The sequence below is a fragment of the Crinia signifera genome, chromosome 3 (assembly GCF_055691185.1).
Source record: "Crinia signifera chromosome 3, ASM5569118v1, whole genome shotgun sequence".
In the NCBI taxonomy this organism is placed as follows: Eukaryota; Metazoa; Chordata; class Amphibia; order Anura; family Myobatrachidae; genus Crinia; species Crinia signifera.
The window spans coordinates 286,782,674-286,899,766 of NC_139219.1; the positions used below are offsets into that span (position 1 = coordinate 286,782,674).

At 45.4% G+C, this 117,093-nt stretch overlaps 1 protein-coding gene across 1 annotated transcript; it reads right to left on the minus strand.

Moving 5' to 3' along the window:
• Positions 1–5,717: 5,717 nt before the first annotated feature.
• LOC146063017 (saxiphilin-like) lies at positions 5,718–108,686 on the minus strand. Its single transcript, XM_083175025.1, is given in 19 exon segments — positions 5,718–5,937; positions 14,944–15,136; positions 20,331–20,515; positions 21,036–21,100; positions 24,430–24,580; positions 27,141–27,305; positions 34,137–34,178; positions 38,362–38,458; positions 39,670–39,742; positions 39,744–39,810; positions 41,233–41,383; positions 48,010–48,173; positions 50,932–50,987; positions 53,749–53,887; positions 61,901–62,092; positions 89,425–89,625; positions 91,582–91,690; positions 98,421–98,584; positions 108,636–108,686. Coding segments are annotated over 19 exon segments (2,292 nt in total). The 5' UTR covers positions 108,679–108,686; the 3' UTR covers positions 5,718–5,902.
• Between the last annotated feature and the right edge of the window lie 8,407 nt (positions 108,687–117,093).

Genomic DNA, 117,093 nt, shown 5'->3' on the forward strand with positions numbered 1-117,093 from the left:
TGCATAATATGCACACACACTCATGCATAATACACATACCTCCCAACTTTTGTTTCAACCAAATCGGGACCTGCTGCGCAAATGGCATGGCCAGCCCAAAAAGGGTGTGGAGCTATGAGCAGGTGGGCGTGGCCTCACACTATCACACTCTCTCTTGCATAATACACACCCAGTGTGTCACACTTTCATGTATAATACACATACTGTACCCACACCCACACCCACCCACACCCACACCCACACACACACACACCCACACACACACACACACACACACACACACACACACAAAAGCACACTGTCATGTATAGGGTGAGGAGACACAGAGGACACATCACCATTGATGATGGTTGTGGCAGTGGACATAAGAATAGTGGATGGGAAAAGGTGTCCACATGTCATTGAACGTTCTACAGTACATGGGCAGACTCTATCAGCACCATAATGTAGTAGGTATCTTATGGAATCGCCCCTTTGTTGCAAAGCCAATGGGCCAGATGCACTAATATTCAAAAGTGATCAAATGGAGAGTGATAAACAATGAACCAATCAGCTCCTACCTGACATTTTTCAAACACAGTCTGTGACATGGCAGGTAGGAGCTGATTGGCTGGCTGTTTATCACTCTCCATTTTATCACTTTTGAATTTTAGTGTATGTGGTCCAATGTGTTTAGTGGTGCACATCAAGGGACTAATTCTGAGTCAGGCACCAAGTGCTGTGCCGTTTCCAAAGGGATAAGGGGCAGTAATGTGGTAAAAACCTAGTATTCAGCTTCTAGCTAGCATTTATCAAGTCCATTCTATAAAATGACAGGTGAGAGCTGTTTGGTTGCTCCTAAATGACAGATTACATCATTTAGAAGTTCACCGCTGGAACAATGTTTTTTTTTTTTGCTTGATTTTGAGGAGAATTTGCAGAATTTCACATTTGTGACTTGCTCTGCATGTACTGTACCTAGCAGTCAGATCGATCTCCCCGACACAATTCCTCCTATCATACTATATTTTTGTCACCTACCTGAGATGCTAAGGCACAGGATCACCGGTAAGTAAGGAGTCATCGTCCGCTGTCCCTGTAGGTTACACTGAGAGTGTTCTTCTCTCACTGTCCAGCCCACGTCTGGGTAGAGGTGTTATGTATACAGTGTGCAGATGAAGTTTCTCAGCAGGGTCAGGATTATGATATTTCCCAATATTACACTCCACCTTTCCTTCCGCTCAAAATCTTCTGAATGCTCTCATTCATTTTTGCGGGAAATCTCGTTATTGGCACAGGATCGCTGTGTGGTCTGGTTGACCCTCTGGAAAGTAACCCTTTCACCCATGAAGATTTTGCATATGGGGAGAACTAAATAATTTATATTCTAACCATTTCATTCTAATCTTTCATTTCAATCAGACACATTTCCAGCATGGAAGTCCGATACCTGTATCCATGATGTTTCTTTCTGATTGAAACCCAAAATTTCAAAATATACAATTTTATAGAAATAAAAATATTAATGCTACATGATTATAAATATGTGGAATTTCCATGGAGCAATTACAACTTACTTGCCTACCTGACCCTCTCCATGAGGGAGAAAATGCTCTGTTCCTGGACTTCCCTGGTAATGTATGATTGCCAGCACCTGTGGTGAGCTAGGTAACTGATAAGAAAGGTGTTTCACCACAGGTGCTGGCAATCATACATTACCAGGGAAGCCCAGGAATAGAGCATTTTCTCCCTGAAGGAGAGGGTCAGGTAGGCACGTACTGTATGCATTGCAAACTCTTTTCTGCTCCCCTTTAAACACAGATCAAAGACACTCACACCTGCTGCTATTACATGTGGCATTAAAGGGCAGGGCTGTTGTAACTGTTGGGCAACAGAATGGCTTCTGAATGCAATAGCAGTGGCTGCCCCTTCGGATGTTGGAAATCAGCAGCATGAAGGTGAATATTGGGGGGCATTGTCTGCAATACTAAGGGGCACTGGAGCATATTATAATATTGGGAGACACTGGCATTCTGGTTGGCATGATGTTGATGCACTGTGGCATAATGGGGACACCATATGGTATAATGCAACTTTCTTGGACAGGCCCCCACAAACTAATTGTCCTGGGGTCCCCACAAACTGTACACAGACCACCAATTAGTGTGAGAAATCTCCCATCCAGGGGCGTTAGATGGATGGGCAAGTGGGTGGTTCACCCTCACTAGAAAATTGAGAGTGGCATCAGCTAATGTATTAATATGTCCAAAATCCATCCAATATCTTTTTTTGTTATGCACTATTGCAGGTAGGCTAATGGATAAAGCACATTGCTGCCTTGTGTAGTGTAGGGAGAGTGCAGCCTATTTCTACAGTGCCTGGGGCCAGCCTCCACTCTAGTGGTCCTTCCTATTCACATACCACAGTATCACCGCTTTCCTACTACTGTAAAGGCCCATACACCATGGACGATTTTGAGCTGAATGCAGCTAAGTTTTGTCATTTGAGCTGAGCTCAGAAGCCGCCCAGTGTGTAAGGGGCACTGATGAGCGGTGATCTGACACTCTTCTGCTGGTTTTACAATCTGCTGGTATTATCACTATGGAAAGCTGTCACTCATTGGCTGGTATTACCAGTAGATGAGCGATGGGGTGGATGGCTTTCCATAGTGTCCTGCTATGATAAGTCATCTACCCATTGGGAAAAAGCCCCTAGACTGGCGCAAATCATCCAGTGTGTATGCATTGAGCGATTTTCAGCCCAGCGATCTTCCCCATCATCGCTGTGCATACATGCTGGGCAAAATCACCCATTGAGTATCCACCTTAACCCCTTCAGTGGCAATCCCGAGAATTTTCCGGGCTGTGCCTCAGTGCCCAGTCTGGCAAGCCCGGAAAATTCTTGGGATTGCCACTGTTTGGAGCCCTCTCCCTCCTCCCTCCCCTCCGGGTTTTTTATTGAAGTCCCCGGCGCCGGCTTATGACAAGCCGGCTGCCGGGGACAGGGACGCGGCGCGGGGGGGGGCGCAGGTCCGGGCAGCCGCTGATTGACAGTGCAGTGGTGCTGCCCGGACCTGGGGAGGTAGTGGTGTTTTTTTTTTAAGGGAGCTCTCCCCATAAAAAACTCGCCCAGTGGGGAGCGCTCCCCCCCCCAAAAAAAAAAACCCACTGAAGGGGTTAAGAGCCCACAGCCCCATAGGGTAATAGAGCTAACATATAATCATAAGAAATGCCTAAAAAATGTTGTGTTCTGTATGATGGTCAAAAAACTATTCCGGATTTTATGTAATTCTAATAATGCTCACTGTATTGTGATCATTTGCATGCCCTCTCTCAAAAATGGTGTTTGAATTGCATAGCGTTCACAGCATACAAAAATGTATAATTTCTTAGCTAATCAGGAAAGTAATATCACAACCAGAACTGGAAGTATAGAAAATTGTATATTAAAATACAAAGGAAGACCAAGTGAGGTAGGTAATAATTGATAAGAAAGGTGTTTCCCCACAGGTGATGGCAATCCTACATTACCAGGGAAGTCTGAGAACAGAGCATTTTCTCCCTGAAGGGTCAGGTAGGCAACCCTGACATATGTGTCGGCTGCAGCTTTTACTGCTAGTGGATGCAGTATTCGGCATTACACTCCTTCAAAGCCTTCCCCCAGACTCCTTTGAAACCTACCCAATAGGACTGTGACCCAGGTTAGTCCAGGAACAGAACATTTTCTCCCTGAAGGAGAGAGTCAGATAGGCAACCATGATTACATCAACCCAGCCTGCAGCATACCGCCCAACATGACCCTCTCCATGAGCGGCCACTAGAGGGCGGCATGAAGTGAGGTCATCCTCACCAGCATGCTGCCCTGACTGGGTCTGCCAGCACCGCCCCCCCCCCCCCCCCCTGCAGCTCCATGCTACCCCGCCCCCCCCCCCCCCGCCGGAGCATGGAGTTGCGGGTCTGCCGCCTGCACCCCCTTTTCCCCCGGACGGAGCAGCGCCACCACCACCACCACCAATCCCCCCCTCTGCCTGGGGCGGTGAAAGTCCTTGCACCGCCACTGTCCATGATGGACACAATGCTCTGTTTCTGGACTTCCGTCATGTATAATTGCTATCATCTGGTTAACTGATAAGAAAGGTGTTTCGCCACAGGTGATGGTAATCATGAATTAAGAGGGAAGTTCAGATGGAGAGCATTCTGTCCCACCTGGAATGGGTCATGTTGGGAGAAACTTTGAATTCATCAGCTTCCTGACTGAGGGGCCGTGGCGAGACCAGGAAAAAAGATACCTTTCAAGGCACATAGGGCCCAGATTTCTGGTGAGTGTAAATCCAAAAGCTACCCAGTGTGGGACCTTGAAGGTTATCCGATTCGGTGTATATATTGAAGATTGAAAAGAAACTGCTACGTGCACATAGGGCATTTGCCTAAGGTCAGTTAGCAGTAGCTAATATCAGGGTTGACTACCTGACCCTCTCCATGGGGGAGAAAATGCTCTGTTCCTGGACTTCCCTGGTAATGTATGATTACCATCACCTGTGGGGAGCTAGGTAATTAATAAGAAAGGTGTTTCACCACAGGTGATGGCAATCATACATTCAGAGTGAAGTCCAGGAACAGAGCATTGTGTCCCTCCTGGAGAGGGTCATGTTGGGAGGTATGCTGCAGTGTATGGTTGCCTACATAACCCTCTCCTTTAGGGAGAAAATGCTCTGTTTCTGGACTTACCGGGTAATGTAGGATTGCCATAACCTGTGGGGAGCTAGGTAATTGCTGAAAAAGATGTTTCACCACAGGTGATGGCAATCATACATTACCAGGGAAGTCCGGGAACAGAGCATTTTCTCCCTTATGGATAGGTCAGGTAGGCAACCATGCTGCAGCGCATTTGCAAAAACTGCAGACTTGCTAACAGGTCTGAATTAGGCCCTTAGCTTACACAGGTTCTGTGGCTGGCTGATTTCTGGTTGTTTTAATCAGGCACAGTACCTCTGTAATCCATGAGGGACCCGGGTTAAAGGGATAGTTTGGCAAGTCTAATCATGCCAGTTTTAGTTGATAAATAATGCACAGTACAATTGTCATTTTATTATTTTATATTTATTGAAGATAAGTGTAAAGGAATTTTCCAAAATTGTATTACTTATTATTTATATAGCTGCTGAACATTCAATTGAAATAATTGGTTGTACATGGTTGTAGTGAATACTTGCTTGTTTCTGTGATGTGTACAAACATACTTGCCTACCCAACTCTCTCTATGAGGGAGAAAATGCTCTGTTCCTGGACTTCCCTGGTAATGTATGATTGCCATCACCTGTGGGGAGCTAGGTACTTGATAAGAAAGGTGTTTCACCACAGGTGATGGCAATCATACATTACCAGGGAAGTGCAGGCACAGAGCAGTTTCTCCCTGAAGGAGAGGGTCAGGAAGGCAACCCTGAATTAAACACTGTACCTATCTAGAACCATTATTTATATATGCTCCCTACTTTAGCATGATGTAATTTAATTTGGAAAATTATGATAGCTACTTGCTTGGGGGTGGGGATGGGGAGGAGGAAAGGGACATAACATATGAGGGGACATGGTCCTTCCATTAGGTACAGTTAGGGTGACCAACTCATCCCTTTAATCCGGGACACATATTAATTACACAGGTTCTGTGGCAGTTTAAAACCAGGTGAAAACCAGCCACAGAACCTGTGTAATTAATATGTGTCCCTGATTAAAGGGATGAGTTGGTCACCCTAAGTACAGTACAAATGGAATAGCACAGATATCACATTGGAACAAAAGTAATCCATTTTGAACAAGAACACAGATACCAAGGTTTGCAAGACTGAAACTATGAGGTACAAATAGACTAATGGGACAAGATGAAATTATGATGATGCACTAATCCTCAGGGCTAAGTCTTCTGATCAATGTCTGTCGAATGTGCAAGCATAGGCCAGTCCTGTAGAGGGAAGCAGAGTAAGATGATGAGCGAATCACATAAGGACTCAGACTATTGTTAATATCTTTCATCCCAATGGCGTATCTACAGTATAATGAATACAGTATGTGTGGGCCCCATTTTGTGTTAAAGGCTTGCAGATTATTATCAAGTAGTGCTTGTATAATATACTACTGTGCCTTATGGTACTAAATAATGTCATGGGTTATGTGCTACATGACAGGGTATTGTCTAATCGCTGTGCCCAATTAATCCCCCCAAAAATGACATAACTCTCTTGTTGGATAAAATTGGCCACAGCAGCCATCTTTATTAAAACAATACAAGTTTAACAATAATCAAAAACATTTCCCACGGAAGGTGGTCCCGAGGCCCTCAATAAATCTATCCACACCTCTAAGCACTTCCAGGAGTTGTTACCCCCAGCCGATAGCGATTGGCTCGAGGGCACCAATTGTCAACACCCAGTGCTCATTAATTAAACCTCACCCAGGGGAGTCCAGCCCCCTCATGGGGCCCTCCCCGCCGCATAATTAAGCCTCAATGCCACTAACTTCGAGGACCCCCCTCCGCACAGGCCACTGTGACAAAAGACAACCTAACAAATAAGTCTACCTAAAAACTATAAAATTAGGGAGGGTGGGTGGGAGCTGTTAAGAAAAATCTCCCAGTGACCCCTATTTCCTGTCTGCACCCTGCTTATATACCCTTACAACACCCTGTTAAGCCCCTCCCCCTTATGACCCTCTCCTTAGACACCCCTTCTATGACTGTCCAGCTAGTCAGCTCCCTACAAACCCTGTCAGGGGAGCCTACCCCCAGGCTTTGCCTCCAGTCCAGCTCCTACATGACAGGGTATTGTCTAATCGCTGTGCCCAATTAATCCCCCCAAAAATGACATAACTCTCTTGTTGGATAAAATTGGCCACAGCAGCCATCTTTATTAAAACAATACAAGTTTAACAATAATCAAAAACATTTCCCACGGAAGGTGGTCCCGAGGCCCTCAATAAATCTATCCACACCTCTAAGCACTTCCAGGAGTTGTTACCCCCAGCCGATAGCGATTGGCTCGAGGGCACCAATTGTCAACACCCAGTGCTCATTAATTAAACCTCACCCAGGGGAGTCCAGCCCCCTCATGGGGCCCTCCCCGCCGCATAATTAAGCCTCAATGCCACTAACTTCGAGGACCCCCCTCCGCACAGGCCACTGTGACAAAAGACAACCTAACAAATAAGTCTACCTAAAAACTATAAAATTAGGGAGGGTGGGTGGGAGCTGTTAAGAAAAATCTCCCAGTGACCCCTATTTCCTGTCTGCACCCTGCTTATATACCCTTACAACACCCTGTTAAGCCCCTCCCCCTTATGACCCTCTCCTTAGACACCCCTTCTATGACTGTCCAGCTAGTCAGCTCCCTACAAACCCTGTCAGGGGAGCCTACCCCCAGGCTTTGCCTCCAGTCCAGCTCCTACATGACAGGGTATTGTCTAATCGCTGTGCCCAATTAATCCCCCCAAAAATGACATAACTCTCTTGTTGGATAAAATTGGCCACAGCAGCCATCTTTATTAAAACAATACAAGTTTAACAATAATCAAAAACATTTCCCACGGAAGGTGGTCCCCGAGGCCCTCAATAAATCTATCCACACCTCTAAGCACTTCCAGGAGTTGTTACCCCCAGCCGATAGCGATTGGCTCGAGGGCACCAATTGTCAACACCCAGTGCTCATTAATTAAACCTCACCCAGGGGAGTCCAGCCCCCTCATGGGGCCCTCCCCGCCGCATAATTAAGCCTCAATGCCACTAACCTCGAGGACCCCCCTCCGCCACCAAGCACGGGGTTAAACCCTTGACCCCGAGCGACCCCCCCACATCCGGAACGCTGTTTCTATCCCCTCTTGTAGTCCCAAAGACCACACATCTATCCCTACAGCGTTCAAGTGCACACCGTCACCTCTCCAAAAAGCACCGGCACCAGACTCGAGTTCCCTGTGCCTCACCACTACCGCGCCGTTTCTAGCCATAAAACGCCCAATTGCCCTGTTAACTTTTATCCGAGCCTTATTGATCTTGTCAGCCGACCTTGCATCCCTCCAATAACGGCGCGGCACAATATCCGACCAAACCGTGATTACCTCCGGAAACATTGCCCATAAACGTAGGAGATCAAACTTGATATCCCGTATCAACTCCCTAAATGGTCTGCTCCCGAGGTCATTCCCTCCCACATGCAACACTAATATGTCAGGAGCCCTATCGAGCCGAACAAAACGGTGAAATTCCTGTAACACTCCACTCCATACCATACCGCGCTTCCCCAGCCAGCGAACCAATGCCTCTTCTCTACCCAAACCTAGCTGGCGGCCGTTCGGTCTGACATCAGCCCGCAAAGCTCCCCAAAAGACATATGAATGTCCTAAAATCCAAATCAGGCACGGGGACTGCCCTAAAATGGAAAGAACACAGTCAGCCTCAAAATTCCCCTAAACGAACATAGGAGCGAAAATGAGACGATTCCCACCGCCCAATACGCTTAATTAACTCATCCCCAAATCCCATTCTAGCAGCCTCAGTTGCGGCCCCAATGCGGAAAGAGTGACCCGCGTATTCCTCCCCCTTGAGGCCCAACGTCCGCAGGACTGCTCTAAACACACTTGTGAACTGGAACCGTGATAAAAAGGATCCATTCGCATGCATCAGCAACGGATCCCTTTCCCTGCCCACTCTGACCTCCTTAAATATCCTTAGCCGTGCTACCGGGCACATATCCGAGCCAGGTACGGAGAAGAGAACTACCTTCTTCCCCCTCCCTAATTGATCCGTCTTCGACCTCCTCACCACTAGCTCCACCCTATCTGAGTATAAATCCACATCCTCTCCTAACAAACCTCCCGGCCTGGAGACGCTTGGACTTACAAGCTCGCCAATCCGCAGTGCCCCGAAGAAGGCAAGCGAAAAAGCTACCCCGAACAACTTCTCCTCGAAATTGGAACTACAGACCTCCCCTAACTTTCTACCCATATTCTGCAACAGCTGGAAGGACACTGGCCTTCTCTGATCCTGTACTACATGTCCTCTCTTCCAACCTTTCAAAGCTTGCGCAATCAGGAAATTCTTGGTGACGTCAGGCCTCCCACCTGCACGAAACCCAAAAGCCAAGCCCGCCATGCAGCGCGTGATTTTTGCCACTGACCAACCAATCTCCTTACAATGGCCTATATATAGCAAGACAGCCAACTCGTCATCATCCTCCTTCAAACCTACTACCTCACGCCATTCTAGCCAGCTCCGCCATTCCTGATTGTATGCCGACCATGTATTCGGGGCCAAGGATTCCCTGATGAGCTGATCGACTACCCGTCCAGCAGAGCCCAGAGCCGACTCGGGAACCCGGTCCCCTCCCTGTCCGCCTCTGGTGCCAACTCCCGGAAACGTTCCCACTGTGAACGAGATAAAGAATCCGCAATGCCGTTAGAGACACCGGGGACGTGCCTAGCCACAACCCACAAATTCAAAGCCAGACATTCCAATACCAACTGCTGCAAAATGATGACCACTGGCAGTGAAGATGCCGACAATTGGTTAATAGCCATGACAACCCCCAGATTATCGCAGTGAAAACAAATCTTCCTGTCGCGGAATAGCTCACCCCAAACAACCACTGCAACCAAAATAGGAAATAATTCCAACAATGCTAAGTTTTTTACCAAGCCTCTCTGCACCCAAGACTCCGGCCACCTGCCCACACACCAATGTCCCTGGCAATAAGCCCCAAAACCGCCACTCCCAGCCGCGTCTGTGAAAAGGTCTAGCTCTGTAGCCACGCACGTGTCTGACATCCACAACGCCCTGCCGTTGAAAGTTTCCAGAAAAGTTGCCCACACCCGCAAGTCCCCTTTCAACTCACTACCTAATCTGACAAAATGATGAGGAAGAACCACCCCTGCTGTCGCTGCTGCCAGTCTCCTGCTGAAAATGCGGCCCATTGGCATAATGCGACACGCAAAATTCAACTTACCCAGCAAAGACTGTAATTCCCGCAATCTAATTTTTTTTAACTGCAACGCCCTCCCCACCTCGGCCTTCAAACCCAGCAATTTTTCCTCGGGCAAACGGCACTCCATATTCACAGTATCAATGACAATACCCAAAAACTGATCACAGTCGCAGGGCCCTCCGTCTTACCTGGAGCAAGCGGGACTCCAAAATCTGCCGACACCCTTTCAACAGTCCTCAACAATAAGTCACATACACCGGTCCCCCCAGGACCAATACATAAGAAGTCATCTAGGTAATGAATAACTGAATTGCACCCAGAGACATCCTTAACCACCCACTCCAAAAAAGAACTAAAGGCCTCAAAATAAGCACACGACAAGGAGCAACCCATCGGTAAACATCGATCAACAAAAAACTCCCCATCCCAATAACAACCCAACAAACGCAAACTGGTTGGGTGAACTGGCAGCAATCAAAATGCCGATTCAATATCAGTCTTTGCCAACATGGCCCCATTCCCAAACCGCTTTACCCACTGAACAGCCGCGTCGAACGATGTATAAACCACCGAGCAGATGTCGGGGTCAATGCCATCATTGACCGACGCCCCTTTTGGAAAGGACAAATGGTGTATAAGCCGAAACTTGTTCGCCTCCTTTTTTGGCACCACCCCCAAAGGAGAGACTATCAAATCTGGCCATGGTGCCGCCCTAAAAGGTCCAGCCATATGACCCAGTTGCACCTCCTTAACCAGTTTTTCCTGCACCACTTCTGGATGCTCTCTAGCAGACTTCAAATTCCTCCTAAAACTCCCTGACACCTGCACGTCAGAAGGTATCTTAAAACCTTCCTTAAACCCCTCCTCCAACAAGGCGGCTGTCTGCTGATCAGGATACCTACGCAGATAGCCCAGCATCCTTTCCAGCCGAACTGGTGTCACCCCCTTTTGAACTACCGTCTCGTGACTTCCCTCTGAAGCATTTATTTGCACCGTGGTTCCCTCCACATGAGGAACATTCATGCTTGAATTTGCATTTTGCCCCAAACCGGCATGACCCGTCATTAAAGGCAAAGCAGAGTCCCTTCTGCATGGCCGTCCCGCTTGTGGCCTCCCTCGGCCCCCCCCCGTCCCCACGAAAGGGCTGCCCACTTTTTATGGGGGCCGTCACCTTTAACCATAAAGCAATATCTTTATGGTCCCAACGAATGTTGGGGCGCACCGCCTTCCTCTGTCTAAATTGCTCGTCGTACCGGAGCCAAGCCAAACCCCCATACACCCGGTACGCCTCTCCTATCGCATCCATGTAACAAAATAAGCCTGAACAATTGTCAGGTGCCTTCTCCCCAATCACACTAGCTAAGATAGCAAATGCTTGCAACCAGTTCGTGAATGACCGCGGTATCAGCCGATACCGCCGCCGTTCCTCCTCCTCCTTCTTCTCCTCCTTACGGGGCCTATCCAGATTAAAACGCTCTAAAGGGAGCAATGAAAATATATCCACGTATTCCCCTTTCCAAATATTCTCCCTCACCTCCTGCTTCAGGTGGGCCCCCAATGGCCCCTCAAAACATACGTACACCTCCCCTTTTGCGGTGTCACTAAGCCTCCCACTCTCCTCCTGCGTCCCCACACCGCCCCCATCAGCCCCCGCACTACTGTTACTTTGCTCACCGCCGGATACCGGCACCCCGCTGCTCCCCGGCACCCCCATGCTAACCGGCACCCCACTGCTAACCGGCACCCCACTGCTAACCGGCACACTATTACTGACTGGCACACTAATGGTAGCTGGTGTGCCCGAATTCTGCGGCGCCCATGCTGCCACCGGGGACGGCCCCGCCCCCTGCCGCAAACCCACCAACCAATCTGCAAAACCACTCAATAATTCAGTAAAGCCCCTACTCATTTCCCCTTGGAGGGCTAACCCTCCCCCCCCCTGACTCTGTGCTAAAGCATTAACAGACATAGAGACAGACTCACCAGGCTGCCTGGGGGCTGTGAACCCAGCAGCCGCAGGTCCAGTGTCCTGACGAGACCCAGCCAATGAAGAGGGACCAGGTATTTCTCCATCATCTGCAGACGCTGCCATCTCTCTTCTCCTGTCATCCCGACCCTCAGGTATAGCACCAGCCGGCGTGACCTCGTTGGAGGCGGAGCCAGCTGTGCGTCTCTCGCTCCGTGTACCAGGCCTGCGGTCCTCAGCCTGTACTTCTGCCACCCTGGCACGACTCACCCCGCGCTGGGCAGCAGCATGCCCCGCATGCCCCGCCGCTCCAGGTCCAGTACCACGCACCGCCGGATCTTCTTGCACGTGGGGGGGGGTCCCCCCCGCGCGGAGGGTTCCGCCTGCTGGTTGGATTCCTCCCAGACCTGGTCCTGCGGGCGGAAGGTGCCCGGCCCGCAGCCTGGCCTGGAGGGTCCCTGACGGGGCTCCTTGAACGGCGCTGAACCCTGGGGGACACAGATGGGCTGAAGCGCTCCGGAGGCCTGGACCTCCGAGGCCGTGCGCCCGCTGGAGCAGCCTCCTGCGTTGCTGCTCCCAGTCCCCCCAGCAGACCTGACATCTGCTGCTGCAGCCACTCAGCCCCTCTGGTGCCTGCTGCCTCCCTGAGGGCAGCCAGCGCTGCAGATACCTCAGCATAAGCGTTTGGGGAAGCCATGGGAGATGCAGTGCTGCTTAGCTGTTAAGAAAAATCTCCCAGTGACCCCTATTTCCTGTCTGCACCCTGCTTATATACCCTTACAACACCCTGTTAAGCCCCTCCCCCTTATGACCCTCTCCTTAGACACCCCTTCTATGACTGTCCAGCTAGTCAGCTCCCTACAAACCCTGTCAGGGGAGCCTACCCCCAGGCTTTGCCTCCAGTCCAGCTCCTACAGTACCTTTACACAGTGACACTAGAATAGAACAAGACGTTAACCAAATGTTTGTATTGAGGTTTATAGAATGTAAGTTCTCACCAGCAGGGCCCTCTTCTCTCATATGCTTTTCCTTCTGCTATCCTGAGGTTTTCTGCAGGCTGATACTGATACTTATACCAGTGTTCTCTACTGATGCAAATATGATTGCATGCCTTGTACTTGTCCTCTATTGTATTCAACTGTACCTCACTGTTTTGCTTATTCGTTATGCAGTCAAAATCCCGACAAGGACAAAATCCCGACATGGAATGTACAAGTGAAACAGTCAACATGACTTTCGGTCGACAGGTCGCAAGGTCGACATGGGTTTTTTCATTTGTTTTTTGACCCAACATGTGCCGACAGGCGGTATTTCATGCCCTACCATCCACTAGGGCGTGGTGGGAGAATAAAATAGTGGGGCAGATTTATTAAGCTTGGAGAAGAGATAAACTGGAGATAAAGTGGAGAAAAGGTAAAAGGAGATAAAGCACCAGCCAATCAACTCCCAACTGTCTTTTTCAAACACATCTGATTGGCTGGTGCTTTATCTCCTTTTACCTTTTCTCCGCTTTATCTCCAGTTTATCTCTTCTCCAAGCTTAATAAATCTGCCCCACTGAGTGTGCCAACTGCAGCGAGGCACCATGCCCGAAGCCAGTGGCGTAACTAGATATTCATAGGCCCCATAGCAAAAGTTTGTAAAGGGCCCCCTATTTAGCAACTGATGGTAAAACATATATGTAAAACATATTATTTAAACAGCAAAGAAGGGCCCCCTGCAGCTCTGGGCCCCATAGCAGCTGCACCTCTTGCACCTATGGTAGTTACGCCCTTGCCCGAAGCATTGCGAGCGAAGCGAGGGGCTACGGTTCACTTCCAACTGTGTCCATGTCGACATTCGGGTCAAAAAACAGTTAAAAAACCCTGTGGACCGAAATTCATGTTGACTTTTTCAACTGTAATTCTATATGTCGGTATTTTGACCTTGTCGGGATTTTGTCCTTGTTTGGATTTTGACCCATTTGGGATTTTGACCGTCGGGATTTCATACCGAATCCATTTAGAGGAAGTGTGTGAATACTTAGTGGGTGGGCACTTGCACACTTCTCTTTTTATATTGCTTCAGTCAATGCAATCAGCTGCAGTAAGCTCAACATTATTTCTTTAATTTGAACAACTGCAGCTTCTACACTTTAATGTAACCCTTGTATCATTTATATCTTGCATTGTGCACCGTCCAGGCAGACCATACTTGCCTACTTTTGAAAACTAGTTTCAGGGAGATTATAGTTGGTAATATAATTCTGCAAAGCGCCCCATTGAGGGGGCGTGTCATGCTCCACCCAAGGGGTGTGTCTAGTTCCATATATGGAGAGATTGTGAAAAGAGATTGTGAATGTGGCACTCAGAAGCGTGGGTGTGTACTGCTACCTCTGAAAGGAATCTTTTAAAATAACCAAATGTAGATGAGCCCCAAAGCAATTAGTAAGAGCTACTATACTTGTTATAGTGCTGGGAAATGGTGCTGATGATTCAATGTAAATGCATCTATCTCTCATTCATTCCTTTTTCCCCCCAAAATGTAACAGTGTAATGTGGACTAGGTGACATGAGGGAGATTGCTAGACTAATAAGGGAGAGAGGGAGATTGCTGTTATTTCAGGGAGTCTCCTGCAGAATACAGGAGGGTAGGTAATTATGAGGCAGACATGTTGCAAGCATAATCAGCTTTCAGGGATCTATTAGCTAAAAGAAGCGTGGCCTCACAGTCAGTGGGCGTAGCCTATGATTTCACCACTGGACAGTCCTGGTCCCGGGCGAGATGCGGGAACATCCCAAAATAAACAGGATGTTCCAGGGACAGTTGGGGGGGTATGCTGCTGTGATCACTTAAATGCCTAATACTACTCATACTGGTCAGACAACTGCTAAAGGCGTGTTACACATCATCCTGTCTGGCCTGGAATCATATAAAGTGAAATACAATTAGCTTAATAAATAATACTGCATTTTATTCCGTATCTAAATGGAATTATGACAGTAATAAACTGGAAACAATATTTACCATGATGAGACAAAGTTTGGAAAACGTACCTGTCTTCGCTGGGCATCGTTTTAGGAGGTCATAAAAGCGTTTACTATAATAATCATCAAAAATGTTTCTTTCAGGGATCCTATCAAATTCAATCAGGCATTGTGTGTGCGCACTGAACAGGAGATTCTGGCCTTTCGGTGAGGAAAACAGCTGAAATATGTCTTTCTGAAACCCATTCCGTCCATACAGGGACTGCAAAGGAACATATGCTGGTGTCAGGCGTGTGATAGAAAAGTGACAATCCTTTCATTCCATCATTACCTTCCCAGTGTTAAAGAATATCTATCATGCACTATTGAAAATATCTAGTGCAAATTCTGTAAAAATCAATTAGTACAATTGACTAATAAAATCTAATTATAATGTGCACTTTAGCATAACCACCTATATAATTACATTACAGTTTAAATTGTAGAGGGTCAAAATAGTTTTGTCCTACTTAAAAAGTAATAAATTATCCCATATTTCCAATACAACAATTTGAAGTATGGATTATTGATCACATAACCTATAACACTGTGACTATAGCAGTCATTTCTTTGAGCAAATTTAAGCCCCAGAAAGCTATGTACAGGGTATATGCAGGGGCCCCGACAGCTCTGCTGGCCCCGGTAAATGAGGGTGCGTGACCAATGGGAAGCTTAGCAGGGGACAGCAGGCAGCATTGCACACCCGCTCAGGAAGAGAAAGGACAGGTTGCCGCATGTACTGGGCTGGGAAGAGAGGCTGTGAAGCACAATAGTATTTGGGTTTTTAGTGCTGCGCTCCGCCCCAGTGTTGTGTTGTGTGCAAGCTGGTAATAATAATCTATTGATTAATTGCAAAACACACTTTACTTGTGAATTTGAAAAACAGAGATATACATAGAAAATTTAAAAATTTAATTACATAATCATACTGGTAACATGAGTCTGCAGGAGTATTGCAGCACGGTGGAAAACTACTGTTAGCCTGTATGGCTCCCAATGACTGTAGTCCAACAGTTTCCAATATGCACACAAATTCCCAATGAATCAGATTTGTGGTCTGTCCTGGTTGGGCAGTGTGTATGCTCCTATCAGATCTGTTACTTTTGTATCCAATTGCCACGTCAGAGAAGAGGAGAGGAAAGGTGGAAAATTTTCCAATAATGTCTAAATGGGGATGATGGGTTTGCGAGTAGTATAATATGCAGTCTCAGACTTGATGTATGAGCACGGCGTCCCGCTAACTCATATGTATTTGAGATGTCTTCAGGTACCCCTTTTCTGATAAAGATGTTGGTGATACGCGGTTTTCGGAAGAGGGGTGGATGGTGCACGTAGGGTTTGCCAGATGACGCTGTTTCACCCGCCGATTGCCTGCTGTGCGTGTGTGGGGACACAACGCTCAGCACCTCGGCTCTGGTTGGTGATTGCGTGTTACAGGGATGTCAGCCATGCCGCCCGGGTCACCTTCGGTGACTCGTGCGCCGCGTTCCGACCCCCCTGCCTGGGAACCCTCCTGCCTCTCGTCTCACTCACTGCCTCCTACTTACCCGTCCTCTCAGTTGTTACGTCTGGCTGTCCTCGCTCGCACTCCGTCTTCCTACGTCCTGCTGTCAGCTTCCCAGCTCGCGCTTCTGTTCTGCTGCAGCTCGTTGCACCGCTAGTCTCGCGGGATGGAATAAAGTTATTTTCTCTGGCATGGAATAGTTCTCAGGTGTCTCAGATGTATGCGCCAACGCGTTTCGGCTATTTTAGCCTTCTTCTCTTCTCTGACGTGGCAATTGGATACAAAAGTAACAGATCTGATAGGAGCATACACACTGCCCAACCAGGACAGACCACAAATCTGATTCATTGGGAATTTGTGTGCATATTGGAAACTGTTGGACTACAGTCACTGGGAGCCATACAGGCTAACAGTAGTTTCCCACCGTGCTGCAATACTCCTGCAGACTCATGTTACCATTATGATTATGTCATTTACTTTTTAAATTTTCTATGTATATCTCTGTTTTTCAAATTCACAAGTAAAGTGTGTTTTGCACTTAATCAATAGATTATTATTACCAGATTGCACACAACACAACACTGGGGCGGAGCGCAGCACTAAAAACCCAAATACTATTCTATATTACCAACTGCTCAGTAACTGCTCAACTTACTTGCGCTCAGAGAGTAAATGTATATACACAATGAGCACGTACTGCAGGGGAGGGTATTGTCAGTTTTGAGGTCAGCCAATAGGATATAAGTGTGATTGCTAAGTTTCATTTGAGAAAAATATTAGAGGAGCCATTTTCCCCACACAGTTTTGTTATTACCACTTATACTGCTTTCACAGTAATGACTGGGTAATGACACGGTATTCTTAAATGGGACTTTAAAACGGGTCTGAGCCTTGAGACCTTTCACATTGCAGGTGAAAACCGTTTTAAAAATCATTTAATACCATTCAAACATTCAACCCATTTAACCCCCAAGAGACACGTTTCAAGCCATTGAAATAGAGCTGTTCAGACTGCCAAAAAAACGGCTTTAAAACGTGTAGGACTCTGCTTTTTAACCGTGATGAAATACCGGTTAACTTTAACCGGTAAATCAACTCTGGCACTTTCACATTGCAGCCTTAAACGTTTTAAAATGGAAAAAAAAAACGGCAATATACCGTTTTAAAAGTGCGATGTGAAAGGGGTATTACTTGTTGGTTTGCACTGTAGGTCTTTTTATTTTTGTTGAAATGTATCAAAAGAATCACAGTTCAGCAGAAAGCAATTCACCTCATGGTGGCCCTTATTCTGGTTGGTGCGGCCGGAGCCGCACACGGTGCCCCGGCCGCACAAACCAAGCCCCGCCCACGAGACGGATCGCCACGGCCGTCCGTACACGGACGGCTGGCGATCCGCATAAAAATGGTGGAGGCGTACGCCTCCACCATGGTGGGAGCTGCCCCCTGCATTCGATGGTCGTCGACCATCGAAGGCAGGTCCGCACGCCCCAGCAGCTCCCGCAAGCTGAGACCACACGGACAATCGTCCGTGTGGTAGCTTGTATGGGGGCTGAGAGCTGACATCCGGCGACGTCAGCTTTCCGCCCCCATGAGTTGCGTCATGCCCTCATTACCATGCATACGCCCCGCGTTTGCATGGGAACGCCCATGAAACGCGGGGCGTACACATAGGGAAATGAGGGTATGAAGCCCCTCACGCCCCTATACGCCCCCTTTGCGGCGGACGAAATCCGTCTGCGGCGAAGGGGGCTGCACATGCGCAGATTGACCTCTGCGCATGTGCAGTGTCAAAACATCGGCGGTACGGCCGCACGCGGGCCGTACCGCATAGATTAGAATAAGGGCCGGTGTTATGTAATACAAGGCTGGTTGAGTGGCACTTACACTTTGAGACCAGTACATTTTGTCTTTACCTCAGGGGAGGATCTGGTCTCCATCTCAGTGAGGTGCCATTGCTATGCCAGTTGAGGAGGAGTGGTACTACCCAATCCTGTTTGCACTTGGATGGGTACAGCGCTAATTTATTAACTATTTTATCTGGCAGGGGCCAAGGTTGCACTGCTTTTTTCTGCCATCCTTCAGAAGTCAATCCTTTTTTTGGTCAATAAATAAAAGCTTCTGGCTCAAAATATACCACTTGGAATCTATGTGTTTAGTTTCTGATGTTAAGATAAATTAAGGATTGATGCAATAATAAAAACACTGGGTGACATTATAATAATGGAAGCATCAGAAATGCTCAAATATGGCATTGCTGCTGAAGGAGTCCAGTAAATCATGTTTTGTCCGCACTGTATATGGCCCATATTGTTTACTGTTATCCTGCAGTGTAGAGACCTCCAGGATAAGAGATGCCTAGAGGCTTATCAGATATTTGCAAATATGTGTAACTAAAGCCCCGTACACACGGGGGAGATATATTGCTCAACCATATATTGCTAGCAATATATGGCTGAGCAATATATTGCTTAGTTTCTCCTTTTCATCAGCGACCAGAGATGGTCGCTGATGAAAAAGAAACTGCCGGGGGAGCCGCATAGGTAATCAGCTGGTTGCAGGAGCATGTTCCTGTGACCAGCGATCACTACAGGGGTAAAAACGGAAGCGCGCACCCGGCGATATATCGCCGGGGCACACTCCCATCGTGGGCAATATGGTCGCTTAGCGACCATATTTCCCGCGATATTGTACAAAATCGCCCCCGTGTGTACGCACCTTAAGATCTCTGAATTACCTATTACCATGTGTTTATTTTCAAATCTTATTGTTAATGCCCCTTGATGTGCTGTTGGAAAACATTTCTTCTGTGTCTTTCTAAACTATATAACCTGTGTATGAGGCCCATAGACCCCATAGTGATGGGGCCCTTGCACCCACTAGAGCTACACTCATGAATGTAATGATTTAAGTTCTATAAGCTGAAGTGTTTTATATTCAAGCAGCCAATCAGAAATGGCTAGATAGTGCTACTGATAGTTATCATAACTGCATATTGAAATCCATCCAACACATGCACTGCCGCATCTCTTCTGCCTGTGTGGGAAGGGTGTGCAGCAATCACAATGATCATGCCCCTGGCTGAAGGGTACAATAGCTGCCCCCCCCCCCCCCCCTCCTTCCCCATAATGTCACAGTTTTTGAATGCTTATAAACCACTTCTCTTGGGCCAGAGAAACAATAGAGCAAGTGGAGCTGCAGTTCCAGGACCTCATGAAAATAGTCCCACAAGGCCCGGGAGAGGACTGGCTAGTGGGGCAGGAGGGTAACTGCCTCCAAGCTGCTACTATTACAGGATTTTTGTGCCACTGCTGAAGCAGGAGTCAGAACTGCTCTCAGTGTATGCTCTGGACAAGGGAGATGTGTTGTATACTAGATGTTATCAGTAGACACCAGCTGAGCTGATGATAGTTGGTAGACATGCAAGGCCGATACAGTAGACTTAACAAGCAGCACTGCAGAAACCATCTGGAAAATGGCCACCACGCCATTTTCCCAGAGACTTGCACATGCACACTGACTGTGGAACATCGCTAGGGTCTACTACACACCCTAGTGCCCAGAGTCTATTGCTCTGGCGGCTAGGGAGGAGGAGCCCTGGACAGAGACTGCACATGGCCTCCTCCTCTCTTGATGGTTCTACATGGCTTTGCCCAAGAGCATAGTGCTTATTTTCTTTATGTCAAAATAGATACAGTTAGGGTGACCAACTCATCCCTTTAATCCGGGACACATATTAATTTCACAGGTTCTGTGGCTGACTTTCACCTGGTTTTAAACTGTCACACCTCAAGACTCCATTTCACCTGGTTTTAAACTGCCACAGAACCTGTGTAATTAATATGTGTCCAGGATTAAAGGGATGAGTTGGTCACCCTACAGTACAGTATTAATCCTAATATGCTCAGACACTTACTTGCTGATTACGCACAATCCTTGCAACGTCATCGACACTCTCCTCACGAGATACAACGGCAAAAAGCGAGTTTCTTGCAATGCTGCAGTTTTTGAAGTCGTGGACCGAGGCACGAGAACCATCAAGACATAACAACTCAAAATCATCTGATTTCAAATTATTTGCCCAAACTGCAGGGTTCTTACCTAGTAAGAAGAAATAACTTATTCCATTAGAGAATTGACTTTTAAAGTTTATTGCTTTGATCACAGATCATTCTCTCAGTATTTGAAATGGGATTCTGAAGCCAGGGCCACAATAGAAGGTGCCTGGCTATGGTCTTGGCTGATAGTATCATGCTCTTTTTCTAGTTTGAGTAGGCCAACAACATAATGTGAATTATACTCATCAAGTATAGTCACCAGCCTGACGTCAGACATTTTGTGCATTGAATAAATAATAATAATACTGCAGGTGTTGACTTGAGTAAGCCCTGTTGATCTTCAGTGGTCAATCCAATGCATGTCGACTTTCATTCAGTTGACCCTATGACCCATACCCCTTTAGCTTAGGGTGGGAATTTTACTGTTGCAAAAAATATATGGTTTAAATAGTAAATATAGACATTGAAGAAGATCAAAGAGATCAATATTAGCACATAACTACGCACCAGGGCTTTGGGCGCAGCAAATAATAAGCATTCTATGAGGCATCTGTGTTACTTACCATCTGTGTTCTGAAATACAACATTGTGTGATAGAAAAGCCACATCTCCCGCTTCCACTAGACACCTGAAACCAAAAGTCATGTAAGAGACCTCGGGTCAAATGTAATTGGGAACAATTTTTTTTTAGAACAAGCCAGAAATCACTAATCAATAAAGAGAGAGAGTTAGTATCTCGATGGTCAGGATACTGAGGCCAGCATCCTAACTGCCTTCACATGACCTTTGCCAGAACTCTGAGTACATCAGGATCTCGAAGACGGAATAACCACACCCGGGATCCTGATCGGTAAGTATGTTAGGATAGCTAGCAGGTGGCTGGGGAAGGGAGTGTTAGGTTTAGGGGACTTAGGGTTATGCTGTGGGCAGGTGGGTTAGGTTTAGGCACCTACAAGGGGAGGGTTAGGGTCTTGCAGTGTGGAGGGGTAAGGGTTAGGCTCTGCTAGATGGGATGGTGAGAGGGTAGGGAAGAGGGTTAGGTTGCTGTTGGAGCCCCTTTATGGATGTCCGTTATTGGTATGCTGGGGTCATTATTATAGCCGCAGTCGGGATGCAGTTAAAATCCCCCCGTTCGGAATCCGGGCAGTCAAAATACCAACGCCGGGATCCCAACTGTCACAATCCTGACATTTTCCATCTGTGGGTGTCCATGACACCCATAGAGGTAGAACAAATTAGTGCCCACAGCATGGCAAGCGCAATAAGCCCACAAGGGGCAGTGTTGTGCTCACCCCCCTGTCTGGATTGTGGCAATGGGGATCCCGGTATTTTGACTGCCGGGATTCTGACTCTTGGCATTTCCTGTGTCCGGCATTGCTCCAAGTGAGTGTGACTCTCTGATGCGCTGCCCGCCCACAGGATGGGGTTGGGGAGGAGCTCACATGTCCCAGGCCACATTGAGCTGCTCCTAGTCTGAATGAGCCGCTGAGTATCCGTTTATAATCTCAATGAGCATTCATTCCAAGTGAGTGTGGCTCTCTGCTGTGCTGAAAGTCCGCTAGATGGTGCTGGAGAGGAGCTCTCTAGTGTCCCAGCACACAGTACTGAGCTGCTCCTCATAAGAAGGAGCCGCCGGGTGCCTGCTTGCTAATAATCTCAACGAGCACCCAGCAAACAGAGAAGGATGCTACTGCGTCATCTAGCATAGCGGTCTACACTTTGCACCCCGCCTCCTGCTTCAAAAGAACTAACCTCACCAAACTCGGCGTTGTGCTCCAGTACTAACTGTTTTTTAAAAAGAAAAAAAATCCAAAGGGGTGCAGGCCAGGGCATTGCCTGCTGAGTCCGCGCCACCCTCTCATAGCACTGAGGAATAAATTACAATATGTTCAAGACCGATGTGACCCTCATAATTCTTCCCAATCTACTGTATTCATCTTGATTAGGACAGTTTCATTATTTTCAAAGATTGGAGTCAACTTATAAAAAGTGGTGATAATTCTCTGGATTTGTCAAAAAAAGGTGAATGCTGCAGATACTGATTTCTCTAACAGTCCATGTATTTTCACACTTTACGCATCCATATAGCACAGAGGTTCCCAAGCTATGCTGCAGTTGGGGGTACTTGACAATAACAATGGTAATGGCAGAAGAGAAAGAAGTCTCCCGATGGTGGAAGAAGTCTCATCGCCATAGAGACGAATCACATTGCATCACTTCCTATTTCGTTTGCAGCAGCATCATCAGTGTCTCCTCCTTTTGCCCGACCAGCAATCCACTGGGAGCTACCTGCGCTGCCCTCAGACATCAGCATTCATCTGCTCCGTGCTGATTCGGGTGGAGGAAGCAGCAGCATTAACCCTACAGCCGTTAGCAGGAACCCCAGAATGTACACAGCCAGCGGCCAGACACAGACGGACCTGATTCCTGACTGCACTCTAGTGTTCGTAAGTACTGTGGAAATTTCAGATTGAGAGGAGGGGTACTCATAAATGAAAAGCCTAATCAAGGGGTACAGAAGAGAAAAAAGGTTGGGAACTGCTGCAATAGCAGATCACAGAGTAAATGGTATTACATTTATCCACAAAGCTAGGTAGCCTTTGCTAGATTCCCTCTGGGTTAAATGTATGAGTATTTACTGGAGGCCTACACCAGCAGCACTACGCTGACATCCTCAGCACAGAAGTGGGCTTTCTCAGGGTTCAAAATGTACACCTGGCCTGATACATTTATATGTAAGAACATTCCAGATCTCATCAAAATATAATTTACATTTTCAGAGTAAGGGCCTTATTCAGATCTTATCGCAGTACAAATTTGTTTGGAAAATGGACAAAACCATGTGCACTGCAGGCGGGGCAGATGTAACATGTATAGAGAGATTGGGTGAGTTATTTTGTTTCTGTGCAGGGTAAATACTGGCTGCATTATTTTTACACTGCAATTTAGATTTCAGTTTCAGCACACCCCCAGTGGTGTAGCTACAGTAGGTGCTACGGCGCCCGGAGCAAGGTCATGTTTCCCCCCCTCCCCAATTTGTAGTAGGTGAGGCTCCTGAGCAGTGAAAAGTGGGCACGGACCAACATTATACCACACACCGTAATGCCCATTGCACATTTTAGTGAACTTTGTAATTCCAATTACACATAAACCCACACATGATGCCATTTGCATACCATATAACACTGCAATGCCCATGAAATACTATATAACACTTCGCAATGCCCATGACATATTATATAACTCTCCGCAATGCCCAAGACATACTATATAACACTCTGCAATGCCCAAGACATACTATATAACACTCTGCAATGCCCATGACATACTATATAACACTCTGCAATGCCCATGACATGCTATATAACACTCCGCAGTGCCCATGACATACTATATAAAACACACCATAATGCCTATTACACATTTGACACAAAAGTGCCACTTACCTACATGCTCAATGCCAGGGGCTTTATGCTCAATGCCAAGGGGCTTCATGCTCGATGCCAAGGGGGACTGAATTTTCTCATTGCCAAGGGGGACAGAACTGTGCACGGCCCGCACCCGGCTCCCTGCCGCTATTTTCAATTCAATTCAATGCACTGCCAGTAGTGTGCAGCAGGGTGGGTGGGTGCAGTAGGGTGCAGCAGGGTCGGTGGGTGCAGTAGGGAGCAGCAGGGTGGGGGCAGTAGGGTGCAGCAGGGTGGGAGGGTGATGGCAGTAGGGTGCGGGAGGGTGGGTGCAGCAGGGTGGGAGGGTTGGTGCAGCAGGGTGGGTGCAGTCGTGTGCAGAAGGGTGGGTGCAGTAGTGTGAAGCAGGGTGGGCTGCAGTAGTGTGCAGCAGGGTGGGCTGCAGTAGTGTGCAGCAGGGTGGGTTGCAGTAGTTGTAGCCAATAGGCGCTCGCGGGTACATGTAAAGCCCCCTCAGAATCCCTCATGGATACAAGTGTTTGTACAATACCTGAATGCACCTGCTTTGCCGTAATAAGCCTCCTTGTCATTCTGAGAACATTTTGTATTTGCACTGGGGTTCCCTAGGTCACCAATACACAGTTTGCAAAGGTTGGAGTCAATAGGCGATCCAGGAGCACAACTCTGGCTGAAGAAGGAACCTGTACAGGACAGATAAATTACATTGAATATCAATGTATTTCCCCTGGACTCACCAGCTACAGTATGTGTTACAATTTCTGTATTCCCAAACCAAATATAGGGGTTTATTCTAGTTCATTCTTTCTGACAAAATCCTTCTTAGATGGATAAAACCATGTGCACTGCAGGGGGGCAGATGTAACATGTGCAGAGAGAATTAGATTTGGGTGAGTTATTTTGTTTCTGTGCAGGGAAAATACTGACTGCATAATTTTACACTTCAATATAGATCTCACTTTGAAGAAAAACCCCACCCAAATCTAATTCTCTCTGCACAAGTTACATCTGCCCCACCCGCAGTGCACATGGTTTTGTCCATCTAAGAAGGATTTTGTCAGAAAGAATGAACTAGAATAACCCCCATAGTGATTGAAGGAGAAATACAATGGTACGGAATTTTAAAGTACGGAATGGTCCATTTGACAATGCCCACAATATAATAAAGAAATACAGGCTACACAGAGCTACTTGTTAGCATTACCTACTGCTGAACTACTTATACTTTTATCTGTAAATGGAAAAAAAATATTAATACAGAATGACATAACATGAATATTTTGAAAATGTATTTTGATAAGCCCCATTTTTGGTCCCACGTTATTATCATGTGACAATGGGTACAGAGACGATTTTTGATTATACTGTAGGTCTGACTTATTTGTGGGTTTGAAGATTTATACTGGACAAATGCACCTACAAATGAGATTCTTTGCCCAAGTGTAGCTGAAAGTGTGCCCAATCAACTCTTTTAATTCAATTAATCTTATATGCCTAAAGCTGTGTACACATGGCAGCGATGTTTGCTGAAATTGCTGGGAATATGGTCGCTGGCGACCATATTGCCAGTGATGGGAGTGTGCCCCAGCGATAAATCGCTGGGTGCGCGCTCCCGTTTTCAGCCCCGTTATAATCGCTGGTTGCAGGAGCTTGCTCCTGCAACCAGCTAATTACCTTTGTGGCACTGCCGGCAGAGGTTCCCTTTCATCAGCGACCATCTCTGGTCGCTGATGAAAAGGAGACACTGAGCAATATATCTCCCCCGTGTGTACGCACCTTATCGGCTCCTATCAGCTGGCACACATCAGCTTCTCCCCTGCATATGTCACTGACCTGCTTGGTTATCCACTTCCTGTTATAAGGTCATTTACCTTATCGGAACATCTTACAGTGCAATAGACATCAATAACAGATTTATTCAGCAATACACACAATACTTTGATAAAATGCACTTTCTGACCAGTTGCGTAAGTTTATCCCAGTAGCCCAGAGGCAAATTGTCCCCCCCCGCCCACACACACATACATAGATACATACACAAAAAAATAAAAAGGAAACAAATACAGTGTCTGTTAATGTGTATGTGTTTGTATATAAAGACATACACATGACTTTCATAGTTATTTTGATCTATAGGAAGTGGGACGGGAGCCTCTGCAGTGAAGTGGCAGGGCTCCAGCTCTGCTTAGTGACAACAGCCAGTGGCTCAGGGTAAAGGTGGTCATACACTACTGCGATGTATCACAACAGTGTATGGCCATCTGACACCCCCCGAGCCGCCTGGGACCTTCCCAGTTGGTAGAAATGCTTGCGATACAGCAAAAGAGGTCCTTTGACATGCGATGCATCACAAGCGTCCCTGTTTCCCAGACAGGCAGTGGGACCGACCTCAGACTCAGGTCCAATGCGCACGGGACCGCACAATGGACCTGACAGGGGACGTCACATCACACATCCGATTTGGGCCGATTGTTTTGGAACGATCCATTGGGCTCGGGTGAAATCGTCTCAAATCGGTCTAATAAACCTTAAGACTCACAAGATTCAGCCAGAGAATCAGCTGCCTACCCTCCCGGAATGGGGCCTCCCGGAAAGGTAGGCAACCCTCCGGATTTCTGGGGGACCCCCGCTCCCTCCCCTATTCCCGGCTATCTTACCCCTGACCACAGCGTTTAAATAACCGGATTGGCCGATCTCCGATGAGGGGCGGGGCTAAAGTGGCAGAATTGCTTCATTTTAGCCCCGCCCCCTCATCAGATCGACAAATCAGGTAATTTTTCCATTATGGGGGCGGGGCTTAATGATGTCACGAGGCTTAATGATGTCACACACAAGCTCCACCCCCCTGCTGAAAGTCTCCTCTCCGGGTTTCTATGTCATTAACCCTGGCTTACACTGTGCTTTCCATCTCAAAGCCCAGCAGCAGTGGAGGGTGCACTGTCACCTGCTGCAGCGAAAGCTGAACTGTGCCAGGTAGGAGCCGCCCTGTCCCCTCTTGCAGGTGTTAACAGGATTCCTGGGACATAGCCTATTAACTATACAGCAGCGAGTGCACTGCAGCACTCCATTGGAGGAGCAGCAGTCACACTTGGATCCCGCTGTGAACCACTCAGATGCTTCAGAGCTTGGAGCAGGTACCTCCATTGCTTCTGGGACTTACGCCTCAGGTTCTGACAGTTACTGCAGTAGTTGGTTACACTCGTTGTGGAAGATGCAGACAGTACAGTATATATTTGCACTCACCAATATCACAGTTGCCCGTCTGCTTACTGATCAGACTGGCTGGCACACTCCAGCTATAGGTGTGATCTACATCCGTGTGGCAGGACTTCTTGCCTTTAAGGGTTTTCCATGAAATATCTTTGTTGCTTTTTTTAACCAGGGCTACAACATAGTCTGTGCCGAAATCTAGGACACAAGAACAATAATTATATTCTATCTCTAGACACATGAAACAATTGCTGTCATATAAACCAGTGTTCTAGTCTTAAACAGGATACACACTAGAAAGATATGTTTATTCCAGCGTGCATCTTAGTTTTGGAGTATTCATTGTCTTTCCACCTTGTTTTGTGCTGCGCCATGTTGAGGCATTCTGTTTTGAACCACATATTTCATTTTTGAAATATTAATGAACAATGGCCCTCAATGGTGACGTCAACCGCCCGCCCCTGTTCAGCAGTGGGCAACCAGCGTTTTCCTGGGTGCACCCAGTGTTTTTGTGGGTATGCCCAGGAAACGCAGGGTGTTCACATGGGACTGCCCCCTGCCCACCTCCTGCAGGCCCCGCTACCGCGAGCACCTCAGAGACTATGCAAGTCTCCGAGGGCACCTGTGAAGATCTGAACATGCGCAGACCATCAACATCGGTCCGTGTTGCGAATTAGCAATGGCGCCAATCAAACTGAATCACCCCCAATATATCTGCGTCAGGGGTGCATCAAGAGATGAGGAGGCCTGTGAGCAGATTCCATCAATCCCCTGTACTCAAACTGCAGACTGTGGGCACTAGCATACCCCTAACATCTGAAGGGCAGAAACCGGTACAAATTCAGAAAGGGTGCATGGCCACGGGTAAAGGGGGCATGGTCATGTTCCTTTCCTATACTTATATATGTATATAATTCCAGTCTGCTGTTGCCACTGGCTACTAGTACCTATTGCAGTATATAATTACAGTCTGCTGTTGCCATGGCTACCAGTACCTATCGCAGTATATATTTCCAGTCTGCTGTTGCCACTGGCTACCAGTACCTATCGCCCTATATATTTCCAGTCTGCTGTTGCCACTGGCTACCAGTACCTATCGCCGTATATATTTCCAGTCTGCTGTTACCACTGCCGTGCCTACCAGTACCTATCGCAGTAAATAATTTGAGTCTGCTGTTGCCACTGGCTACCAGTACCTATCACAGTATATAATTCCAGACAACAAATGTATTGCCATATGTAGCTTATGTAAAGCTTCAATAAGCAGGGGTAAGTATCTTGCCCACCTAGGGACATCCTCTCTTTTACATCACCTTCATAATTCTGTGTTTACATCAGGAACTATGGCTAGGACCGTCAGCAGTCCAGGGACACCTAAATCCCTTGGTCCTACTGTTGTATCCAAGCGCCTGAAAAGCACACTAGCAACTTCCTCCTCGTCAATTTCCTCCTCGATCCGGATCGGTGGGAGTCCTGCAGGCCATTTTACTGTCATGACTGAATCCTCTTCTATCCGGGATTCAGCCAGAGGATCATGCAGCGCTATGCCTACTACTGCCGCTGCTGCTAAGAGTCGGTCATCATCTCAGAGGGGAAGTCGTAAGACCGCTACCGCAATTGCCTCCAGAGACTATAGAGGGACCTATGATTGTGGAGTCTAGTGGGGAGAAATTGATAATCTGTGAGGATGAGGAAGTACATCAGAGGAGGAAGATGACGAGTGACTACAACATCTTGTTGTAGAGCCAGTTTATACAGGGAGAGATGAATTGCTTTTTTGTGTGGGGGCTCAAAGGAACCAATCATTTCAGCCACAGTTTTGTAGGCCCTATCGCTGAAATTATTTCTTTGTTAAAGTGTGCATGTCCTATTTCCGCAACATAAGGGTGGGTGGGAGGGCCCAAGGACAACTCCATCTTGCACCTCTTTTTTTGACCATTATGTGCTTTGTGCACATCCTTAATAAAAACCTACTGGGGACATCTGTAACTGGCACTACCAGGGCAGACGACGGGGGGGGGGGGTCAAAGGGGACACTCGTACCGGGCCCCGACCAGTTGAGGGGCCCCAAGACTTTGAGGGACTCTGGGTCTGAAAGCATGGCTGCCTAATCACTTGTCTGGCTACCAGGGGCGGATTGGACCACCGGGAAACCGGGCCATTTCCCGGTGGGCCGGCCCCTAATAGTCACTAAAAGGCCGCTCACCCCATTGGCGGGGCCGCAGACCGCCATCTCTGCGGTTAACGGGCGGCCGTGGCCGCAGCACTGTGCCCCAAACAAATATGGCTGCGGGCAGCCTCGGCTATTACAGAAATAAAAATGGCCGCGGGAGTGCTGGTGCGCATGTGCGACCGCACGCAGCTGCTCCCGCGGTTCTGTGTGTGGCAAGCACTCACTGTGAGGATGGTTGCGCAGGGAGGCTCTCTCCCTGCTGTACATCCCCGGCCGCTTCTGTCCTCAGACTCTGTAGCTGCCGGCTGCCAGTACACTGTCACACTACATTAGAGGCAGCAGCGCCGGCAGCACAGAGCTCTCTCCCTGGCTTCCAACCCACTTTCATGTGTCATCAGTCATGACAGCAGGGACTGGAAAGGGGGCGGAGCAACACGGAGTTGAGGGGCGGGGCTACACGAGTGGAAGGGGGCGGAGCTACACGGGAGCACACATCTAATGAAAGGAAGAAGTAGATGAAGTGCCAGCCAGCTTGATTTTAAGGTAACTAAAGTGTGAGAGAGAGGTTCATACTGTGAGGCATATGTATAATGGACATCACGGTGTGGGGCATATGTATAATGGACATCACGGTGTGGGCATATGTATAATGGAGCATCACGGTGTGAGGCATATGTATAATGGACATCACGGTGTGGGGCATATGTATAATGGACATCACGGTGTGGGCATATGTATAATGGGCATCAGGGTGTGCGGCATATGTATAATGGGCATCACAACGTGTGGCATATGTATGATGGAGCATCACGGTGTGGCATATGTATAATGGGCATCACGGTGTGGCATATGTATAATGGAGCATCACGGTGTGCGGCATATGTATAATGGAGCATCACGGTGTGTGACATATGTATAATGGACATCATGTGTGTGGCATATGTATAATGGGCATCACGGTGTGTGTGGCATATGTATAATGAGCATCCAGGTGTGTGGCATATGTATAATGGGCATCACGGCGTGTGGCATATGTATAATGGAGTATCACGGTGTGTGGCATATGTATAATGGACATCACGGTGTGAGGCATATGTATAATGGGCATCACGTGTGTGTGGCATATGTATAATGGGCATCACGGTGTGCGGCACAAGTATAATGGGCATCACGGTGTGTGACATATGTATAATGGCATCACGGTGTGTGGCATATGTATAATGGAGCATCACGGTGTGCGGCATATGTATAATGGAGTATCACGGTGTGTGGCATATGTATAATGGGCATCACGGTGTGTGTGGCATATGTATAATGAGCATCCAGGTGTGTGGCATATGTATAATGGGCATCACGGCGTGTGGCATATGTATAATGGAGTATCACGGTGTGTGGCATATGTATAATGGACATCACGGTGTGCGGCATATGTATAATGGCATCAGGGTGTGCGGCATATGTATAATGGGCATCACGGTGTGCGACATATGTATAATGGCATCAGGGTGTGCGGCATATGTATAATGGCATCAGGGTGTGCGGCATATGTATAATGGCATCAGGGTGTGCGGCATATGTATAATGGCATCAGGGTGTGTGGCATATGTATAATGGCATCAGGGTGTGCGGCATATGTATAATGGAGCATCACGTTGTGTGGCATATGTATAATGGTGCATCACGGTGTGTGACATATGTATAATGGACATCACGGTGTGCGACATATGTATAATGGGCATCACGGTGTGTGGCATATGTATAATGGGCATCACGGTGTGTGGCATATGTATAATGGGCATCAAGGTGTGGGGCATATGTATAATGGCATCATGGTGTGTGGCATATGTATAATGGGCATCACGGTGTGTGACATATGTATAATGGAGCATCACGGTGTGTGGCATATGTATAATGGCATCATGGTGTGTGGCATATGTATAATGGGCATCACGGTGTGTGACATATGTATAATGGAGCATCACGGTGTGTGGCATATGTATAATGGGCATCACGGTGTGCGGCATATGTATAATGGGCATCACGGTGTGTGACATATGTATAATGGAGCATCACGGTGTGGGGCATATGTATAATGGAGCATCACGGTGTGTGGCATATGTATAATGGGCATCACGGTGTGCGGCATATGTATAATGGGCATCACGGTGTGTGACATATGTATAATGGCATCACGGTGTGTGGCATATGTATAATGGAGCATCACGGTGTGCGGCATATGTATAATGGAGTATCACGGTGTGTGGCATATGTATAATGGGCATCACGGTGTGCGGCACAAGTATAATGTGCATCACGGTGTGCGGCATATGTATAATGGCATCAGGGTGTGCGGCATATGTATAATGGGCATCACGGTGTGAGGCATATGTGTAATGGGGATCACGGTGTGTGGCATATGTGTAATGGGCATCACGGTGTGTGGCATATGTATAATGGGCATCACGGTGTGAGGCATATGTATAATGGCATCACGGTGTGTGGCATATGTATAATGGGCATCACGGTGTGCGGCATATGTATAATGGCATCAGGGTGTGCGGCATATGTATAATGGGCATCACGGTGTGAGGCATATGTATAATGGGCATCACGGTGTGAGGCATATGTATAATGGGCATCACGGTGTGCGGCATATGTATAATGGGCATCACGGTGTGCGGCATATGTATAATGGGCATCACGGTGTGCGGCATATGTATAATGGCATCAGGGTGTGCGGCATATGTATAATGGCATCAGGGTGTGCGGCATATCTATAATGGGCATCAGGGTGTGCGGCATATGTATAATGGGCATCACGGTGTGCGGCATATGTATAATGGCATCAGGATGTGTGGCATATGTATAATGGGCATCACGGTGTATGGCATATCTATAATGGGCATCACTGTCTCCTCCACCACTTTGTGACTCCCCTCCCTGCATCCCCTGCCACTCTGCATCCCCCCTCCTACCCTGCATCCTGTGCCACCATGCCCCCTCACACTCTGCGTCCTGTGCCACCCTAGGTAAGTCCTCACTCCCTTCGTTCTCAGCCACTCTGCATCTCCCCTCCCAGCATTCTACGGCACCCTCCATCCCCCCCTCCCTCCCTGCATCCTCTTCCACCCTGCCACTCTACTGTGTTGGGAGACCCCCTGTCACCCCCCCCCCCATCTCTATCTCCCCAGCCCCACAGGCTGTAGAATAAACGCTGTACGCATGCGCCTATTCTGCAGCCTGAGGGGCTGGGGACATAGCCAGCAGCTAAGAGAGCCACTAGCCATGCCCTCACAGCGGCAAAAATTGGGCGTGGCCTTGTTGGAATAGGCCACACCCCCATATTGATAGGCCACACCCCCTAAAAATTCGGGCACGCCTCCGGCGCGCAACAACACTCCCCCCCCCCCCCTCTTAGGGCTGCTTCAAGATTTTTCCCGGGCTGGTTTTAATTCCCAATCCGCCCCTGCTGGCTACCTGTACTAATGAGTTTAGTGACATCACGCAACACACTAAACCACACAACACACAGAGCACAATGCTGTGCCCTCCCATCTCTGCCCTCCTGTATTATATTGCATTGTAAATATTAATTATCTATTTCCTTCTAATAGTAAAAAAAAAAATTCAATATGCAATGTAATAAAAAAATCTGTGTTCGGTGTTGGGGGGGCCCCCCGAGATATCAGTGTTCCGGGCCCCAAGATTTCTATTGCCAGCCCTGGGCACTACTGGGGGCATGATATGTAACTGGCACTACTGGGGACATTATATGTAACTGGCACTACTGGGGACATGATCTGTAACTGGCATTAACTATGTGCAAGAAAATGATTGCTTGGCATTCACATTCAGTGCCTTAGATAGTACACAAACTTTGGTTCATGTTTTAAGCACAAATAAAATATATTTGTGTGTATTTCATGTGTTTTATGTGTTTATACAACATAAATGCAAGATACTTCAAGATACGTCAATGAAATATACAAATATTCCAAAATACGGAATAATCCTTTATCCAACATTCTTCTGGTCCCGAGCATTTTGGAAAAGGGATACTCCACCTGTATTTAATAGCTCCAACTGTTTTTCTACTTCTAAGAGCTGGATCCCTACTGAAGTGGTATACTGTGGTAATGATTTGGATCCTAACAATTATGGTATTTCCTTAGACTTGTGAAGCTGGCCATACACTTATCTGATTTTGCATGATTTCATCCAACTTGTTCTAACCTGATTTGCTACTATCGGTTTCCTGTTAGAGACTAGACCTAGGGGTGGGATGGTGGACATAGGTTGTGGGGGTAGACCTAGGGGCAAGCAGGGTGGGTGGCCCGGTGGTTCCAACCCTCACACCCCTGACATGAACTGCTAAGATACCCCTTTACCATAAAATGCAATGACTTACCCGGGAATACGATCCCCAGATCATACAGGGTCATACCGGGTTGGCCCTTTCACACCAGCCTAGTCCCTGCATTTTCTGGTGTGAGCGGGGAGAAATAGTGTGGGAAGCAGGCAGTGGAGGGGTCCCCATAGCGAAGGACAGCAATGGGTAAAGGCACCAGGCAGCTCCGTATACCAGCTGCAGGTAGGGGGGGCTCCGTGTCCCTGCAGTGACGGGCTGTGGGGTGGCACCTGGCGTGTCCTGCACTTAGTAATACAGTGTACTGTATTCTGGTGCAGCGTAACTGCGTGTATGTGGAGGGACAGGTTCTGGAGGTGGCTTGGACCCCATTGCAGATCCTCCCCCTCCACCTACATTAGCTACGCCCTTTTTTTTTTATGTTTCACTTTTAAATTATCTTCTCTTTGAACAACAATACATATTATATTTCTTCACACAACATGCGTACCTTTTATGGGTGATACATGCGTTCTGCATGGGGTAAAGTCATCTGCAAAAATATGGTAGAATGATAAGTTACAACTTTTACATTTATTACATGCAAGATCGTATATCCTAACATTGCAGTGATGGGAAGAGGGCAGAGCCAGATTAAGGTCTAAATGGGCCTGGAGCTGAAAATGATCAAGGGCCTATTATGCACAATAATAGGGGTTGTGGCCAGCACCTAATAATGTGGGGGGCGTGACCAGTGTTCTGTTTGGGTGGTCTGCTCATGGGTGTGTCTGTATTTGTGTAAATACTTTCAACTAATTATATATGCCTGGAAAAGGCAAGGGACTGGCATAAGAAAAATGCAGGGAGATATATTGGCGGGTACACTCCAAAGGTGCACCCGCAGGATGCCGATGTCCTAAGATACTTGCGGGGTGAGGCGGCACTCCAGTCATAAAAAAATACTGAAAGCCGAAACTTGGTAGGCAACATTTCAGCACCTTTTATGTGGTCACCTAAGTTTACCACACAATGAGGCAGATGTATTAAGCCTGGTGAAGAGATAAACTGGAGATAAAGTGGAAGGAGATAACGCACCAGCCAATCAACTGCCAACTGTTATATTTCAAACACAGCTGATTGGCTGGTGCGTTATCTCCTTCCACTTTATCTCTAGTTTCTCTCTTCGCCAAGCTTAATACATCTGCCCCAGTATACCCCTTATACAAATCATGCAACACAATAGTAACCCCCTTATACTGTACTTGCCTCTTACACATTGTGCCACATGGAATGAGCCAAAATTCACACTGATTGAGCCAAAATTTACACTATGGCACACAGATTGAGTCAAAATTCACGTTATGCCACACAGATTAAGGCAAAATTCACATTTTGCCACATGGATTGTGCCAAAATACACACTATACCAGGCATGTCCAAACTGTGGCCCTTCAGCTGTTGTGAAACTACATGTCTCAGCATGCCTTGACATAGTTTTAGCATTCCCTAATAGCAAAACTGTGGCAATGCATGATGGAACTTGTAGTTTCACAACAGCTGGAGGGCCATAGTTTGGACATGCCTGCACTATACCAAACAGATTGAGCAATAATGCACAAAATGCTTTATAAATAGGGGCATTGCGCGCCAAAGGCGCACATTTACAATTTACACCATAATGCCCATTACATTTTAAGCCACACACCATAATCTCAATTACGTATTATGCCAAACAGAATAATGCCTATTAGAAATGATGCTACATAAGTGTTGCTTACCTACATGTTCATTGCCAGGGGTTCTATGTTCATTGCCAGGGGTTCCAAGCTCATTGCCATGTGGGATTACATGCTCATTGCCAAGGGGGAATACATGCTCGCGGTAACTGGGGACAGCCACCGCCGGGCAGAAATGACAGCCATTGACAGCCGGGCATAGAGCAGGGGGCTGCCCGGCTGTATTCAGAGCACTGCATGTCCTGGCTATTTGAAATAATACCCCTTTCACACCAGAAAATGCAGGGATTTACCCGGGCATATGGTCCCAGGATCATGCAGGGACTTTCCCGGACTGGCCCCTTTTACACCAGCCTAGTCCCTCTATTTTCTGGATTGAGGGGGAGAGAAAACCACCCCGCCCCCCTTTAAACAACAAGCTATATCTTCAGAACCAACTAACCCATTTACATGTAGGCTTCAAATGATTTTGGTCCCGTGAAACTGGGCCGTTTGGTTCCAGAGAAATCTGTCCTCAAACAACATGAACAGTCATGACATTACATTTCAGAAATGAAAAAATAGTGGTTTACCTGCAATATCTCTAGAACCAATGAACCCATATGGACCAGGTATCAGATTGAAGGCCCAGCGATTTGGGTTATGCCCCTTTCAGACCGCACTTTGTAAACGGTATATTGCCGTTTTTTTACCGTTTTAAAACGGTAATCTGTGCGGTCTGAAAGGTGCAGGACCACTTAACCGGTTAGAAAATACCGTTTTTTCTAACCGGTTAAAATGCAGGGTCCTACCCGTTTCAGACCCGGTATTTTGTGATCAAAATCGGGTCTGAAACGGTATTTAGGACCCAGCCAATAAGCTGGGTCCTAAATTCAGTGCAGTGAATATTTAATGCGCTCATTAAATATTCATTGCGCAGGAGGCCGCCGCCGCCCCCCCCCCCCCCCCCGCACGCGGGTTAACACATACAAACCCGTTAACCCCTCCGCACCCCCACCCCTGTTAACACCCCCCCGCATTGTGTTTAAGAACACCCCCCCCCTGAAGCCGGTACCTCCTCACATTGCAGTTGATCGGCAGCCGCAGTACTGTACCACGGCTGGCTTCGCGTATGAAAAAAATAAGGAACTTTCTGAAAATGGCTGCCCCATAGGAAACCCCATTTAAAAAAACTGTCTTTTGTATGGGGGCAGCCATTTTCCGAAAGTCACTTTTCTTATGGGGGGGGGGGGGGTGTTCTTAAACACAATGCGGGGAGGGGTTAACGGGGTTGGAGGTGCGGAGGGGTTAACGGGATTGTATGTGTTAACCCGCACGGGGGGGGGGGGGGGGGGTCGCTGAAGACTGGCTTTGACCCTGTATTTGGAAGGTTTCCAAAAACGGGTCTGCCAGTGCAAAAAAAACGCACTTAAACGGTAATATACCGTTTAAGAGATGCGGTGTGAAAGGGGTTTTACCTGGCAGACCCGTTTTTGGAAACGTTTCCAAATACAGGGTCAAAGCCAGTTTTGCGGTCTGAAAGCAGCATAAGACTGAGATCAACCTCGAGCTTCTGTGATGCCGGAGGGGGAACTGGCAGCCATTGGAACCGGGTGGAGGTCGGAATTAGCGGGTCCCATGTTATCCTATGGGGAAAACGTTCCAGGTTTGCCTGGCGGTATCTCCGGTTCCCTGGGGGCTACCGACGCGGGGCTGGGCTTGTTGAAAAGCCCTGGCCCTCAGCTACAAAATGGGCCTATTTGGAGAGTGGGCCTGGAGCTGTAGCTCCATCAGGCCCATTTTTAATCCAAAATTTGAGGGTAATGGCCTAGCAGCAAGGGAGTGTGGCCTATACTAGCGATGCTCCGTGAGGCCACGTCCCATTTTTGCCACTGTGGGGGCCTGGCCAGTGGCTCTGTGAGCTGCCCCCAGCCTCTCTGGCTGCAGACAGGGGGGACTCCCAACTGCTCGTCCCCCCTTCCTCCGCGGGACACTGCCGACCCCTGGCAGGATGCGGGAATGCACCCAAAAAATGGGACGCTCCCACAAAAAGTGTGACAGTAGGGAGGTATGCAAGATAAGAACTGTCATGTATAAGGCGTTCTGTTTTCTACCAGCTAAAGTAGGTAAAAGGTTGTCAAAATAATACTGCATAACAAAATATCTTTCTATATATTCAGAACGATTTACATACATTTTTAAGGCAATACAAAGTGGTCTATGATGTCATATACTTACTGTAGCAGTGTAGCAGCTGATTCTGCATTGAAAGCAAAGCAAAGCAAAAACCGTGAGAAGCCTGGAGAGGAGACTTTTAGCAGCATTTCGGGGGGCGCAGGCTTGAGCGTGACGTCATTAAGGGACGGGGCTAAAATGATGCGATTATTTCACTTTAGCCCTGCCCCCTCCTCGGAGACCCGCGGATTGCGGTATTTAAACGCCTCACTCAGGGGGGGGGGGGGTATGGTGTGATTGGGGGGCAGAGCCCTGCGAGGGGATGCGGATTACTTAACACGTATTTTGCGTCCCCTCGCGGGGCTCGCTGCGCTTGCCACGCTTCGGGCTGCGCTCGCCACACTATATAAGGTCAACTCCACGCCGCCGTGGATAGTGGGGGTATGAAAAATTCGGAAGACACGTACCGCCGCCCCTCGTGTGTGTGTGTGTGTGTGTGTGGGGGGGGGGGGGCTGGGGGGCATTTAACATTGCCCCTAATGTGAAATCGGTTGTCAGGGACCATTTGGAACCAGTTAACATTGATTCCTATGGAAAAATCGCGTTGATCGCGTCGATCGCATCGCATGCACGATTTGGTCGCATGCGATCGAAGCAACTTTACTGCAAAATCGCGTCAGTCGCATCGCATTGCATACCTTAAGTTAAGGCATGCAATTTTCAACATCGGGCGCCCAGATAATAGACAAGTACCTCCAATTATGAAACCGTTGATGATTTCAAATCATTGATGATCAATGGCTAGTCCTAAAACAGGCTATGCAACCTCTTTAAACTCGGTCTTACCCTGGTTGTTATACTCTTCCGCTACTACCGTCAGTCCACAGTTCAGTGCTGTCTCCATGTGATCTGATTCCAGCCTGACTGCATCAGCTTCACCTTTCTGTGGAGAGAAGGAGTCACTAGTCTCCTGTTATATTGTAATCTGCAACAACTGCATAACTTCACCTTACCTGTGTTATACAAGTCACCAAGAGCTGATTCTTAGCTGCAATCCATCACATGGCAAAAACGGGATGCAGTTACCATCCCGGCGGTCGGGATCCCGGCGTTCAGAATCCCGACGCCGGAATCCCGACCGCCGAAATGCCGACACTTTCTCCCTCCGTGGGTGTCCACGACACCCCTGGAGGGAGAATAAATTAGTGTGCCGAGCGTAGCGAGGCACCGGGCCCGCTGCGTGGCGAGCGCAGCAAGCCCGCAAGGGGGGGGGGGGCGATCCACGTCCCCCCCCTTGTCGGCATTTCGGCTGTCGGGATTCCAGCGTCGGGATTCTGAACGCCGGGATCCCGACCGCCGGGATTCAATACTGAATCCGCAAAATCAGCCTGTTTTTTTCCAGTGTAAATGCCGCTTAATAAACTGGGAAAACCCTGTACTGTCTCATCTTGCATTGTTCCCTGCCTGGCTGCTGCAACGACTAGTGGCGCCACTGATGGCTGCCTAGGCACTGTACAGCTCAGCGGGTATGTGTTCCCTGTATGATAATTATACTGTCTCTACCGGCTGTTTCACAGCAATCCAAATCAAATTCTGAGTGTACCCAAGTATACCTGGCCAATAAAACTGATCCTGATTCTGATTCTAAACACAGAGATAGATTACAATAGTGTGCCGAGCACAATGGGGCACCATGCCGGAAGCATGGAGAGTGCAGCGAGACATGCAAGGGGACACGGTACAATTATAACGGTGTCCATGATGATTTTTTTTAACATGTTGATGTTTCAAATGTCAGCATTTTGACCATGTTGGTATAATGAATGTCGGCATTTTGACTGTCTGCCAATGCTTGTTGGTATTTTGAATGACGATAAATTATACTGAACCCCTACCAGTATGTTTTTGAATTGTGGGAGAAAACCAGTGGAACCGGAGGAAACCCACGCAAGCACGGGGAGAGTATACAAACTCCACACAGTTAGGGCCAAGGTGAGTATCCAACCCATGACCTTAGTGCTGTGATGCAGTAACGCTAACCATTACACAATCCAACTTTTGAAATTGATTTTCAACTACTTTGTGCCTCAAAAGGACTCATATTGCATTTAGGGAAAAGGTGTGATGCACAGCAAAATGCTTTTTCCAACTCACCAGAATCTGTATAATACACTGGTGTGCAGAGGACGCCTCTGTACATTTAATGGCCCCACCGCTGACAGAAGACCTCACACTTCTTCTTCTCCGCTTTGCTTTGCGTACACCAGCGCACTGTATTGTTGGAGTAGTGATGCCCTTTTTTAAATAAAAGTATGAAAGACTTAAAATGAATATAGTTTGTTTCTCTGTAATTTAGGTAACTATGAATAGGTCGGGCCGCACATTTCGGCTTAACCCCACCAAACTGATGGGCGACTTTTCATGCAGTTCAGCTCTCCACCCTCAGGGAATGCGAGCTGAAATGCCTGCGAAGGCAGCCAGGTGCACCCGAATGAAACTACAGATGGAGCCGCTCTCAGACAGCTCGCCATATCGCAGTTATTGGCGGAGCTGGCGGACTGTGGGTACACGTGAGCATCACACTTGCTTGTGCGTCCCATTGCTATGCTGGGTGTACCTCAGATCATGGGTTGGTGCAGGCTTTGGGAGCAGTGTAAAACAGAACTGATGGGGCTTCTGCTGGATGGTTGAGAATGGGGGTTGCACACTCCCCATTACTGGTGGACAGTAGACCCGGCGCATGGTTATAGTCGCACCAGGTCCCCGTCTAGAGCAGCTCCATCTGTACATTTGAACGTCCTCTAGTGGCTGCCGGCTGCAATAACATTTGAATACGGCTTATAGTATTTTACTGTACATACTGTACATATGGGGCAATCCCAGCTCCTGATGAAGGCGTGTGAACATGCTGAAACGCGTTGAGCCATTGCATTCCTGTTCCAGCACATCATTGGAGAGTATTCCATCTCACACCTCCTTCAATTAAAATCCTTTGGAATTCCATATCAGACGTCATCCGGACCAGTTTTCATACCACCATCTTGGATCCCAGAACAACTGCAGCCACCAAGCCAGGTATTTGCCATACCTTAAGGACTGCATCATCTCACCATTGTGTGATATCTGGGAAGCCACCCCTGGGAAATCTCCAGAACTTTGAAAATCCTTTCCAAACGAGGACTTCCACATTATATGGTAATTATATACCCACCAGTGTTGATTTGGATACAAAAATGTATTCTCCATAACACTGAATGCTAGCTGGAAAACCTAATTCATCAATATATTCGTTATTGATTTTTAAGTCATTTTTAAAATTATTCCATGAGAATTCTCATATGAAATGTATTTATGACAATTTTATTTTATTTTTCATTAAGTGTATTAAGATGTTGTAATAAATTCTGTTCAGAAAAAACCCTAGCGCTGTATCATATATTTCTTCTTGTTTCTGTACCATTTGGGAGCCTTACACCCTCCCGATACAGCAGCTTTAGCAACACTGGTGGTTCCCGCTTTTGTGATTACTACTCTGGTGGACAGTAGACCTGACACATGGTGATAGTCGCGCCAGGTCCCCGTCTGAAGAGAGCGGCTCCATCTGTACATTTGAACGCCCTCTAGTGGCAGCCGGCAGCAATAACATTTGAATACGACTTATAGTATTTAACTGTACATACATATGGGGCAATCCATTCACAGATGTATTATACTCACCCACTGTCAGTGCTTTCATGTCGTGAAACCAATCTACCCCCAAAAACAGGAAAGCGTCCATTTTTGATGGAAGAGGAATCAAAGTTTCGGTGCTGTCTTCAAAGAGCAGGTGTTTCCCATATTGGGAGCCAAACAGGTTACATTGCTTTTTCTATGATCAGTGAATACATAAACAGAAAGACAATTAATCATAACGCTCCCAGTCTACACTATGGAGTAGATTTACTACAGCTTCTAAAAACAGACAAGTGGTGGTGTGGCCCATAACAACCAATCAGATTCTGTCTACCACTTACCAGAAAGCAATATAGAGCTGATAGGTAGAATCTGATTGGTTTCTATGGGAACGCCACCACAACTTTTTAGTCAAGTTATTGATCTCTGCAAGAAGTGTAATAGTAGTTACAATCAAAGTGGTATTTTAGGGTGCATTTAGGGTAGATGAGAATCATCAAAGCCTTTAAAAATACATTGGAATGAATTGGGATATAAGGAAAACATTTTTATCTGAGGAAGTAATATCTCTGGAGACATTTAGGGCTATACAGTATGTACTAAGCTTCAGAAGTGATAAAGTTGAGAGTGAGAAAACATACCTTCCAAATGTTGAGATTTTCGCGGGACATTTACATTATTTTGTAATGTCCTATCCACGGCCGGTAGTGTCCCTTGGTGGTGGTGGTGGGTGGGCATTTGGGAGTCCCTTGGTCAGTGCTGCTCTGCTTAGCAGAGATGTGGGGAATAGATGTGCGCACAGCATCTATGCACAGAGGCAGGGGGACAGGGGACATGGTCAGCAGTTCAAAGAGCACTGGACATGCCCCCAACAGTGACGAAAACAAAGGTGTAAAGTACCAGTCAGTCAATCCGCTCCTAACTACCATGTTAAAGGCTGTTTTGAAATATTACAGGAGATGATTGAAAATTATCTCTTAGGGCCAGATGTATCAAGCTTCAAAAAGTGATAAAGTGGAGAGGGATAAACAACCAGCCAATTAGCTCCTATTTCTCAGAGCTTGATACATCTGGCCATTGGAGAAATGGTTTAATATTTATTTGAGAATGACTCAAAATCTAAAAACCATATACAGGGAGTTCAATAATTCCCTCCACAGAGATTGTGGGCTTAATTTAGGTTTGTAAACAATGGAGATATAGCACCAGCGTTGTTACTGCTGAAGCCAGTCTGTGCAGCCATGGCTAAACCCTGGAAGACAATGGGCAGTATTCAATGAGAATACTGACGACGTGCAGCGAATCCTGTTTAGGATTCGCTGCACATTCGCCAGTGCCCGCCGCGTTCCGGAGCCTCGCCGGCTCCAGTATTCAACGAGTCAGGGGCTCGCTGCCCCTGACCGGCGAATTTGAGCTCCTGCGGCGAACGCCGCAGGGAGCCTGAGGACGGAGGCAGGCAGGGAGATGGAAGTCTCCCTGCCTGCCCCAGAACGTTTGTGGGGGGGAGGTGGGCTCCCGGGTGCCAGGCAGCACAGGCTGCCCCCCAGGGGTGCCAGCAGGGGACCGGGTATAATCACTACACCCGATCATGCATATGTAAAAAAAAAAATTAAATTAAATATATATTCATGTGCTTACAGCACATGAATAAAAATAGCATGCCCCTCCTCAGAATAAAATTCCTGATTTTTTTACACCAATTGTAAAAAACAAAACACTTTATTTTAAAAGTTCACATTCCACTTCACCATAAAAAGATAGCGATTGCTACTCGGTGAATCATGGCGAAAAAAACCTTGAAATGTATTCGCCATCTGGTCATTGAATAGGGTGATTCACCGTTTTAGTCAAAAATTCGCCTTACAGCACAAAATCGCCATAAAAACATGGCGAATCAGCCTCATTGAATAGTGTGATGTTCTTATTCTGCACACAGTTAACTCCCTAGACCTTTTTAGCTCTGGACAGTCTTCATTGACTCCCTACTGTTCAACTATTAACCCTCTTGTGCAGGGCTGGCAGCAGAACAGTGCTGTAGAGTCTGAGCGCTAGATGCCTCAGACTCTTATGATGCATCGGCCATATTCCTGGTGATTTTAGCCAGCTATTGTGTGATGGGTCTCCAGAGGGGTACATAATAAAAAATGTGTGCTGCATGTGCGGAGTGGGCCCACTTGGACTGCAAACATTGCACCCATTCTAAATACGCCTGTGCGGAGTGGGCCTACTTGGACTGCAAACATTGCACCCATTCTAAATACGCCTCTGATCATAGCCTATTCTGCACCCACCTGCACCCTTATCCAAATATCCGTTATCCAAATTATTCCAAAAACCATAGTCTCCAAAATGTACTTGTAAAACCTACTGGGGACATCTGTAACAGCACTACTGGGGAAATAACATGTAATTGGCACTAAATATGTGCAAGGACATGATTGGTTGGCATCCAAATTCAGGACCTTATTCTAGTTCACTCTTTCTGACAAAATCCTTCTTAGATGGACAAAACCATGTGCACTGCATGGGGGCAGATGTAACTTGTGCAGAGAGAGTTAGATTTGGGTGGGGTTTTACTTCAAAGTGAGATCTATATTGCAGTGTAAAAATAAAGCAGCCAGTATTTACCCTGGCCAGAAACATAACTCACCCAAATCTAATTCTCTCTGCACATTTTACATCTTCTCCCCTGCAGTGCACATGGTTTTGTCCATCTAAGAAGGATTTTGTCAGAAAGAGTGAACTAGAATAAGGCCTTCAGTGTCTGAGAAAGTACACAAGCTTTATATTTCATGTTTTATGCACAAATAAAATATATATTGTTGAGACGTGTTTGATGTGTTTATACAACATAAATACAAGATACCTCAAGATGCATCATTGAAATATAAAAATATTCTGAAATACAGTATAATCCATTATCCAAAATTCTTCTGGTCCCGAGCATTTTGGATAAGGGATACTCAACCTTTATTTGGTGTAGGCACTAGCAGCTATCCCACAAATCTTATAGCTCTTAGCAGTATTACCCTCCAGATTGTAAGTGCTTAAAGACAGGACTTTCTCTACAATTGTCTGTGTACCTGCTCCATCAACCACATATATCCTTGATATGTTATTTGTAAAGTGATTGATAATCATCATGGTTTGTTTGGGGAGGTGAGTGGCAGCAAATATGCAGAGTCTCACATTCAGGGTGTCTCGGCCTACAACTTGGATCCCGTAAAGTATGCACAAAATGGCACCAGGCAGCATCTTAGTTCCGCTGACCATTCTGTACAGCCATAGGGTTACTCGGGAAGTCTATTATTGTCTAATCTGTGATCACTTTGGGGGAAATTTACTAAAGGAAATTTGTAAAAAAATAGGTGTATTTGTATCCAGAAATACACTTATTTTTGACATTTACTATCCCGAAAATACGGCAATTCGTATTCGTATTGATGTGCTATCAATACGAATACGAATTGCCGTATTTTCGGGATAGTAAATGTCAAAAATAAGTGTATTTCTGGATACAAATACAGGTCGAGTATCCCGTATCCGAATATCCGTTATCCGAATTATTCCGAAAACCAGACATTCCAGAAAGTGCTAAAAACTCACTGGGGACATTTGTAACATCATCACTGGGGACATGATATGTAACTGGCACTATATATGTGCTAGACAATGATTGCTTGGCATTCAAATTCAGTGCTGAGATAGTACACAAATTTTGTTTCACGTTTTGAAACCTTGTTTTTTGAACAAATAAAATATATTTGTGTATATTTTATGTGGTAATAAAATATATTTGTGTGTATATTATGTGTTTATACAGCATAAATGCAAGATACTTCAAAATACATCATTGAAATATTAAAATATTCCGAAATACGGAATAATCCGTTATCCAAAATTCTCCTGGTCCCGAGCATTTTGGATAAGGGATACTCAACCTGTACACCTATTTTTTTACAAATTTCCTTTAGTAAATTTCCCCCTTTATGTCAATCTTTTTGTTGTGGGAATTAACGACAACCCAGTGGCAGAGGCGTAGGGAGGGCGGAGCCAGTGGAGCACATGCTCCGGGCGCCGAATGGGCGCAGTGCGCCCCCCCTCCCCGCAAATGAGCCGGGAGTCCGGCACTCGCTAAGTGGTCACTCTCAGCCCAGCCGATGTGCGCCTGCGGCAGGGCTACCAGGCGCCCACGGCTGCCTGCTCATCCGGTCCCTGGCGCCGTGGCGGGAAACATGCCCTTGCTCCGGGCACCATGGCACCTAGCTACACCGCTGCCCAGTGGTTGATTTAAAATTCTGTTCATTTGGGTGCGCTCCCTAGCAATGCATGGAAGTTGTTTATTTCAACCCATCTGGGATAAGTGGCATTGACTGCCTGGCTGTCAGCATTGTCAGGAGTTGGGGCCGATAAGGTACACTTCCTGTGTAAGGGCAATTGGCCCTGCAAGTTTAGCTTTGTGGAGATCAAGCTAAGTGGCTTGTTGGCTACTGGACATACAACCTTATTTCTCCCTGCCATAATGCCTGTTTAAGGTTATGTTTTTTTTTGTTTCTAATAAAGGACTGGCCAGTTTGAAAGGTCAAAACTCTTGTGCGTGTCTTTATTTTGGTGTAACCCTTTGAGTGCCCCAAAAAGTCCCATTTCATGGATGCGACATAGGATGGAGCTTCAGAGAAATTATTTACTAATATTAATATTATTATAGTATTACTTCTGGTCAGGGACGGACTGGGGCTGTTATACTGCCCTGGTTTTTAATTGGTGAGCACCTATAGGAAGCATGGCCAGGGGTGAGGGCTGACAGTGCAAGCAAAAGCGTCCAAGTGCCTCCCCCAAACAAGTGTTACTCCTAGGCATGTGCCTCATGCGGCTTAATGTGCCCATACACTGGTGCGATATGGCCAGTGATTGCAGCGCATTGCTGTGTCGAATTTAATGAAAACTGGCACATCACAGATGTTTTTGGTGCGATGCAAGGTGCACTCCAGTGCGCCGTGCATCTCAATCGCAGATCACACTGGCTGCCACAAAGATTTGTCACAGTCCATTCAGCCCTAATAGGATCGCATGAGGTACATTGTATGAGGTCCTTGTGCATGCAGTGTATCATATGCGATCCTGTCCCCCAGGAAGGTCCTGCCCACATTGCAAGCAAATTGCATGCAACCAATTGCTGAGATACAATTAGCGCACACAGGGGGGGTTTCTGAGTACCCAGAAACCCCCCAGGCATCTAAGGGCCCTAAGCTGAAAGCTGAGGGTCCCCTCTTTCCAAGGGTACAATAATTTAAAAAATTGGCCCTTAGGAACTGGAGATATCTGACTTCAAATCAGTGGTCCCCATCCAAGCCTGTTAATTGCTTTTCCCACTCAGATATTTCAGATTCTGTCTGACTTAGAATTTTTCTGAGGGTATATTCCAAAAGGTGGGACTCTCCCCCTTTGATGGACACTAGTAGCTTGTCTCTATTTTTCCCAGAACCAGAGATATCAGCCTTCCAGCAGCTGGTTACTGCTCCAGCTCCACACACTTGGTATGTAGTTTTATTTACTTATTGGCTGATTGCTCTGCCTCCTGAACTCTGATCCCCTAGTCCACAATACCAGTTAGTAGGAGGGATTCTCTAGTTTTTATTTCCATTAAAAACTAAAAAAACTATTTCTGGGAACTGGAGATATCTGCAGTCAAGCAAGCTGTCCTCCCACCAGAAAATTATGAATAATAAGCCCACTCCACTATACACCTCTCCTCTGCATATTAAACATCCTCTACCACCCTGGAAGTTATGTATCAGGGCCCCTTCATTCAGCCCAATGCCCCTTCTCCCACCTTATCTCCCACCATCTGTGCAGTAAAGGGGTAATTAGTGGAAATTACTGATCCAGGCCCTACATGCTGAGTGGTTGATATAATACCCCCTACCACCAGCGGGACATTAAAGCTTCCTCAATACATTGCTATGCCCAGGGGTCTACACTGCTGTTGACGCCCCTGTATGTATGTATATATATATATATATATATATATATATATATATATTTTTTTATTATTATTATTATTATTATTTATATACATTTGGTCTATCTATAATACTTTAACTGACCCGGCATATACTGGGTTCACCTAAGTGTCCATCTCTGTGCTTTGCTCCGCCCCTCTGGAAACCCCCTTCTGAAAATCCTGCGTTTGCCACTGGATACATCTCACCAGTGTATGGGCACCTTTACAGTAAATTCACCACTGTGCGTGGCTGGACTTGCTGCCCCCATCTTTCTATGCCAGCTAGCCGAGCAGAGCCTCGGGAGCCAGCGGCAATCATTTAAAAAAATATAATATTACAAAACATTAATTTGAAGTCAGCAGAAGTAATCGACAGCCTTGACATTATTATTGAGCATATGACTGTCCAGTCAGTAAACACATACAGTACATACTTATCTACCTTCCCGGAATGGCCAGGAGGGTCTTAAAAATCTATTCCCCCTCCTGGCCCCCCAGAAAGATGGGTAAGGCTCCCGCATTTAGCGTGCCCCCCTTCATCAGGCCAAGACCCCCTCCCTCTGCTGGTCAAATACCAGCATTTGTGGCTCTTCGGAATGGGGCAGGGCTAAAATGACACAAATCGCGTCATTTAGTACCACCCCCTCCCCAAGAGCCACAAACAGCTTAATTTACCAAAATGGTGGCAGGGCTTAACGGGGTGGGGCTTAATAATTGTAAGCTCCACCCCTGGAAAAGGCTGCACAGGGTCTCCTATACCGGGTTTCCCCCAGAGAGGAGACATTCAAAGTAGGAAAGTATGATGCAATATTGCATACCTGAGCTTCAAGAAGAAATTCGGTGATATCGGCAGTTTTGTCTCTAGCGCTCCTGGTCACCACAGCATTAGCTGGGAGTTTTCCTAAATTGCAATCTTTAGGTGCATCTAATGGCCTCCTAGTGTTGTCTGGACACAGCAGCTCATAATTCTCAGAATACTCGCCTGAAGAATAAAAGTGTGCATTTATCCAGGGAACAGATGTAAGATATACAATACACAGGAGGAGGCATCCCTCTGACAAAATTGTATGATCAAGGAACTAGTAAGGTTCCCCCTAGCTGGGTGCTGCATTACCCACTTTACACGTATTGGGGGAAGTGTACTAATATGAACAAATACGGGTGATTCCGAGAATGACTGCACATGACCAGCATCGCCAGATTTTCCAGGAAATAGGAATCGTAGATTTACTAATCGGACATATTTATGGGATTCGTATTTCCCAATGGCGGAGGGGGTGGTATGCATGCGTATTTGGCGGCCGTATATGCGGCCACCAAATGCAAATTTGAATTGGCAGCCGTGTGTAAAAAAATAGAAAAAAATAAAAAATAATAACCATCTTTGGTTCCAAAGAGCCGGTCCTGCTTTTAGAAATTCAGGGGCCAAAAATTAATTATAGGGGATTCCTGTAATTTCTAAAACTAGCACCAGGCCCAAGGGCCAGTCCTGGTTCCCAATACTGGGGACAAAATAATAGTGCTCCCCCATATTTTGAGAAAAAGCACCAGGACCAAACAGCCAGCAGGCTAATGCCACAGTCAGGGTAAACAATTTATACTAGTTTCTCTAGCCAAAGCATTAAACCCCCTGACTGTTCAGCCCAGACAATGACCCTGGGGAAGTGGGGACCCCCCCAATAAAGGGTCCGGTACTCTTTACCTAGAACGGCGCCCACGATGTCCATCGTGGTCATCGGGGGTAAAAAATCGCGGGCATCGCGGCCATCGCATGCACTAAAAAGTCGGGTGCGATGCGACGGACGCGATGCCCGCGATTTCCCATAGGGATCAATGTTAAATTTGTCAATGGACGCGATTTTTCACTTCAATGCCTCAATGGACGCGATTTTGCCATTGGAAACAATGTTAAATGGGCCACAGAGCCCAAATAGGCACCCTGTACAGTGAAATGGCCCCCAAAATTGTTAACGACACCCGCACGATCAACGCGAACCCGAAGCGTGGCGAGCGCAGCGAACCCGCGAGGGGCGGCGGTACGCGTCCTCCGACCTTTTCATACCCCCACTATCCACGTCGGCGTGGAGTTGAGAATAGAATAGTGTGGCGAGCCACCGAGCCCGAAGCGTGGCGAGCGCAGCGAGCCCCGCGAGGGTACGCGGATACCTGTAAAGCCCGCGAACGGACGCGTTTACCTGTGAGGGTATCCGCGTCCCCTCGCGGGGCTCGCTGCGCTCGCCACGCTTCGGGCTCGGTGGCTCGCTGCGCTCGCCACACTATTCTATTCTCAACTCCACGCCGACGTGGATAGTGGGGGTATGAAAAGGTCGGAGGATGCGTACCACCGCCCCACGCGGGCTCGCAGCGCTCGCCACGCTTCGGGTTCGCGTTGATCGTGCGGGTGTCGTTACCAATTTTGGGGGCCATTTCACTGTACAGGGTGCCTATTTGGGCTCTGTGGCCCATTTAACATTGGTTCCTATGGCAAAATCGCGTCCATTGAGGCATTGAAGTGAAAAATCGCGTCCATTGAAAAATTTAACATTGATCCCTATGGGAAATCACGGGCATCGCGTCGGTCGCATCGCACCCGTTACTGTAGTGCATGCGATGGCCGCGATGCCCGCGATGGGTGCCGTGCTAGGTAAAGAGTACCAAGGGGCCTTGCCCAGGCTGAAGCCTGGGGCTGTCACCGGTGCCCCAGGGACGTGGGCATCGGGCTGCTAGTTATGACCATTTGGGGGGGAGACTTTTTTTTTAATTATTCTATTTTTTTACACTGAAGCCTGCACGGATTTGGATTAAAATTATCCTCACTTTTCACCTGATCCAAAGTCTCTGAGTGCCACTTCATTCATTCATTATATATATTTATATATACACACACACACACACACACACACACACACACACACACACACTAGTAAGCCTGCTCTGAGCAAATTTGTACAAGGCCACTAGATATGAGGATGGATGTGTTCTCTCTTCTTCTGGGCTACTTAAACTTCTGGATACATCTCTGCTTCACAATCCTTGTACCACTACCAGCTAAGGAGAGTGAGCAGAGTTAAAAAGGCACCTGGCTATCTGCTCGTCTGCGGTCGATGCCCGACTCTCGAACAACCAGTGGATTTGGGCATTTGGCAAGCCCCCACCTACCATGTGATGTAATGATGTCATGCTGTGGCTGCGCCAGTGAGCAGGCTACTGAGGAGAGGCCATCCAGAGGAGCAGTGAGCTGAGCAGCGTGTGCAGAGTGAGACTGCGATGCTGACAAGAAGGGAAACGTGTAAGGTAAGTTTGTAAGGGTATGCATTGGCATACTATATTACAGTGTATTGAGCCAGAGTGTATATTGGGGGAGGGGCTGCCTAATTGTTAGTCCCGAGCCCCACAATTTCTGGACAAGGTACCCTGGGGTGCCACAAGGTGCTGGAAGGGGGGCTATAGGTTGGTGGTCCAAGGCCCTATTAAATTAAAATCAAAACCTGAATTTATGGCTGCCAATCATAAATGTGTGGACAAACAGAAGCACAACCCTGTCCATCACCACAAGAACCTAAGGATGTCAGGTAAGCGGAGCCTACTTTTTTTTTAGTTTAAGAAACTTATGGCAGAGAGGTTCCGTGAAAAATCATTCAAAGTATGGAAACCACTGTCCTAAAGTATATTAGTATGTCTGCTGTGTGTATCACAGCTGACAATGTCTGGGTTTAAAAAAGTAGATCTTATTACTTTACCTGACAAAGCTGTGCTATCCACAAACGCTACATCTCCCTTATCATCTCTCAAACATCTGCAAAAATAACAAAAAAAATATACAATAACTTGTGTGTCAATACACCTAATCACATTTTTATTTTTGAAAAATCTTGTTTGTTCTCTATGATTTACATACATAGTTACATAGTTACATAGTAGGTGAGGCTGAATAAAGACTTGCGTCCATCTAGTTCAACCTATGTTTATAGTAGCTTATCCCTTGTTGTACTGTATGTTCTGATATTTTAAAGACAGATTGTTACTTATTCGTACCTGTGGATGTTTTTAACCAATAAATGATTATCCAACCTTATTTTAAATGTATTTATAGTGTCTGCCGACACCACTTCTCCAGAAGGAGAGATCCAAAGTTTAACTGTTCTGACTGTAAAGAAATTTTTTCTTCTAGATGAACAAAATCTTTTTTCTTCTAATCTAAACTCGTGCCCTTGTGTCCTAGATTCCTGTCTAGCAGAAAAAAGGGTGCTTGACAGTTCCTTATATTAGCCCCTGATATATTTGTACATGTTGAGCATGTCCCCCCTTAAACGTTTCTTCTCTAGTGTAAATAGTTCCAGCTTGTTTAATCTCTCTTGTAGCTTAAATTCTCCATTCCCCTAATAAGCTTAGTTGCTCTTCTTTGGATTTTTTCTAATTCTATGATGTCCTTTTTATAGTGTGGGGCCCAGAATTGTACTCCGTATTCGAGGTGTGGTCTAACCAATGATTTGTACAGAGGCATAATTACTTTTGAATCCCTAGTTTCCATGCCCCTTTTAATACATGCTACTGATGCTAGAGTTTTATTGGCCTTTTTAGTTGCTATATTACATTGAGCACTACACCCTAGTTTGTTGTCTATTTGGACTCCTAGATCCTTTTTGAGTACTGAATTACCCAATTCATCCCTGCTTAGGTTATAACTAGCACACTGGTTATGTCTCCCAAGGTGCATGACCTTGCATTTGTCCACATTGAACCTCATCTTCCACTTTTTTGCCCACTCGTCTAGATTGTCAAGATCATTTTGAAGCGTGGTGACATCTTCTGATGATTTAAGAACTCTGCTCAGTTTTGTATCGTCCGCAAAGATGGATACATTGCTAAGTAACCCTATCCCAATATCGTCAATAAAAATTTTAAACAAAATGGGCCCTAGAACCAAACCCTGTGGCACTCCACTTAGTACTGGTATCATATTTGAAACTGCACTGTTCACAACCACTCTTTGTTCTCTACTACACAGCCAGTTCCCTACCCATCTGCAGATATTTGCCCCTAATCCCAGGTCCTCCATTTTATTTATCAACCTCTTGTGCGGTGTCGAAGGCTTTAGCAAAATCTAGGAAAATCACATCTACAGCGTTTCCATTATCAAGGTCTTTGCTAACCTCTTCATAGAAACCAAGTAGATTAGTTTGGCATGAACGATTTTTCACAAACCCATGCTGGTTATTACTGAGTAAATTATGAAGGTCTAAATATTCCTGGATCCCATCTCTTAAAAATCCTTCAAATAGTTTACCCACTATTGATGTTAAACTAACAGGTCTGTAATTAGCAGGATCGTCCTTTTTTCCTTTTTTGAATAATGGCACTACTGTACCTCTGCTATTTAGTTTTATTAACTAATTTCCTATGAATGTATTTATATATTTGACCTCTTCTATCCTTTGCCCTTATCTGTCCTACTTTGTCCATCATCCATATCAGCTTCTACATATACTGTACATGTCTGCTGCCCATAGAAAAAAGAACAGAGTTGGCTGTGCTAAATCACAACTCAAATGTATCAGATTATCTTAAAGATAAAAAATATAAAAAGTCCTTGAAAAAGCTGTAACACTGCAGCAAAACACATCAGATGGAAAGGTATTACAGTATATTACCGCCTACCTGCTATCTACCACTGAAAGAACCAACATCTACATTAATACGGTGGTATCGCTGTGGAGAGATTGTCCAGAAGCAACCTCACTGTTATTGTTGGCATCAGGAGAAGATTTAAAAAGAAGCTTGCTGACACAATACAGCACATCTCATCCCTACAGAGGCAAGCCACCTCACCAAACAATCGCTGAGGAATCTGGACTCTTTCGCTCTCCCCCTTTGATCTGCACAAGTACTTCCAAATACTGGGACTCAGTGGTAGGATACTTACCAAAAATACTTGTGAGTGAATACTGTATATAACTTCATCTAACTGCACCTTCTGTATCTTTTTATATTTTTTATCTTTAAATTGTGTGTACTTTTATTGTTATCATGTGTATTAAAAATTGTGTTCTCATCCATTTGAGTTAAAAGTGATTTAGCGCAGCCAACCCTTCTTCTTTCTATGGTATTGTAGGGGCGTGACACCCCCTTTTGTTCTGGTGCTGCAGCTGCTTAAAGCAACGCACTCTAATAGGTGCATTACATGATAACTTGTTATCAACCCCCATTTTTGCCATGTCTGCCGCCCAGCCAGACTTTTGCCTATTATTGTTCATACAGTATTTATATGACACTAGCCCTGACCTCAGCTTGCAGTCCTACTATTGGGTTAGCTGCCTGCCCTCACCTCGGATATATATTTGTGACTATACTGTACTTCGTTTCGTATCATCTTAGCAGATGCCTGCTCAGCGGATGATGGATTACTTAGGATTCAGTCTTCATTATATTAATTAGACCAGCTTCTAGATAAACCTGTTCTACATACATATATAGAGTAAGACCTGGTGAAATCGGGTGCAAGCTCTAGAGGTGGGTGCATTCTTTACAAGTATTAGGTAAAGTCCATTCCTACTCACCTAAAAGCCCCATCGTCCCCATAGTAAGGCTCAGCATGACTGTGCTTGCACTTGGCATCTCCCGTTCCTGCGCACTGTTTACACAGGTTTTGCTCCTTGATTCCTGGGATGCAGCTCGCTGAGAAGAACCGTGAAACAGCTGCACAGCACAAATACAATATCACAAACTGATTTTATGAATTTAGGAACAGAAGAAACATAGTTGGTACAGAATACAATTTGTATTTGTTATATTAGTGTAACAACCAGTGTGCTTACCATATTATTGGATTTTATACAAAATGCCAACATTCATTGGGGGAAATTTACTAAAATTTGAATGGCTACAAATGGCCGTATTCGTAGTCATACATACCTGTATACGGCCATAAATTCGTATTTTCCAAGTTTACAAAGGCCAGTGTACGGGGATTCATATTCTTTAGACAGGCGTATTCGTATTACAGAATACATATGAATACGCCATCAAAAGAATATAAATACGAATCACCATTTAATCTAATGATGATTCCAAATGTACTAGCCAGCCGTATTTAACGTCATAAACAAACAAGTTAGTGATTTTCTATGGATAGAGAAACCGAGAGTACCTACTCTATATGTACTCCCCAAAGTACATGAAAACGAAAAGCAACTACCGGGTAGACCTATAGTATACGGAATAGGCAGCTTAATGGAAAATGCAAGCATATATGTAGATTCACACCTAAGAAAATATGTGGTAGAATTACCTTTGCACGTAAGGAATACAATGAATATCCTTAACAAGTTGGAAACTATAACTACAACCGATAATACCTGGTTGTGTACATGTGATATAGAATCAATATACACAAGTATTGACCATGAGGTGGGGATAAAGGCTACATAGTACTTCCTAAGTATGGGGAGAAAAACAAAAAAAGACTGCTTCTTGAGCAATCTGTTGAGATTTATTCTAACCAATAATCATAATGTTAACATTGTTTGGTTTGAATGTCAACATTCACTACACAAGGAAGTGTATGTAACTTTGACATCCAAGGCCTGGAAGTTTAGTGAAGGTTTAGAAACACATTGTTTTCTGGCAACTCGTAAGTTCTGGATACACTGGTCTAGAAGATCGTGATTTGCTCAGGAAGCCATGACACAGAGTATTGATCAGTAGATGAATCCCTTGAAGATGATAAAAACTATTTAAATGGACCTGAACTGACTGGTTTAGGAGATAATTCTCTTTGGACTACCTTCATAAATGCAGAAAGATCAATGAGAATAGGATCCTTGTATTAGATGAGAGGATTAGCTCAGTCTAAGACTTTAACTTTGAAGAGGAGGAGCAAATGCTTGACTGCAATAGCAGGGGTAATCTCCGTTGATGGATTGGAATCCATCTCGGAGAGTAATTGACGTACAATAGGACGAAATTGAGTTAAATCTCATTCGAAGTATGTAAATGCAGAAGTTTCACATGTCTGCTTGGAAGACTGGATGTCACTTTAATTTGCAGATGGGAGACTTAACTCGGAATTAGAAGATGGATGTTCAGTATTAGAATACTCTGGTATAAGTTTTTACCTGAACCATTGGACAATAGTGAAAAGAACTTGCAGGCGTTTAAATCAGCTAGAACTGATGGAGTCTCTGACTTGATAGATGGCATACTGTAGGATTGATTTTAGATGAGCTTGGTCCATCTGGAACCAGTGAAGTCATTGAACTATCAGAGGATATCGGGTTTAGTTCAGAGATGACTGAACCGGCTATAACTGGAAGGGACTTTGGACGGAACCAGATTGGGTCCAGATTAGGTCCAGGGTAGACAAATCGTCTGGAATTGACGGAATTTTGTAATGCAACAGATTATGTCTGAAGAAATTTGAACTGGCTGGAACCAGAGGAGTCTTTGAATTTACAGATAGAAGCGGATTGTGTCCAGAGACTGAGGAATCATCTTGAACCAAAGGAATATGCAGACTTATGAATAGGACCGGATCCGGTCTGTACAAATTGGAACCAGCTGGTAAAAGCGAAGGCTGGACCGGACAAACAGATGGAACCGGACTGAGTCCGGAAGAGCTCGGACCAACTAGAATCGGTGAAGTCTGTGGACCTACGGGTGTGACTGGATCAGGTCCAGAGACTAAGGAGTCAAAATGTTCAGGTAATCCAACTGGAGGATGGACTGTGCTAAGTGCACATTGAGAAGTTGACAAGCAAGAGTTCATTTCTTTATTTGTCGCTCTGTAATTCCCACATGAGGACTTGGTCCTGGAAATTTGAGAACAATTTCTGGAACTCCTTTTAGGGGTTTGCAAATCCAGTACCTCTCTTGGGTAACAATTGCTCAATATCCCTTTAGTGATTTGCAAATTTAGTATCCCACTTGAGGTTAGCAATCTAGATGATTCCGATGCCACTTCTCGAACCTGAGCACTGGTTGTTCTACCAGGGTATGGCCGAACAGACTTGGAAGCAAAGTCAATAGATGCCCTTTTCCAGGCTGTAGACTTGGATATATAATTCTTTAAAAACTTATTTTTGTGACTGAATTGGAAACTGGAACCTCTGGTTACAGGGCCCCAATCATTACAAGGAACTTTCTTTTTGAAGATTTTATTAAGCTCCTTGTGGGAAGACGAGACACAGAAGATGAGGATTTTACCTGTGGAATAACCCTTCCTTTAGGTCTGTGAACAGATCAAAGTTCAATCAGATGATCTGGATCTCCACAATAGAAGCAGAGAAGCAGAGATTATTCCATCTGTGGCGCTCATGTTCCCCCTCAGAGAGCTTGTGGTATGATGTGGACTGGAGTCCCTCACCTGCAGCAGGAGACAGTGATCTAGATCCTTGATAATGAGTAGAACTAAACAAGGCAGATGTTCCCTTGGAAACAGGAGGGTTTTCATTTCCTTGGAACTTCACTAAGAAGTTTAACAGAATTCTGGAGGATCTCGGGTAGAAGATTTTGAAGTTGTAGTAACAACGGAAGAGGAACCTGAGGTCATCAAATTTTTCAGCCATGGAATTTGGCTAGACGGAGTGAACTCCGATGAAAGTTTTAACCCTCAGAAGGAATGCTGCGTATAATAGATCCACTGAGTTCTTCCTGACTGGAAATCTGGTTTTGTCATTCAGATGACGCATCTGGAATGGATGCTCGAAGTGTGGTGATTCCACTGAAGATATGTAGGAAGCCCCCGAACCATGGAAGGTGGTCTGGATATAATGGTGCAGTGTAGGAACACTGATGGAGTCCAAATAATATTATTACACTAGGTACAACAGATAACAGATGCAGTGTGGGAACACTGTGGAAGTACAGATAAATGCAGATTCAGAAATTGCAATACAGGAGAATGATGTGGTAGTACAGACCCTTGAAGACTTGGAAGATGCTGTGAGAATTGGGTCCAGATGATGTAGCTGAAAACCAATGGAAATCTTTGATAGAGACTATTGATGGTGGAACATCGATGGTGTAGAGATATCAATGGTGGAACACTGATGATGCTACAGATTGATGGTGGAACACCAAAGGTGTGGAGCTATCGATGGTGGAACACCGATGATGTTTGAGATCAATGATGGAACACCGATGATGCTTGAGATCGATGATGGAACACCGAGGGTGAATACCGATGTCGAAAGATGGAGCTGGAGAATCACTGAGGATGAATACCGATGGTGGAGCACCAATGGAACTAGAGAGTCACAGATGGTGAATCCGGATGGTGCAGGGCAAGTTGCATGCTGGAATACTCAAGTCCTGGAGCAGGATGGCAAGCCCTGGATAACGTCATCTGGAAGAAGCTTAGAGACACAGAGAGTAGATAACAGGAGTACTTGGAATGCGCTGGAGCCGAACAGGTTAATACCAGCAACACTGGTAGGAGCCAGACTTATCAGCGGGATAGAATAGAATAGAATTGATGTAAGTCTATGCAGGAAGTACAGATGGAGCCTTCTTCAGCTAGCCTTCTCTGGATAGCCATGGTGAGCCAAGGACTATTGTTCTCAGATGCAATACAATATATAGAACAATACAGTAGGGAATTAGCATAGGATTAAGTCCTATTAAAGGATGGCGCTATCTGTATTCCTTACAAGAGCAGATGCGCAAGTAGAAGCTAGGCTGCATACAATATTGCAAAGAAAAAGGTTGTTTAAGCAGCGCTGGCAGTGAAGGACACTTGATCATTAAATATAACAATTTATTACACAATTAAAAATATATGTTATATCAATAAAAGCATATCAACATGATAATTAGGGCAATGGGGCAAGTGCTGGTAGGACCAAGTGGTGAGGGGGACCAAAGAATATAACCTACACTGATCCATGGAAATGGTGCCCCCCTTGGATTTCACCCTGAGTGCTATTTTGGACCACCTCCTGCTAATCCATCTGTTCACCTTTGATATACCAACTAGACCCGGTTTGGAAGCTACAGACCATCATTGGGACTATTCTTCACATTACTGGTTGAGGTTTAAGATTGGTCCTGTCACATCAAATTAACTAGAGTAATACGCACTGCCGAAACCATCATTGGCTGCGATTTGCCCTCTATCTCTGACATCTTTTTAATAAACTGCAGACGTAAGAGGAACAGCATTATGCAGGATCAGTTTCATCCCTATAACTATGTCTTTTCTTTTTTGCCATCAAACAGGCGGTTGAGGAGCATAAAAACTAGAACCTCCCGTCTAAGAAAGAGTTTCTTTCCCACAGCAGTGTGCGACTATAATGTGAACAGTTAGAGCACTATCGCCTTCCTCTATCGGTATTTTCCTTGTGACTATGAATGTAATTTCGTTGTGTTGACAATTCGTTGTTTTTACAATGACAATAAATTATCTTATCTTATCTTATCTTATCAACATCCTTCAGGACCGATCCCTCCAGCGATATCCTGGACAATCTATCCTTGGACTGTATTCCATCGGGACTCATTTCAACGGATCAGTGCAGGTTATATTCTTTGGTCCCCCTCACCACTTGGTCCTACCAACACTTGCCCCATTGCCCTAATTATCATGTTGATATGCTTTTATTGATATAACATATATTTTTAATTGTGTAATACATTGTTATATTTAATTATCAAGTGTCCTTCACTGCCAGCGCTGCTTAAACAACCTTTTTCCTTGCACGTTTTAAGGGTTTGACCTTCCCCTTACTCAAGCAGTCGCTTTAGGAAAAAAGCTTGGGTATTAGCGCTCAATCTTTCAACCTAGGTTGAATTTTTTTTCTGCAGACAATATTGAACTGGCCACTTACCAGGTCTCAACCCAGTATACTTATAACAGCCAGTGTGCAGAGATTGGTTGAGTAATTAGCAGGACAGGAAGACGGTAAGGATTGGCTGTAAACAAACAGATGACTGGAATGGGCATGGCTGCTTCCATGTCCAAGGAATGAGGGAAACAGTGTTTGTACACCACATGGTTGAGGCCTATGATAATGGCAGTGGCATGGAAGCCACAGTAGACTGGAGCTGACAGGCAGACATGACAGGCATGGATTGCTGCAGCGTCTGGTGACGTCTTGCAACACACTGTAGAGGTAAGAATATATGACTTATTACCTGGATCGTGACATAAGCTATCATAAGCAAAGTTCTCTTCCATCATATGCTTTTCCTTCCATCATTCATATTGTCATCTCCTCAAAACTGCCAATAATGCCACATCAGCCATGGGTTCTACCACTCTGAGTATGATGCATGTCCATGTTATGTACTGGAAGTTCATTTTTTTTGTTAAACTGCTTCTGTTATTTACTTTGTAAGGTGCTGCAGACTCCTTATTATCCATTATTATAAAATGTATTTATAATATATTTATATATCTAAAAACAAATGGTATTTAAATGGCGCTACACTTATCAGCATACCTCCCAACTTTCCCGATTTTTGCAGGACAGTCATCATTTTTTGTTCATCACTGTCAATGCCTAGTTTTTCCCAGCATATAATTTCCATAATTATAATTATAACCATGCCCATAACATTAATATAGTCATAGATACATAATCATTTTATCCCATAGGCCAGGAAATATTGCATATCAAGTTACACCTTCCAGCATACATGTCATGTTTAGTCTCTAAATGTGTAGAATTACATTAGCTGTCAGATGACAGTTATTAGAATTCCATATCATATTGCACTCACATGTTATAACAAATTATAAGTTCTCATTAGAGTAGTCATGAGAAAACCAGCATTAGAGATGAAGTCATTAACATTCCCAAACACCAGTGAACCACAGGATACAGCAAACAAAGGGGCGTGTCTATAGGCTAGTGATACCAGGTGAATGAATGGATTCTCCCCTCCCCCGAGAGTTCTCTTGAAAGCAAGAGAGAATCAAATGGTTCAGTGTGTTTTTGTAGCAGCAGACGGAAAGAGCTATGGGACTGAATTCACCAGGACATGTTTGAGGGATAAGTATCAAATGTTTATTTAAGTGTATCAGGCATGGCTCGGAATATTGATAAGAGATAGAGCTTATTCATGAGAGTATGGTTCAGGTATGGAGTGTTGAAGGTCTGAGAAGGTCAAATGATTGGAAGGTATGTGAAACGTGACTGTAAGAGATAAAGTGATGACTGGAATCTGATATATATACATGGGTATTGGTAGCTGTTAAGAATTGTGAGCAAGGATATGCTTAAATTGGTAGAGATAGCTGTGTACGTTTACATGTGGACAAAGTGTAGGCCTATCTGCTGTGTGCCATGTGCTCAGCCACGTGCTATCATCATGGATTGTATTGTGTTTCACAATAGCTACATATAGCAGCGGTTGGTAGATTATGGATTGTAGTATATTGTAAGGATTCTTTGTATTGAAGAGTGTGAATGCTTTGTGTAATATCCAGTGAGAATATCTAGATAAAATAGCGGATAAAACCAACTTATATGTAACAAGTGTTGCTTGCATGTGATGCTCGGATTGTGTGTGTAAAGGCATGTGATGTGATTATGGTATGATTAGTCCTTAGATTGTATGGTGCCATTTAAGTGTTCTGTACAGAAGTACATTGTAGCGTAAATGATATTCAAATTGTGTATGCTGCAGGGTTAGTGTGTGTTTGATGAATGTCCAAGTTTTATTCAGGATTGTGAGTATCGCATGATGCAGGTTAGAGGTAATTTTAAGTAAATGTTGTGGATAGCAATTATTGAAAGTACAGGCAGTTTATGTGCGATTGCCAGGCAGTTGTTTGAGCCTGTAGATTGTTAAGGTTCCTTTGTGTGCCATGTGGAAGAATCTAAGATGGCGGAATGCCATGCGGCAGACCAACATGTGTTCTAGCTAAGATGGCCGACAATTAGTTATTATAAGATGGCTGCTGCCTCATAGCCACGCCCCCTTACAGCATTATAGTCACATTCATATATATATATATCACTGAGGTTAGCTTTATTTAAGGATGCTGGAATAATAATCGTTATTATGTATAATACCTGTATTGTTATATTTTGTAATCCATGATACAGTTTCATCTGTTTACATTCATAAATAATATTCATTGATTATAAAGCTGGACATTCTCTTATTGGTTGCGTGCGACATGAATAAATTAGATAGACTTTGCATATATAAATAAATGGACTTCCTTATCACTGTTCTACGACCCACCCGCGGGTGGCAGTGTCCTGTGGTTGGAGGGCAGTTGGAAGTCCCCCTGCCACTTGCATGCGCACAGTGTCTATTCAGGGAAGCAAAATGACAGGGTGTTGATCATGATTACAGCATTGTCATGAATCTACACCCCCTTTACTAAGGCCACACCCTGTTCAGGAATGTGTAGCAGCAATGGGCACAGAAATCCCAATCAAAAAATGTAAAAAGTTGGGAGGTAAACCTATCAGAACCCAAAAAGAATGTTCTTTTATATTTATTCTCCTTTATTTTGGTGGCTACTGCTTATTCCTCCTTTGAGACCATCACAAACCAGTTTAATATTAAAATCAGTGCTAAAAAGAGTAGTATTGTACTCGAAAAAAAAAATATCAAGTAACACAAGAGGATCTTGACATCCTTTGAGAACGTAACATGCCTTCATGTCTGACATTTTGCAATTTAATTACGATGAATCAGTAATGACCAACAAATATACTTTGTTCTTAATTCTTCTTCGGAGTACAATATTTGTACCTTTCTCAATGGCTTCCTTTTCAGGTCCTTCCCAATGCAGCAATTTCTTCTTAAGAAGTACTGTTATAGGGGCGACCCAGCCGGCTAGGTGTCCTAGTTCAGAATGGCAGGACCTCTTGTTCTTCAGGTCATTGAATTGAAATGTACTTGATTTTTTTACCACAACGACTGCATAATGATATGGGTCTGAATCTGTAAGATTTAATAAAAATTATTATTAAAAGCAACATATTTTTTTTTAATAATACATATTAAGGGCATACCTGTATTCTGTACACCCAATCCTGTTTTTATTTGTGGTCTTTTTCTTATTATTATCATTATATTTTATTCTGTGCACTTGCACCTCTGATCATTTTTAAGGAAATTGAGGCTGAAGGTGTTGGCAGAGGAGATTGCAGGTGATGGGATCTAGTTGAGAGAATGGATCTAGTTGATGCTAGACTGCTTGTTGTTATTTTATTTAGCACTAATTTCTGAAGTTGTCAAAATGTTATAATGAGCGTGCTGCAAATTACGTAACAGGGAGAAGCTTCCTAGATGGGTAATGTTCCTACTTTTATATTAGGTGAAACTAGAAAGTTGGTAATGGGTGGTCCCAGTTTCAAATGTCATCATTTTGAAAGAAAGAAATTGCAAAAAGGGACGTGGCCTCGCCACAAGCGCAAGAATGGTGGACGGCAACTGGAGTGTAAAGAGGCGGCCTGGAATGGTGCATGGTGCAGCATCCAACAAGGGCTGCGGGCTGGGATGGATGCACATTTGACACTAGGGGCACGCTGAAAAAAACTGTATAATACCCATAGTAGTAGTGCCTCTTATACACATAATGTGCCCAGAAGCAGCAGTTCCATAAGTAGACATTTTGGTGAAACACCCCCCCAACACACACACACATACAGTAAAAACAGGGACAGTGGATGCTATAGGCACATAGCACAAGAATTACGCACACCGTACTGCCCATTGCACAATATACCACACACCCTAATGCCCATTACACATTATGACAAATGGGTGCTTACAATGTTAAATGCACCCCCACGCCACCCCCCACTATAAACGTGAACCCGAAGCGTGTCAAGTGCAGCGAGCCCACGAGGGGCGGCGGTACGCGTCCTCCGACCTTTTCATACCCCCACTATCCACGTCGGCGTGGAGTCGAGTGTGGCGAGCGCAGCGAGCCACCGAGCCCGAAGCATGGCAAAGTATCCGCATCCCCTCGTGGGCTTCACAGTTATCCGCGTCCCCTCGCTGCGCTCGCCACACTTTCTATTCTCAACTCCACGCCGACGTGGATAGTGGGGGTATGAAAAGGTCGTAGGACGCGTACCACGTACCACGCTCGCCACGCTTCGGGTTCACGTTTATAGTGGTGGGGTGGCGTGATGTGGGGGTGCATTTAACATTTTTAGCACCCATTAGAGTGCTTATACAATTTTTAATCGCATCGCATTGTATGGCATTGTACAATATCGCGCGATATCGCATCGCATACCGTCGCATGCCTTTTGGTATGCGATGCGATGTGCGCCGTGATAATACACAAGTACCGAAAAATCTTTTGGAAAATAAAGGAGTTTTTTTTAAACCAAAAGGAGTACCTTGAAAGAAACCTTTATATGAGGAGTCGCATACAGTTGGTGTAAGCATTCGTGTGAGCACTCATTGTGGTCTATCTGTATGTGTGGCTTTTGTGAATAGCCTAAAGAAACCGTTATATGTTTTCACAATCCTGAATGAATGTAAGCTTTATGTAAGCAAGTTTTTAAGTCTGCACTGAGGTGACCCTATAAGATCAATAAAGACAACACCACCTGGATGGAGAAGACCTATATCCCTCATCTCAGAATATTTTTGATACGAGACCTACTACACTATATATTGTTTTCTTTTTTCCTCTCTTTATGTCCACCTTTGAGGAACAAAGAACTAAAAAGAAAGAACAACGCAAGGGAGAACTTTACAAGGAGGGGACTGTTAAATTTTTTGGATCCCAGGTGATAGGAGCGCCATTAAAGGGCCATCCGTTTTGTGTTACTGTTAGAATGGACACACATTGTATTTAATCATTTAAAAATTACACAATTTTAATGATTATGAATGAAATGATCTTGACAATCTAGACGAGTGGGCAAAAAAGTGGAAGATGAGGTTCAATGTGAACAAATGCAAGGTCATGCACCTTGGGAGACATAACCAGTGTGCTAGTTATAACCTAAGTGGGGATGAATTGGGTAAATCAGTACTCGAAAAGGATCTAGGAGTCCAAATAGACAACAAACTGGGGTGTAGTGCTCAATGTAATATAGCAACAAAAAGGTCCAACAAAATTCTCGCATGTATTAAAAGGGGCATGGAAACTAGGGACTCAAAAGTAATTATGCCTCTGTACAAATCATCGGTTAGACCGCACCTCGATTACGCAGTGCAGTTCTGGGCCCCGCACTATAAAAAGGACATCATAGAATTAGAAAAAATCCAAAGAAGAGCAACAAAGCTTATTAGGGGAATGAAGAATTTAAACTATGAGGAAAGATTAAACAATTTGGGACTATTTACACAATTTGGGACCCCCGTTTAAGGGGGGATATGCTCAACATGTATAAATATATTAGGGGCCAATATAAGGAACTGTCAAACACCCTTTTTTCTACTAGAAAGGAATCTAGGACGCAAGGGCATGAGTTTAGATTAGAAGAAAAAAGATTTTGTTCATCTATAAGAAAAAATTTCTTTACAGTCAGAGCAGTCAAACTTTGGAACTCTCTTCCTGGAGAAGTGGTGTCGACAGACACTATAAATTTGTTTAAAATAAGGTTGGATAAACATTTATTGGTTAAAAACATCCATGGGTATGAATAAGCAACAAAATCTGTCTTTAAAATATCAGAACATACTATACAACAAGAGATAAGCTACTATAAACATAGGTTGAACTAGATGGACGCAAGTCTTTATTCAGCCTCACCTACTATGTAACTATGTATGTAACTATGTAATATAACAATATATAATGGCCAGCATAGAAATAATAAATTTAGTGTAAATTACCCTTATCATATTTATAGAAACTATATAATACCTCTCAATTTTAGCATAATGTTTATATTGTACTGTTACTCAAAGTTGGAATGTCCGTAAGTGGATTTTTACTAATTTTATGATTTCTGTGCAGGTTGGTATATATATTGTTATATTGAAATTGTGTAAATTATTAAATACAATTTGTGTCAGTTTTAACTAGAAATGAGCGGTTTGGTTTAAGTGGAATCTGAACATGCATGCGAACGTCAAGCCAAGCTCGGGAGCGTGCAAGAGGCCAAACATCGTCATCCCGCATTAGATTTCTCACGAGACTCACGAGATTTCAACGTCACGCGGTTTGGCGCCATTTCCTTACATGCTCCGCTGAAAGGATCTCTGCTGTGGTGTGCTGCCAGTCTATCCATTTCAGGGCAGGCTGTCAGTCTCTACTGTCACTGACCATCAGGGTCTGTCAGGGTCAATCAGGGCTGAGTCAGAACATCCATCACGGTGCTTTTAGAGTGTCGGTGTCCATCAGAGTGTGAAAGAGTCAATCAGGCTGTGTCAGTGTATCCATCACATTGCTATCAGTGTGTGTCAGGGTCAATCAGGGCTGTGTTAGATGTCTATCACAGTGCTGTCAGTCAGTGGCTATCAAATGCACACTAGTACACCATACTTGTATTAGTACCCATATGATTGATGAAACGGTCTGACTCCATGCTGTGTGGGACAATCTTCCATCTTATGCTGGGTACACACCAGGACGACTAGGGCCCGATCCCCTCAATCTAGATCCAATTCCGACCAATTGGATGTAGATTGTGTGGTGATTGGGCCCTTTTCTGTCCTGGTGTGGACCGATACCGATCCGATGCGCGGTCCCGCGGGTCGGTCGTTATTGAGATCCTACCTGCTGCAGGTAGGATCTCAATGACGACCATACAGCCGGGTGCGGGTCGCCATCGGATCGGACCCGCTCACGGTGCACATCGTGAGCGGGTCGTGCCCCCCGCGTCACCGTGAACGGGTCGGACGAGACACTGACGACCCGCTCACGATGTGCATCGTGAGCGGGTCGCCCTGGTGTGTACCCTACATTAGTTCCATTTCACCAGAAAGCCAAACCTCATACACAGCCTAAAAAAATGCCATTGTAGCCAGTGTCCACCTAACAACAAATATGTGGACAAGTGGGAGTGGGCAAACCAAAGAATATATGACTGTGACAGCCCACTGGGGGTGGTTGAATCAACTTTAGTAGCAGCAGCAGAAGGAGTACTATCTAGCAAACATCACCAGCACCTTCAGAGGCAGGCTACTCTGTGTATCACTGACTTTCTGAGGCATACCACTGATAACCTCTGTATGTGTATGTATGTATGTATGTGATAGCAACATTGCTTTCCCCCAGGGCCGGAGTAAGGCTTCTCAGCACCCTTCAGCCAAAACTTCAGCCTACTGCAACCCCCCCCCCCCATCCCATACTGCCACCAATACCAACCCCTTAAGGCATAAACATGTAGAGATCTGTGCTAAGCAATTTTCTGTGCTAAGTGGGTAGTGGATCAGAATAAGAGATTGTCATCAGTATCTCTCATTCTGTACACACAGAGATTTGCAGTAATTTGCTAAGCAATCTGAGTAGATTTTGACTGCATGCAATGACTTAGTTAGCAAGAGATATTTAATCTCTTGGAGCATACACACGGAGAGATCTGTGCTTACTTTCTAAGCAATCTGGTCAGATTGCTTAGAAAACAGCACAAATTTGCTCCGTGTGTATGCCCCTTTAGAAGTTCCACAGCAGACACCTGCATTAAGTACAACAAAGATCCTCATACACTTCCTTGATTTTTTTGAGAGGCAGACCTGGTGGTGCTCCCCCAGATCCTGGCGCCCTAGGCAGCTGCCTAAAGCTGGGACATGGTGGTACGTGTTTTGGTGTCAATATCGACACATGTGCCGACAGGCGGTATTTCATGCCCTACCATCCACTAGGGCGTGGTGGAAAAATAGAATAGTGTGCCGAGTGTGTCGACCTTACCTGTGTTGACCTAATGACCCTGTCAACCTTACCCCTGTCAACCTAATGACTGTCTAACAACTTGCTGGCGACCAACTAGTAATAATAATAATAATAATAATAATAATAATAAAATTCTGCTTTGGAAGATCCAGTGGCATGTTGGTTGCACTGACATGTGTCACAACTGTAGTGTTTGCATACCCTCCAACATGACCCATTGCATTCGGTACACAATGCTCTGCTCCTGGACTTTCCTGGTAATGTAGGATTGCCAGCACCTGTGTGGAACTATGTAATTGACGAGAAGGGTGTTTCAACACAGGTGATGACAGTCCTACATTACCAGGGACGTCCAGGAACAGAGCATTGTGTACCGAATGGAATGGGTCATGTTGGAGGGTATGTGTTTGATGGAATTCGTGATGCAGCAGGAGTAATGGAGACACACAATCTAAGGTTAAAGCTTGCAGGTTTTATGTAATTCTTCCTCATAAAGATTACAAACAACTTAAAAATATACAATGCAAGAACTTGGAGAAATAATAACAGCCTTAAACTTTGGGACTACGAATAAACAATAATCACAAGTAATAGGAACTACAGCAGGGTTAGCCATCTCCAGTCCTCGAGAGCTACCAACAGTTAACATTTTCCAGGTCTCCTCACAGAATCACAAGTTAATTCATTATCTCTACCTGTGAGGATCTATTGTAATTTGTCAGTGAGTAAAGAGTGCACCTGTTAGGTTGTCTGGAAAACATGAACTGTTGGTAGCTCTCGAGGACTGGAGTTGGCTACCCCTGAACTAGAGCAACGATTCCTTTGACTTGCAATAGAATAACGATACCTCCCAACATGTGCCTCTCCAGTAGGATCACAATGCTCTGTTCCTGGACTTCCCTTTACTGTAGAATTTACTGTATAATTAGCTTCACCAAGTTATTCAAAACAGGGGATAGAAATCATACATTAAGAGGGAAGTCCAGGAGCAGAGTAATCTGTCCCTCCTGGAGAGGCTCATGTTGGGAGGTATGGAATAACTTGAATAGGACTTTAATCAAGATAGCTCAAAATTAGAACATAGGGCCTTATTCTGGTCGGTGCGGTCCGTTACGAATTCTTTCGGAGGGCGTATTTTAGCCGTCTGCGCATGCGTAGGCAACGCTATGCGCATGTGCCACGCATGGTCTCCATATTCGTTCTCACTAATACCGTCCACAAATGTGCACCACATTGACTCGGGAAATAAGGGCGTAATATGGGCGTCAATCGGACCTACACAAGGGCGTGGTTTCAAAGTGGGAAAAACTGGGCGTAAATATGGGCGTACACGAGGGAGTGCACTAACTGTGGTAGACGTGCATTCGGACAGCACACCGACTGCAAACGAACCAACACGCATGAAATATGCGGACTTCATAAGCAAGTTTCACTTTGCGGAGACCACTTGTTCATGTGCTAGGCATTCGGCTCCCCCAATTAGTACGCCCGCACCTGAAGCACTGTCAGCTGAACACAATACAATCCACTCCTCTACTCATTACTCATTAATTACACTCGTTTCATTGCTTCAATTGGAAGCATTGCTGCCTAAAAGGACCATTACTAAATACACAAATATAAGCTGAAAACACCACTGCATGTTTGCTATTTTACCCACATTTACACTGCTAGCAATGGTCAGAAATTGGTACCAATATTATAATTTTACATGTCACTTTGACATTCAGCAATAACAGCACACATTTGGGGGTAAAAATAACATTTATTAAATTGGTGGAAAACATATACATTTTATAGCATGTTATTTGGCACATGCCAAAAAAGAAAGGTAACATACAAATAATTAGAAAAAAAAAAAATGTATAAAATTTTTGCCATTTCATACATAGCCACAGCAGAATCATTAGGAACACATTAGGTGGCTTCACAACAAAAGTATATGACCAACACTTCAAGAACAGCAGACAGTATTGGTATCAGAAAGAGGGCAACAGGGGAACCAACCAAAACATTCCAACCGAAGGACCCACAAATTAGTGTACCCTTTGCACGGGATTGGGTTGCACACATGAGGTTGACACACACAACAAAATGAAAGATTTGGGACGACATAAGGGTGGAGATTAATGCGGAGGCCACTTCACTTTCGTGACCGTTTGGCCCTGGTAGGGGCCTTGCCATGTGCAGCAGCTCCTCGGCCACGGCCACGTCGTGATGGTGGGTCAGGTGGAGCAGATGATGTGGAAGGGGAGGATGGTCTTCCCCTTCCGCCAGCAGGGAGTGCTGGTGTTGGGAATGCACCAGAAACGGCTGACAATAGGGCCCTATTGGTGTTAAGTAGCTCCGCCACAAGCTCATTATGGCGGAGGAGGAGGTTATTTTGGTGCACGGCTTGATCTGCCAACACCTGCAGGCTGCCAGCTATGGCCTGCTGGGTGCCAGCTATGGCCTGCTGGGTGCCAGCTATGGCCTGCTGGGTGCCAACGATTGTCTGCTGGCTCCCAGCTATTGCCTGCTGGGTGCTGACAATAACCTGCATGACCTCCTCGGTCCTAATCAGCCGCTCTGATGCGAACTCTCTCTGCTGGCGAATGTGGCTAAGCATCTGCAGCCACCTGTCCAAATCCTGTGTGGCCGTTGGCTGCTGCTGCTGCACATGGCTGCCACTGGTGGCAGGTGGCACTGTATCCTCCGCCTCATCCTCAAGAATATCACTACCGCACGTTGGAGGTGATGCTGAAAGAGAAGCTTACAATTAAATCACATTCCTTTAAAATTAATACAAAGTAGTTATGTCATGCTAACTAATTACCTTCAAGTACAGCCGCAAATACTTCCACTGGGGCCTCACTGTCCATGTTGCTCACCCCCCGGACCTCCTCAATAGCTATAAAATCTGTGGCCAACTCCTCCAGGGGGGTGAGCTTCAGTCGGTCTGTCATGGGGGCAGCCCCAGTGGTGTGGCTGTGGTTCCAACGTGCGGTGAGTTTCCTCTTGAGGTTGGATTTGAAGTCATGCCACCTGCAACCAAAGTTTATATATTATTACATGTCACCCACGACATTTGAATTAGCATTCCTTGTTATCTGTGACAGTTTTTTAAGTCTGCTTCATTCAACATAACTGAAATTAGTTTAAAGTTTAAAATAATCACCTTGAACATACATTCACACTCACCGTATAATATATATAAAATAAGTGACATGGTAATCATGTCTGTTGCTCCTAGCAACGTGACCTGCCATTTAACTATTGCATCTAGCTTCTAATACACACATGACTGGTATTGCTGAACTCTAATTTCAAACACTTGAACTTGCCTTTTCTTCACGTGCTCTGCCTCACGAACTTGTGGAGCCACCGCATTAATCTCCACAGTTATGTCCTCCCAAATCCTCCATCTCATTGGCGTACCTTGCTGCCCGGTGCCGAATATTCACACGGACCCAGGTGCGGAGGTCCGTTGCGCAGCTAGAGCGACGCTGATCGGATCTGCGCCGACGCCAGCCCGACCTTCTGCAGCATCTAAGGCGGCAGATAGCAAGATGTGAGTTTTTATGCAAACATTACATATTTACCAGGGAATGATTTAAGTAGATTATTTATGTAAATGTGGTTAAATGGCTGTTAATGAGTTGAAAATGGCATACACTATATGTGTGTTACTTCCTCTTTGACATGCTGTCATGTGGATATAATATGTCACTGTTTTTTTTTATTATTATGATTCATAAAATAATGACCCTTAATTGACACTCAGCCTTCTATTTTTTTTTACCAGCACGTGACCGAGCAAGGCAGGCCCGGGAGGAGGCTGGCCAGGCCCAGGAGGAGGAGGAGCAGGGCCTTGAAGAGGCTGGCCAGGCCCAGGAGGAGGAGGAGCAGGGCCTTGAAGAGGCTGCTCAGGCCCAGGAGGAGGAGGAGCCGGGCCTTGAAGAGGCTGCCCAGGCCCAGGAGGAGGAGGAGGCCTGTGAGGTGCCGCAGGAGGAGGAGGCCTGGGGCTATGTCATGGAGGAGTCCCCTCAGGAGGTGGAGGTCGTGGAAAGTGGTAGGTATACATAATGCATCATTGTCTTTTTTGACTACTGTTTATTATGTCGCAATGCTGAATTATTTGTGATTAACTATTGTAAAAATTATGAAAAGTAAGTGGGTAACAACAGACACACTTAGGGGTTAAATAGGGTGCGCAAATCATCACTATAATCCAGAACACATCTTAATTACACAGGTTCTGGGCATGGCTTTCACCTCGATTTAAAATGCCACAGAACCTGTGTAGTTAATCTGTATCCCGGATTAAAGGGATGAGTGGGTTAATGCTGCAGCTTCACCTAACTGGCAATATGACAATGATTAATGGAGCAGAACATCAGCAGCAAAGCCATCCGTTATTGCACAAGTTTAATGTGCATTGTTGAGAGTTGACTAAGTCCCATGCCACGTTGCAGCAGAGAACATAGCCTGATAGGTTTTTTATGAGTTGAGATTGGTGGAGCTCATTACATGCTTCTCAGGTCCAAGGACAAAAGCTGCAGCAGTTTAGTCATGGGTGGGTTTGGATTCAGAGGGAACACTATGACTGTGAGGTCTCCTACAGAGTAAGTGTTAGAGTGACAAAACCAGCCTTTTCATGTGGTATGTATGTATGTATGTATTGTATGTATGTATGTATGTATGTGTGTGATATATATATATATATATATATAAGGAGCAAAGAGAACCGGCACTCAGGTATCCAAAACTGCAATGATTGTATTCTGTACCTTGATGTTATACTTCGTTACATGCTGTCTTGAAGACGATACTTAATGGTATCGAAACGTCGACCTATTTGAACATGTAACTTTTTCCTCTTTGCTACATTTTGCAACATAAAATTGCTTGACTAAAGTCCCCTGGAGTGACACTTATTGCATTCTTCTATATATATATATATATATATAAAGCACTTACCCCCCACACACAAGGTGAAGAAGAATCCAGACCGGCACTCAGCGTAGATGAAGAAAGAGGAAAGTTTATTCCATAACGTGCAGTAAATACATGCAGTAGCTGCACCCGACAGCCGTTTCAATTGGACTCAGCCAATTTTCCTCAGGGGTGACAACACACAGTAAACCAGCACTATTTAAGTGCATAAATTGCGCCAACACAATTCAAAAAACCGACCAGCTGACAGCGGTCTCCTTCCGGCCATCTGACAGGTGGGCGGGTGTATGGCGCGTCACGGGGAATCCTGGGGCGGGACTGAGCGCGTCATGGGTGAAGCCTCCGGCTTCCCGATAGCGCTATGTGCCTCCGTACCTGTGTGATGGAGCGAGCTGTACTGTAAACAGCTAGAGGGGAGCAACCTCTAAGTGGGCGGTGAAAGTGGTGAAACTCTGTGTTGCTGTGGAGCTACGTGTGTTGCTGCCGCATACGGAGAATCCGAATGTTATCTGTATGCGGGTGTTCCTACAATAGCCAGAGCGGGGAATGTCACGTACTAGCCAGAAGGAGCGCTGCTCAGTTTGTCCAGAATATACAAAGTTACTGGGTAAAAGACACTGTCCTGGCACACGGCGGTGTCCAAGGATACTATAATGGCATTTCATATGAGTAAGTCATGTAATAAAGCAAAAGGTTACAAAATGGTCGACACTCGGCGGTGTCAACACTATCTGGACATTAGAACTGAAATAAAGCACACAGCGGTGCTGCTATAAATCCAACATGATGTATGCGCAAAGCACATACTGAGGCAATAAATAGAGACATGCACGCTCGGCGGCGTATGTAATAGGTAAACACAACTTTGATATTGTATAAACCAGTAGAAAGCAACATATAAACGTCCAAGACAGCAACAATAAGAGTATAATTCAAGTCAAGTGGGAGCGTAGTGATAAGTCTGCTATAAGAAGCAGCTCATTTTAAAATCCTCGTTTAACCCTCCAGGTGCCAATGTGTTGAGTCGATAGATCCACTGGAGTTCTCTCTGTAAGAGCAACTTATCCCTATCTCCCCCTCTTTTCAGGGGTGGGATATGGTCCACAATGGCACATCTGAGTTGGTTAACTGTATGGGAATTATCGCGAAAGTGTTTAGCCACAGGCAGGTTTTTCAGTTCATTGTCAGTGCCAAGACATGAGTTGCCTTTCTTGATGGATGACCTGTGCTGGCTTAGTCTCTCTTTTAACATTCATGACGTTTTGCCTATATATAGCAGGTTACATGGACATTGTAAAACGTAAACAACGAATTTGCTGTTACAGTCCAGGTGAAATCTGTTGGTAAATTTGGTGCCACTTCTTGGATCAGTGAAGATGGAGCCTGTCATTAAAAATGGGCAATTGGAGCACCCTCCACATTTGTGGGTACCTTTCTTGCGGTGAAGCCAGCTGGTTACTCCTGTTTTCTTTTGCGTCGATCCTGTATCAACCAGTAGGTCCTTAAGATTGGGGCCACGTCTGTACACTCACCGTATAATATATATAAAATAAGTGACATGGTAATCATGTCTGTTGCTCCTAGCAACGTGACCTGCCATTTAACTATTGCATCTAGCTTCTAATACACACATAAATGGTATTGCTGAACTCTAATTTCAAACACTTGAACTTGCCTTTTCTTCACGTGCTCTGCCTCACGAACTTGTGGAGCCACCGCATTAATCTCCACAGTTATGTCCTCCCAAATCCTCCATCTCATTGTAGGTGTCAACCTAACCTGTGTCAACTCAATCATTTCCCGTGGATGGGGTACAAGAATTTGCAGTTCCTCCGGTTGGAATGCCTTGTTCTTGGTGGTCGGTTCCTCTGTTAGCCTCTTCCGGCCACGCCCACGGCTACCTGTTGCTGTACTTGAAGTGCTGGCCAGGCTACTCTCTTGTGAAGCCACCTGCTGTGTTCCCAATGATTCTGCTGAGGCAGAAGATGGCCCTGCTAAAGATGGCCCAGCTGAAGATGGCCCTGCTGAAGATGGGCCTGCAGCCTGTTCACCTCCCAATGGCTGGTTTCTGGTCAGGTGCACATTGGAGGTGATGGAGTCCAGCTGAGCTAGGAGGAGCTGATGCTCCTGTTCTCCCTCTGATTGTGACCCAGACATGTTTGCAGCACAATCTAGTTTTTCTTGCACACCTATATATACCCATTTATGTAATTGGCGTACATCAGCCCCACACTGCATTCTGTGCGGCAGAGTACCGTACGGCGACGTACACCAAGGTGTTTGTGCGGCGCTTACGCTACGCCCATACCAGCGGGAAATCAACTGTACAAAACCAGGCGTTCATTCCAAGTCTGATTTTGTACTCATTGGCAGATTTTTACACCAATGAACAGCTACAACTTTAGCCAGACATAAATTATATATGTGAATGTTCATTTGTACTGTGCACTTATTTGTTATGTACAACAAATGACACTAACCCATTCCATATGTTAATCCAGTCCACAACTCATGCAATAGTAATCACTGCTTGCATCCAAATCACATGTGATAGGCCTCTCAATACTGCCTTGATGCTAGGTACATTTGAATCCACATCTCTAGTGTGGGTCGGTATAAGGTAAGTGTTTACAAGGCACCATGGCCTAATAATGGGAAAAGGTATTGCACTATTTTGTATGTTTGTGGTGTATTGGTTTCCCACCAATAAGGCTGTCTAATTTAGTACCTTGTAGAGATATGTGTAACTGGATATTGTTGCACACTATTTCACCTGGTGTTTTCAGCCATGTTTGGTGAGTATATTGGTTTCCCAACTTCTTTCACCCTGTCTGTTTTGTATGTGTTGGTGATGTGGTTATTGGTGGCAATATTATTTCCATATACTAAGTAATAGGAAGGGCAGCTCAGCGATGCCAAGGTATAGCAAGCGTTGTTTGGCGGTGCAATGTTTTTGCCGATTGTTGTAGCGCATACACACTGTTCCTGTAAAAATGATCAATAAAGTTAATAGCAAATAACAATCTTACCAACCAATTACAGTACATGATTGTTTGTGATGCGCCATTGCTAACATGGCGACCTACCAACGAGCTGCACCATTAAGCACAGCTGAGCTGAGGGCCCTGGTCTCTGTCATGGAGACCAGGCTGGGGCATGCGGGGCCCTTTATAAGCAACAGCGATAAGCGCCGGGCGTACCTTGCTGCCCGGTGCCGAATATTCACACGGACCCAGGTGCGGAGGTCCGTTGCGCAGCTAGAGCGACGCTGATCGGATCTGCGCCGACGCCAGCCCGACCTTCTGCAGCATCTAAGGCGGCAGATAGCAAGATGTGAGTTTTTATGCAAACATTACATATTTACCAGGGAATGATTTAAGTAGATTATTTATGTAAATGTGGTTAAATGGCTGTTAATGAGTTGAAAATGGCATACACTATATGTGTGTTACTTCCTCTTTGACATGCTGTCATGTGGATATAATATGTCACTGTTTTTTTTTATTATTATGATTCATAAAATAATGACCCTTAATTGACACTCAGCCTTCTATTTTTTTTTACCAGCACGTGACCGAGCAAGGCAGGCCCGGGAGGAGGCTGGCCAGGCCCAGGAGGAGCAGGGCCTTGAAGAGGCTGGCCAGGCCCAGGAGGAGGAGGAGCAGGGCCTTGAAGAGGCTGCTCAGGCCCAGGAGGAGGAGGAGCCGGGCCTTGAAGAGGCTGCCCAGGCCCAGGAGGAGGAGGAGGCCTGTGAGGTGCCGCAGGAGGAGGAGGCCTGGGGCTATGTCATGGAGGAGTCCCCTCAGGAGGTGGAGGTCGTGGAAAGTGGTAGGTATACATAATGCATCATTGTCTTTTTTGACTACTGTTTATTATGTCGCAATGCTGAATTATTTGTGATTAACTATTGTAAAAATTATGAAAAGTAAGTGGGTAACAACAGACACACTTAGGGGTTAAATAGGGTGCGCAAATCATCACTATAATCCAGAACACATCTTAATTACACAGGTTCTGGGCATGGCTTTCACCTCGATTTAAAATGCCACAGAACCTGTGTAGTTAATCTGTATCCCGGATTAAAGGGATGAGTGGGTTAATGCTGCAGCTTCACCTAACTGGCAATATGACAATGATTAATGGAGCAGAACATCAGCAGCAAAGCCATCCGTTATTGCACAAGTTTAATGTGCATTGTTGAGAGTTGACTAAGTCCCATGCCACGTTGCAGCAGAGAACATAGCCTGATAGGTTTTTTATGAGTTGAGATTGGTGGAGCTCATTACATGCTTCTCAGGTCCAAGGACAAAAGCTGCAGCAGTTTAGTCATGGGTAGGTTTGGATTCAGAGGGAACACTATGACTGTGAGGTCTCCTACAGAGTAAGTGTTAGAGTGACAAAACCAGCCTTTTCATGTGGTATGTATGTATGTATGTATGTGTGTGATATATATATATATATATATATATATATATATATATATAAGGAGCAAAGAGAACCGGCACTCAGGTATCCAAAACTGCAATGATTGTATTCTGTACCTTGATGTTATACTTCGTTACATGCTGTCTTGAAGACGATACTTAATGGTATCGAAACGTCGACCTATTTGAACATGTAACTTTTTCCTCTTTGCTACATTTTGCAACATAAAATTGCTTGACTAAAGTCCCCTGGAGTGACACTTATTGCATTCTTCTATATATATATATATATAAAGCACTTACCCCCCACACACAAGGTGAAGAAGAATCCAGACCGGCACTCAGCGTAGATGAAGAAAGAGGAAAGTTTATTCCATAACGTGCAGTAAATACATGCAGTAGCTGCACCTGACAGCCGTTTCAATTGGACTCAGCCAATTTTCCTCAGGGGTGACAACACACAGTAAACCAGCACTATTTAAGTGCATAAATTGCGCCAACACAATTCAAAAAACCGACCAGCTGACAGCGGTCTCCTTCCGGCCATCTGACAGGTGGGCGGGTGTATGGCGCGTCACGGGGAATCCTGGGGCGGGACTGAGCGCGTCATGGGTGAAGCCTCCGGCTTCCCGATAGCGCTATGTGCCTCCGTACCTGTGTGATGGAGCGAGCTGTACTGTAAACAGCTAGAGGGGAGCAACCTCTAAGTGGGCGGTGAAAGTGGTGAAACTCCGTGTTGCTGTGGAGCTACGTGTGTTGCTGCCGCATACGGAGAATCCGAATGTTATCTGTATGCGGGTGTTCCTACAATAGCCAGAGCGGGGAATGTCACGTACTAGCCAGAAGGAGCGCTGCTCAGTTTGTCCAGAATATACAAAGTTACTGGGTAAAAGACACTGTCCTGGCACACGGCGGTGTCCAAGGATACTATAATGGCATTTCATATGAGTAAGTCATGTAATAAAGCAAAAGGTTACAAAATGGTCGACACTCGGCGGTGTCAACACTATCTGGACATTAGAACTGAAATAAAGCACACAGCGGTGCTGCTATAAATCCAACATGATGTATGCGCAAAGCACATACTGAGGCAATAAATAGAGACATGCACGCTCGGCGGCGTATGTAATAGGTAAACACAACTTTGATATTGTATAAACCAGTAGAAAGCAACATATAAACGTCCAAGACAGCAACAATAAGAGTATAATTCAAGTCAAGTGGGAGCGTAGTGATAAGTCTGCTATAAGAAGCAGCTCATTTTAAAATCCTCGTTTAACCCTCCAGGTGCCAATGTGTTGAGTCGATAGATCCACTGGAGTTCTCTCTGTAAGAGCAACTTATCCCTATCTCCCCCTCTTTTCAGGGGTGGGATATGGTCCACAATGGCACATCTGAGTTGGTTAACTGTATGGGAATTATCGCGAAAGTGTTTAGCCACAGGCAGGTTTTTCAGTTCATTGTCAGTGCCAAGACATGAGTTGCCTTTCTTGATGGATGACCTGTGCTGGCTTAGTCTCTCTTTTAACATTCTTGACGTTTTGCCTATATATAGCAGGTTACATGGACATTGTAAAACGTAAACAACGAATTTGCTGTTACAGTCCAGGTGAAATCTGTTGGTAAATTTGGTGCCACTTCTTGGATCAGTGAAGATGGAGCCTGTCATTAAAAATGGGCAATTGGAGCACCCTCCACATTTGTGGGTACCTTTCTTGCGGTGAAGCCAGCTGGTTACTCCTGTTTTCTTTTGCGTCGATCCTGTATCAACCAGTAGGTCCTTAAGATTGGGGCCACGTCTGTACGCGAACCTCGGGGGGTGTTTAATTTCAGCCGATAGAGTTGGATCAGTCGCAAGCAGATGCCAATGTTCTTTGACTTTTTGTCTAATATGATTAGAGGCAACAGTGTAGGTACTGCATAGATTTAGCCTGGTGTTTTCCGAATCAATTGGCTTGTAGCCTGGCTGTAGCAATGTGCTGTTGTCGAGGGCAGACACCCTCTGTAGTGCTGTCCTCACATCCCTTTTGTTATAACCTCTCTCAAGGAATTTTTTCCCCATATTTTCAAGTGCCGCCGGTCTCTCATCTGGATTGGATGTGGTACGTACCACTCTCAGCAGCTGAGAATAGGGTAGGCCCTTCTTGAGGGGCTCTGGATGATAGCTCTCGGCGTGTAACAATGTATTTTTATCTGAATCCTTGGTGTATATCTTAGTGGAAAGTTCAGTTCCATTGATGGTGAGGGTAGTGTCCAGGAAGTTTATAGTATTACTGCTAAACGTGATCGTAAACCTGATAGTTCCTGGGATCTTGTTCAGATGGTCCACAAAGTCTAGAAGCCTCTTCTCACCTCCCGACCAGAGGAAGAACAGGTCGTCTATGTATCGGACGTACATCTCTATGTATTGACCAAATGTTTCATGACCCATGATGTGTTTATTCTCGTAGTCGGCCATAAAGATATTGGCGTAGGATGGGGCCATATTGGACCCCATCGCCGTCCCCTGCTTCTGTAAATAAAATCTATTTTCAAACAGAAAGTAGTTTTTTGTCAGGATTGTCTCCATTAGTAGCAGGAGGTATTCAATTGGAGGACCCGAGTATTCAACACAGTTGGACAATTTCTCCCGACAGGCCTGGATCCCTTGTGCATGCGGTATATTAGTATACAAGCTTGAGACATCTAATGTAACCATCAGAGTCCCAGGCTGTATATGCCCAATTCTATTGATTCTTCTCAAGAAATCCGGGGTATCCGCAATGAAGCTTGCCAAATTTTTGACCACCGGCTGTAGGTGTAGATCCACATACTGCGAGAGGGGCTGGCACAGCGATCCTCTAGCCGATATGATCGGTCTTCCCGGGGGGGCAGTCAGGGATTTGTGGACCTTAGGGAGTGTGTACAGTATTGGGATTTTAGGATGTTGTTGGATAAGAAACTCTGCTGTCTCTTTGAGTATGTAATTATTGTTCCGACCCAATACAATAATTTGGTCAATGGCCTTCTTGTATTGCCAGGTAGGGTCAAAGTCCAGCTTTTCATAACATGCAGTGTTGGAGAGTTGTGACAGTGCTTCAGAGGTGTAGTACTCGCGATCCAAGAGTACAATACCACCTCCCTTGTCCGCTGCTCTGATAATTAATTCACTGTCATTGACCAAGTTTTTGATTGCCTCTTTCTCTTCTCTGGAGATGTTATGGTGAGAGATCTTCTGGTTTTGTATAAAGGGGTTCGTATCTCTCTTGAGTACCCTCAAAAATGTGTTTATAGAAGGATTCAGTGTGGGGGGATCGAAAGTGCTTTTACGCTTGAGTACTGTTGCTTGTCCATTTGTGACAGACATCGTTGCTGGTGGTTGTGGATTTTTGATAAAGTAATCTCTCAGGCGTAGTTGGCGTCCTAGTTTGAACATGTCCACTTGCCACTTAAATGGGTCTTGCTTCAGGGTGGGGACAAAGGACAACCCTCGGTTGAGGAGAGAGCTTTCGGCCGACGTTAGGGGGTGTTTAGAGAGGTTAAACACCACTGACCCTATGTGGGTTTTTGCGCCTTTCTTTTTGTTTTTTCTCCCACCTCTGCGGGTGGGTACAAGGGGTTTTTTGGCGGTTTTCTATTACGATCCGACCGTGCCAGATAGCCAGTTTCACCCGTGCTTGTTGTTGGGGCGTCAGAGTCGCTTGCCGAGGTATGACTGTCGAGGTCTGTAAACTGTGCAGGTTGTCGTCTCCCTGGACCACGGCGGAATTGTGGTCGTGCTCTTCTGGTCTCTATTCTTGAGAACCAGGGATAGACACGGTTGTCTTTGTAGTCGAGGCGCACCTGTTTGTACTTGTTCTTTTTAAATTTGAGAAGGTTCTCTTTGAACTTCTCTATTTCTTTATTCAATTTGGCTAGCTGGCCCTTGGAGGGATCCTCGATTTCCTTATATGGTTCAGTCTCCTCGAGTTCTGCAATCTCTGCCTTAATTATTTCCAAGTCGGCTCCTGTCTGCTCAACCACCAGCAGCATCAGGTCCTGAGAGCATTTATTCAGAATGCTGCACCATCTGATGCAGAATTCTGTATTATGCCTGCCCAGTGTGGGCTGGTTGTGGATCCGGAAACCTCTTGGAATGAGGGATTCCTTGTAGTGCTGTGACAGAGTCAATCCGTGTAGTTGTAGTTCAATTTCACGTTTTTTTAATCTTAGTAAGTCCTGGTATACCTCTTCAGGGGTATCCTTGTTAAAGGCTAGCGTGTCGGTATCTGTAAAGAGAATTCGCTCAGCATCTGTTGTATTAAAGTTCAAGGTTGAAGCAGTCTCCCGGTGTGTATCCTGAGACATTGGGTCTTGCACTGGTATGACAGAAATACTCCTTGATGCTTAACAGTACAGTGCGGAGTAATACTGCACAGCGTTGAAGAAAGATGCAATATAAAATGAAGGTTGTTCTATAATAGAACTTAGAATGGGTGCTCTGTCCTGTTAAATGCTTGAAAGGCAATACATAGAATTGGTATCAGGTCGGCACTCCATATATGACAAATTCCGGTGCCTGGTCCATAAAGGGAACGTATAAAGCACTTACCCCCCACACACAAGGTGAAGAAGAATCCAGACCGGCACTCAGCGTAGATGAAGAAAGAGGAAAGTTTATTCCATAACGTGCAGTAAATACATGCAGTAGCTGCACCCGACAGCCGTTTCAATTGGACTCAGCCAATTTTCCTCAGGGGTGACAACACACAGTAAACCAGCACTATTTAAGTGCATAAATTGCGCCAACACAATTCAAAAAACCGACCAGCTGACAGCGGTCTCCTTCCGGCCATCTGACAGGTGGGCGGGTGTATGGCGCGTCACGGGGAATCCTGGGGCGGGACTGAGCGCGTCATGGGTGAAGCCTCCGGCTTCCCGATAGCGCTATGTGCCTCCGTACCTGTGTGATGGAGCGAGCTGTACTGTAAACAGCTAGAGGGGAGCAACCTCTAAGTGGGCGGTGAAAGTGGTGAAACTCCGTGTTGCTGTGGAGCTACGTGTGTTGCTGCCGCATACGGAGAATCCGAATGTTATCTGTATGCGGGTGTTCCTACAATAGCCAGAGCGGGGAATGTCACGTACTAGCCAGAAGGGGCGCTGCTCAGTTTGTCCAGAATATACAAAGTTACTGGGTAAAAGACACTGTCCTGGCACACGGCGGTGTCCAAGGATACTATAATGGCATTTCATATGAGTAAGTCATGTAATAAAGCAAAAGGTTACAAAATGGTCGACACTCGGCGGTGTCAACACTATCTGGACATTAGAACTGAAATAAAGCACACAGCGGTGCTGCTATAAATCCAACATGATGTATGCGCAAAGCACATACTGAGGCAATAAATAGAGACATGCACGCTCGGCGGCGTATGTAATAGGTAAACACAACTTTGATATTGTATAAACCAGTAGAAAGCAACATATAAACGTCCAAGACAGCAACAATAAGAGTATAATTCAAGTCAAGTGGGAGCGTAGTGATAAGTCTGCTATAAGAAGCAGCTCATTTTAAAATCCTCGTTTAACCCTCCAGGTGCCAATGTGTTGAGTCGATAGATCCACTGGAGTTCTCTCTGTAAGAGCAACTTATCCCTATCTCCCCCTCTTTTCAGGGGTGGGATATGGTCCACAATGGCACATCTGAGTTGGTTAACTGTATGGGAATTATCGCGAAAGTGTTTAGCCACAGGCAGGTTTTTCAGTTCATTGTCAGTGCCAAGACATGAGTTGCCTTTCTTGATGGATGACCTGTGCTGGCTTAGTCTCTCTTTTAACATTCTTGACGTTTTGCCTATATATAGCAGGTTACATGGACATTGTAAAACGTAAACAACGAATTTGCTGTTACAGTCCAGGTGAAATCTGTTGGTAAATTTGGTGCCACTTCTTGGATCAGTGAAGATGGAGCCTGTCATTAAAAATGGGCAATTGGAGCACCCTCCACATTTGTGGGTACCTTTCTTGCGGTGAAGCCAGCTGGTTACTCCTGTTTTCTTTTGCGTCGATCCTGTATCAACCAGTAGGTCCTTAAGATTGGGGCCACGTCTGTACGCGAACCTCGGGGGGTGTTTAATTTCAGCCGATAGAGTTGGATCAGTCGCAAGCAGATGCCAATGTTCTTTGACTTTTTGTCTAATATTATTAGAGGCAACAGTGTAGGTACTGCATAGATTTAGCCTGGTGTTTTCCGAATCAATTGGCTTGTAGCGTGGCTGTAGCAATGTGCTGTTGTCGAGGGCAGACACCCTCTGTAGTGCTGTCCTCACATCCCTTTTGTTATAACCTCTCTCAAGGAATTTTTTCCCCATATTTTCAAGTGCCGCCGGTCTCTCATCTGGATTGGATGTGGTACGTACCACTCTCAGCAGCTGAGAATAGGGTAGGCCCTTCTTGAGGGGCTCTGGATGATAGCTCTCGGCATGTAACAATGTATTTTTATCTGAATCCTTGGTGTATATCTTAGTGGAAAGTTCAGTTCCATTGATGGTGAGGGTAGTGTCCAGGAAGTTTATAGTATTACTGCTAAACGTGATCGTAAACCTGATAGTTCCTGGGATCTTGTTCAGATGGTCCACAAAGTCTAGAAGCCTCTTCTCACCTCCCGACCAGAGGAAGAACAGGTCGTCTATGTATCGGACGTACATCTCTATGTATTGACCAAATGTTTCATGACCCATGATGTGTTTATTCTCGTAGTCGGCCATAAAGATATTGGCGTAGGATGGGGCCATATTGGACCCCATCGCCGTCCCCTGCTTCTGTAAATAAAATCTATTTTCAAACAGAAAGTAGTTTTTTGTCAGGATTGTCTCCATTAGTAGCAGGAGGTATTCAATTGGAGGACCCGAGTATTCAACACAGTTGGACAATTTCTCCCGACAGGCCTGGATCCCTTGTGCATGCGGTATATTAGTATACAAGCTTGAGGCATCTAATGTAACCATCAGAGTCCCAGGCTGTATATGCCCAATTCTATTGATTCTTCTCAAGAAATCCGGGGTATCCGCAATGAAGCTTGCCAAATTTTTGACCACCGGCTGTAGGTGTAGATCCACATACTGCGAGAGGGGCTGGCACAGCGATCCTCTAGCCGATATGATCGGTCTTCCCGGGGGGGCAGTCAGGGATTTGTGGACCTTAGGGAGTGTGTACAGTATTGGGATTTTAGGATGTTGTTGGATAAGAAACTCTGCTGTCTCTTTGAGTATGTAATTATTGTTCCGACCCAATACAATAATTTGGTCAATGGCCTTCTTGTATTGCCAGGTTGCTTTATATGCATTATGATTTAAGTGGACCTGAGGAAAAAACCTTCGGGTTTTGAAACGTTGTCCTACCTGCTTTATGATTTAAATACACCTTGAATTTGTTTGACAAGTCCGTGGATTGCTGCCTATTTCTTTTCTATAACAGAAGACAACATTGGTCTCAGTGAGGGAAAGTATTGTTCTATATATATATATATATATATATATATATATATATATATATATATATATATACACATACATACCTGCAGTTAACCATTGAGCAGTGACATGAAGGATTATATTTATGCAGAAATGTGAAAAGTTATAGTGGATGTAGCTTTCTAGTACATTGGTGAGTGTTAAGCCATGACAAGTCTGAATGAGGCTCAAGTGTTGGTGTGCTTTGGAAACATACATTGACAATGTTATAAGTAACATATTGAATAGTGTAAACCACTGTGTGTATGTCACCATCATAGTATTTATTTTCATTTTGGAAACTGAAGCCTATGTGCATTTGTGTATGTATGATTTATAATGCTGTAGGTAGTTTGTATTGAATTTTAGCATCACAATGTAACATTTGTACCTTATTATTATTAAAGTTTACCCCACTTTAACATGCCCACAGATGACCAAAGGGAACCTAATGAAGGTGTCCGCGGGGCCCTCCGCCGGATGAGGGAGCACCTTCATTTTCTACAAGCAGATCTGCAGGACCTGACCGACCTGCTCCTCTAAAATTTATTGTTTGCTTGTTAGAAATAAAAAGTTCATACCAGTTAGAAGTTGTCTGTGTGTTTTTTGTAATTTTACAGTGTATGTGTAAATAGTTTAATATTTTTATAATTTGCAAAAGGTAGATACTGTATATAGATGTGTGTTATTGTAGTGTGCACATCCTTGCAAGACACTAATGTAATATAATTGTAGTCCAAATAACATTAATCAAAAAACATAATACACACACACACTGTGTTTATAACTGATGGTAAGTTTGCTTTAGTATGTGTTAGTAATAATTAGCACATTGAAGAATATTGCATTTGACGTGCAATTATTATATAATATGTCATGGAGGAGTCCCCTCAAGAGGTGGAGGTCGTGGAAAGTGGTAGGTATACATAATGCATCATTGTCTTTTTTGACTACTGTTTATTATGTCGCAATGCTGAATTATTTGTCTCTGAGATACTGTACTTGGCTTTGGTAGAATAATGACACCTTAAGCTTAGAAGATATAGGGTGACATTCTATGGGATGAGAGTTTTTCGCACGTCAGTTTTTCGCCCATTATCGCACTTTTTTCAAATTGCATTTTTGCCTTGGATTCGCATATTTAATGAGGTGCGTGTTCTGGCAAGAAAAGTGTGATTGAGGCCCTTATTCAGGTTCATTCGTTCGCATGCACACACGCACGCAGTGTTACACTTGATAACAGCACGTACGCATCTTGCAGAGTCACGCCTATAGGGCTTGCGAACTCATGCGTTCGCACCCATACTAAAAAGGGTGTGGCCTTTCATTGCGTGCAATTAAAACTGCTCGCACACGCCAACACATTTTCACACACACACACGCACCACAGTGTGCGTGCGAACATGCTCTTGTCCCTAATATATATGTTGCATATGTGAGTTGACACATGTCGACTAATGTTGACAGTGCAAACATGCTACACATGGCAGAGTGAAAATGTACATAAAGGTATGTTATATAAGGGCAATTAATAAATGTGTTAAGTGCATTTGCATTTGTGGCCTACAATTCACCTTACCATAATAATTTAAATGTGTCTGCTAACACTTGTTTGGTTTTGTGATGCAAACTGAAGTGGAGCAGAGTTAAATGATTGTCACAATCAACCAATAATTGGTCACAATGGTGTTCAGGTGCTATTGATTTCCCCATTTCGCTACTGTGTTTTAAGCGTACGAATGAGCAGTTCACAAGAAGTATGGTGTGCGAAACTGAAAACCTGCTTTGAGCTTGCGAAAGTTTTGGAGTTTGTGTGGGAACAATCCCTGTTGCAGTCATGCGAAAGCAAACCCACCACTCGAAGTGAACGCCCACGTGTACGCCCATGTGTACGCCCAGTTTTGCTCATTATACTGGACGCGCCCATACAAACGCCCACATCACACCTACTCGCTAAACCTTCGCTCGGACGACAGAAACCGCTTGGAAGATTGCTTGCGAATAGGAATTTCGCAGTTTGCACATGCGCATTGCGTACACTGCACATGCGCAATGGGAGCAGTTGGGTGATACATGCGAATTCACATGCGAACGTGTCAATGTGAATAAGGGCCTGAGTGCGATAATGGGTGAATTTTCGGCATGAAAATGTGCGATTTTTAGGCATGAAAATGTGCGAATTTGAGCTTATGTGCGATTTTGGGTTTGTATAAAAAAATAAATAAATTTTAAAAAAAATTGCGTGGGGTCCCCCCTCCTGAGCATAACCAGCTCATTGAGCCGGACCTGGTTCCAAAAATATGGGGGACAAAAAGAGTAGGGGCCCCCTGTATTTCTGAAACCAGCCCCAGACTCTTGGACCGGTCCTGGCTCCAAAAATAGGGGGGACAAAAAATCTGGGGGTTCCCCGTATTTTGAAACCGGCACCGGGCTCCAACAGCCCGCAGTGTCATGCCACAGCCGGGGGACACTTTTTACATAAGGTCCCCTGGCTGTACCATGAGCACCGTGGCTGGTCAGCCTTGGACGGGGTACCTGGAGGAGTGGGGACCCCCCCAATAAAGGGATCCCCCCCCAGGCTTCACCCGTTTCAATCCTAACATTGGTTTATACAGGAGAACTACAAGTACCAGCAGACCTCCCCGCAGGCTGGGACTTGGAGAACCACAAGTCCCAGCATGCGGGGCATTAATGGGCCCGCTGGGACTTGTAGTCCACCTGTAAAAAGAATGTTAAAAGAAAACACACACACAGAAAAGTTAAACTTTATTACATACACACACACACACACACACATCTCACTTTTACAACAATATACTCGCCGATCCAGGATCCAGCGCTGGTCTCCCTTCTGCAGAGCCGGCTACCCCCGCAATGACAGCGGGGACAACCAGCTTTCTCCGATGCAGCTAACAGCTTCTGTCGCGTTGTCCCAGCGCAACAGAGGCTGAGAGCGTCTTCGGCTTATGGCTTATGCCAATCAGACGCATCGCCCAATCACGCTCTCAGCCTGTGTCGTGCTGGGGTATTTTTGGAACCAGGACCGGTCCAAGAGTCCAGGGCTGGTTTCAGAAATACGGGGGACCCCTACACTTTTTGTCCCCCGTATTTTTGGAACCAGGTCCGGCTTAATGAGCCCGTGGCTGGTTATGCTCAGGAGGGGGGACCCCACGCAATTTAAAAAAAAAAAAAATTATTTTACCACAGAACCCTGCACAGATCTCAATGATCTGTGCAGGGTTCTGGCCAACTCGCATATCAGAACCTGGTCTGATTTTTTGGCGAATTTAAGACACATTTCCCAAATTCGCATCTCATTAAATATGCAATTTGTATACTTTTCAATGGGAAAACATCTGGATGCGAGTTCCGGCGCAAGTTAAAATCGCACTTTGTAAAAGTGCGATTTCACAGCAAAATCGGCGATTTTGCCGTTTTTCGCATCTCCTTAAATATGCGAAAAACGGGATTTTGGACGTTTTTTGCGAAAATTTCGCCAAATAACACCAATCTCATCCCATAGAATGTCACCCTTAATGTCAGTTTCTAGAATGCTTTGCCAAAGGTAATGTGGCTTTAAGATAAACAGTGATAGTCTCTGTAATGCCTGTATTTGAAGAACAATGATACTGTGACTTTAATCTCTGAAATGCATTAACTATGATTTCGAAAGAATTATGATTCTGTCACTTTAAGAAAACAAAGACAATCTCTGATATACTCTAAAAATGACTAAAATCAGTAATGATAATAAAGTGACTTAGCTGAATTTAGATGACTTGGAAAGATGCAAGGGAAGGAGCCAAAAAGGACAAAGCAGGGTTGCCTACCTGACCCTCTCCTTCAGGGAGAAAATGCTCTGTTCCTGGACATTTTATGCAAAGAAGAAAGAGGGACTGTTCTATGGGACGCACACTAGTACATTTTTAATAAAACTTAACTTTCAATGAATTTATTTTCAAATTCCCTTTTAATATTCTGAGGGAAATAGCAGTGAAAATAAAGAAGTTAAAATCGCAGGCACACACAAAAAACATGTAACATACACACATATATAGTGCTTGAAATGAGTAAAGAGGTGTATTTAAAACCACAGCGATGTATTACTGATATAGAGTTACAGTGGTTACTTGTAGCCTTAATTGGCTTGAATATCTTATGGCATTTAAATTTGGGAGATTTCAAAAAGATTTATTGATGGACATCTTTCCAATCTTTAAATAAAAGTTTGTGCTTGAGCCAACACATTGGGATATCTTACCAGTATGGCTCTGGTTTCCCCTTTATTGGGGCTCAGTCTCCCACTTATTCTGGGAGGCTAGGCAGCTTTATCAGCTCCTATGTATGCAGTGATTATTGCTGTGGATTTATCTATACAAATTGGGTACAATCCAACAGTACTTAGCTGCCACCTAGTGGTTGTTGTCTCATACCTCCCAACATTACCCTCTCCAGGAGGGACACAATGCTCTGCTCCTTCACTTTCTTCTTAATGTATGATTGCAATCACCTGTGTTGAAGCACTTTTCTTATCAATTAACCTGTTCAACACAGATGAGGGTAATCCTACATTAAGAAGAAAGCGCAGGAGCAGAGCATTGTGTCCCTCCTGGAGAGGGTCATGTTGGAAGGTATGAGCATAGACCTAATTCTGGCCACACATCAGACCAACTTTCCTCCAACCATCCAACTAGTTTCTTGGATATAATAAAAATCTGGTACTGTATGGGAGCAAAGGACAATCAGAAATGAGCTCACAAACCCAGGAAAATTGACAAAAACTTTCAGTCAAATTGTTTAAATCAAACAGGTTCAACTACAGTACCGTGTCTGTGCAACAGTTTTTGTCCTTTTCCAGATTATGGGAGCACATTTCTGTTGTAAATATTACATTTGCTCCCATCAGTACCATATTTTTATTCCATCCAAGCAACTAGTTGGATGGTTGGAGGAAAGGTGGTCTGATGTGTGGCCTGCATAAGGCAGGGTTAGCCAACTCCAGTCCTCGAAAGCTACCAACAGTTAACATTTTCCATGTCTCCTCACAGAATCACAAGTGAAGTAATTAGCTCCACCTGTTGATCTTTTAAAATGTGTTAGTCAGTAATGAGTGCACCTGTCCACCTATGACGTGAGCTGGAAAATGTGAACTGTTGGTAGCTCTCAAGGACTGGAGTTGACTACCTCTGGCCTAAGGGCATCTGCAGGCTCCAGGTAGTGCACAGATTAAAATACACTTTGGACTGACCTCTTTGTGGTCAGAGAAGCCAGGATAAATACCCAGCACTCACCTCCCATAGGCCGAGAGTAAGGAAGCACAGGAAAGGAGTGCAGACTGGCCAATGGTGCATTTTACCATATCCAAGATGGCAGCACTGGCCTCCAGGCGCCTACCAGAAACCAAACCACACTACTCCTGCAGGCCACTGCGACTAGGTCCCTGTTGAGACCTCCAACATGGCATCAGACCTCCATCCAGCGCAAGGCAAGCCACAGCTGAGAAGTTGTGTAACGTCGGTGACGAGTGACCATGATAACATATCTGGTAATATTTTTTTATAATTTTTTGTTCTGATTTTTTTCAGAACTAAAAAGATCAAATTGCACAATAACCCAGTGAGTGGGCCCCATTAGTCTTACCTGGAACATCACATGTCGGCAGACGTTGGGCCTTTGTACCAGCAATCTCTTCACCATTTGCATGAACACACCAGCAATATCTGTCGCGACACTGCACTGGTCTGTAGGCGCCTTTTTTATCACATTTGGGCATAAAATATCCACGTAGGGTCGGCTTCAGTGCAAGCAGTCGTTTACGCTCCATCAAGCAGGGGGTTGTATCTACATTAATAAAATACAAGTTCAGTCAGGGTTCCCACAATCTTAAAATATCAACAATACTTGCCTACCTGACCCTCTCCATCAGGGAGAAAATGCTCTGCTCCAGGACTTCCCTGGTAATGTATGATTGCTGTCATCTGGGGTGAGCTAGGTAATTGATAAGAAAGGTGTCACCACACACAGGTGATGGCAATCCTACAGATGGGGCAGGCCTCTTCTTTGCTGGCGAATTGCCAGAACGTCAGCGCTGGCGATCCTCCAGCAGCCTACCTCACCATCTGACTGAGACGCCTGTGCGTCTCACGCGCGTGCGTCTCAATCTCCGTCGGCGGGGCGACGGGAACCCTGTCCGTCTCCGCTTCAGGGAGACTGACAGGGTTAGGGGGGGTGCGGGCAGGCGGCGGGGACCCCGGGTGACCTCCGGCAAGCCGGCAGTGACCAGGGGGAAGCACTGGAAGCGCCGTCGGAAGGGGACACGCGCGCCTCTCATGCGCGCGCGTCCCCTTCTCGCTATAGAGATGGCGCTGGCGGGGGATGGCGGGTGGCATCACCATCGCCATCCCCTGCAAAGATGGGATCTGCCCCATCTGTACATTACCAGGGCATTCCAGGAACAGAGCATTTTCTCCCTCATGGAGAGGGTCAGGTAGGCAAGTATGATACTATTGCCTTCACACTATGCGAATTGAAGAGCATTTACCAGGTTTATACAAACAGGAGTAAAGCCTGGAACCAAAATGTTCTGTTTCAAAAATGTTTATAGTGATGTCCTTTGGTGGTTGTGTTTTTAACAAACAGTAATCTTGGTAATTCTTGTGTTATTCAGAGTAGGATTAGGCCTGCATAGTCACAGTACTTGTATATAGAGTGGGGTATGGCCAGCAGAGTCACATTACTTTTATACACAGTGGGGTATAGCCAGCAGAGTCACAGTACTTGTAGACACAGTGGGGTATGGCCAGCAGAGTCACAGTACTTGTATACATAGTGGGGTAAAGGAAGCAGAGTCACAGAAATTACTGTATATGCACAGCCAGCACAGTTCTTGCACAATGGGGTATGGCCAGCAGATTCCCAGTACTTGTATGCATGTACAGTTGGGTACTCTGGACACACGTACCTTTTTTGGCAGGTAAAGTACCATTTTTTTCATGGCTTGTACTATGCTTCAGGCATCGAGGCACTGTGCCTGAAGCATGGCGAGCAGACGCGGTGGTACGGTTTAGTGTAGAAATTCAGAACAATTTTATTTTTAAAAACCCCATGTCGACCTTTTGACTGTGGACCTTCCCGATGTTGACCTAATGCTTGTGTCGACCTAATGACCATGTCGACCTAACACATCTTGACCTTCCTGCATGTCGACCTAATGGTGTTGACCTAATGCTTTTCGACCATCCTACTGTCTACCCAATGATCCATAACCCAAAATAATAGCAGTGCCAAAGCAGAGTATAGCACAGCATACAACAGCACGCATTTCCATATAATAGCGCAGAGCCGCGGCCACATCGCTTTATATAGGATGCAAGTCCCGCAAGAATCTTACACTGGGAGGATGGCATTGGGCATTGAAGTGGGATTTGAGTCTAGTGGGAACAGACTGGATTCGGATCCCCAGTGTTAAAATTCCACAGAATCCGAGCCACTCATCCCTATTATGAAGGGGCCCAGACCATGTACCCATTAATTGTTTACCAAACTTATAAGCATGGGCTCCAACCACGGTATTCCCCCAGTGGGCCCTTCATGTCCTAGTCTGACACTGCCCCTGTGGGCTAGTCCAACCCTGCGCAAACATCTAGAAAGGGAGGGGGGACATTTCAGTGCACATGCACAGCACAGAAAATGTGTATATTATGCAAAGCAAATTACCACACGTCCATCTCTAAATTTCATTCACAGTAGCATAGTACAAGTGTACACTGCAGGAGTAGAGAACCCATATGTACTCACCTTTGTGTATCCTATGACTTTCTTTCATGATGGGCTTCAAATGATAAGGGTCAAGGGAAGCTTTGAGAACATTTCCACCATCTATACTAATGGCATCTGCATCTCCATCCTGAAAAACAATAGGCGTTGGTACTGTACATCTGTGCCTACCTACTGTATATGGGCATTGTTAAACTCAAGTTACCAGAGTTATACAGTACATTACATTGCACATTGTTCTATGCCTGATAAGTAATGTGGAAAGGGGAATAATCCATATGATGATGTGTATGATGGCGGGTTTAGGCTTCATTAAACACAATGTACTGTACAGTATTTACAAGTGCCTTGAGTCCTGTTGGAGAAAGTGCGCTATATAAATTAAACTTAATTACTTACATTGTACTGTGCCTCTCTGTTTCTCATTTCTTAAGGTGCCCATACACTAGTAAGATTTATCTTCAGATCTGGCTGGTTGGAACAAACACATGGTTATGGATAAGTGACAGTTTTCCAGCATTTCCAAGCAAATGGTCAACTGTCATTTGCTCTCATCCATAACCATGTTTTTGTTCCAGCCAGCCAGATCTGAAGATAAATCTGCGTGTGTATGGCCACCTTTATTTTGTATTGTTCTTGGTCAGCCATGAAGGAATTCTTCTATGAATATATTTGTGTTTACGTTATATAATAGATGTTCCGCTATTACCATAAAGTCTTATCTGCTCTAGAATAAGGAAGTTTCCCTGCAGTCAGTGGCGGATTTAGGGGGGGGGGGGCACCTGGGCACGTGCCCGCCCCCCTGTCATTTCCAACTTTTTTTTTTTTTTTTTTTAATTGAAGCCGCACAATGAAGAGGCTGCGGCACGTAACAAATCGGGAGATGCTCAGCTGTCCCAGGGTGTCCCCTCACAGTCTCTCCTCCTTCCCTGCTTTCACTTCCTATATTGCTGGGGCTGCTTCAAGGAGCACCTCGCGGGACCAGCTGACGGCTGGGTCCGCAGCTGACAATGTGACAGGTCCCGGCTGCCGGTTACCTAGCTAAGACCGCCACTGCTGTGCATCTCCCTCCCACCTTCCCAGAATGCCGGTGCGAGCGCAATGTCATTGTGCGTGGCATTCTGGGAGTGGCCGGCCGCGGGGGAGAGAGTTGCGCTGCATGCCATGATCTGTCATAACCTGCATTTACATGAACCTAGTCCTTGTGTGCGTTTTTCGGCAGCCTGCCCCGGCCGTGATGAAACCCATCATCACCAGAGCAGTTCTGGTTCCTAGCCCCATCATCAGCACAGGCCAGTAAGCTACATGCTCTCTCTATCCTATACTGCACATTATCTATCTATTTATCTGTCTGTCTGTCTATCTATCTATTCACATAAACATAGAAATATATATATAGAGAATAATGCCATTGTTTCTATATTTATTATATCGTCACCAGTGTATAAAAGATTCTAAAAAAGTTTTGTAATGTTTTACACCCTGCTAACGATATAATAAATATCGAAACGTTGGCATTATCCACAATATTTATGATTTATTAACTGTGTGCTGGCGCTGCCAACAATTTCTGCTATATTTGGATCTCCTGGTTTTTTGGATTTACCTAAAGAAGAAACTGGGACCTGTTATTTTCTATATGTGAGTGCTGTCTCAGTTTGAATGTGTGTTTGTGTATATACTGTGTGTGTATAGTATTCCTGCTAGCCTTGTTTTGCATGGCGCCACACCCTGCCCGTTTTATAATGTACTAAAACACCCTGCCCTTTTGTCTGCGCCCCTGCACCCACCTGGAAGAGCTAACATGCGCTTAACTTAGCAGTAATTGTTAAGCGGCTGTCACTCTTCCAGGTACCCCGGCATGTGCACTTATACAAGGTAGGAGGGAGTCGGTACTTTAATCAGCGCTGCCCCGTTGGATTCAGGTCCCAGCATTGTACTTACATGGAGGGAGTTGGGACTTTAATCAGCGCTGCAATGCCAGATTCAGGGCCCAGTACTAGTGTTCTTACACGGAGGGAGGACACAGGCGAAGCTTCTGCAGATACCGGTAGTGTAACTGAGCCTACAGTACAGCAGTGCTGGATCTGCGTGGCTGATGGACGCTGACTGACTGTGCTTATACAGTGCCACATCAGTCATCCGTGTAGCCGGGGACGGTACTGCAGGCTCAGCTACACTGACGGAATCTGCAGAAGAAGCGGCTTTGCCTCCCGCCTCCCTCTTCCCTATGTGTAAGTGCACTATGGGGCCCTGAACCCTCTGAGGCAGCATTGATTACAAATAGCTAGTTGTACCACTGTATACATGGGCCAAGTGGTTCTTATCTGATGTCATACAGATGTAGCCGCATTCATTGTTGCTGTGGCAATTGCCATGGCGATCGGTGCTGCCCGATCGGCATCTATTTTAGGTGCGGATTTGCTGTGACAAACGGTCACAGGCGGCCGTATTGCGGCAACTATAAGAGTGGCTATATCTGTATTTAATGTATTTACCAGCTTCTGCCTCTCCTGGTCTCTGAAATGTGCCCAGCTCGGTGGTCAGCACCCTGCCCTAAAAAATTCCCTTTCTTTCATTTACTGTACTTATCTCTTCTATGCCTCCCCCACCCCCTTCCGACAACCTCCACAGCATTTGCAGACTCAGTATTCAATGCCGCTGACGAAGGGGTTTGTATGGCGAGGATGTTTTGTTTTTTAGCAAGGATTGCCAAAAACAAGCCATCCTTACCATCTAACCCACTCGCCGGCTGCTTGCCATAGCCTGTGTTCCAGGTAAATTCTCCGAAACGGCGAGGTTCAGCACAAATGCAGGGAGCCTGCTGCATTTTGTGGTGATCCCCGCCATTTTGACAGCTGCACTCGCCATTTCAACCTCACTGAAAACAACCAGCGAGATGGAAATGGCAAGTGAAGAGGATGCCATTAAATAATCTGACAGCGAGCTATCGGCACGGCTCATTGTATAGCTTACCATCTGAGGCTTTCCCCCACCATTGAATACACCTTTATCTACACTGTGCATCCCATCCTTTCCCCACAGTTTATGATTAATTATTTTTGGATATGTGCTGATATTTACATGCATAGATGTTGCTTTTAATTTGGCTGTACTGTGTTGGTAACGTGTATTAAGCAGTTGTATTGTGGTCTAACGTATAAAGGGGGTACATTAATTGGTAGTATTCGTTGTACAAGCCCCAATATATTTTCCACTGTGGCCAGCCACAAAAAACAGGTGTAGGTCCGGACAGAGTAGAGGAGGGGACCTTGGCTCAAAAAACAGCAGGAAGGACCTGGCCTGCCTTACTAGATTACACCAGTGTCAGGAATGCCAGTCCTGGTCTCTGTCACTCTTTGGGCCCGACTCCCGAGCTTTGCCCCATCTGTAATGGCTGTGGTCTCTGCATGCACAAGGATCACTGGTAGGTTGCCTCTCGCGGATTTCCGGGATTCTCCCAATTTTGTGATTACCATGGTATACACATATATCTGTGTCATTAACCTGGCTCTATACTGCACTACACGGGCGTTAGTTCCAGTCCGGAGTGTGCCTACTTCTGTCAGTTGACACGCACAGCCATTTTGAACAGGTCACGCCCACTTTTGAATAGACCACACCCACTTTCGGCGCGCGCATTTAAATTGTGAAGTGGGTATTTCCGCAAATCAAATGACAGAGAGTTGGCAACCCTAATCACTGGGTTGTTCACCCATAGCATACACTCTCTCCTTCTCACTTTACTTTCCCCTTTCAAATGTTAATAACTAGAAATTGTGGCATTCATTTTGTGTGAGATTACACCCCTTTTTACCTAGCTGTACACTGCTGTTCTCCTATTATGGTGTCTCCTATCTTGGTGCCCCCCCCCCCCCTGTAATTTTCTTCTGGATCCGCCCCTGCCTGCAGTCATTGCTAGATGGTGTCCATAACCCTTTCAACCTAGCCATCTGGCTCAAACTTGGAATGAGCAGCTCAGTGAGCAATGCGCCCCCCCTCCACTGCCGCTGCCTTCGCCGCCCCAAGCCACGGGGCCAGCGCATGCGCAGTACCTTCATACATTCTGCACATGCGCTGGCCCACGCCTCCGTGGGCTGCCTTTGCAGCAGCCCCTGGAGGCTTGATCGGGTTCCCAGGTTCCGGCGCATGCGCAGTATGGTACGCGATACTGCGCATGCGCAGAACCCATTTTGGGGGCTGCCGCGTATTACCGCAGAAAGAGGCATCCCGGAGGGCGGGAACACCTCCCGATAGGATGCCTTGAGTGACTGGCAGGTCGGACTTCCAATAGGAAGTCACTGCCAGTCACAGTGAAGCCAGTGCAGTCTCGCAGACTGCATCTGGCTTCGCCTAAGGCAGAGACCGTGGCGGATTTTACCTGGGGGGCTGCAGCCCTGCAGCCCATAGGTAAAAACCGCCACTGTATATAATACAATTACTAGAGCTGCCACTACAACATACAATTTGAAGGTCTGTACACACTGTGCAATATGCGGCACTGCAATATTGTTAACGATATTGGTGGTGCGGCAAAAATGAATGACCCAAAGGTAAGCGATATGATATCATTAAAAATATCGTTAAGTGCCGTCACCGAAATCTCCCTACCGAGCATGCAGTTACTGATGATATTGTCAGATTGGACTGCATGTTCAAATGATTGGGCATATCATTAATGACGTGCAGGAGTGCGCATCATTAACTATATACTGGGTAAACACTGAACGATATGCACAATGATATTGTTAACAATATCGTTATCATGCATATCGTTTATTAAAATCGTATTGTGTGTACACAGCTTAAGGGACATAGCAGAGCTGCTGCACACGTCCAATGGTAGTATCTTCTACCAAGTTTGCTGTGTGTGTGTGTGGATCTTAGGGCTCAATCAGTGCGCTGGACCAGAGAGCAGCTGCCAGGTAAAAGAGACAGGAGCCTTACAATGAGGTGTGAGAATAGAATGTCTGCTTATAAAGTTCATTTCTGTCCCCTACAGTTTCTATTATCTGTGTGTAATTTATATCTTATTGACTATAAAAACCTTTTCCTGACCATTTATGATATTTATATACTAAATATTTTGATACCGCCTATACTATCATGGGTCTTCAAACTGTGGCCCTCCAGATGTTGTGAAACTACGTGTTCCAACATGCATTGCCACATTTTTTCCTATAAGAGCATGCCAAAACTGTCAGGGCATGCTGGGACATTTAGTTCCACAACATCTGGAGGGCCACAGTTTGAAGACCCATGCTATAGACCAGTGGTAGCCAACTCCAGTCCTCAAGAGCTACCAACAGTTAACGTTTTCCATGTCTCCTTACAGAATCACAAGTGAAGTATTTAGATTCAACTGTGGATCTTTTCCCCTGTTGGGTGAGCTGGAAAATGTGAATTATTGGTAGCTCTCGAGGACTGGAGTTGGCTCCCCTGTCTCCTGCTACAGCCCATATATATATTCTGTGTATGGAAAGACCAGTGTATACACAGTGCATGCCTTGGGCCAATATGAGATTCGTCTACTACTTCCCCAGATTTTTGCACTTGCTCTGATGTTCCACAGACTGGGAGATCGTGGAATGTATTTCGAATCCCCCATCTAAAAATCCTGCATTTGCCATCATACTAAGGGTCTAATTCAGACCTGATCGCTGTTCAAATTTGTTCTCAAAATGGGCAAAACCATGAGCAACCCAGGTGGGGCAGATGTAACATGTGCAGAGAGAGCCAGATTTGGGTGGGGTGTGTTCATACTGAAACCTAAATTGCATTGTAAAAATAAAGCACAGAAACCCAAATCTCTTGCAGCATATGTAACATCAGCCCCACCTGCACTGCAGCATGGTTTTGTCCATTTGAGAACAATTTTGTCCTGCGATTAGATCTAACAATTGGGCCCTAAGGACCTTATTCTGGTCCGTTCGCAGCCGCATTTCTGCGCATGTGCATATGCCGTGTGTGTGCGGCCACGGCGAGCACCCAAGGCTGCGGCCAGGGGGCGTGGGGCGGCGGCAGATAGTCGTGCCCATGGGAACGCCCAGTATTTCATGGGTGTTCCCATGTAAACGCTGAGCAATCCTATGGTAGTCGGGCCATGACATGGGTGCGGGCAGCTGACATCACCGCATTCCAGCTGCCCGCCCACTTCCTCCCGAGGGTGCACCCAAATCTAAGTTACCTGAGAGTCACTTAGATATGCTTTCACGTTCCACAACATTCGATGGTTGGCGACCATCAAATGATGTGGGTGTTTACCCAAGGGCTGCTAATCAATGTTTTTGTTTAAACATCCATTCGCAGGCCCTGCGTGCGAACACACGCTGCAAAGGGGGGGGGGGGGGGGGGGGGCGGCTTGGGTTTTGGTTGACTCGCAAGGGTGCAAATTTGCATCCGAGCAAATCAACCACAATAACCCCCTAAGTGTACTCAGGATGTGAGTGCAGTCCTACTGTATTTCCAGGTTACAGAATTGGCATTCCGTGTTGTGCCTGGCCTCAGATATAATTTTATGAGTTGTTGCATACCTCCCAACTGTCACGATTTTAGAGGGACAGTCCCGATTTTCGGGTCCTGTCCCGCTGTCCCACCCGCGGCAGGCATTGTCCCGCTGCGGGGGGTGGCAGTTGGGAGACCCCCAATGTAGTAGAATAGACGCTGTGCGCATGCGCACAGCGTCTATTCTCGTATGAAAATGAGGTCGCGGCTAATTAGCATAAGCCGCGCCCTCATTTGCATACGCCCGCCCCCTTTTCGGACGCTCGCGCGGCTTTGCCGCGCAAGTGTCCCTATTTCATACGGACAGAAGTTGGGAGGTATGTTGTTGCCTCCCTGTAATATGTATATGTACTTACACTGATTGCTTTCATACAGTCCTCCGTGCTGGATCGTTTCACACAAATAAGCAGAATATCCTGAATGCTACAAGAATTCACTATATCATTGCACTTCTTCTCTTCACTCTCTGATGTCACACACCAGCGGACGCTCCGTGTTTTGGGGGCTGCAAAGCACAGTCCTAGTCAAAGGTAGAAAAGAAACAGTAAACTAAAAGTGACTATAAAGCGTTTATAGGAATGATGCTCAAGCTCCATTCCAATGGTTTTATGCAAAAAGTTGCGGATTCATGCAACATAGTAAGGTGGAAAAATGACACAGATCATTAATGTCATAAATTATAAATATAAATGTGTCTGGTGTGGTACCCCAGTCCTGAGGTACCCCTGTTTGTGTGCTTAAACTGGGACTGCAGCCAAATGCTTCTTATGGAGCCCCTATGGACTGGGGCTGCAGGGGTTAATTGCCCTTCCTGGTTGTCTGGTAACAGGAGCAGCCAGAAGAGAGAGCATCTGTAGAGCACTAGGACCTAGGGGAGTTGACAGAATCCCTGAAAGAGAGGGAAACAGAGCTGTGCTGCTATTGGGCAGAGGTCAGAGAGGTGAAGGTTGAGTTGAGCGAGAGAGAGTGAGGAGAGCAGCAGCATGACATGGCTGCAGAAGAGTGAGAAGCAGTGTAGCAAGTGAGGACAGGACCACATGTGGAGAGGACACAGCTTGGCATGCTATGGAGGACAGAGACAGCAGCTGCAGACAGAGTGTGCCTGTGGGAGAAGGAGCCACAAGTGAGAGAAGTGACTGGCAGGAACCAGCAACTGTAGCAGTTAGTACAGGTACCCCAATAACACACAGCCCTTGCCAGCCCATCAAGCCCTTCACAATCTGCCCTGAGAGACTGCCCCAGTATCCACCTGAAGGCACCCCACAGTACCCCTGAAGCCCAGGCAGTGCATATCAGGCAGCACTGGCCCCTTTCTGTCCCTACATGTGAAGCAGCCACAGAAAGCTCAGCCCAAGACACAGTGCAAACTTACCAAGTTTAATTCCTCACACATTGGGCCTTGAAAGGGACACTTAATCACCTCCCACTACAAAGGCCTGTGAGCACAGTAGGCTGCAGGAAGAGGACACCCTACTGCTAGCAGCACAGACAGAGAGAGACAATGGGCGGTATTCAATGAGCCTGATTCGCCATGTTTTTATGGCGAATTTGTGCTGTTTGGCGAATTTCTGACTAAAACGGTGAATCACCCTATTCAATGAGCAGATGGCGAATACATTTGAAGGTTTTTTTCACCATGATTCACCGAGTAGCAATCGCTATCTTTTTATGGTGAAGTGGAATGTGAACTTTTAAAATAAAGTGTTTTGTTTTTTACATTTGGTGTAAAAAAATCAGGAATTTTCTTCTGAGGAGGGGCATGCTATTTTTATTCATGTGCTGTAAGCACATCAATATATATTTAATTTTTAAAAAAAAAAAAAATATATTTTTTTTAACACAGCAGCCAGCAGGGGGCGCCGGAGCCGAGCCGCTCATTACATATTCATATATTCACTGCACACGATCGTTACGATCGTGTGTAGTGAACATACGCTCCCCTGCTGGCACCCCCGGGGGGCAGCCTGTGCTGCCTGGCACCCGGGGAGCCCACCTAACCCCCACAAACGTTCTGGGCTAGGCAGAGAGACTTCCATCTCTCTGCCTGGCACCGTCCTCAGGCTCCCTGCGGCAATCGCCGCAGGAGCTCATATTCGCCAGTCAGGGGCAGCGAGCCCCTGACACGTTGAATACCGGAGCCCGCCGGCTCCGGAACGTGGCGAATGTGCGGCGAATGTGCAGCGAATCCAAAAAAGGATTCGCTGCACCTCGCAGGTATTCTCATTGAATACCGCCCAGAGACTGTTCATGGAGGTTTTGTATAGTCACAGCACCCTCCATTGGAAGACTATGCTGTGCTTTGCAAATAACCACTACAAGTTACTATTCTTCTAATATACCTGTTTGGATTACAAATACCGTGCACCATTTTGCTTCCAATTCACGGTTTCATCTGGAAGACATTAACTGACACATGGTTGAGGTAGCGTCACCTTGCGGACAATTCCGATATTACCGCCTTTTAGTGACAGTGTTACTTGCCTTTATATATTGAATTGTAATGTCTATATTTGAATGTTTACCATTATATGTGCTTTGTGCCAGTGTGTGTGATAGTAGGATTTATGTGCCTTTGCAGTTATTGTTATTGAGTCCACAATAATAACCGTGCATTGTGTTGATGATTATTTCATATAAATGACCTTAACAATATTTGGTTTGCAGAGGTGACTAGTGGTTTCCTGCATAATAAATATTGTTGTCACCGTCACTTTGTGTGTGATCTCTATGTGTGGGGTGTGCTGCTTGGGGTGTCCATCCTTTCTGCCACAGGCTCCCATAAGGAGAAGTCACTGATCCAACTCATCATCTTGAAGGTACAGGTACTTGTCTACACTTCAGAGTTGACAGCGGTGAAGAATACGGTGTCGAGACCCAAGGAACAAGGTACAGAAAGGGTTACTGGCATACTGTCCCCCCCGTTTGTCACATCAGGGGTAGATGTATGAAGCAGTGATAAGGGAGGAGAAGTGATAAAGTGCCTGGTACTTTATCAACCAGCCAATCAGCTCCTAATTGTTGCTTTTTAAACCCAACCTGTAACCGGCTGATTGGCCGGTGACCAGGTACCAGACACTTTATCACTTTTCCTCCTTATCACTGCTCCCTTACCGGTGACTGTGGGGCGGACGGCTGTGATATGTCTGTGGGCAAGAAACGGGCGGGTGCCGGTAATAGTGGGGCGGGCGGCGGTGATATGTCTGTGCGTCGCAGCGGGTGGGCAGCAGCGGGCGGGTGCCGGTGATAGTGGAGCGGGCGGCTGTGATTTGTCTGTGTGCCGCAACGGGTGGGTGCCGGTGACAGTGGGGATGGGCGGCGGTGATATGTGTGTGCACTGCAGCGGTTATTACAACTTTAAAATAACATTGTCAGTCCGGCTTCCGCTGGGAGGGAGGCCGCTGATAGGCTGAGAGTGCTCTATCTCAGCCAATCAAAAATCGGATAGTCATTTGACATGTTATTTCAAAGTTGTAATAGCTACTGCTCGTCCGCCCGCTGCGGCGCACACACATGTCAGCACCGCCCGCCCCACTGTCGCTGGCACCCGCCCGCTGCTGCCCACCCACTGCGGAGCACAGACAAATCACCGCCGCCTGCCCCACTGTCACCGGCACCATCCCTCCCCACATCTGCCGCCCGCCCCCATTACCTCCGCTGCCACCCCCCCGCCTGATCCTCACCGCCCGGCAGCTCCCCGTTTTTTCTTAAATGTGATAAATCGCATGCGATTTATCACATGAAAAAAATGGCCCATCATGTGCCAAATTGTATGTGACCCGCCCGGGGAGCTGCCGGGCGGCTCGCAGGAGAATTGGGTCCGACTTGTCCCTTGGACTAGTCGGCCTAATGTAAGGGGCCTTAACCGTCTGCATGTTGCTGGAATCTGTTTGATTTTGGCAATTTAGCCTATAGATTTAAAGAGTAAATAATTTAACCCTTTGAGTGCAAACGTTGCTGTAAGAGATGTGTAAAATATCCACTAAAAATTCCAGTTATTGCCGGCAAATGGTCTGATGTCAATTAATTGATGTTTAGTTAAATATTGCGCCCCCCCCCCCCCCCCCCCCCCCCCCGGGGAAAAAAAAAATTGTGAGCGAGGCTGGCATTTAAGCAGGGTTAATGGAATGGCCAGGAGGCTCCTGAAAATTAGGAGCCTCTCCCGACCCCTGCAAATGTGGGAAACCCAACCGGATACCACTGGTCCCTCCCCTCCATTTATCTCCCCCGCATCTCCCCCATGGCAGAGTTAAATCACCACGATTAGCGGCTTTCCGGGGGATGGCGGGCTAAATATCACAAATTGTCCCGTCCCCAAAAGTGCTGCTGACAGTCTCCTCTCTGGGGTTCTCCTGGAAAGGAGACTTTAAAAGTAGGCAAGTATGATTTTAAGTGGATATATAGCACATCTATACATGACACATGGCAGAACCGCTGGAATTATATGGCATACATTGGGCAGCACCCCTGGACTGAAACGGCACACATGTGGCCCCCCTGGAATTATACGGCACAGATGGGGACACCCCTGGCCTGATACAGAAAACGTGGCGGCACCCTGAACTTTATATAGCGTACATGGCGGTGCGTCTGACCTGATACATCACACATTATGGAACCCCTGGAATTATATGGCACACATGGTGAACCCCCACAGTACAAACCCCCCCCCCCCCCAAAAAAAATACTACTTTATTCTTTAAGAAAAAAAAAAAGGTCTGCAACACTGGAATTATACTGTATACTGTAAATTTAGCAGCACCTCATGAATTATATGACATATTTGGCTCACCCCAGGAATTATATGGGACCCTTAGCAGCTGATACCTCCGATTTAGCAGCACTGCATGAATTATACAGTGTGACACACTTGGCAGCACCACTGGAATTATACAGCATACATTGCAGCAGCCCTGACCTGATACATCACACATGATAGCATACCTCCCAACTTCTTGATCCATGGATGCGGGACCCTCGTGTGAGGTAGCCGCGGGACACGCCGAAAAGGGGGATTGGCATATGCAAATAAGGGCGTATCATATGCAAATGATCCCGACACGGGTCATGCCCCCTTTTTGCCCTTTGTATTGCTGAATAGATGCTGTGTGCATGCCTTCAGCGTCTATTCCTTCAGGCTGGGGGGACTCCCAACTGCCCCCCCCCCGCCGCGGGACAATGCCGGCCCTGGGAGGGACGTGGGACAGTCCTGCGAAAAACGGGACAGTTGGGAGGTATGTGATGGCACTCCTGGAATTATACAGCACACATGCAGCACCCCTGGAATTATACATCACATATGGCAGCAACCCTGGAATTATTTGGCACACATGGGGAAACCCTGGAGTTACACATGACACATGGCAGTACCCCTGGAAATATACATGACACATGGCAGAAGCCCTGGAATTATACGGCACACATGGCAGCACCCCTGGAATTACAAGGCACACATGGGGCACCGCTGGAATTCTACACAACACATGGCCGAATCCCTGGTACATAATACATGACACATAGCAGCACCCCTGGAATTATACATCACACATGGCAGCTCTCCTGGAATTATATGTCACACATAGCAGCACCCCTTGAATTATACGGCACATATTGGGCATCCCTGGAATTATACATCAGACATGGCAGCACCCCTGGAAATACACGGCACACATGGGGCTCCCTTGGAATTATCCATGACACATGGTAGCACCCCTGGAATTATACAGCACACATCACTGAACCCCTGGACTGATACAGGACACTGGGCATCATCGCTGGACTGATATGGCATGCATTGGGCATCCCTGGAATCATAGGTTGCACATGGCAGCACCCCTGGATTTATACGACACACATTGGGCATACCTGGAATTATACATGACACAGCACCCCTGGAATTAAATGACATACATTGCAGCACCGGTGGAATTATACGGCACACATGGGGCACCCCTGGAATTATAAACAATTCTTATTTTGAATGGCTATTACTATGGCTTAGGAACATAACCCGACATTTACCTGCAGTAAATGTTATGTTTAGAAACAAAAGTTCCTGTTTCACACACTATCAAATCACATATGCTGTACAGATTCAGGAACTTATTCTGGTTGACATGCAAGTGAATTTCACAGTGCTGCGTGTGTTTTTAAGGCCGCCCACGGTTTGCATTTCTGCCGCCCCCTTTGCACGGCGAATTCGCCTGCATGGCTGCGAATCGATGTTTTGAATAGACATCAGTTCGCAGGCTAAGAGGTGAGACCCACATAATTCGATGGTCACCGACCACAGAATGATGTGGAACGTGCATGCAAAACTAAGGCACTCTCTGGTGTCTTAGCTTTGTGTGCACCCTGTGCGAGGACAGGACGGGCAGCTGACATCTGGATATGTCAGCTACCTGCCCCCAAAAGCCACATCACTGCTCATTTCCCTGGGAATGCCCAGCGTTTTCATGGGAACACCCAATGAATGAGACAGCAAACTTGCATTTCGTCATGCTCGACCCGTTCGCACCCGGCGTTTGCACAGACGCAAAACCGCTCTGTCCAACACTGCTCACTTATCATCTGCATTGAAGTCAGCATGTGGTCCGCCATACGGCGGTGGACACAGCTCCTTGCACTTGCGAATAGAGCCCAAGAGGCTCCCTCCAGATGGGAGGTACAATCGGGAGTTCGCCATGCGGCTGGGACCTTTGCCACAAGTGAGAGAAAATGGAGACTACCTAATCTCAGATGTTGCAGGATCATTCACAGTAACTATCTGCACTGGGCTCTCCACCCTTACGTATTTTGCATATACCAAGTGTGAATTAAGGAACTTATCTTCCCAAGACTAACGGGACATTACTACAAACAAGAGGTTGAGCATAGCGCTCCATAATAATTTTATTTAGTAGTGGAATGTGGTTGTAATGCGCTATATATTTTTATACTGAATTGTACATGTTTTATATGTTATTTTAAACCAAATCAATATCAATATATGCTTAAGAAACCCTGATTTTTTTAAATTATAATTGGATTTGTGCTCTCTTAAATTTATTAAACATGAGACTTGTAATGTAATGTAATGCTCTCACGGTGACATTGTCAGATAGGGCAGCACGGACTGTGTAATGGATGGTTAGCATCAGGGCTATTTTTCAGTAGGCTCCAGCAGGAACTGAGGCCCTTATTCTAGTTCACTCTTTCTGACAAAATATTTCTTAGATGGACAAAACCATGTGCACTGCAGGTGAGGCAGGTGTTACTTGTGCAGAGATAATTAGATTTGCATGGGGTTTTACACCTGCCTCACCTGCAGTGCACATGGTTTTGTCCATTTAAGAAATATTTTGTCAGAAAGAGTGAACTAGAATAAGGGCCTCCGTTCCTGCTGGAGCCTGCTGAAAAATAGCCCTGGTTAGCATTACAGCCTCACAGCACTGAGGTCAGTTATTATATTCATTATGGCCCTAACTGTGTAGAGTTTGTATATTCTCTCCATGCTTGTGAGAGGTTTCCTCCAGGTACTCCAGTTTTATCCCACAATCCAAAAATATACTTGCCAGTGACTTGGCTCCCAACATAAACTATCCCTACAATGAATGCGTTTGCATACAATACATGTGGCAAGGTAATATGGATAATAAGCTCCACTGGGGCAGTGACTGTCAATGTACACATTTTCTTTGTAAGGTGCTGTGGAATATGTGTGCTCTATTTATATAAATGTTAATGAATAAAATAAATAAATGCTATATAACATAATCCAGGTGGTGTAAATGACGTCCTGTTGTCCAATGACGTCCTGGTTTTGTAAAAGTTTCTCAGCTTTGTCCTTTTACTGAAACCAGTAATACCCAGTATAGCCTGCCTAGGAATGAGTTGGTGTTTGTGAGATGCTACTGCTGCTGTTGGTGGTGGACCGTCACAGTCATGTAGTTTAACGAGCCGATTGGTCGCAATCGGCCAAAATCGGACCAAATCGCCTTGGTGTATGGGGGCCTTAAGGCTTGACAATAGTAGTCTGGATTTGGGTAGTAAATAAATATTCCAGACAGAAGAGGTTGATTTTTGGGTCTTTTGCCCAGGCATCACCATGGTCTTTTTCATCCCATGGGCAACAACTGTCCACTGTTGCCTAATTTAAACAAACCACATCCTGTCTACTTTACTGTACACTGCCATCACCTCATTCTGTGACATTTCATCCTGGATGTCCTCTCACAACCTTAAACTCAGCATTTTCAAAACCGAATTCATTATATTCCCACCAGTCAAGTGTAGTTACCAAACTGTATTGGTAGGGTTGGTAGTGTCAGACCTAGACATCGCAAATCACGGATACACTTGGACTCACAAAATGATTGGGGATTTGTGATATCTGAATGCAAAGTTAGTTTCTGTGCTTTCACAAGCTTTATATATTTTAGTTTTTAGAGAGAGAGGGGCTTCCATCTTCATGAGAAGCTAAACCATCAGTCATTAACATAGTTCAAGGCCTTAGCCTTTTCTTGCAATTTTGTAAATAGCATATTGCACATTTTACATTTCTCATCATATAATTTTTTGGGGTTATTCAATTTAGGTTCTTGGATTTCCATGCCCTCTATGGCATCGGCCTGAGCAGACAAGGTTGATGGACTTGCATCGTCAATGTCATAACTGGTTCCAGTAACTTCAGCACTAGTGGTAGGAATTGTTTCTTGATCTTTTATTATTTGTCCTCCCTTTCTTTCAATACAAAGCACCCCTAGACTTTTACGTCAAACTTCTGAACGTATTCACTAGACTTAGCACCTCAGGGCTTATACAACAGATTTGGCAGCACCCCTGGGCTACAGCAAACAGAGCACCTCTTTTTCTTGTGGGGGCCCAAACAAACCAATTATTTCAGCCACAGTTGTGGCAGACTCTGTCGCTGAAATGGTTTGTTAATACAACATAAGGTTAGGTGGTAGGGCCCAAGGAAAATTTAAATTTACACCTTTTTTTGTGTGGGGGGGGGGGGGTCCAAATGAACCAATAATTTCTGCCACAGTTGTGGAAGACCCTGTCATTGAAATGATTGGTTTGTTAAACTGTGAATGTCCTGTTAATACAGAATAAGGGTTGGTTGGAGTTCCATCTTGCACCTCTTTTTTTTGCATTATGTGCTCTTTGGGGCCTAATTTTTAAAACTACTATTACAGTATTTACTTATTAACAGTTTCTTATCTAGTATTCAATTGTGCTTTACAATAGGAGACAGTGATACAACAATCTGGGTATTTACAGTCAAAGGTATGAAGGCCCTGCTTGCAAGCTTACAATCTATACAGAAATAGGCATTAATTCTACCAGAATGCAATGTTCCTGGTGTGATGTATGATAAGGTAACCCAACAGTTTGTCCAGGGGTCAAGAGGATGGAAAATGTGAAAAAGAAGAGTAGATATAGGAACCGTATATAAAGGTAAAGTAGCAGGTTCTGGGATTAAATAAGCTTGCCTGAACAGGTGAGTTTTCAGAGAATGCTTGTAGGTTTGGAGACTGGAGGAGAGTCTTAATGTGCATGGGAGAGCATTCCTGAGTGGGTGCAGCCCGAATAAAGTCCTGCAATCGGGAGTGGGAGCAAGTACTATCCTGTCTGACACTGTATTGCCGTCCCTAGATGGGCCACGTGTTTGTGCCACCCACTTGTGTCGCTTTGCATAGTCACATCGGTGCAACCTATTGACCTAAAAACAATATTGTGAGGTGTGTGAGCGCAGCAGGCCACCGAGCCCGAAGCGTGGCGAGGGGACGCAGAATTGCTCTGCGATCTTGCATTAATGGTCCCAAGAGGTAGAATCAATAAATATTAAAGACCATCGCCAAATATTTGATTAAAAATCAAGCTGAATAAAGCAAATCAGAGCAGGAATTCACAACTGGTTTGAAAAGGGTGCAGTTTGTAGCCCCCGCTCCACCTGCTGGGCAGTGGTGAATAGACGCTGTGCGCACAGCATCTATTCCCCGCAGACAAAGGGGCTGCGGCGGCAAAATGGGTGTGGCCTCACACAAGTGATGTGATTTGAAGGCCATGCCCCTTCACTGTGAGGCCAGGCCCCCCCCAAAAAAATTTTTTGGGTGCGCAGCAGAGCCACCACTGAAAGTTGGGTGGTATGGTAGAACTTCCTTACTGTAATAAGTGGTATTGTGCACATGTGGCAGGTATATGGTGGAGAATAATGTTGCCCACATAAAGGGCCTTATTCTGATCTGAGCTCAGTACAAATTTGTTCTTAAAATGGGCAAAACCATGTGCACTGCAGGTGGAGCAGATGTAACCTGTGCAAAGAGAATTAAATTTAGGTGGGGTGTGCTGAAACTGAAATCTAAATTGCAGTGTAAAAATAATGCAGCCAGTATTTACCCTGCACAGAAACAAAATAACTCACACAAACCTAACTCTCTCTATATATGTTACATCTGCCCCACCTGTAGTGCACATGGTTTTGCCCATTTTAAGAACAAATTTGTACTGAGCTCAGATCAGAATAAGGCCCATAGTCTAGCTTTTACAGTTGTTTCTTTACCTGAATGAATGACTACCCCTTCACTTACCCAGCACACAGAAGCACAGGGCCACTCGGAACGCAGGAGTCATCCTGTCAGACCTGCACACAGTGACTGTCCTCTATAGACCTCTGCCTTTTTATATATTTTTGTAAAGTTTTTTTTTTTTAAATATGGTAGAAGGCAGTTGCGTGGGCATATTTGCTGTCCTTGTATTACGTAACAAAAGTATTTCTCTATTACCCATACACCTCTTTCTCATCAATTACTGTTGATATAACAGCATTTTGGCACAAATATTTTTTTACCCTTGATGGGACCTTGTGCAATATACTGACCAATACTGATAAACACATTAAATACACAGCCAGCGTTTCAGCCCATACAGGACAACCTTCAATTTGTACAAAAACAGATCCTCAAGTGTCCATATACAGTATAGCTGTACAAATGGATGATAGTATGTATTAATAATAATAAGCATACACTACTGAACTTAGGGGTATGCACCGGACACTTTTCATGTTTTATGTTTTGGTTTTGGATTCGGATTGGTTTTGCCAAATCCACCCTTTTGGGTTTTGGTTTTAGATCAAGGTTGCCTACATTGACAGTATTTTTTACAGGAGAAGCCCACAGAGGAGACTGTTAGCAGATCTGCGGGGGGGAGGGGTGGGGGGGTGGGGCCTGTTATCAGCATAATCAATAATATAAGGATTCACAGGTCTCCAAGGAGGGGGTGGGGCTAAATGATGCAATAGTCCTGCCCCTCCTGAAAAGCCGCGAATCGCGGCATTTAAACACCGGGTTGGGGTATTGAAACAACGGGATGAGGCGGTGAATGGGTGGGCCCAGTGGAATACGGGAGGTTTGCCCACCTTTCCAGGGGCTAGGAAAGGGGGACCTGATATCTGGGACCCTCCTGGCCAATCCGGGAGGGTAGGCAACCCTGTTTTAGATCTGTATTTAAATAATATATATATATATCACAGAATTAGGGGTTTTCTTTTGTAGCCTACCTTATATCCCTGGCCAGGTAGGGCTAAACTAAATATTGGTGCCTCCACCCTATGTTGTTAGAGGTATCTCAAGGGCTTGCTTGGGTAAACCCTAATTATTACCAATACAACTCAGACTATATGGGTCTCTACAAGCAGTATATACACTGTAACTACTATACATTAAGAGTACCATATATTAATAAAAGGAATTTTGGTTACAAAATAATAATTCTTTATTTTTCAGGAAACTCTTGCGGTTTTCCGCAGGATGAATCACAGGTAAGGCTATAAGCAATCGGTTTTCAATATGCAAAAATATAACTTTCCTTCCCCAATACATACACTAACTAATCGCTTATGGTTCTCTGTATGCTAAATATAAATCCCTATGGCATATATGAAGTTACACACCCATAACTCCCAACATTTGATGCCTTCAAGCAGGGGCACTGTGTGCGTGCTATAGGTGTGTGTATATGTATATATACAAAGACATTTCTCGGATCCTACATGAAGATACCTCTGCCTTGGAATTTGATGTGGATAGCCCCTCTGAGATTTTTGTCGATTTAATAAAATTAAAGAGACGCCGAGTAGAACTTCAACTGCACGGCTTAACTCCTTCACAATATTTTAAAGAGAAGCTAGTACCTTGCGGTTTTAGGATTCCTAATCAACCCACAATTGGCAGGTCCAACCCCAATTTTTGCAAGCAGTGGTGCCAAATTCTTAATGATTGTTCATTCCAGCTCATTATTCTAGTAATAGAACAAGTTAATACTGATTTGCAGCTTTTGGATAAGGAGATCACTGCTTGTGAAGATTTGGGCTTGAGTGTCCTGAGGTCTGATAACAGTGTTGATTGGTTATCAAAAATTAAAACTAATTTGTCTACTTTTCATTCTGAATTATTTTCCTTTAAAAAGGGTAAATACAAAACAGTGAACGTGGATTATAAAGCGTCACAAGTTTATTATTGGTTACAGGGAAGTGATAATAGACCACCCTGGCGAGGTGCCAATAGATCTAGACGGGTACATGCCAACAGGGACTTTTCTGAGCTGGACACACTTACATCAGCCAGCGACTCAGATCAATCATGCCCAACTTCTTTTTTAAGGGGCAAAACCACCAGAAGGAGAAAAACTCCAAAAGATCCAAACCTTGCAGGAGGGGAGGGGCCACACGTAAGAAGAAATCCGATCAGGGAGATAAGGAGGTGATTAGATGATTGTTTTCAATTTTTCAGACTATACACCCACTGAAGCCGAAATGGGTGTGCTCTCACATGGTCTATCCTTTGTGAGAACCTTTAGGCAAAATTCATTCAGTTTTGAGAATGAATTGTACAGACTTCACCGTACTTTGAAGCTTAAAGACTTTTTTGCTAGACAAAAAAGTAATGATCGACCTTTGAGCAAATTTAAACCCAAGAGTACACTTGAACCACCCTGTAATAATTCTGCTATTGATACATTTATTAATTTGGTTGAAAGGGTTACCGTTTATTGAAGGACATCTCCTACTCTAATCTTAGTAGGGAAGAAAATCTGACTCTCGACAAATTGAAAAACAATGATGCCCTTATAATTCATCCATCTGATAAAGGTGGAGGCATTGTGCTGCTCAATAAAATTGACTATGTCTCTGAAGTTATGAGACAGCTTTATGATGACACCTGTTATAAGCAACTCACCTATGACCCCACCTATGTTTACAAAAAAGAGGTTGATGCCGTGATTACAAAATTGTTGGATAGATGATCCCACATCGGAGTTCCTTGTAAAATCCCATCCTAGGACTCTATGTTCTATGTACTGCCAAAAGTACACAAAACGTTGATTCGACCAATGGAGAGACCTATTATCTCCTCGTGTGGTTCTTTATTTCAGCCTATCTCGCAGTACATAGACTTTTGGTTACAGACTGTGGTCCAGCAAATGGATTATTTTCTCAAAGACACTACTGATTTTATTTAAAAGTTGGAAGCACTTGGCACTTTACCCGTTCCTAGTCTACTGGTTACTTTCTATATTACAAGTCTTTACACGAACATTGCACATGAGGATGGCATGGACTCAGTCAAAGCGCTGGTTGCCTCCAGTCCACACTACTCAGGTCCACCGATTGAATTTCTTTTATTGCATATGGATATTGTGTTAAAAATAATTATTTTTTGTTTCAGATTTCTTTTAATTTACAGCTAAGGGGAACCGCTATGGGTTTAAACATGGTGCCCTCTTATGCTAATTTGTTTATAAGCATGTACGAGAAACAACATATAATTGATGATATTTTATTTGTGTGGACTGGGGGGCCCCAGCTCCTGACCGAGTTCATTGAAATCCTCAACTGTTTGGACACCACAATTAGGTTTAGTACCATCAGTATAAGTTACCTGTAAAGATGGCGTTGTGTCAACTAGCATCTTCAGGAAAAACACTGATAAGAATTTGCTGTTGTCAGCAGACTCTTTCCATCCATTACCTCAAAAACGAGGTTTACCCCTCTCACATTACTACATGTAGTGAGAAACACGTCTGATCCTTTGGCTCTTCCAGAAGCCCTAGATGAGATGGGCAAATGTTTTGTCCAAACAGGCTATGCTTTAATGGAAATTGAGGATGCCGTTTCATATTGCCTACAATTACCACAAGAACAAACACCTGTGACAAGAAATAAAGACACAATGGAGAGGAGGAGCAGCACAGAGGACGGGGAGGGGGTTAGGGGTCTGTGGCAGACGGTGATAGAAACCCATAGGCTATCACCACCCAAAGGTAGCGATACCCTGCCCTGTGATAACGCGGCGGCTGGGTATTAGTACATTTGAAAATGCAGTTAAACGGGGGTTTTACCGCATTTTCGTCTTAGTACATCCAGCCACTAGCCTGGTAGGATACACCCATTTCTAAATCTTCACCAATGACAATAGCCTCCAACCAGAGGCCGTTCCTACTAACCTAAAAAGCTTGACTCCATTTTTGTCTGGTGAAATTGAGTGTGCAGCACACTTGGTGCCCTTCATGTCTTTCTGTTATTGTGGCTTATTCTTTGCCTGGAAAGCTGAGTAATAAAATAAAGGAACAGTCTAGTCCTTCACCAACAACATTGTGTAAGCACAAATCAATAACACATGTGAAATTCATTTATAGCACCACCACTTCTATTTTCTGCACTTTTCATTTTAATAACGCAGGCTATATAACCTGCCAGCCCCCACCATCATATACCTGTCACAGATATCCTGCCAACCCGACCATTATTTACATTTGCCCACACACTAGAACGAGAACGATTTTTTTTGCCGATCGATCTATTGCTAAATCTTCTGATCTTACATGCTGCGTGAAATATCAGAAGATTTAGCAAATGATAGATAACAGTGCACATGGGATCTTAAGAGAACTCCTTGGTAAAGATGTTCGCTTGCCTGAAATCTTTTGTCCGGGAAGGACAAAAGATTTCAAGGGTAATTTATTTATGCACACATCTTAAGATTGCAGATCTTTCTAGTGTGTGGGCACCTAAAAACTCTCTCTGCACATGTTACATTAGCCCCACATGCAGTACAGCATGGTTTTGCCCATTGCCAAAAATTGCAGCCTTGCTAACAGGCCTGAATTAGGCCCTTGGCTTTACGCTTGGTACACACTAATAGTTATATCTGTAGATCAAATGATCTGCAGATATATCTACAGATGGATCGGGCACCGCGTTCTCGGTTCACACTGCCCGATCTGTTGGAACTGACATCACTAGTGGGTGGGCACATCTGCATGCGCCCACGCATTGAGCTGCCAATCACCAGTTGCTCCCAGCACGGGTGTACGGGTGGTCGGCAGATAGCCCGTACACACAGCACAATGCACTGATATATCTCTAGATCAGGCATGTTTAAAATTATGGCCTTCTAGCTGTTGTGAAACTACAAGTCCCACCATGCCTGGCCACAGTTGTGCTATTAGGGAATGCAAAAACTATGGCAAAGCATGCTGGGATGTTTAGTTTCACAACAGATGGAGGGCCATAGTTTGGATATGCCTGCTCTAGATATATCAGGCATCGGCTGTGTTGCACAGCCGGCGCGATATATCTCTGAATGATGCCATTCACAGATACATCTCTATTATATACTGGCCGATGGTGCGTCGATATATCGGCCGGTATATCGCCCAGTTCTCACACACCTTAACACAGGTTCTGTGGCTGGCTGAATTCAGGTGGTTTTAATGAGGCACAGTAACTGTGTAATCCATGGGTGACCTGGTAAGCCTAATTATATATAATTTGGTGGCTACTGGTACACATATGTGAAATTGCTATGTATGCTTAAAAACTAGCTAAAAACTTTGATGACAGTGTTGAATGCTAATATAAATGAACTAATTTGTTACTTTTCTTATGTGAATCTATAACAACTGCTACAATGTTTGAATATACCAGCTACAAGGTCTAATGCTGTTTAGAATCAACTGGTTCTTACTCTGATTGTTACGCTCTGTATTATTGTCATAAGCATAGTGTATGGCATAAATTGCCATGATTTTTTGCTAATTATCCCTTTATCGTGATATCAATTAAGAGATACTAAATCATGATATTTTGAATTTAGTGGCAATTATGCCAAATTAGTCAAATTACGGCGGTTGATACGTGTGTGAGCTCCCAGACTAAAATTTGACAATTGTATTGTGCTAATTAGGAGCTCAAAACTTGTCTATTGATGAATTTATATTCAGACAGGGGTGTGAAATCGGGTTGCAGTGCATATTTTATTTTTAGTTTAATTGTGTGATTTTTATATATAAATGTTGTGCTAATTACCACTTATATTAAATAAGAGTATTAAAAGCTAAGTTTTAAATTAGTATCACTTTCCTGATAATTATCAGTACTTGTGTACTAGCACGGCGCCCATCGCATCGCAGACCATAAGGCATGCAATGGTATGCGATGCGATGGCAGCCGATGTTATACAATTTTAAATTGTATACCATCGAATTGTATGCCATTGTATCGCATATACAATGGTATGCGATTTAAAATTGTATAAGCAACCTAATGGGGGCTTACAATGTTAAATGCACCCCCACGCCACCCCTACTATGAATGTGAACCCGAAGCGTGGCGAGCGGCGGCGCTACGCGTCCTACGACCTTTTCATATCCCCACTATCCACGTCGGCGTAGAGACGGCGTAGAGATTTTATATAGTGTGGTGAGCACAACGAGCTACCAAGCCCGAAGCACGGCGAGCGCAGCAAGCCCCGCGAGGGAACGTAGAATACATGTAGAGTAATACGTGTCCGCTCGCCGGGCTAGCTCCGCTCGCCGCGTTTCGAGCACGGTGGCTCGCTGTGCTCGCCACACTATTTAAAATCAACTCCACGCCGACGTGGATAGTGGGGGTATGAAAAGGTTGTAGGACGCGTACCGCCGCCCCTCGCGGGCTCGCTGCGCTCGCCACACTTCGGGTTCACGCAGTGGTGTAACTAGGTTCCACGGTGCCCGGAGCAAGGGCATGTTTTGCGCCCCCCGATTTGTAGTAGGTGGGACCCTTGCGTGGCGAAAAGGGGGCACAGCCTAACATTATACCACGCACCGTAATGCCCATTGCACATTTTAGCGAACTTTGTAATACCCATTACACATAAAGACACATGCCATAATGCCCATTACACATAAGGCCACACATGATGCCCATGATTGGGGGTGTGGGTGGGGGAGTGGTGGGTGCCGAGTTACTGCAGTTATCAGAGGGGCAGATGTGGGGTGGGCGCAGGTGTGGGAGCATAATACAGGCACAGCTGTGGGGATGGAGAGGCTAGAGCAGTGGTCTCCAACCTTATTTGAGTGTGAGCTACTCGAGGTAAAAAAAAAGACAAAAAAAAAACTCCCGGAGAGCTACTAAAATTTGTCCAATACTATGCCGCACACCGTAATGCCCCTGCACAATATGCTGCACACTGTAATGCCCCTGCACAATATCCTGCGCACATTATGCTACACCACAATGCCACCCACAGTAAAACTTCTAATAAATTGCAAATTACCTTCTTAGTGCCAGGGGTCAATACTCGTTGCCCAGGAGTCAATACTCATTGCACAGGGGTTAATGTCCATTGCCAGGGGTTAATGTTCATTGTCAGGGGTTAATGCTCGTTGCCAAGGGGTTAATGTTAGTTGCCAAGGGGTTATGTCTGTTGCCAGGGGTTATGTCCATTGCCATGCTCATTGTCTCCTCCCCTTCCCAGTCCTGACACACAACTTCCAAAACAGTTGCACTTAACCAGAGCTAAACATAATCCCCCCACCCCATACACTGAGCACAGTAGTCAGCCTCCCAGTGATGGGAGGCTTGCTTACACTCACCGCGTCAGGCTGTCTGGCTGACACCCAGCCTCTGACACTCACCGCACAGGGATGGCCGCTCCAGGCTGCCGGGAGACATTGTACTGCGGCGGTCTGGCCAATACCCAGCCACTGACACTGTGTGGGGCTGGCCACTCCAGGCTGCCGGGAGCTAGTGTGCTGTGGCTGCCTGGAGGATACTCTGCGCGGGGCAGGGGCTGGCTGCTCCATGCCCCCTTCGCCCTCCTCTGTATCGGCACCTGAGGGAGCACAGCGCTGCAGTGCTGTGTTTCCTGTCAGACGCTAGAGGTCAAATATGACCTCCAGCTTCTGTCAAATATGACCTCCAGCGTCTGTCTCCTCCGAAGTGAGGAGTGTGTGCACTGTGCAGGGGAAGGTGGCAGGCAACGGACACACGGGAGGGCGTGCGGTTGGATGGACACACAGGAGGGCGCAGGATTCACAGTGGTAGAAGGTGCCTGGCGGCTGCCCTGGGGAGTGGGCGAGCAGGGCGGGGGAGCCGGTGGCAGAGCTCCGGCGCCAGGTGACATGTCTGTGCCCGGAGCATGTGCTCCACCGGCTCCAGCCTAGCTACGCCGCTGGGTTCACGTTCATAGTGGGGGTGCATTTAACATTGTAAACCCCATTCGGGTGCTTATACAATTAAACATCGTATAGGGGGCTTATACAATTTTAAATCGCATTGCATCGCAGTGCATCGGGTGTATGGCATGCAATTATATGTAGTGCAACCAAATATCGTGCTAGTACACAAGTACCTAATTTTCTTTCCCTATCTTTGTGGTAGAAAATAGGAATATATATATATATATATATATATATATATATATATATATATATATATATATATATCCTAAGAGTGCCCCCACAAGGAGTCTTCTTTTTCTCCATGTGAATAAACATATACTAACCTCTGACTCTGGGGAGCACCTCCAACCTATAAATGAGTGAAATTCTAAAAGGTTTTGTTTTTTTTTGACAAAAGAATCCTTTTGACAAATAATTGAGACAGGATATAGGGGGAGATTCTCTAAGAATCTCCACCCCCCTTCGCCGCCCATTGCATTTATAATTATCGCATATGTTCTAACATATGCGATAATTATTGCAGAGGACAGCTCTTGCGTTAGG